This window comes from Gossypium raimondii, chromosome 2, assembly GCF_025698545.1.
Source record: "Gossypium raimondii isolate GPD5lz chromosome 2, ASM2569854v1, whole genome shotgun sequence".
Taxonomy (NCBI): Eukaryota; Viridiplantae; Streptophyta; class Magnoliopsida; order Malvales; family Malvaceae; genus Gossypium; species Gossypium raimondii.
Genome location: NC_068566.1, coordinates 8,853,517 through 8,988,202, shown reverse-complemented (window position 1 = coordinate 8,988,202; position 134,686 = coordinate 8,853,517). Strand labels below are relative to the sequence as shown.

Here is a 134,686-nt window from a genome sequence, read left to right as displayed (position 1 = left end):
TTGTGAACATAAAGTCTATAGTATTCAAATGATTACATTACACCCAATTGGAATAACAGTTAAACTTTTTACCTATAATGACATGAATGACATGATATATACATGTTTATACTTGGTTTGATGTTTGTTTTAGAACTCACCTTATTGATTTTTGTGACATGTTATGTTTAGCCAAATTATGCCGCATTTTGGTAACTTATCGTATTTAATAGTTTATCAAGGTAAGTTTTTTATTTCTCACCTATAAACTTACTAAGCATTCGAAATGCCTACCCTATTGTTTTCCCTTTCCCTGTAGATTGCCAACTTGCGGAATGTGTCGAACGGATCTATAAGAAGCTCACACTATCTCATTATTAATTCAATAGTATTTCAATCGTTTAACCTTGGTTTTTTGGCATGTATATTGGTGTTAACTAGGATCTTGAATGATAGTTTAGTTTCAAACCTTTCCAATGCTTGATTTTATCAGTGTGAATGTTTAGTTGAAAATGGTATGATTTGGTAAATGGTTTGATATAGGTATGAAGCATTTGGAATGTCCCTTTTGAATCTAAATTGGCATGTTTTCAGAAGCTTTGAGTTAAGTAAATGTTTGATCTTTTCCAAATGGATTGGTTTGAATACCTTGGTACTGTAATGTTATGTTTAATGGTTGAATTGGTAGTATAGTTGATGTAAAGATGATTGTGGATGTTTACACATGTTTTGGTATGTGTTTGGAATGATTTTTGTGCAGGTAAAGTTGTACAAATATGCACCAAATGTTAAATTTGAAAGGTAGACATGAAATAAGTACTGAATAGCCTAAATTTTACTAAAAATAAAGTCCACTTCCCGACAAGCAATCTTTCTCGTCACAACATTGGCTAAGATTATGTGATGTCGCCACATCGAGTGGCCTGACGTCGTGACATGAAAAACTATTTGATGACATCACAATGTGGAAGTGATGAAATCACGACGTCACCCTGAAATTTCAAAACTTCATAATTTGGTTATATTTCATGCTTGGGTCAACAAAAAAGCTTTGTAAGCTCGATTAATATTAAAATTTGATTGTGTATCATAATGTAAATGTTTATAAGATATCATTGTATACTTGAATAATTATGTTGTTGTATAATCAACTGTAGTTGCTCCAGCAACAGACGGTACATCCTATAACTTGGACCTTGTGGTCAAGTCGTGCGAAGGGTGTTACATGATTGGTTGGAAAATTGATGCTTTGGGGACAAGCTTTCCATGTGTCGGGTACCTATTGGTGATGAGTTCTCGTATGGTACAAGGCCTGTTGAGGAAGCACCATTTGGTGGTCTTTATATATATCTTCCCCAAATTCAAATTTCTTTATCTTTAACTTTTCAGAATTGATAGAAACTATTTTAAATTATTGATTGCTCTATCGATGAAGAATTTAGAAGGATTAAAAGGGTTGTCTACTAGGATAACTCTCATTTTCTATTTTTTAGTGTTTTTTCTTGTGTTTCTTTGTTTTAGAGTGGTTTTTACACTGTCTGAGTTGGAAAATTCCCTACATTTGTTATTTTGTAAACAAGTGTTTATTTTGGTTTACTGGTAAAATGGTTGGTAAGGGAAAAGGAATTAAAAAGGAAAGGGATGAGCCTAAGGAACCCAATGTTAGAAGAATTAGATTTAAAAAATAATTTTATTGCACAGCCGAAAAATACAATTTTCTAAAACCTGAGCGATTGTGTTATTATACCAATAAGATCTTTATTGAATTGGTACTTGTGTTTTAGAATAAGCAATAAAGGATGTTCTCGACTTTTGACCAACATGATCTTCTTTTCTAATCTCAAACCTCGTCTTCCTGGGCTCCAATTCACGAAGTGATCAAAACTATGAAAATTTTATTGATACTCAACAAGAAAAACAATATCTATCAAAGGCTAGAAACTGAAAAGCAAATTCGCTCAAAAGTTAGAATTTATTTGAAAATTAAATCTTACTATAAAATTGATAGTGTCGACACTTAATGTGGTGTATTTTGGCCTAGCCAATGATCTCTATTTAATAGTGATACATGTGATCAATTTCCCTAATTTTTCATTTTCATTTATTCATCTTAATCGATTTGAATGCTAACCATAAAGGTTATATTGGGTTAGCAGAAGAACTTATTTGACATGTATAATTAAGGTACAAATAATTTTTAATTTAGTTTTGACGTTTTGTCTATTAATTACAACATTATTTAGTTAAAGAGCTTTTCCACTAAAGTACCATGCCCAAACTCTCCCTATTATATACTGTTACGAAAGCTACTTAACCAAATGTTCGTCTAATGACCTTGTCATATATGTGTTACCCTTATAGGATATCCTTTGAGTTATATTTGGTCACCTAATATGATCTTATTTTATCTCATGAGAATCATTACATCTTCCTTCATGAAAAAGTCAATTACTAACAAATATTAATTAAATTATTCATCTTAGACAAATGATCCCTGACCACATTACTTTTCCATCTACCATGTAATATCAATGAAACGGTATCATTTACCCTTTATTGGGCTATGAATTCCATATCATAAGTGAAACTATGTCATGAAAAAGTCATATACCAAACGTACCAGCTTTAAGCTTTATTACTAGTTCAACTCAGGGTTTCAATACATCAAAGTATACAAGTCACACACATAGTCTATCACTTACTCTGGATTGAGGTAAGTCACATTATGAACACCACAAGTGAATAATCCCATAAAAATATGATTTATTCCATTTGAAATTTCAATTTGTAATTGTACTGCCTTATTGATTCTTTAAAATTTGAAGTTTTAGTAATTATCGAATAAAGTAATTGAAAGTTAATGAGTCTTAACATATTGAATTGTAATAAGAATTAAGACCGGCTTGAGAAGGTGAATATGAAACACAAAATTTAAAGACTATACTTGAAATGTCTCTAAAATCGTAAAGTGCTTAATAAAGTGAAATGTCTAATAAGGTAGGGTTGCCTAATAAGGTAAGATGGGTTATAATACATATTTGGGATAATACATTATTCATCCAAGAATTTATAAAACATATCTTCCTTAGTAATTAAAGATGTTTTTCCAGATCTTTTTGGATCATCTTGATCTAGTTATATCCTGAAAAGGAATTTATAAAACTAATTACTTGTGAATGATAGATGAATTGACTAACTTGCCAACCAATGGAAAGGGAAAATTCTCTTTGCGGTAAGTTTTGTTTAAACAAGTGAATTCTACATTCGTTCTCCATTTCCAATTTTCTTTTTCAGTATCACAACATTGGAAATCCAATCGATGTATGGCACTTTCCTTATGAAGTTCGTTTCCAACAACTTGTTGTCTTCATCCCTTAAGACTTAGACATTTTCTATAGAGAGCTTTCTTTTCTTTTGTTTAACTAGTTTCATTGAAACATCAACATTTAATGAATAAAAAAATATTGAGGCATTAATACTTAGCATATATATGATTGTCCAAGTAAAAACATCAACATCATTTTTTAACAAATGAAGTAGGACATGCATTTCCATTTCCAAGAAAATGGTGGAAATTTGTGTTATCTTTTTTGAATAATTATTATATAATTGGATTTTCGTTACTAGTTTTGTCTTGTATATACTCATTTGCCTTCGTGCATTTTTACTCTTGAAGGTTAAAATTGTTTTTTAAGAAGATTAGCTTGTGAATCTATTATCATGGGATTCGAAGTTTACCCTCTCATATGCGAGGGCTCATGTTGTTGTGTTAGTTTGAGGGATATGAGGTGGCATTGCCTTGCTAACTACTAGTTGGACCTCTTATCCTCCACTCCACCCAAGGTAGAAATTTTGATTGTCAAACGAATGTTGTAAAGAGTAGTTTACCTTTTCTCATCAACGATCACCCAAAAGTAACATTGTGTGTTGAGGATTGATCTAAAGCTAAGAAATTTTTTCTAATTGTTGTAGTATGCTCTTTATCTCCAATAGCTACTGAGAGCACTATTGATCTTTTGACTTGAATAGGTTGGTTGGCGAAACCAAATATAGGGCTTGCCTTTTTCAACTATGCTTCAAAAATTTCTATGTGTTTGAAGGCATGCTAATGCAAAACCTCGACAACACATCTGATGTATAACAAAATTATTTTAACATTGTATTCTCCAATTATTGCATTACTATTTTCATCAAGTACCACAATTGAATCTAAGTCATCAAAATTAACATTCAGCTCTCTACTTGTCTTGATTTTTATTACTTAAGATAATAATAGATACTGTACTCCTCACATGGGACCCTCTGATTATAAAGATTACCCATTCCTCAGTATGACCCATAATGAAATGTAACACCTATACCAGACCCGATCATCAGGTTCGAGTCATGAGGTGCTACATTGATTATCGAAACAACGACGGTTATTTTTATTCCATTTATACCACTAAACCATTTAATATGACCAATACATGCTTGTGATACAATTTACATTCATTAATGAGTCTTATATGAGCTTATGAAAGCTCTTTTGCTATCTCGAGGTCGAATTAGAACCAAATTGTAAAGATTTTAAAGTATCAGGCCAACGTCGAAACTTCATCACTTCTTTGTCACAACGTGGCCATCACAATGTGATAAACGCCAAAAGTAACATATTTTAGCATCATTCTTAATGCATTTTTGGATGATTATTTGATTTAAAATTGTGAATTTTATGCTCTTAATCCTTTAAATTCATGTTTCTATACTTAGAAGAGCATTTGGGAGTAAAAGGAACACAAAATGAGTGAAAATTGGAAAATCAGAACAGGTTTTAGAAGCCACACGAGCTAGACACGGCCATGTGAGCCACATGGGCTACCACATAGCCATGTGCCAAACCGTGTGGATTTCATGAATCGCACTCCAAACATGCGGGAAAACACAATTTTTAGGTTTTTCGGGCATTCTAATACTTATATATGACACAAATAAGAAGATAGGAGGAAGTCGTCAGAGAATATTCAGGCAAACAACTCGAAAAACACAAATGAAGCCGACTCTTAAGTAGATTTCCATCATGATTGAAGATCTCCTTTTGATTTATTTGAAGCTTACTATGAGTTTCTTTATTTCTTGTGGTTATATTGTCTTTTGGATGTTTCTATTTGCAATTATGAACTAATTTTCTAAATACTTAGGGGAGATGAACCCTATGATGAATTCTCTCTTTTGATTTATGTTTTACGCAATAAATACTTGAATCTTTTTCTCAATTATGTGTTCTTATGGTTTAATATTTTCGGACTTTTAATCCATGTTTGATGTGTTTAAATCAAAGGAGGAAAAGTCTCTATTTAAGAGTAGATCTAGCATAATAGAGTAGACTTGCAAGCAATCCTAGAAATAGGACGACATAAATCTACCGGATTAGAATCAAATCTAATAAGGGTTCCATAGATCGAGTTAATGTGATAATAGGGGTTTAAATTAGAAATAAATTTCAATTAATCGACCTAGAGTCAGTTGCTCTTAATCTTAAATAGAGATATTAGCATAATTGAGGGATTTCTACGGATCAAGATACTAAGTGAAGAAATTGCGTAATTTAGATTGATAATGACAGATGAAGTCTAGGTGAATTCTTTCTTGGGTATTGTCTCTCTTCTTGGTTGTTAATCGTTTATTTTCATGATTTGTTCTTTGTCATGTTCGTAGTTAATTTAATTAGTTAATTTTAGTTTTTAATCAACCACTCCAATTTATCGGTTAAATAATAGAATGATGGTAATTACTAGTACTTTTAGTCTTCATGGGAACAATATCTTTACTCACCGTAGCTATACTATTAATTGGTAGATGCACTCTCTTTTTTCGTGTTTTTAGTTGGTTTATGACTGCATCACAATTTCACAATGTCACTCACAGTGATGGTAAGGTTACGATGTCAAAAGTTGGTGGTTAGGACGTTGTCCCTATTCCATAAATTCTAACGAATTCCTATTTGTTTCAACCAAATACCAATTCAACCTTTTCCAAAACATTTCAAGACATGCTACACAAGTTTATTACATTTTCATACAAGCATTTATCATGTCATTCCATACATGTTTATCAATTAGACACAATTAATCATTTTTATTTGCCAAATAATACAACAAGGCCACACATGGTTATCAAAAGCTTATCTATACCAATTCTTTTGTGCATTATAAGCCTAAATGACCTTAATTGAGCCAAACCCAAAACATATGTTAGACATGCTTCCAAGCATCATTTTCAAATAAGCCAATTCCAAAAATTTGTTAACTTAACTATCTTATTCACCTTATTTTGTAGCATTCCACGTATCAAGACATATGAGCATATATAATCACTTATTTTATCTTATACATGACTAATTCTATACATTTTCCAAGTCACAAGGAAAACATATTACAAAAAGGATTCATGACACATAGCGATTATTAAACTAGCCAAAATGACCATTTGCACATTATAGCACTCCTATATACATGCCACAAATTCAAGATTAAAAATGGAAAAATAACTACCATCTTACTAATAATGTGAGCTTTACGCTGATCTGGCTTGGCAACTTCGCAAGGTTAAAATCTATAGTAAAGGAAAGCAACCAAAGTAAGAATAAAAAATGCTTATAAAGTTCAAAAATAGAAACTAAACATACCTTGATCACTTAAAGCATAGTTAACTAATCAATTTGACATTCAATTTAGCCATCCTTTGGCACATTAAGACACAACTAAGCATATAACAAGGTTGCCAAATAAATGTGTTAGTCACATTTCCAAATCAATAATAATGTTGAGACTTAATGGAATCATGAAACCATCCACATATCAAGCATGAATAATCACCATTTCATTTCCAATCCTCAATTAAATTTCCATTTTTAGTTATTGAATATCGTCTGATGAAACTATAGTAAAATGAATTCGAACACACTGGAATATAATGCTCACACAAGTTGACAATATATCAGGGTTGCTCACACAAGCTTACATTTAACAAAGTTGCTCACACAAGTTGGCATTATATCGAAGTTACCCATCTAGACTAAACCTATGATACGTTTAACTCAAGAATTTTCAAAAAAAAAAGCTAGGTCTCGTAATAACATGTAAATCTTTGATCAAATACGTGTATAACCCTAATGTCATACGACACGTATCCTAACCTTTTACTAAGTTCACTCAAGTATCACTTTTGTGTGAATATCATTACCAATCCTTGTACATGATTTCATTTATCAATACATGTCCTATATTTAATCAATATTCGTATTTGCACCCTGCACTACTTTGATATAACCAATAATTACATGAATTTACAATTCCATTTTAAGACATATGTGCCAAATTCATTAATTTTACTCAATTCTAATATAAAGTTAAATTTAAACATAATCATACATAAAATAAAATAAAGTGGTAAGTTCCATATGAACTTACCTATTAAAAATACATGAAGTGGATATTGTAAGGATTAATCTACAATTTTTTCTTTTTCTTGATCAATCCACTTCTCTTCGATTCTTGATCTAAACAATTATCTATATCACCAATCAATATCAAATATTTATGTTCTGTACTATTGCTTTGACACAAATTGATGGGTCAAATTGGGCCCCGTTTGTCACTTAACGAGCTTAAATTTCAAGTGTTTTCAGTGTCTTTTTAGTAGTTTGAAATAATTTTAGTTTTTACAAGTAGATTTGTAAAATCGCCTCTTTTTCCTCATTTTTTGATCCAAAATGGACGATAGTGCCATTGAGGACCCTAATGTGTGTTTGAGTGTTGTAGGGACATGTAGGTAGCCTAAATAGTGTGGAATTTGAGCCACAAGTAGTGGTATCACAATATCAAAGCTAGGGTATTGCAATACCATCGACATACTCAAAATGGAGAAGATTTGGGACAAGGCTACAAGGGTATCGCGATACCCACCTCGTGACAACTCCCCCTGTGTATTCTGACTAGGGTATCGTGATACCCATGTTGTGTGGGGACAAAAAAAATAACATCAGGGAAAAAAAATTTCCACTCGAAGCACTAATCAAAAGCCAGTGTTTAAGGGCACTTTTGGCCAACATTTTTGGGTTAGAAATTAGCTTGAAAAAGCCAAAATTTAATTGAATAAGAGGTTGTAATTTAGGTTTAGAAAGCTCTTTAGTTTAGGTTTTCTTTCATCTTTTAGTTTCAGTTTAGAGTACTTTTCTTTTCTATAGCTTAGGGTTTACTTTTCCTGCACATTTTCTTGTTCTTCTTAGTGTTAATGGTAGTTAGTTAGGTTAGTTATTACTATAGCTAGGTTTATTTACATCATTAATCCTTTTTCATTTCTTGTGATGACATTTTCAGCTTTAAGTTTGATATATTTCAATTTCTTTTGTGTTTAATTAGTTAAAGGTTATTTCTTTTATGTTCTTAGCTCTAGATTTCACTGTTAGATGCTTCCATTTATCTTTCTTGCAAGTTTTAAAGAGTAGAAATCCCAACTTTTATGTTTTCCTTAAGGTTTATGTTTATGGCTGTTAAATTTTTTATTTTTATGTTTGTTTACTCAGTTTTTAACATGGATAGCTAAACTCCAAAAGGGGTTAATTAATAGAGATGTGGGTAAGTTGATTTTTAGCTAAGGGACTAAATTGTAATAAATTGGATTAACTGAATGATCCTAAAAACTTAGGATTGACGACCCTAAGGGAACATCTAGGAAAGTGAGACCGATAGGAGATCTTGTGGTGCATCAATTAATTAGTCTCAGGTTAACCGGTGAGATCGAGAGATAATCTAGATTAATTTATCTAACTTAGTAAAATTAAGACCTAGAGGTAAAATGGAGCCATTTTGGGAGTTCAAGTAGTTTAGGACCTTAGTTCAAAGATTAATGAACCACATCAAAGTTAACCAACACTCGATTGTTAGTTATCTGTGAATTTTTAGTACTTTTACAATCGTTACAATTTAGTCCTTAAGATAGTTAATTTAGAAATTACTATTAAAAATCTTTATTTATGCTTTACCGTACTATAGCAATTAGTGAGTGGCTAGCTAGACTCCTTTCTTGCATGTGTTTTTGAATACATATCATTAAATCACCGACTTATTTGGGTTCAATCCTTGGAATACTCTTTTGTTTCATTGTAACACTATAAATATTACAACTGACCTATATGCTTGCAGTAAAATCGCACTTTAAATTTTCTTTATAAATTCGTTTGTTTTATACGCATGCGCGCACGTGGTCGACTATGCTATGTATGAACCTATATAATTTGATTTTTCAATAACCCTAAAATTTTATATTTTATTCAATTTAGTCTCTGAACTCGAGATAGTTATAACTTTAAATTCCTAGCCTCGAATTACAATTTGATTTCAAATATTCTCACTAGCGACCTTAAAATTTCTATTTCTGACATAATTTCATGACAAGTTTTACATTTATTGAATTAGGTCCCTAATGTAACAAAGTTAACAAAGTTAACAACAAGTTAAATTAACTATACAATCTATTCTTTTTTATATTCCAAGCTTAAAATCTATCAATTTCAAGCCTAATTCTTCAAGAAATCAATAATGATAACTTTCTAAAACTTTAACAGTTTTACAAATTGGTACATGGGCTAGCTAAATCAAGCTCCCGCGACCACAAATTCATAAAATTTACAAGAAAATTACTTAAATCACATGATAATTTTGTGGTCGAATGAAAAAGAATAGCTTGGGGTTTTTCTTCTTCAACTTCTACTAAGGGAGATGAAAGTTTGATGAGAATAATGACAACAAACCACTTACTCTATATTTATACATTGATTAATTTATAATTAAGTTTGTTTAATTGATTTAACTATGGCTTAATTAATCTAATCATGTCTTAAAAATTTATAATGGCTAATGTCATCACCCACTACTAACTTCCTATGAAAATGGTTAAATTTCCATTTTTAGCCTTTGTTTAATTTCTAAATAAGCCCCCAAGCCTTTGGCCAATTAAAAACCTATAGCGATTGGATTTTTACAATTTAGTCCTTAAGCCTTAATTAACTATTAATTCAGAAAAATTACTAGACCAATCTTTAATATATTTTTATAATATCCTCCTAGATGATAATATTTAATATTTATAGACTTGGTTCATAGAAATAGAGTCCGAAACTACATTTTCTGGTACCACTAAAAATCAAGTTGTTACATAACATGTATTATTCCCCTAACCATTCTATTCCCTTATATTTTATTCCATCTACCATGCAAAGTAATTGTTTCCTCTTGGACTTTTTGGTGAATGGGTTGATCAACAAACTAGGTAAATTGATCTTGCTTAATTACATCTTGAATAACACCATTAAAATATACACAGTCTCTTTGTTTTGTGTCCTCTCTGATCATTAAATTGACACCTCACAGAAGATTGCCTTTTGTAATAGCTAGACTTCATGAGGAGTGGGGTTGAAAGATGACATCTTCTCAACTTGAATTAGGATATATGCTAAAAAGCTTTTAGTGGAATGTAAGTTTTCAACCTATTGTAAAAGGCTTTGTCTATAATGACTCAATTTTAGCCAATGTCGAAAAATACAGTTCCAAAGTCAAAATCTAAAACGAGTCAAAATTTAGAATAGGAAGTTTTACGTATTTATTATGAGATTTTATTATTGGACGATCAAGTAATTGAATCGAGAAAACAATTAATTATATTACAAGGACTAAATTGTAAATGTGAAATAACTATTAAATTTTAATTTGGAAAATGATTGAGGCCTTATTTAGCAATTAAGTAAGGTACTTAATGGTTATTTAACCATTATTGCTTTATGATTAGTGGAAAGTTATGATTAAATCTTTTTTATTATAATTTATTATGTATAATGTTTTTATGATAATTAAATAATCATGATTGATTTAGTTTAATATTAATTAATCAAAAATATAAATATGTTGAGACATGGGAGAGAGAAGAATTATCCTCTTCATTCTCAAAGTGTTGTCTCTCATTAGAAAAGGGAAAGAAAGAAAATTTGGTTAGGTTGCCATATTCATTCGATCCAAATTCTTCTTAATGTAAGTTGTCTTTAGTTTGAGATTTTCTTATGAATTCTTGTTTATGGAAGCTTGATTAAGCTAGCCCCAAGTGTTAGATTTTAAGATTATCAAATGTATGTTGAGTTATTGTTATAAACGTTTGGTGAATTTAAACATGTAAGTGATGAGATTGTGAATAATATGTTTATATTTTGGTAGGATTAAATTAGAAGGTAGTGAAAAGTGATGGATTTGATTAGAAATTCAACTAAGCCCTATAATTAATTTTATGACATTAGGGATTAAATTGAACAAATTGAAAGCTTTTAAGAAATTATACTATAGAATAAAAAGTTTGAGGTCCCTAGTAAATAATTATAAAATCATATTTTGATTTGATGTTAAATATTGAAAGATATGAACATTTGAACATAGGGACTAAAATGAATAAAATACAAATTATGTTAAATTATTGTGTTTCATGTGTTTATGTAAAACTTCTATTATCGAATTTATTGTACGTAGCTAAAGGCAACGTCAGGCTATCTCGACATCAAGGAAAAGTGAAGGACATAGATGAGTAGCATATTCCAATTTGTGCTTTCATGATTTGTTTTCAATATATATAGCTTGATAAGTGTTAAATTTTCATTCAAGAGCTTGAGGTCTCGAGACGTATTTGTATAGTCTCGAGAAAATTGTTCCTAGCTCTCAAGCCAAGTTGCCTTTGTCTTAAGATAAAAGAACATCAAAGCTAAAGAGATTTTGCCCTACTCCAAGTCTCGAGATAAGAACCCCTTGTCTTGAGACATTCAAACATCGAAGCAAAAATAGGAAAAGAGGAGAGGTTGGTCTCAAAACCTAGTCTCGAGACATAAAGGACCTTGCCTCAAGATACAATGTGTAGTGTCTTGAGGCATGCTAACTTCAAAGCTAAAAATTCAAAAATAATTTATGATCTGTCTCAAGACATAAAGATTCTTATCTCGAGACATAGATTTGAAATCTAAAATTTAATTTTAGATTCGAGTCCCAACTCTAAAATTAACCCATATAACCTCGTAAATTGATTAAATGAAATCATTGAGTGTAAAAATTTATACATATGAATTATTTTGATGATTAATTGATTGTATTTATGTTATAGTAGCTTGATTTGTTTCAGTAATGTAATGCGATATCTCACATTCGGATCCGACGATCGGGGTGGTTGTGGGGTGTTACATTATCTCCCTGCCTTTAATTTTCATCCAAGCAAGGTTGTATGCAAGGTTCATCATGGTAAGTTCTATCCAAATATTATTTTTAAGGGGCATGAAAACTACTTCCCCTTAAATTAACTCCTAGGGATGGATTTCTTTTGCTTTGCTCCTTATTTGATGAATGCTCCCTTCTATGAAAGATAGATCCTTGCTTCACTAAACTTTGGCTGGGTCTTAAGTTGGCTACATAGATATCTTTTTTTAAAATTTATGCTTATTTATTATCCTTTTTTTTCAATTGATGAAAATTTTAAGGTTTATCATTATTTATCTCATATTTTAGGTAATCATGGTTGAGCCTTAATACATATGTCTAATGACCTACTCATTGGTCAAGTCTTTAACCTATATAGTAGTTGCGCTAGAATGATGAGTGAATGCCTTGAGTGATTCATTTTCCTCCTAGTGGATGGTGAAGATTGCATTGTTTTTATAAAAAGTGCTTTAAGCTAAGAAATGTGCCATAAATTGGTGAGTTAGTTGGTCGAAATTATGAATAAACCCCTTTAGCAAGGGTAAATAAGAACTTCTTGTATGCTTTCACGGAGTCATAGGGAAGACATTACACTTAAATGCATAAAAAATAAAGCACTTCCATATAATTGTTGTGTTGGGCTAGATGTTTTGTTGGGTCTCTAGTGCCATTGTACATCTCCTTTAGTAACTTGATGTTTCTAGGGAAAAAAAAACATTGGCCACCTCAATAGCTAAAGAACATTAGCAATTATGGTCCAATCTGTATCATCTGGGTAGAATTGCATTCTTTTGGGCATTCACCATTGGAAGGACATATTCATCTTCCCTAATTTTGGTTATCCTATATGTTTATTGCTAGTTGTGCATAATCACTTCCCCCATACCGATTAGCTTAGTCATATACGCTTCTTTCTTCATCAAAAATAGCAAAGGAAGCCTTTTTTCCAATGTTGTACCTTCGACGATGGGGATGGTTTGGGTTGCTCTTAGTTCTTCAATGGTATGGGCATTATGTTGGAGGAACTTTTGCTATTGCTAGTAGAGCTTATGTTGTCATTAGAGTCGTTCTTACAAATTTCTCACATGTTCTTGTAAATCAATGAATTGTTGGGAGTTGGGGTTGGGATTTTGAGTAGGTTAGTTTTCTGGGGTGGGTAAAGGTCAATTTTAAGTTGGTGGAGTGAATCTGGTCCCTAGCTTGGGTAAGAGTTGCATCTAGCTTGGTAATTGTAATGGGTTGGATATTGTTGGTTAAAAGTTGTAGCATCCAGCTTGGTAATTGTAATGGGTTGTGTATTGTTGGTAGTAGAGGTTTTAAGGATTGTAATAATAATTATTGTAACCTATATCCTCTATGGGCATTGATTGCTCTCACTAGTTTGGTAATGAAAATTTCACTAAAATGCATTACTAGTTTTTAATGAAGTTTTTAGTTGGATGAGTCACGTTGTCCAGGCTCATCACACTAATTGTTGATACAAAGGAAGGGGCTGGAGATTGGAAACAATTCACTTGTGCCTTGGGTGCTATATAAGAATATATGAATGGTGGTGAAGAGCCGTAGGAGAAAGATATTTGGCAGTAAAGTTCTTCCAATTTGTCTTCTTGATGTTAGTTAACCAAAGGTACTTAAAAAGTTCTTCATGCAACTCTATGAGGCTACATGTCCCTTGAAGACTCGAAAAAGTGTCACATGTGTGCTTAAAAGCTATAAAGATTTTTTTTTTTCATAGGCTCTTCTAGTTAGGTTAACAATTTGATCATGTCCAAGTCATCTAAAAGAGAGGGGATTATAGCCATGCAAAGTGTTGCCCCTTGATGGGGTGTATCTAATGGGCGAGATTCTAGCAGTAACGTATAGTTATATAACATAAATTAAATAATAAACAAATTATATTTTTATTTTGAAAAACAAACTATATTCTAATATAAGTATATATTAAATATAATATGTTTTCAAATTAATATATGTAAATTTATTTTTAATAAAATCTCATTAATAGAAATTGCATTGTTAATGAAAATAAATAGGAAAAATGAAAATTAACAACAAATTATACTAACACGTTTTTGGGGGTGAAAAGAAAATCCAAACTATTAAAAAAAAAAGATCAGTTGCGAAAAGTGTGACTTGTACAAATGGTTTCATCTGTCTTGTTCATAACTAGTCCAAATTGGAATTGAATTTCTTTTTAAAAGACACTTTACTATTGGAATAGTGTACGTTCCACTTGGAAAGTGATAAAACTTTGGATTGTTTTGAAATTCCATAATCATATAAATATGCTCCTCTGAATGTAAAGAAAGGTATATTCATCTAACTTATATATATAAATTAGGGTTATTATTTTATACATTGCAGTAAAGCTGTACAACTGAACTTACGAAACTATCCAATATTTTTAATTGATATTTAAAAATAAATCTAAATAAATAGGGCACACAATAATTTATTAAACCCACATTTCACCGCCAATATTAAAATGATAGAGTGAGAATAGAGATAAATAAAATATAGGAGAAAAAGAAATAGTGGGGAAATTTTTGGAAAAATGAAGAAATAAGATAGATTTAGCATTCTTAAATTGAATAAGTTAGAATTGAGATTTCCACAAAAAGAAAACTAAAATTTATCAAGCTTAACATTTCTCTTTTACAATGTTTATTTTATTTTTGGAATGATGTTAGTTTCAATATATCAAATAATAACAATAATTAAAGAAGAAAGTAATCATTTTTTTATGAAAACAAAACTTATCAAATAATACTACAACTTTCTTTCTTTGTTTTGGTCTCTAAATGCTATTTGACTGAAATTGCATTATTAATTTATTTATTTATAATGTTAAATCTTAGTTTTAATCAATATATAACTATAACATTAACTAAATGATACTCAATCTAAAAAAATAAGTATAATTAAGTGATAATTATTAATAAAACAAAGATAATTAAAATATATAAAATACATTGATAAAGAGAAAACAAAAACATAAAGATGAGAAAAGGAAAGGGAAGAATTCTTATCCTTAACAACAGGAGTCTCAATGTTTTTGGACCCATCTTTTTCTCTCACAGACTATATGCTCTCTCTTTTCTAGCCTTTAAACCTATCTATCTCTTCTATATTATATTTCCTTTTTTTTTAATTAAAATAATTTGGTCCACTTGCTGCTTGCTAGCTCCACCATCAAAACTAAGATAGGGTGGGGAGTGGGACCCACCCTTGATGTCCCTTTCTTAGTGAGAAAAATAATAATAAACTTTGTATTTAATAACTCTGTGTTAGGTTACCGACTTCACCAACTAATTAATTGTATGGTTATATATGTTAATCATTTTATGCACCAATTTATTTTCTTTCTTATTATCCATCGGCAGTTTTCTAACAACCCACTGTCTAACTTGGAGGCCTTCAATTGGAATCCTGTTAATGCACGTGTATAATTTGTGTATGAAGCATTGATTTTTAGAAGGGTTCTCTTTTAGAAATTTCTATTTTAATTATTAACATTATTAAATTTTAATATTTTAGCCACTCTTTCATTAAATCACTAATACTGCTCTTTTTAAAATTGGCATAATAATAAATTTAACATTCTAATATTTACAGATTCTACCAATTTAATCTTGATTCTTAATTTTAAAAATTCATTTTTTATAAAAATACATATAAAATTATAAAATATAAATAAATATCTATTTTCCTCATTTTTTAACATGAAATATATTTATTAAAATAATAATTTTGTAAATAAAATTATAATCTTATAAATAATATTTAATGGGAAAAAGGCCATGAAGAAGACTTATGCAAATTCAACTTTTTTCTCTTTTTTCAATATTAACAATCATCATGTTCTGTTTGGGTCAAAAACTATAGCCTAAGGTCGAAAAAGATGAGAATCGATGTCTTTAGGCTGTTGCCAAGAACGAGTTTGTTGAGTTTGAGGTTGTGCTTCAGGGCGTTCATGATTGGGGATATATAGGTGAGGATGAGGTCTTGGAGACCTAGTAGGTGGAAGGCCATGCCGACAGCTCCACAACTAATTCCTAGTTTGATGGTAATAAAGGAGGATGTGGAAATCAAGGAGTTTGGAGTAACGGATATTGGTGTCGATGGTTGTGGACGAAGGCGGTGCCCAGCGCTTGGTATTTGATGACTACTAAGGAGCAAGGCTAGATGTATAATAAAATTAATTATTTATAAAAAACTAAAAAGAGGAAAAGTTTGAATTTGATTTAAGTCTTGTTCATGGTTTTTTCTTGAAAAATATTTTATTTATAAAAGTATTATGTTAATAAATAAAATTCAAGTTAGAAAAAGAGAAAAGTGTGTATCCATTTATTTATAATTTTGTATGTATTTTTTTTATAAAAATAAAATTTTAGATAATTTTTTACTTTTAAAAGTTGTTTAATTTTTTAAAATATTTAAGAAGTAGAACTAAATTAATAAAATGTGTAAAGCTGAGGGCTAAAGTTGTTGGATTTATTAGAATTAGGACTAAATTGATAGAATCTATAAACATTGGAGGGATAAATTTGTTATTATGCCAATTAAAAAAAGGTCACCATTAGTGATTTTGTAACACCCCTAACCCATATCCGTCACCAGAACAGGGTTACGAACCATTATCGAAATATATAGATCAAATACAGATATTTCATATCATTTAACATTCATATCAAAAATCGATCATATTCAATCATTTTGTCCCTTATATGAGCCCTCGAGGCCCAAAATACACATTAGAAACAAATCAGGACTAAACCGGGTACTCAGAGAATTTTTCTCGAAATTTCAAAAATTTTACCAAGGTGCAGGGAACACACGCCCGTGTGGCCAGGCCGTGTGTCTCACACGGTCAAGAGACACACCCGTGTCTCAAGCCATGTGGGCATTCGAAGTAAGGATACACGGCTTTGTCCCAGCCCATGTCCAAATTAGGGTGCTCACTGACTTGGGTCACATGGCCAAGCCACACACCCGTGTGCTAGGCCGTGTGAGCATATTGACTTGTAAATAATAGATGCAGGGGTCACACGGCCAAGCCACACACCCATGTGCTAGGTCGTGTGAACAAATTTGAGCATTCTGTTTTGAAATTTTAAAGATGCAGGGGACACACAGCCAAACCACACTTACGTGCGTGAGGCCATGTGTCACACAGAGTTGAGACACATGCCCATAACTCTACCCATGCGGATGAAATAAACCATTTTCAAGCCTTATTTCTCACCCAATTTGTCTTCCACCTACTTTCACACTTTAACACATTCACAAGCCAATACAATACATTCAAATCAAGCCAAAACCAAGTATGCATGACATATCAATACATATGACCAAGTATTCATTTTTATCAAATTAACCTAATACATATAAAAACATCTTTGTACTAAATATGCCATTCCAACCATTCATCAATATATCTATATTATTTCCATCACACATCCATTTCAAACACACGTCAACCATATATAGACTTTTATATCCTAATCAAACATATCTATCACAAACCATTTCAAATGGCTAGTTTCAACCAAAAACAAACATGCCATCAATGTCCCAATTCAACCTATACATGTCATTATAACCAAAAATTAGTTTGTTACATATACCAAAATGAGCCGAAGGATAGTGTGATGTTGGTCTGACTAGCTTCCAACCAAATCGATCTTTCGAATTACTATAAAACAGGGAAAATAAAACCGAGTAAGCTTTTAAAGCTTAGTAAGTTCGCATAACACAGGATTAAACTTACCATTTAATCACATTAAAGGAAACATACAAGGCATACTCAAGCAATTTGGCCAAAAGCCCTAACACATATCCTCATCAACAATGTTAGACATGTATCTCATATAAACATCAAGAAACATGTGTGAACTCAACAATAATCAAATTTCTATATACATATACTTTCCACATCATGTGTCCATATATCATGAATAAATCATATCCATGTATTTCAAGTATTTGCTCATAATAATTCATCTTGAATTCATATTATCTCATATCAGAATTTTGCCCGTTGAACCATTTAAAATATCGATGGATACACAGGTAGTACACTCGAAGTGTACAAAACTATAATCCATCAATTCATATACAAGAATGCTCATGCAAACATGTAAATGGGAAGCTCTTTCGAGCCATATAACAGGAAACTCATGTGAGCCATGTAATAAGAAGCTCATAAAAGTCATAATCGGGAAGTTCAAGTGAGCCAATATCGAGAAGCTCCGGAGAGCCATTAATCAGGAAGCTCATGAAAGAGCCTTTAATCGGGAAGCTCCAAAAAGCCATATATCGGGACGCTCATAAGAGCTACAGTGTATCCACAACATATGCAGGATCACAACTAATCGGGATGCTCCGAAGAGCTATTAACGGGAAGCTCACAAGAACCATATAACGGGAAACTCATGAGAAATAATAATAGGACATTCTTTCGAGCTATGGTGTGTCCGCAACACATGCAAGACCACAACCAATTCGGGAACCTTGTATCCATTGAACTTTATTTATCCAATCGAGGCTTAATACTTGTCAGACATTATTGGATATGTGATTTATTTTCATACATGTCAATTACATGATTTACATACATAACATTCAATTTAAACATATAAATTCTCGACTTAGTTACACGAACTTACCTCGACAATGTTCGTGTACACAAAAGCTACTAATCCGCTACTTTCTCTTTTCCTTGATTTAACTTCGTATTTGGTCTATCCGGATCTATACGAATGAATTTAACATCAATCTCTCTTCAATTCAATCTATTTCACATCTTAGGTAAAATTACCATTTTTCCCTTATACTTTTGATTAATTACAATTTCGTCCCTAGGCTCAGAAAATGAAATTTATGCAATTTAATCATTGTTTCAAGCCTAACCGATTTTTACATATAACATTAGCAGCCCATGTATTTCATCAAATTCATAATTTTTTAATGAATTTTACATCTTTTCAATTTAGTCCCTAAATCATAATTTCATCAAAATTCCCTTTACAAAAGTTATTTATCTATCAACAACCTTTCATTTTCTACCATAAAACTTCATAATTCATGCATACTCATCCATGGAAAACCCTATTACTTTGATAACTTTACAAATTAATCCCCGAGATAGCTAGATTAAGCTATTACGATATCGAAAATATGAAAATTACTAAAAACGGGACAAGAAAGCATACCCAATTAAGCCAAATAAGCTTGCTCAAAACCCAATTTCCATGGCTAGGGTTTCCATCTTTTTAATTTAGGAAAGATGATGAAAATGATGATATTTTCTTATTTAATTAATTTATCATCTTTTATTATTTCATCTTTCCAATTTAATCTTTTTCTTTATTTAATTTTCCAATGATGAATCACCATACTTATCTACTAACTCCTCTAAATGGTCTATTTTCCATATAAGGACCTCAAATTTTGAATTCCATAGCTATTTGATCCCTTTAGCTACTAGAATTCAACTTTTGCACTTTATTCAATTTGGTCCTTTACATCAAGTTAGATATGTAATCCGTAAAATTTTCTTAACTAAATTTTCATACGATATTTCTATCATAATGCAGACCATGAAATAATAAAAAATAATTTTTCATCCGGACTCAAATTTGTGGTCCCGAAACTATTGTTCCGATTTCACTGAAAATGGGTTGTTACAGATTTAACAAAGGAGTGACCAAAATATTAAATTTCGATAATGTAGTAACTAAAATAGAAATTTTTAAACTTGGATGACCAAAATAGAAATGTGCTAATAGTTGGGTGGCTATTTTCAAAGTTTACCTTTTTTAGAAAATAACGATATTTTACCTTTATCATCAAAATATCATGTTAAAAATTACTTGAATTTGCATAGGCTTTGTTATACCAACTTATAAATTAAGCTATAGCTCAATATTACTAGGTTAAAATCTAATAAATGTCTAAATCAATGGGGCCCCAGCTATTTTAGTTTTAGCTAAGGAACTATATTGCTTTATATAAAAAGTAACTATCAACATTCATCAACTTTACTAGGAAGGACTTTGAGAAGCTAAGATTTTAGGGTCCGTAAACTGGTTAATAAGTATATCAAGCAAACCAACATGGGTAGACTGGCAACCAATGGCCATGCACTAAGAGTCCTTCATGTAGCCAATGTTAAGCATAATTTAATCTTAATGGAATTAATCATGATACACTAATTCATTTTGAATAATGGTTAAATAACCATTTTGGCCCTTTGGATAATTGTGATTTAGGTCGTCAAGTCTTTCTAATTCAAAACTCAATAGCGATTGAACTTTTACAATTTAGTCTCTAAGCTTTAATTGAATATTTTCTCGGTTAAATTACTTAACCGAACTTCAATATGTTTTCATACTAACTTCATTAATCTTTATATTTCATCCTTACGAACTCGGTTTATGGAAATGGGGTTTCTAAATCGCAATTAAACTCTAGCCAAAGGTAAAATCTCCATTTAATTCATAGATTAGATCATCAATGCAAGGATAACTTCAATGCCTTTAATAAATTAGTTCTACTTTTTGAGTCAATGGCAATCAATCAATCTCTCCTTAATTTAATAACCAAGAGCAACTGTTTGAAATTACCTTGTAACTCAACACCCAAGATTTAACTTATAAACAATATTAAGAATGAGAGAGACCTAATTCTAACCAATAAACTCACCTTAGTGGGGTTTACTTAAGCTAGATTGCACACCCACACCACATAACCATAAACTACAACATAAACAATTATGCAGCTCATCACTAGTATTAGAATGAATTAAACAATTACGGATTGAATTATTCTAATTGACAAGTCAATCGTTCTAAGCTATTAAATATCGACTGAATATTTAAAAAACCTAAACTATTGTAATTAAAACAAAAGACGTGTGAATACTAACGAACGAAGAAGAATTAAGCACAAATTAAGTCTCACGAGCTTATTGAAGTTTATTGAATCAAACTTCAATAATCCTTTGACTAGTAAAGAAGAGCTTAAAAACTCATAAAAATAAATAAAACACAAAATAGAAATAGAACTAAGGTGGCTACGTCTATGTGCCCTCATCTTAACCTAATAATATCTATTTATAGGGCAAAAGTAATATATTGAAGAAAATAAGAAAGTACCCTTAATTAAATAATGTAAAACTTTTTATTAGGTTTCTTGGAAATTTTTGGGTTAAACTTTCGGACCATTTTTAGGTGCCTTCCTGATGCTTTTTGGGCTTTCATTGTGAAACATCTTCAATTAGATATTTTACTTCCTTTCGAATTGGCATGTTATGGGCCTGAAATGGAGTTCTTTATCTCAAGTTATGACCAAAATATTGAAGTTGCATTGTGTTGAAAGTTCAATATGTAAAACCTGCCAAAAATAAACTTTAACCTCATTTTTACCCAATTATTTTCTAAATCAATAAATAATAAAATATCATTTTAATAATATATTTAAGAACATAAATAGCATAATTTAAAAGGAGAAATATCATTATTAAATTGAGAAATTATACACACTTATCACATTACCAAACTATATCCAAGAGTTCACATTTTAAGCAAAATGGGTTCAAAACTCATACTATGTGAGAGAGATTTCTATACACTTTGTAAATTATTCGATATGATTTTAAATTGTATCTAAGCCTTCCTAAATATTGCAAATGATTTCAAAGAAGTTTACTATGATATGAAATGGATGTTTTAATAAAAGAATGTTTTTTTTTTTTTGGTATAAGCTATGAATGTGTCGTTATAGCATCTCCTAACTTTATCAATCGTCAAGATGAGTAAGAGGTGTTAAAGAAAGAGATAACATCTTTCACACAAGATGTGTAATTAATGGTCAACTAAGCTCTTTAATTATTGACAGTGGTAGTTTTACGAATGTGGTAAGTCGATATTTTCTTGAAAAACTTGTGTGAAGCATCGTAGGCTATATAGCTTGCAATGGTTAAAGGATAGTGGTGAGGTAAAAGTATCTAAACAATATTTGGACACTCCCAAAGCTTATGTTCATCTTTCAAGAATGAACAGTGTTTAAACTCATTCCATCTCCCTTAAAAGTCATTTCCAAGCCAATACACCATGGAGAAGACATCAACATGGTCATTTTACTTGCACACCCTTGGTCATTTACTTTAACATAAGCAGAAAGCAATAAATAATAAATAAGCAAACAACATTTGTCTATTTTAATATTTAGATTAAGTGTTTAATTTTAGTTATTAAACTTTACGGGCTTTTTAATTTCCAAAAGTAAGAATGACTAAGGACATAAATGTGTATATCCTGGGTACAAACTTATGATATTAAAAGGATTAAACTTTATTTCCAAATCATGGAACTCCTTTAATTCCAATAAATAGGCTTGAAAATTTAAATTAAAAGGTTTAACGCGGATGACGGAATTATTTTTTTATTCTTTGATAAAATATAATAGGAGAATAAAGTTTTAAATAGCAACATATTTAAGATGAAAAACACCTTAATTATCAGGTCCCGATGAAACTTTTACATATACAAAGTCACTTTCCTTTTCTTTTAAGAGTAGATTACATTGTCCTACAATAGTACAGAAGGGTTGCATTTATTTTTCTTTGAGAACCTTTTCATTTGCCCACATATAATTTTATTTTTATGAGTGGCTCAAAGTTTTATTTGTAGGCAAAAACTAGAAAGATAAAACCAGACAAAACTAAACTAAATAGGATACACTTTCTATTTTGCATAATTTAATTTGATTATTTTTAATACATGTGCCATTCAAATGATAATTATTAAATTCATTAAATTATATTATGTTATTTTTAAAATTTAATGTGTCAAATATATTATCACATGTATAATACTATGTTTGTTTGCTATTTTACATATTACTCACAAAAAGTAATTAATGCCGTTTTCATTAACACTAGAAATTAAAAATATAATCACTAAAATCATTCAATTGGTGAACATGAACAAAATCTATAACTTAAACTACCCATCACCCGCTAACTGGTTCAAACTTGATGATGAACTAATATTTTGTTATTTTCATTTTAATCTTAAAATATCAATATTGACACTTATTTAAGATTAAGATTACTTGATTGCTAATAGTAGGAATGATTTAAGAGGATTGCATACTTAAAACATGGTTTGGGATTTATAAAGCTCTCAATTTCATAAAATATCGCGAACTAAAGGAATACGTGTTCAAAAAGTGTGCTTTGACCTATGTTAAACAAATAGATATTTAAGAAGAAAACAAAATTTTAAAACCCAAATTAAAGAAATCCATTATGTTAAATTAAGAAATTAAAATAAAATTATGATGCGTTTGTTTCACTGAAAACAACTTTTGGAAAATGTTTTGAAAATTTGATAGTTTTTTTTGAAAAACCTAATTTTTTTGTGTTTGGATAATTCTCATAAAATATTATCTATTGTTTAGCAATTTTCCTGAAATCACTTTCTAAAAGTTGTTCTTAATTAAACAAAACAACATAAATATATTCATTGCAAAACATTACAGTAGCATCTCCTTTTGACAAATCAAAATTTATTTTATAACAAGTTAATATTTTATAATAATACATATCATATGTAAACTTGATAACAAATAATGTCTAATTAAAACTTAATTTAAATTACATATATGAGAGTGATTGGTGGCACATTAGAGTTTGAAGGAATAAATGAAGTTAAGAATGATTTAAACAAATACTCATATTGATATAATTAAATGGGTGAGTATTTGGTACACTGATAGTGTACTTTTTTATTCTAATACTCCTATAGGACAATTGTCGACCCTCATTTTCAATCTCTAACATTGCTTGTGGAGTCTAAAAATTTTATTGATGGTGTACAAAATATTTTCCCTAATTAAATTAAGGAAAATTATTTAATACACCGCCAGTGGAGTTTTTTAGACTCCAAAAGAGGTTGAGGGTTTAACAAGTGTATTATAGGATGCAGAAAAAATAAAAAATATTAATTATATAAATAAATATGACACTTGTCACACTCTCAACTTATTTGTGAAATCTAAAAGCTCCACTTTCAATGTATTAAATAATTTTCCTTAAATTAATCATATTTTTTTACTATAAAACATTTATTATCAAATATTTATAAATTTTAATCATATATTTATAATTAAAATATTAATATCAACATTTTCAATAATATATTAAGAATGTTATTTAAAATTTAAAATTATTATTATCAAATTTTAATATTAAGATAAAATTGTAATATTGAATAATTTATTAAAATTATTATTAAATATAAATAATTAAATATTTACGTTTAATAATATTTAACACTATAATATTTGATACTAATATTTTAATATTTTAAAAAATTAAAATTATTAATATAATTATATTAGGTTTGATTAAATTTAATTTTTATATAAAATAAAATTACTAACAAATGACCCATTTTCCTGAAAAAATGACTTATGCTTTTCAAAAGGGCAAGTCAATTTATAAGAAAATGGGCTTATTTTTTGTTGACCTATAAGTCATTTTTTGTTAACCAAGTTGTTTTTCATAAAGTGAACACAAGAAAATGCAGCAAAAATGTTCCATAAGTTAATCTCCGTGAAACAAACACACCCTTAATTAATTAAACTAAAAGTAATTGAAAATTTAAAATACCAGAAAAAAAATTCATGTTGTAAATACTCGATTTTGCCCGGGACTGAAAAGCCCAATTACATATGGCCCAGAATGAAATTAAATGCCCAAATTACAGTGGCCCCAAAATTATCAGAAACCCTAGGGTTTCCCATCTTCAAGCGCCGCAGCCAAACACAGTAACACGATCTCCACACCTGCAAGGAATAAACAGAATATGGCAAGAGAATCAAGGATTTGAAAATCAATAGATATCAATAGATTTGTTTCTTTATATCATATTATGGCTATAAAATGTCATTGAATACACTGTAATAGCAATCGAAAAAAAATCAATAAAGAATACAATTATTTTCACAAGCAAATACAACACAGAGCAAAAATAAATCCAAAGGTTTACATCTATAGTTATTTTTTTATTTTTTTATTTTGCTTTATTTAAATCTACTATTATTTTTTTATTCGTATTTAAATAAAACAAATAAAAAGGAAAGAAGCTACCTCTATTCAAATCAGAACCGCCGTGGACGGTTGAGGAAGCCACCTCCGAGGATCGGTGGCCGGAAACTGAAAGGTTTCGAATTTACTTCACATTTTCTTTTGGTTTTTTGAGGGTTTTGAACCCGGATTTGCGTTTAGGGGCTTCAAAGGGACTGAATAGGAGATTTTCTCCTTTTTCGGCCACCGCAGACGGCGGGGTTGGCACCGGAGATCGACGACCGGCGCGGTGGTCGATGACCGACCCCTGGCCGGAGAACAGAGGGGTTGAGAGCTTTTTTTGAAAGGATTTTGTTTTTTTTTAAATGGTTTAAAATGACTTTTTTTGGAAGAATAAATGGCTTATATATGGCACCAAAACGGTACCGTTTTGGAGAGCCCCCAGACGCCCAAAGCGGCGTCGTTTTGGGACTCCGACCCGACCCGGCCTAGGATCCGCGTGTTTTTGAGCGGAGGGGTAAATTGCGCTTTTAGCCCCTCCATCTTCTTAATATTTTACAATTAAGTTTTTTTATATTTTTTTAATTTGTCCTTTTATTTATTTCCAATTTCAATTTGGTCCTTATGGAACGACGCCGTTTTGAGGGAAAAGGAAAATTGCCCTTCCAGTCCCTCCAGGATTATTCGCGTGTTCAATAGGATCCTCCAGTCTTTATTTATTTACGGATTTACCTCAGATTTTTTTATTTGCAGTTCAATTTAGTTTTTTTTATATTTTTCTTAAAATTAGTTAATTTTAAATAATGTAATTATTTTTAATTTATATATATATATATGTATATTCATTGTTTTCTTATATATATATATATATTTCCCAACTAATATTTTTCTCATATATATATATATATATATTTATTTAATTAATTTTAATAATGTAGATATTATTTAATTATTTTAATATATTTTACATATATACATATTTAATTTTTAATATTCTATTATATTTATATATATACGTACATATTTTTTTTATTTTGAAATTGTTAAATACATACTTATATTTTTAATACATATATTTTAAAATTTATAAATGTATATTTATATATTTTCTTTATTTTCATAAATGCATTATATTTTATTTATATAAATTTTATAATTTAAAATTTTATATGTAGATCATGTGTTTTTTTTATTCCTCATAAATCCAATGAATGTATTATGTACCTTTTAGTTTTTATGTGTTTTGTTCATTTCCTTCTTTTGTTTATCAATTTATGTTTTCATTTATATTTTAAAACATGTTTTTTTTCTCGTTTATTTGATGCTTTGCATGTTATTGATTTATTTTATTTATTTATTTATTTGTTTATATAATTTCTATGTCATTGTTGTATTTATTACTATTGTATTTGTTATCACGATATTTATACATACATTATAACATTACATCATCTTTTACTCGAATTTAAAAATAGAAAATTTTCAAAATAAAGATAATACTCGTATTTAGGATTTTCAAGAAAATTGAGCCCTAACGTATTGGGTTCCGATTTTCTTCGTAAAATCTAACAATCGAGGATTGTTCTTTAATCAAACAAAATAAAACTTGTCATCGGGAATTCAATGTGTTGTGTCCTAACGTATTGGATGTGACACGTTCATTTTTTGAGATAAAGATTTTTTTAAAAATAATAATAAAGGAAATATCGATTGTTTGGGATTTTAGGAAATTGTGCCATAACGTATTGGGCTGCGATTTCTTCATAAATTTTAAACAATTAGATATTTTCTTAAATTTTATTACACGATTTTTTTGGACTAACTCATCTTGAAGAGAATAAAATGTTGTGCCCTAACGCATTGGGTGTGATATTTTTCTTTTTTCAAAATGCGAAAGTCTTAATAAATAATTTAATTTAATTAAGGATCGCATTTTTTTAACTCTCGACTTTAAGACATTAATTAATCAATTTGGTACCAACTTTTGGGCGTTACGAGGGTGTTAATCCTTCCTCGTACGTAACTGACTCCCGAATCCATTTTTCTGATATTTGTAGACCAAAGTCATTTTTTTGGTGATCCAGTCACACCTTAATAAAAGATTGGTGGTGACTCCCAATTTTTGTTTTTTTTAAGTCAACAACTAAATTTTTGTTTTTTCCAAAAATTAACAAATGGTTTCGACAGCTTGACGACTCCACTGGGGAGTTTTTTTCAAAAATAAAAAGAGAGTCGAGCCACAAAGTTGATTAATTTTTGTCTTATGGTTAAGAAAATATTTTTAAAAAATTCATGAGATCCTTTTGCATTCATTATTTTCTTGCTTGATTGATTTAAATATTGTTTGCATTACACATTACATGAGTCGAATGATTTTACCCTTCTAAGTGGGAGTAAGAAACTATTCCTTCGTGAGGTTTTCACCTCCGTATAGGATAGTGGATCGCTTTCGGAGTACACCGGTACCTATGCCTTCGTGAGATTTTCATCTCCGTATAGTCATAGGGAAAATGTATTCCCCTGAACCGAACTTGATCTATATGAGCCTATAATGGGTGAAGATCGAGGAATCCGCTAGTTCGGGTACCTTTGCCCTAGAAGTCGAACTTCATATAGTGAACCTTAGGAATCCACCTTAGATAGAACTATACTGAACCCTAGTAGATATCCGATTAGGTGTTTTACTATTTCTTGATTATATTTTATGTTGTTATATGACACTGACTTTTTTTGTTTTATTTTGATTGCATGACATGGCATTTCATTTCATCATAAAAGGCGTCGGTTCATATTCAATTGCTAGATAGAAAGCTTATCACGGAAAAAGGGTTTCTTGATAAAGTGGAGGATAATGCGGTTGTCCAAACTTGGTCTAAAAAACGCAGCAAGAAAAGGGTGATAGTTTGGCTGACGGATATGTATCGGAATTGTGGGACTTTACTCGCATCAGTGTAACTCAAAATCGTTTGCAAGAGTTGAAGGAAATCTGGGATCAGTGGAATGACAAGGTTAGGCAGCTATTTTATGATAATTATGGGGATTTGCCTTATTTGCTTGACGTGAAGGTAGACAAGCATTTGTTCCGAGCCCGAGCCCAGTTTTGGAATCCTGCTTACAGTTGCTTCACATTTGGGAAGGTCGATTTGGTGCCTACGATAGAAGAATATGTGGCTTTACTCTGATGTTCAAAGTTTCAAGTGGACAGGGTCTATTCGAGAGTGATAAATGTGCCAACTTTTTCGAAGAAGCTGATGAGTATAACAGGGATGAGTGAGCAGTTGGTTGCTGAACGGATTAAGCAAAAGGGGATAGTAAGTGTGTTCCTTGGAGGAGCTTGAAAGATGCAATTTTAACGCACCCAGACGTGAGGAAGAGGTTAGATGTCTTTGCACTAAGTATATATGGCTTGGTTGTTTTCCCCAAAGCCTTGGGGCATGTTGATAAAGCAGTCACTGATTTATCCAACCGGCTTGATAAGAAGGTTACACCGATTCTAGCAATTTTGGCAGAAACTTTCAGGTCACTAAGTGCATGCCGAAAGACGGGTGAAGGTAGATTTATTGGATGTGCACAGCTTCTACTCGCATGGTTTCACAGTCACTTTTGGAAGGTGGATAAGGTTTCGTATCGGGTTTTCTATGAAAATCATTCACCACTAAAGGAGATAGTAGCTACGCCGAAGAGAGACGACATTTCGGAGGAGAAGTGGATGGCAATTTTTCAAAATCTTCAGGAGGAGGACGTTGAGTGGAGAGCTCCTTGGTTGCTTCCAGATGAGATCCTGTATAGGTGTGGGAATTTTGATTGGGTTCATTTGCTTGGTATTTGGGGAGCTGTTGTATATGCCCCATTGTTAGTGCTAAGGCAGTATAGGTTAAGGCAATTTATACCTGCGGCCCAAGGGATAGCTGATTGTGAATTTTCGTACAGGGATGATGGTTATAGAAAGAAGATTCAAGAGATGTCTAGTGCGTGGAAACAGACTCACGAATGAAGAGGATAGCTGTGGGTCCGATGAGAACTCCTGAGCATCATGAATGGTGGGTTCGGAGGATTAACGATAATGCACCTAAGTTAAATCAGGAAAATAGCCAGTCAATAGAGGAATCTTTGCGAGTCGTCCCTTCTGAGTTGGAAATTATAAGATAGGATTTTGAAAGAAGAAATGTGGATTTAGAAAAGAAGATAGAACAGATGGAGGAAGAAAAGACAAACTTGAGATTGGACATAGACGTTCAGAAGCTTGAAACTGAGAAATTAAAGAAGGAGAAAAACAAGGCTGAGGAGGAGCTGGGTAGTCTGAAGACGGATTATAAAAAGTTGCGTATGTCAATGAGAACTGTCAGGCTAGGAAAAACTTCAGAACAGTGGCGAGCAGAAATTCGAGAAGAAAAGGACAAAGCCGATAGATGGGAACAGAAATTCCAAGAGATGCAGAGGCGAAACGAGGCTTTAGAAAAGAGTTTGTCAGAAAGCTAAAAGGAAAAGGGCGAGTTGAAGGACAGGGTGATCGTGTTGGAAGGACGTCTTCGTCAGTATCAAAATCGAAATCTCGCGATAGAATCGAAGAGCTAGAAACGACGCTGCAAAATTGTGAGATCCAGATCAAGTACTTGAAAGAAAATGAAAGTCGTAATAATGAACAGCTCCACTACTTTCAGAGTCAAGTTAGGAGCAGAGATCATCTTATGGAGAAAGCTGTGGTCCAGATTCGAGAAGTAGCTGATCATATACAGACTTTGGCAGCACAGGCTGACATGCTGAGTGTGAAGTATGAATTAGACTCGGATCGGGGGTAAGAATTAGCTTTGTTACTTAGAAAGATTAGAGTTCTGGGTACTAGGGCAAAGTCTTATTTGTAATTCACTTTATGTAAAGGAATTTAATTCTAGTAAAGTTTTCTTAAATGGAATTGAATCAAAATTGATGCTTTTTTGCATTCATTTCATGCATTGCATTGCTTCATATGCATTAAAAAATACATCAAAAGATTCTAATTAATTTAAATCACTCTTCAGTTAATCTGGAAACCAATCAAGCTACCAAACACCGCTACGGTACTCGTTTGAAAACTAAAGACATGGATCAAAGGCTAGAACAGTTTTAGAAGAAAATGCAAGATCAGCTTCAACAACAAATGAATGAGCAGCTTGAGAAGATTCAACAAAAAATGATGGATAAAATGATGGAATCTCAGGAGAGTATGATGGCTAAGTTGACTCAGTTGTTGACTGGAGGAGTTGATAAAGGGAAGAGCTCTGTGCTCAATACTGAAGAATGAGACGGCGAGGGACTTGTTTATCCCCCAGGCCTTACCCCTCAGCAAGTGGAGGTATATCCGTGCAAATCCTCCGTCATCATCAAGCCTCGGTAGTCTCAGAACGGTGCTGTAACACCAATGAACTTTCAAGCTAGATCAGGTTCTAACCCTGGAGACAACTTTGCTAATCCCGCTATCCTTGATTTCGACGAAACAGTTGAGAAAATGAAGGATGAATTGCCAAAACAACTCGAAGAAAAGTATAAATGGTTGGAGGAAAAACTTAGAGCGATGGAAAGTACTGAGAGCTACCATGGAATTGACGCTAGAGAATTGAGCTTGGTTCCGGGTTTAATACTCCCTCACAAATTCAAAATCCCAGAGTTTGAGAAGTACAACGGAACTACTAGCCCCGAAGCCCATATTGCTATGTTTTGCAGAAGGATGACTGAGTATGTTAAAAACGACCAGTTGCTGATACGTTGCTTCCAGGATAGCCTCACAGGGGCTACATCCAAGTGGTACAATCAATTGAGCCGTACCCAGATTAATTCATGGAGAGATCTAGCATAGGCATTCATAAAGTAGTATAATCACGTGACTGACATAGTACCCGATAGAATCACTCTACAGAACATGGAAAAGAAGCCTGGTGAAAGTTTTAGGCAATACGCAGAGAGATGGAGGGAGGTTGCCGTCCAAGTTCAGTCATCTCTTCTAGAAAGAGAGATGACGGTGCTTTTCATTAACATATTGAAGGCCCCATTTATTACACATATGTTAGGAAGTGCTACTAAAAGCTTTTCTGACATAATTATGAATGGCGAAATGATAGAAAATGCTATCAGAAGCGGGAAGATAGATGCTGGAAAAAGTAGCAGAAGGTCAGCCTCAAAGAAAAAGAAAAACGAGGTCAATAACACCAGTTATTCAAAGCTGATTACGGTGAATCAGCCGAGAAAGGTGGTTGTTGACAAACAAGGAGCCGACACAAGGCAAAACAAGGAAAAGCCCCAATTTACGCCCATTTCAATGTCGTATAGGGAGTTATATCAAAAGTTATTCAATGCACATGTAGCTTCTCCTTTTTACTTAGAACCACTACAACCTCCCTATCCCAAATGGTATGATGCGAATGCACAATGTGACTATCATGCGGAAATTACGGGACATTCCATAGAACACTGTGCGTCATTTAAAAAGCTGGTTGAAAGACTCATAGGCATGGGTGTTGTTAAACTGGATGATTCTCCCAATACAGAGAATACGTTACCTAATCATAATGATAATGGAGTAAACATGATAGGTGGGAACATGGGTAGAAGAATCAAAGAAGATATCACAGAAATAAAAATTCCGTTGAGATGGGTCTGGAAAGATATGGTAGAAAGGGGATTGCTTGTTTTGGATTTAGAGAGAAGCTTTGAAAATGTGGAAAACTACTGTGAGTTCCATCATGAGGAGGGACATGAGATTCAAGAATGTACATAATTCAGAGCCTTGGTTCAAGGCCTGATGGATGACAAGGAAATAGAGTTTTACGAAGAAGTTAAGGAGAAAGGGAGTATCTGCACATCTGAATCCACGAAGGTTCCAAGAGTAGCGCAACCGGTGGTCATCATTTCGCGACCAAAGAATAATAAAGTGAGAATGCCAGTAACACGAAGGATTATAATAAAGAAACCTGCAACCTTTTCTTACCAAGATAGTAAGAGAGTTCTATGGAACTACGAGTGCAATACAACTATTCCTGGTAAGGAGACTGCAAAGAACCAAGGTGTGAGTACCGATCCAGAACCTGTGAAAGGAAAGGCCATAGCAGTGGAACAAAAAAGGAAAGTAGCTGAGCCTGTGCTATCTATCAATAAGCCAGTGAAGGAAGAAGAAGCTGTGGAATTCCTCAAATTTTTGAAGTATAGTGAGTATAATGTGGTCGAACAATTGCACAAACAATCAGCTCGCACATCCGTACTAGCCTTGCTCTTGAATTCCGAAGTACACCATAGTGCGTTGATGAAGGTGTTGAACGAAACCTATGTAGCCAATGATATTTCTTTCAATAAATTGGATCGATTGGTCAATAATATCAGTACTGATAGCTTCATATTCTTCAACGATGATGAAATACCACCTGGGGGCATGGAGTCTACCAAGGCTTTGCATATCACTACACGATGCAAGGGGTATACTTTGCCAGGAGTGTTGATTGACAATGGATCAGATTTGAATGTGTTGCCATTATCCACACTTAACAGGCTACCCATAGATAGCTCGTACATGGAAGCATGCCAAAATATAGTGAGGGCGTTTGATGGTACAGAAAGAAAAGTCATGGGAAGAATTGAGATACCTTTATTGATTGGCCCAACAGTTTATGAGGTGGATTTTCTTGTGATGGACATTAAACCCTCCTACAATTGCTTACTAGGGAGACTATGGATACATTCGGCGGGGGTTGTACCTTTTTCATTACATCAGAAGTTGAAGTTGTGATAGAAGGTCGGCTAGTGACAATAAACGCCGAAGAGGATATTATAGCGGCTATATCTAATGAGGCACTGTATGTGGAAACCAAGACGAATCGGTAGAATGCTCTTTTCGATCTCTGTAGTTTGTAAATGCAACATTTGTTCCTGAAGGGAGCAAATTTCTGGTACCTAAAATATCCAGAACTATAGAGATGGGTTTGCAATTGTTGGTAGGAAAAGGAGCTTTACCCAGAAGAGGATTAGGGAAATACCCGCAAGGGGGAATTGGGGTCCCAGCACTAAAAGAGAAACAATACAGCTTTGGTTTAGGGTACAAGCCAGATAGAGGACAGAGAAGGAAGGAGCTGGAAAGGAGGCAAGAAAGAAGAAGGGCGCGTCTGAATGGGGAGGAAATCAAATGGGAGCCAATGATCATTCCTCACATATCCAAAACCTTCGTATCCAAAGGGACCATTTATTCTGAGAGAAGGGAACTGATTGAAGAAAGCATTGAAGAGACGTTGGAAAATGTGCACATCAATGTCATATATGAGAAGGCCAATGATAAAGGGAGCATGTTAGATATCTGCCCTTTTGAACCTAGGAGTGTTCTAGATAATTGGACTGCGGAAGAAATACCTGAAGTCTTTAGAACTCTCTCAGAGTAATGTCCAGAACAAACTTGTTATCTTAGCCTAGAAATAATAAGAACTCCTTTGTGAAAAAGGCTTATGTTCAGATATCATTATTTTAATAAAAAAACATATTTGCAATTGTTTCAAGCAAATATTCTTTTATTCTTTCCATATAAGTAAATAGATTAATTATTCTTTCATAATCATATTGCACAAATGATGGTACATAAATTCATACATTTTTTTGTAACCATATTAGGTCCTTGCATATCAATGACGTGAATGACGCCGCAACAAACTCAGAGTTTCCTTTTGAATGAAACATGTGTTTAGAGGGATTGCATGACTTTGAAGGTGATGTAGATTATGGTTTATCCTTGGACTTGTTGAGGATGGTAGAACAGGAAGAGAAACAGATATTGCCTCACAAAGAAACAATAGAAACTGTGAGCTTAGAAGAAGGAAAAGAGGTGAAAATTGGAACAGAGATTTCCGCAAAGACAAGATGAGACCTTGTCGAATTACTCCAGGAATTCAAAGATGTCTCCGCATGGTCATACCAAGATATGCCTGGATTGAGCACAGACATTGTAGTGCATTGTTTACCTATAAGGGAAGATTGTAAGCTAATTCAGCAGAAGCTCAAAAGAATGAGACCTGATATTGTGCTTAAGATAAAAGAGGAGGTCAAAAAGCAGTTTGATGCTGGGTTTTTGCAGGAGGTCAAATATTCTGAATGGGTAGCCAACATCGTTCCAGTCCCTAAAAAAGATGGAAAAGTACAAATGTGCGTGGATTACAGAGATTTGAACAAAGCAAGCCCTAAGGATAATTTCTCATTGCCACATATTGATACTTTGGTGGATAATACAGCGGGATATTCACTCTTTTCTTTCATGGATGGTTTCTCAGGATATAATCAGATAAAGATGCATCCTGAAGATATGACAAAGTCTACATTCATTACTTTGTGGGGAACATTTTGCTATAAAGTGATGCCATTCGAATTAAAGAATGCAGGTGCAACATATCAGAGAGCCATGGTAGCCTTGTTCCATGACATGATGCACAAGGAGATTGAGGTTTATGTCAATGATATGATAACCAAATCCAGAACAGAGGAGGAACATGTACAGGTCCTAAGGAAATTGTTCTTAAGACTAAGGAAGTTTCAGCTCAAACTCAATCTGACGAAATGCACTTTTGGGGCTAGGTCAGGAAAGTTGTTGGGCTTCGTGGTTAGTGAAAAAGGAATTGAGATTGACCCAGATAAAGTCAAGGCAATACGAGATTTACCGCCACCACGTACTCAGAAAGAAGTTCGAGGTTTCTTAGGAAGACTAAATTATATTGCTCGGTTCATTTTACAGTTGACCGAGAAATGTGACCCTATATTTCGTCTTCTGAAGAAACATAGTCCAGGGGTTTGGAATAAAGAATGCCAGGAAGCTTTTGAAAAGATAAAGCAGTACCTATCCAATACTCCAATTCTGTCACCACCTAGCCCAGATAGACCCTTGATTTTGTATTTAACGATGTTTGACAATTCTATGGGATGTGTGTTGGGTCAACATGATGCGACTGGAAAGAAGGAAAAGGCGATATACTATCTCAGTAAGAAATTCACTGACTGCGAGATGAGATATTCGTCTATCGAAAAATTATGTTGTGCCTTGATTTGGGCGACAAAGAGGTTGAGGCAATACTTACTCTATCATACGACTTGGTTAATTTCAAAATTAGACCCTTTAAAGTATATGATGCAGTCCACAGTGCTGAATGGGAGAATGGCTAGATGACAAATCTTACTCTCCGAATTTGATATGGTATATGTAAGTTAGAAAGCCATCAAAGGGAGTGCAATATCATATTTATTGGCTAGCAGAGCTTTAGAAGACTATGAGCCTTTGGACTTTGACTTCCCGAATGAAGACTTGATGTATATAGCAAATTCTGAGGAGGATTCTCAAGAAAATCACTCTTGGATGATGAACTTTGACGGAGCTTCAAATGCGTTGGGTAATGAGATTGGGGCAATCCTGGTATCTCCAAATGGGGATCATCATCCTTTCACCAGTAAGTTAGACTTTGATTGCACCAATAAAATGGCTGAATATAAAGCTTGCATCATAGGTATCCGGGCAGCCATAGAGCAAAAAATCAAGACACTAGAAGTATATGGGGACTCGGCATTGATAATATACCAGCTAAAAGGAGAATGGGAAACGAGAGACCCAAAGTTAATCCGTTATCAGAGATTGGTTCTGGATTTGATTGAAGAGTTTGACAATATCACTTTTTGGTATCTCCCACGTGAAAAAAATTAGATGGCTGATGCTCTGGCTACACTAGCCTCCATGATTAAAGTGAATAAATTAGAAGACATAAAATCAGTATTTATAAGATCCCGGCCCATTGCTACAGCATTTAAGAGGTGGAGAATAATAATTGCCCTTGGTACCAAGACATATTGCAATACGTGAAGGATCGCAAATATCCTAATCAGGCAACGGAGAATGATAAGAGGACATTGAGGAGACTAGCTATTGACTATGTCTTAGATGGAGAGATGCGTGGATGCTGTAGAGGCAACGGAGAATGATAAGAGGACATTGAGGAGACTAGCTATTGCCCTTGGTACTGTTGAGATGCGTGGATGCTGTAGAGGCTAAGGAAATCTTAGACGAAGTCCATGAGAGTGTTTGTGGAACATACGCTAATGAATTCACCATGGCTAGACAGATCATGAGATTCAGATATTATTGGTCCACTATGGAAAGAGATTGCATCAATTATGCCAAGAAGTGTCATAAATGTCAAATTTATGGGGATAAGATGCATGCACCTCCTGCACCTCTTCACGTTATGACCTCTCCATGGCCTTCCTCCATGTGGGGTATGATGTCATTGGACCAATATCACCAAAGGCTTCTAATGGGCATCGTTTCATTTTTGTAGTTATTGATTATTTCACTAAGTGGGTAGAAGCAGCCTCGTACGCGAATGTCACGAAGTCAGCAGTCAATAAGTTTTTGAAGAAAGAGATTATATGTCGATATGGAATGCCAGAAATGATCATATCTAATAATGCACTGAATTTGAACAACAGCACAATAGCGGAAGTCTGCAATCAGTTCAATATTAGACACCATAATTCATTACCATATCGCCCAAAAATGAACGGTGCAGTGGAGGCGGCCAACAAAAACATCAAGAAGATTGTGGGGAAAATGGCTGAAACTTATAAGGACTTGCATGAGAAGTTGCCATTTGCTCTTCTTACTTATCGAACATCTATCAGAACTTCTACTGGAGCAACGTTTTTTTCTTTGGTTTATGGGATGGAGGCAGTTTTACCTATTGAGGTTGAAATTCCTTCTCTCCGAGTATTGGCTGAACTAAAACTAAATGAGGCCGAATGGATCCAATCTCAGTACGATCAGTTGAATCTGATAGAAGACAAAAGACTAAAAGCTATTCCTCACGGTCAAATGTACCAGAAGCGAATGATGCGAGCTTATAATAAGAAGGTTCGTCCCAGAGAATTTCATGAGGGAGACTTGGTGCTGAAAAAGATTCTCCCTTTGCAGAAAGATTTCAGAGGGAAATGGATGCCAAATTGGGAAGGACCTTATGTTGTAAAAAAGGCTTTTTCCGAAGGAGCTTTGATTTTGAGTGAGATGGATGGTAAAAATTTACCGAATCCTGTAAACTCAAATTCCGTCAAGAAATATTTCACCTAAAGAGTGAGGTGGGATCAAAGTGAAAACTTGTAAAAGGTGTTTTAAAAAAAATGGAGAGGCCAAGGTGAAAACCCGCAAAGGGCGCCTTGAGACCAAAGGGGATTTGAGTTGAAAACCCGAAAAGGGCAGCCCAAACATTGATCAGATTGGGGCATGTGGTGATCTTGCTATACCCAAATTGATAGGAAAGGATATGCGACATCTTGGGGCATCGACAAAGTACTGTGGATCTCCTAAACACATATTAAATTCAAAACGATTCTTAATTTGCATAGAGAAGTTCACGCTGTGATATCCAAGGCACCTAGCCTTCATATATTTGTTCTTGTAATACTTTATTCTTCATTGTTCTTGAATATCTTTTTCTTTTCAAGACACTTGCTATCAATAAATTCCTTTTCTATTTTTCGAGTTATGCCCTAGTCATTATTTTTGAAAACATGTCGCATTAGAATAATGATTGACGGACTAATAAAATTTCACAAAAGAAGTTTTGCATATTACTCCAGGAATTTCTAAATAATTTAGTAACCTAAAACAAGACTACTGTCCAGAACGCACCAAGTTTAAAAGTTTAAAAGCCTAAGAAGGGAAAAGTCTATTAAGACTGCTTTTTCAGATTTGGTTGTCTAAATATCAAATGAGATGGCAAGAAGTCTTGATTTGTGACAAAGCTTCAATCACCAAGGAGTAAGAAGAAGTCCCCTATGGAAAGAGAACTCTTCATTTGTGCATGAGCATTTGGTATGACACCCTGGGAAGGGTGTAAAAGAGTTTCATGATCTGCATCCTTAAATTGTGATAGGATAAGATTGAGGAAAAGCCATATATTTCTACCCTTGGATTACAGTGGGAGAAAAGGATAACGAATTTTATGTCCCAGTGGATTGAACTTTGAGGTTTACAGTGGGGGAAATATGATTAAGTAGAGACTCCAGCCGAGCAAGAAGGCGTTGTAGCACGTCAGTGATAAAGCCTTAATAAACTTTGAGTAATGATAACCTGAATGATAATGAAGGACCATTCTCAGAAAAATGACATTTTGCATTCATTCAAATGTCATTCATACACGTCTAGTTAGGAGCATTTGGTTCATTCCGATCATGACATCCTAATCATTAGGCATAATTAGGTTCATACAGGTCATGTTCCCCAGAGAACAAACCGGTGAGACACCGGTCTTGTCTCCCTGAGCAGCAGTGGAGTAGATTGAAAATAGTAGATCCTGTCTTCCTATATTGGTAGGAAGTGGATCGAAGATCTTGTCTTCCCATATTGGTGGCGAAGTAGATCAAAGAAAGCAGATATTGTCTTCATGTATTGGCATGAAGTAGATCGAATATAGCAGGTCCTGTCTTCCTATATTGGTAGGAAGTGGATCGAAGATGTAGATCTTGTCTTCCCATACTGGTAGTGAAGTAGATCGAAGAAATTAAATCTTGTCTTCATGTATTGGCGTGAAGTAGATCGAAGATAGCAGATCCTGTCTTCCTATATTGGTAGCGAAGTGGATCGAAGATGTAGATCTTGTCTTCATGTATTGGCGTGAAATAGATCGAAGAAAGCAAATCCTGTCTTCCTATATTGGTAGCGAAGTGGATTGAAGATAGCAGATCTTATCTTCCCATACTAGTGGCGAAGTAGATCGAAGAAAATAGATCTTGTATTCATGTATTGGCAGTGAAGTAGATCAAAAATAGCAGATCATATCCAGTCTTATCCTCCTGAAGTTGCAGTGAGGCAGACTAAAGACGACAAATCTCATCTCCCTGAAGTTGCAGTGGAGCAGATTAGAGCCAATAATCCTATCTCTCTGAAGTTGCAGTGGAGTGGATTAAAAATCATAGATCTTATCTCTCTGAAGTTGCAGAGAGTAGATCGCATCTAGTCTTATCTCCCTGAAGTTGCAGTGGAGAGGATTAAAGAAAGCAAATTTTGCTCTCTTAAGAAACTACAAACGTACGAATCCTATCTCCCTGGCATTGCAGTGGAGCAGATTGAAGCACTAGTTCCTATACCTCTGAAGATGCAGTAGGAAGGAATGAGGCTATTGGAATAAGAGGAGTACCAAGGTCCCGTACGACCGGGCAAAATTGAGAACTTTTAAAGTCTTTGCTCTGTCCTTGTTACACCATAACGAGCAAAGAGGGGCAGCTGTAAATACTCGATTTTGCCCGGGACTAAAAAGCCCAATTACATACGACCCAGAATGAAATTAAAGGCCCAAATTACAGTGGCCCCAAAATTATCAGAAACCCTAGGGTTTCCAATCTTCAAGCAACATCGAAACACGATCTCCACACCTGCAAGGAATAAACAGAATATGGCAAGAGAATCAAGGATTTGCAAATCAAAAGATATCAATAGATTTGTTTCTTTATATCCTATTACGGCTATAAAATGCCATTGAATACACTGTAATAGGGATCGAAAAAAATCAATAAAGAATACGATTATTTTCACAAGCAAATACAACACAGAGCAAAAATCAATCCAAAGGTTTACATCTATAGTTTTTTTATTTTGCTATATTTAAATCTACTGTTATTTTTTTTATTCGTATTTCAATAAAACAAATAAAAAAGGAAAGAAGCTACCTCTATTCGAATCAGAACCGCCGTGGACGGTTGAGGGAGCCACCCCCGAGGATCGGTGGCCAAAAATCGAAAGGTTTCGGATTTACTTCACATTTTCTTTTGGTTTTTTGAGGGTTTTGCACCCGAATTTGCGTTTAGGGGCTTCTAAGGGACCGAATAGGGGATTTTCTCCTTTTTCAGCCACCGCAGACGGCGGTGCCGGCATCGGAGATCGACGGCCGATGACCGGCCCCTGGCCGGAGAACAGAGGGGTTGAGAGCTTTTTTTTGAAAGGATTTTGTTTTTTTTTAAATGGTTTTAAATGACTTTTTTGGAAGAATAAGGGGCTAATATAGGGCACTAAAACGGTACCGTTTTGGAGAGCCCCCATACGTCCAAAATGGCGTCGTTTTGGGGAGGCTGACCCGACTCCGACCCGACCCTGCCTAGGATCCGCGTGTTTTTGAGCGGAGGGGTAAATTGCGCTTTTAGCCCCTCCGCCTTCTTAATATTTTACAATTAAGTTTTTTTATATTTTTTTAATTTGTCCTTTAATTTATTTCCAATTTCAATTTGGTCCTTATGGAACGACGCCATTTAGAGGGAAAAGGAAAATTGCCCTTCCAGTCCCTCCAAGATTATTCGCGTTTTCAATAGGGTCCTCCAGTCTTTATTTATTTAGGGATTTACCCTTTTTTTTTATTTGCGTTCAATTTAGTTTTTTATATTTTCTTAAAATTAGTTAATTTTAAATAATGTAATTATTTTAATTTATATATATGTATATTCATTGTTTTCTTTATATATATATATATATATATATATATTCCCAACTAATATTTTTCTCATATTTATATATATTTATTTATTTTTATTTAATTAATTTTAATAATGTAGATATTATTTAATTATTTTTAATATATTTTACATATATACGTATTTATTTTTTAATATTCTATTATATTTATATATATACGTATATTTTTTTTATATTTTTGAAAATGTTTAAATACATACTTATATTTTAATACATATATTTTAAAATTTATAAATGTATATTTATATATTTTCTTTATTTTCATAAATGCATTATATTTTATTTATATAAATTTTATAATTCAAAATTTTATATGTAGATCATGTGTTTGTTTTTTTATTCCTCATAATTCCAATGAATGTATTATGTACCTTTTAGTTTTTATGTGTTTTGTTCATTTCCTTCTTTTGTTTATCAATTTATGTTTTCATTTATATTTTAAAGCATGTTTTTTTTATTTTGCTCGTTTATTTGATGCTTTGCATGTTATTGATTTATTTTTATTTATTTATTTATTTATTTATTTATATAATTTCTATGCCATTGTTGTATTTATTACTATTGTATTTGTTATCACGATATTTATACATACATTATAACATTACATCATCTTTTACTATAATTTAAAAATAGAAAATTTTCAAAATAAAGATAATACTCGTATTTAGGATTTTCAAGAAAATTGAGCCCTAACGTATTGGGTTCCGATTTTCTTCGTAAAATCTAACAATCGAGGATTGTTCTTTAATCAAACAAAATAAAACTTGTCATCGGGAATTCAATGTGTTGTGTCCTAACGTATTGGATGTGACACGTTGATTTCTCGAGAAAAAGATTTTTTTTAAAAATAATAAAGGAAATATTGAATGTTTGGGGTTTTAGGAAATTGTGTCCTAACGTATTGGGCTGCGATTTCTTCATAAATTTCAAACAATTAGATATTTTCTTAATTTTTATTACACGATTTTTTTGGACTAACTTATCTTGAAGAGAATAAAATGTTGTGCCCTAACGTATTGGGTGTGATATTTTTCTTTTTTCAAAATGCGAAAGTCTTAATAAATAATTTAATTTAATTAAGGATCGCATTTTTTTAACTCTCGACTTTAAGACATTAATTAATCAATTTGGTACCAACTTTTGGGTGTTACAAGGGTGCTAATCCTTCCTCGTACGTAACTGACTCCCGAATCCGTTTTTCTGATATTCGTAGACCAAAGTCATTTTTTTGGTGATCCAATCACACCTTAATAAAAGATTGGTGGCGACTCCCAATTTTTGTTTTTTTTAAGTCGACAACTAATTTTTTTTTCCAAAAATTAACAAATGGTTTCGACACATGTCATTTGCTACATGTTGTTCATACATTAATTATTTTTTTATATAATACTATTAGTATATTTGGCTACTTTGTATAATGTTTGAAAAGTTTATGTACCAATTTGGATCCAAAAAAAGCTTACGTAACAAATTAAGAAAAAAATATCAAGTTTAGGTATCAAATTGGACATAAAATCAATGTACCAATTAAGAAAAATGAAGTTTAGTTACCAAATGTAAATACTAACCACTTTTTTTTTAATAATTGGGGTAGGAAGTTGGTTAAGATTAAACGCAAGCTTTCATGCCTACAATTTAATACTTTCGTTATTAGGCTAAAAGGTTATTGGAGCTAATAGCAACTTAAATATTTCTTTTATAATAGCAAAATTAAAATACTAAACAATCTTGTAAATGAATAAATTTTTTGAACAAATTACAACGCGCCATGTTTCAAGCACAAGTTGCCATATGTGAAAAATGATGAAGTAGCATAGTATGTCATTATTTTTTTCTCCAATTAATTAAGAGATAAATAATTAAATAAAAAGTTACAATATTAAATGATTATTATATTTATAATAAATTAAATTAATTATGAGATAAATAATAAATAAAAGAGTTTAGTCCTTGTAGGGCACTCATATGAAGAGGCTATATTGTATAAAAACTCTTTTACTTGACCAATTGACAATCAAAGGGTTACCTCCAAAACGTTCAAGATAACGTCCAAAAGTTCATAAATAAAAGCTTGGATAGAATATTTTTAAAGACTAAAAGTTTTCATCAAAATCTCAAAAAAATATTGTAGAAATCAAAGAAATTCTAAAGAATGTCAACATTAGTTATGAAAAATGTTACTCTCCTATCTTGTTTAACAGAAAGGAGGCTAAATAAATTCTTCAAGATGAAGTCTAAAAGGATATTGAAGTATAATAATTTATCCTAGATCAAGTCTCGAAGACCCTTGGATCAAAGTTCTTTCCCAATCTAGCTACATCAATATGAAGGAAATAAAACTCATTCTTCAATGTCAAGTCTCAAGAACTCTTGAAGCAAATACCTTAACTCAATATCAAGTATTGCAAGTACTGCAACATGGTTCCTGTAGACTAACTACCCTAATAAACAAGCTCGTAAGAAATACTAGGAATGCAAAACATCCAAAAAAACACTACATAAAGCTTTTCCAGAGCAACAAAATTATCATCCGTATAAATAAAAAGAAAAAGCCCTCAAAGGGCCATGAATCCTTGAAATCCATACACCAATCCTCCAAGGGTGAATTGTCCCTCCACAGTAGAAAAACTTAACAATTGTTCACAAAAAACATCAAATATAATTTAAAATCGAAACGAATCATCAATAAATTCATTTTCAATGGTAGAATTTGTCACACGGCCAACTACAACATTCGACTCAAAACTCGGAGCAACAATCGGGGAAGTAACTTCAGCAACCTTATGAGCTACAATTATTTTACGTGCGTGCGTTTTGAACATCCTCTACAGTGGGATTTATAACCCTCCTAAATAGGACAAAACAACTGGAATGGGCCATCCTTCAATTGGACATGGAGTAATATCCAATCACGACATCCAGCGCCAATGTTCACAATCAACTCCAACAAGCCATCCTTTTTAACTTTATCTACAGATAATTATTTATTCAAATTTTGTAACTACAAGACCATAGACTTCTTTTCCTTCGACAATAACGAAACCTCCAATTGATCCATGTTTGCATGACTGTTCGTCTATAGATGCTACTTCAGGGCCTCTAACACTTCCTCTAATAATTGAATTTTCTACTCTTGATCATGTTTCTCCTTTTCTGCAATCTCATAGTAACTAGCAAAAACCCCTAATTGTATAGAAACAGCTTGCCAATACACAAACAATATCATTAGTGTTAAAATGATCAAGAATTCCTTCATCTCTATCAAATACTAACAGTACATTCTACATTTATAGACTCTGCTAAATAACAAACTAACTTGCATAAAACTAACTCTAACTACCCAGCTAATTGTTTTCCTTCTCAACACTCCCCCTCAAGTTCAGGGTTGATATATATCTTTAACCCCCAACTTGGACACTAAATACTCATGCTACTTAATTCTTAAAGCTTTTGTCATTAAATTCGCAAGCTGTTCAGTTGTTCCAACATGCTGCATCTGAATCAATCCTACTTTAATTTTATCTCGGACAAAATGACAGTCAATTTCTATATGCTTAATTCGTTCATGAAAGACAGGGTTGGCTACAATTAGTAGAGCTGCCTTACTATCTGAAAAAATCATAGACTTATCAGGCTGGCTAAGACTGATTTCTTTTAATAAACCATTCAACCAAATAACTTATGCTACTACTACTGCTATACTTATATACTCAGCTTCTGCTGACGATCGAGAAACAGTGGTTTGTTTTTTTTTTACTTCTATGAAATGAGAGACTCTCCAAGTTTAACACAGAAACCAGTCACTGACCGCCTAGACATGGGACATGAAGCCCAATCAGAATCACAAAAGGCAATGAGCTGCGGTTTACTAGCGGCAGATAATAGAATACCTTGGCCAGGATTTTTCCTTATGTATCGTACCACCTGAAAAACAGCCTCCAAATGTGATTTTTTTTGGTTTGTGTATGAACTGGGTCAAGTGTTGAACTGCAAACATTATGTCCGGTCGCGTATTGGTCAGATATAGCAAGCTTCCCAAAAGTCATTGATATACTGCAACATCCGCGATTAAGTCATCCCTATCAACCTTTGTTTGTACGGATTCATCATATTCAACCGAGGTAAGTTTTTGATTCTGTTCAAGAGGTGTACACATTGATTTCGCTTCTCCTAATCCCAGATCTGCTAACAACTCCAAAGCATACTTTTGTTGGTTCAACACAATTCCTTCGCTCGATCTCATCACCTCTATTCTAAGAAAGTACTTCAACGTACCTAAATCTTTCATCTTAAAATTTTGGTGCAGAATCTATTTTAGTTCATTTATCATACTAATGCTACTCTCTGTAATTAACAGATCTTCAACATAAATGACTAAGATGATTATGTTACCCCCGTTCCTTTTTGTGAACAAGGAATAACATACTTGCTTTGCACATAGTCTCCTTGCGTTAAGGCATCAGTGAGCTTTAAATTCCATTATCGAGAGGCTTGCTTCAGACCATACAGTGACTTACACAGATGACACACTTGAGACTCCCTCTGGCTGCGAAAACTATCTGAAAGTTCCATATAGACCTCTTCACACAAGTCGCATTGTAAAAATGCGTTGTAAACATCCATTTAAAAAATAGGCCAATCATGAATGGCTGCCATGCTAACAACAATCCTAACAGTGACATGTTTAATTACAAGGGAAAAATTCTCCTGAAAATCAACACCAGCCTGTTGATTATATCATTTCCCAACTAGTCGGGCTTTAAAACGTTCCACCAAACCATCAGAGTTATGCTTGATTTTATAAACCCACTTGCAACCAATGGGAACTGCACCAGCAGGTAAAGGAATAACCTCCCACGTACCATTGGCCTCCAAAGCTTAAATCTCCTATTGCATCGCATCGACCCATCTTGGATTCGAGATGGCCTCAGCATAGGTTTAGGGCTCAATCAAAGAAGAATATGGGCTGTAAAAAACTGAGTATGAACAAGCAAATGTAATGAGGAGTAAACATGAGAAATGGGAAACAAACCTATGGCACAAGAAGTGAAAGATTGGTTGGAGCAGACGTAATCCTTCATCCAAGTAGGTGGCTTGACAGACCGTGTACTGCGACGTAAAGGGGTAACAGTAGGTGTCGAGGGTACTGGATGAGAAGAAGAAGATACGGGTAAACTAGGTGAAGAGGAAGGAATAGGAATAGAAGGCAAAGGTTCAAGTTGAAGAAAAATAGAGCTATCAGTGACAGGGAAAGGCAAAAAGTGTTTGGTAGGAAAAGTAAAAGTAAACACTGTCTCATGAAAAACAACATCACGATTAACAAAGAAAGTTTTTGTTTCAAGATTGAATAATAAGTAACCTTTCTGCACAAGAGAGTAACCCATAAACACAGACGGAATGGCCTTAGGAGAAAATTTATCACAATAGTTAGGTGAGGTAGCATAGGCAAGACAACCAAAGACTTTCAAACGAGAAAAATTTGGAGTTGTATTATACAATAGCTCAAAAGGACATTTCTAATTTAAGAGATGAGTAGGGAGATGATTAATCAAAAACAAGCAATTAAAATGTATTCACCCCAAAATTTACTAGGCATATGAGACTAGAATTTTAGTGACCAAGCCACTTCAAGCAAATGTCTATGTTTTTGTTCAGAACTCCATTCTGCTGAGAAGTGTGAACACATGAACTTTGATGTAAAATGCCAAACATACTAAAAAAATCATTGCATTCATTCTTGAATAATTCATGCCCATTATCACTACAATCAATTTTAATGCTAGTGGAGAATTGGTTCTTAACCAAGACAAAAAATTGTTTGAAACATACAAGCACATCACTTTTATACCGTAACAAATACACCCATGTCATCCTTGTGTAATCATCAACAATTGTTAAGAAAAACTTATGATCAGTATGAGTAAAAACTCGATAGGGTCCCTACAGGTCTATGTGAATAAGGGAAAAAGCTACAGCAACACGAGACATGCGAATGGGAAATGGGAGCCTAGTTTGTTTAGCAAATGGACATACAAGACATTTATGTATACTATCAACATCTGAGACTGTACAGGAAAATTTAGGGACCTTATTGAGTCTTGAAACCGAAGCATGGCCAAGTTTAGTATGCCAAAGAAATGATGAGTCAATGAAGCAACATCTGTAACGGAAGGAGGTAAAACTACACTAGTCTATCGAGACAGATCTAGGATGTAAAGATCACCTCGTGCCTTACCAATCCCCCTCATCTTTCCACTTGAGAGATCCTATATGAGACAAAAATTGGGGTAAAATGAAACAACACAATTGAGATCAACAGTAAGTTTCGAAATGGAAAGAAGATTATAATAAAAATTTAGAACATAAAGGACTCAGTTAGATTACGGTCGGGTGAAATAGTACAAGTGCCGACATGAGTAACTGAAACGGAAGAACCATTTAGAAGTCAAACACAAGGTGAACCCGATGCACACGCAATAGGGGATTCTAAAAATTGAAGATTATACAATATATGGTCAGTAGCTCCAGTATTTATAATCCACTTGTGACCAACATCTATCATACCTACTAAACTGGCAACAGCTTCAACTGTAGGTTCCTTGTTCAACAAGTTCAAAATTTGATGTTACTGTTCCTGAGTAAACACTGGTGCTTGTGGACTAGAACTAACAGAATCAATCGCTTCACTATCATGTGCAGGAGCAGTAGCAAAAGCATTATTTACTGCAAAATCGAAGCCATTGTTTGCCTTTTTTTGGTGAATTTAAAATCTACAGGATAACCAATTATCCTATAGCAATTCTCTCTTTTATGCCCTTTAACCTTGCAATGATCACAAGTGCCAGTAAAACATTTCTTCTGTACCATCTGAACTGAAGAAAAAGAAAACGGATCAACCCCAATAGTACTGGAACTATGTTGTCTCTACGACTCTTCTTGCATAAGCATCGAGTATGCATGATTGATAGAGGGTAATGGATTCATCAATAGAATTTGACTACGCACAACATTATACGTTTCATTCAACTCCATAAGAAATTGAAACAGATGCTGTTGTGAAACATGCGAAATACTCTGTTTGGATTGGATACATCTAGAAGAAGATGAAGGCACAAGCGCATCATATTCATCCCAAAGTAATCACAACTTAGTAAAATACGTAGAGGCGAAAGCAGTACCTTGAAGCTGCGATGCAATTTCACGATGCAGAAAAAAAATTCTTGAACCATCAACTTTATGGAACCGTTCACTAAGATCATTCCATACCACTCCTGCACTATATGCAAAAACAACGCCTGCCAAAAGTTCTTTGCTAACCGTGTTTAATATCCAAGATAACACAATAGCATTACACCGCTCCCACTGATATCCTAATTCTTCTAGAAATGACTCCTTAGAACAAGAACCATCGACCAATCCCAACTTGTTTTTAGCCAGCAACACAATTTTCATGGTTCGACTCCAGATATTATAATTTTCAACACCAGTCAACTGTTGAGATACTAACAGAGTACCTGGAGTATCGAAATGGTGTAAGTAAATAAAATGATTGGAATCGAAGGTTGCTTCAGTGCCCATGATGCAAAATCCCCAAAGTTAGAAGTTGTGAGAAACGTTAAACAAAACAAGAAGCAGTGAGCGAAAAGTGCCCTAGTATGATAATCAGCACTCACCCAATAGCCAGTATTTGGGCCAAAAATAAACCAACTACAAACGAGCTTAACTTCTAAAGACCAAAAACAAGCAGCACAATGAAGCAAACTGGAAAAACCTGGAACCAGATGAGTGAATCAAAGAACATTGATGACCATGAACAGCGACTATGAACCTCCAGGAAACAGTAATCTTCGGACTTCTGATACCATGTTAAAATGATCAAGAATTCATTCATCTCTATCAAATACTGACAGTACCTTCTACATTTATAGACTCTGCTAACTAACAAACTAACTTCCATAAAACTAACTCTAACTACCCAGCTAACTGTTTTCTACTCTTGATCATGTTTCTTCTTTTCTGCAATCTCATAGTAACTAGCAAAAACCCCTAATTGCATAGAAACTGCTTGCCAATACACAAACAATATCATTAGAATCAACATATCAGTAAATAATATAGAGAACTTGACAAGAACATACTTACATTGGGAGTGGAACGCATGACTCTGCAACCTGCGGAAGAGAACTATTATTATAGCCTTCAAGCACAGTGGTAGGTCATTAACTTAATGCCCATGCGAAAGATGTCGTTGGAATGACGTGAAGAGGAACATACCTCAACAGGAGATGCAATCACATGTCTAGCAGACTAACCAACCAACAGTACATGTTCAGTTCCAAAAAGCTTGGGAAATTTCTTTGCTAGAGTTTAACAGTGAAATCCCCCAAGGGCATCTTACCCTTCTTAGTAGATACACCACGAATCAATAGTGTGGTACAACTTTTCATACCTACATACTAAAGACAAAATGATTACAAGCAATGCCAAAAATACGTTGGAAGAGTGTCAACAAATCAATGTCTTGGATACTAGGGATCAAAATGTGTCTTAGAAGAATCGAACATAACCCTCCTCTCATTTATCATAACACCATTCATGTTAGGCTTGGAATCAAACCATTAGGCTAAATCCTCCATAGCCCCTCCCTGTGGCATAAGCAACTATCTCTTGCTCCATCATTAAGAGCGTCATCTTATCAAAACGTATAAAGTAAGACTCCGATTAGTAAAAGCTATTGGTGTTCCATAGGCCACTTTGACTCTAACTCCAAACCAAATAAGGGGGTTGGCTATTATTAGACCACAACCCAAATGGGTCGAAACTTAAACAAAATATAACTGACTCCGACCCTAAAAAGATAGGTGCTCAAACAAAGTTATATCATTTTTAAATTATAATTTTTTTTTTCATTCAAACTTTTTACAAATTAAATCTCTTACATGGTAAGGCTACACTAGCGAAAGTAAATAAATAAAAGTTGTTCATTTGTTGAAAAAAGAAGTGCAAAAATCACATAATATTGCTAAAAGATGTGAAAGTTTTTCCTCAACCACCATTTGTTTTTTTTATGGATGGTGATAGTTTAGTTGGAAAGGTCAATCTTCTCATCAATCTATAGGTCACATTTAATGGCTAAATGTAGACTAGGGATATGGGTCTGTCTTTAATAATTCTTGGATGTCCCATTAGACCAAATTCACATTCTCTCACACACTCGAATTTGGTACGTTTGTAGGCAAGTACGAATTGAAGAGGGGTTTTTATATATTTTAAGGCTTTTAAAAATTTATAATTTATTTAAATGATAAAAATTTAATGGAATATAATGAATTTATCACACTAAAAAGAAAAAATTATTTTTTTTTTTAAAACAAGTAATTGAGTGTCGTGTCCAAAACAAAACTGTAATAGAGTGAATTTTACCTCCTTTTAAATATAACAAGTTAATGGAATAGGTAGTTTAATTAAGAATTTTAAGCGGATATAATTTTTAGTAATGGATAGATATTTTTGTTTTACATTTTTCTGTTAATATTTTAATAACTCAATTATTAAATTTATCAATATATTTTACTTATTATACATGTAAATTTTAAATCAATGTGATGTCTCTAATATCAATCTAAAATATTGTCTATATTAGTATACATATATAACGGTTGGAAGTTACTTACATAAAGCAAATAGTTCAAAAATTTTTACATTCATGATTTATATGAATGAAGTATTAAATATGACAGTTGAATTGTCAAAATAGTAATCGATAAAAGATCTTGAATCAATCAAAAAATTAATGAAAGATGTACAACCATTTGTGTTATATACTGATATAAATGATTTCTTGAATTTTTTAAAGAAAAACATAATATGAAAAGTTACATCTTATTATTGTTTTTTTCTTTTTAATTTTCATCAATCAGCCGTTAAAAAATAATATTTTATCATCTAAATTCACTTGTGACATAAAATATATACACATACATGGATAAAAAGGAAAATATATGTCATTATAAATTTTAGAAAAGTTAGAATAAAATTTTATTTTAAAAATAGAGAAATAGATGTGTTTGAATAAGCCTAAGGCTATTATGAATTTGCTTGTTGAAATTGAGTTTTGGGTTCAAAATCAAATCCTTCCTAGATAAAAAAATCAATTAAAATTTTAGTATAATAATGTACAAATTTGTTATTTGATCCGATTTATATAGTAAGAATCAGATTGTCTTACACGTGTTTGAATCTTTTGGGGCATAAAATGGTGGTGAGTTTGATGAATAATTTTATACCATTGATACCGCATGACATTGGAATGAGTGAATCAATGGCAAGGCATATATGACGCCAGACGTGTTTTTTAGGGTAATATACAAGGTTACTAGCTATAATAAACAATGAGATCTGAATGAATGGAGGAATCAATATATAGTGCATGGCACCACGTCACAAGCTGGATATATGATCCGAGCCTACATCCGAACTCACACTAGAACTAGAACCCTTGAGGTTGAATGCGAATGACTCCGCCAGAACAACAGCATCCTGAACCCTAAGTCGTGTGCCCTGTTGCCCCACAACTGTCGCTGCAATCCTAGCTGCTAATGTACCCATACCTTTCAAATCCGACACACCTCGTAGTATGCCGTACAAAACACCAGATGCATATGCATCACCAGCACCACATGTGTCCACTGGTACACATGGAGAAGGAGGAATATATACAGCTTCTCCTTTTACACCTATGTAAGATCCTTTAGGTCCATCCGTAACTGACACTAAGGGAACAAAGTGGCTAAGATACCTTGTTGCCGAAATTGGGCTTTCCTTTGAAGAAAAATGGCATAGAGCTCTCGCTTCGTCACTGTTTGCAAACAAGATATCCGCATAATTCCCTAAAATTTCCCTGAATCATAAAACCCAAAATAATTTACATTAGAAAGCTAAATGGAACTTGGCATGCCATTGTTCAAGGCTATCAAGATCGCTTTGCCTAATGAGTGCTCTAAAAACATGCATTCTTTAAGCTAAGTTAATACGAGCAAGAATAGTATTCATACAAGTATGACTTCTGTCATTGAAAGAAAAAGAACCAAATAAGGACTGCAAATTGTTTGAAAACAATAAACTCTATCAATCACCCCCTCCTACTGCCAATTCCCAACTTTTCAGTAAGTTTCTCCTCACACAAGCAGTTTTCCGATTTCCAAAAGCTGTAACATTGCAAGATTATCATCAAACAGATGAAAACATATACAGGCGCATCCATACTATGAATACTCATGTATGAAGATACCAATAATTGACCTCATTTGTTGGTATAGAGTATAGCTTCTTCCAAAATATGGTTGTGAAGAACCGATGAACTTTTTCATCCAGGGAAAAAGAACCCTTTTCAGTAAAGATGAGTTCAAACTATATCAACCATCCAGAAGCAGACAAATATTCAAAACTTAGGTGATCATTATTTTTAGTTGTACAGAACTATTTTCTCACCAAAAAAAGTAATCATGAAGTCCAAGATCCTTAGATCACTATCATATTATCTTCAATCAAACTTGCTACTAAAATCAATTCCATGACCCTTTTTTATGTAATGTATAAAAACCGACAGAAGAGAAACAAAAAAAAAAAAAAACTGACAGACAATTCTCATAAGGTTGAGTAAAATAGATAACACACTTACCAGTAATCATCATAGTGTCTCTCAATGCAGGAGACATCTGATGCGGTGACAGCTATCAGGGCACCACTCCTGCGCGCTTCTTCACATGCTCGTATAATAGTTTTGATCGTATCAGGAAGTTCAAATAAATAACCCTCAACAACAAATATATTAGTCTTGGATACTATGCCAGCCAGGCAAGAATCATAATTAATAGTCGATGATGTACCCTGAAATAACAGAAACAAGTTACTTATTAGGATTCAACGCTCAAGTCTACAATAAACATGTTTAAGGCAGAAATAACTTTTGCAGAAGGGGAAAATTGCGCAAAAGAATTTAATATGAAGTGTTGCAGCATGAAAATGAGTTGCTCCGACATAGAATTTTATTTCGAATATTATTATAATTGATCAGCTAAGGCTTGACTGAACTTTTTATATAGAATATTTAGGCACTTCTATATTTACTGGTATTTTATTTATCTTCCAATACTAGGGTATTAAGGATCACTATAAGTAGGCGTGAGCAAAACTCGATTCGACTCGAAAAAATCGAAAAAAAATTCGAATTTCGAGTTATTCGAATCAACTCGAATTTTTTTTTTCGAATTTCGAGTTTGAATCGAGTTGAGTTTTCGAATTCGAATAACTCGAATAATTCGAATAATTCGAATATCAAACTATAATATTTTACATTTTTACCCCAAACTCCCAAACTTTTTTACTTTTCCCTCAAAACTTTTACTCCTTCCCACTTTCCTCCCAAAACTTTTACTCCCCTCCCCTCTCAACCCCCCAATCTACCCAAAATCTATTTCCCACCAAAATTTTACTCTCCCATTTATTTTTTCTCAAAATTTTACTCCCAAAACCCCTCAAAACCTTTTATTTTCCCCCAAAATTTTCTCCCTCCCATTTTTCCCCTAAAACTTTTATTCCCTTTCCATCCCACCTACCATCTATCCCAAACCCTCCCCCCTCCAATTTTTTTTTTAATATTTTCCCTCCAAAATTTTACTCCCCCTATTTACTTTCCCTCAAACTTTTATTCTCCAAAACTTTTTATTTTTCCCCTAAACTTTTACTTCTCACCCTTTACTCTCAAATAAAAAATCAAAATTATCCAAAAAAAAATCACTAAACATAAATAGTAATAATTTTATTTATATCTACTATTTATATTATTAAATTAAATTTCACATTTTATATTATTTATATTATTAAATTGTTTAGTCATATTGAATATTTATATTAAAATTGAATTATTAATTATGTCATAAAATATTCATGTTAAAATTTTATATTGGTATCAATTTCACATTTTATTTTTAAAATAACTTTTATTAAAAAATCATATTTTTACATTTAATATATTTTTAATTCTAAAATATATAGTGACAAGAATCAAGATAATTGAATCAAGAAGCTAACCAGTATATAAAAAATTAATAAATAAATTATGAAGTGATGAAAGTTAATAAAAAATTTGATTAAGGTAGACAAATTTTATTACGATGGGTGACAATGGTTATAAGGACCCAAAATTATTTTTTAAAATTTAACTCGAACAAATATATTCGATTCGATTCGATTCGAATTCCATCTCACTCGACTCGATTCGATAAAACTTCAAATAAAGTTAGGATGATAAAATGAGATTCGAAAACTCAATTAACTCGAAAATTTTCGATTCAATTCGATTCGATTCGATTCGATCGAATGCTCACCCCAAACTATAAGTGCCCCCACTTTATTGAGTTAAACACAAAAAGATACATTAATCTCACTTATAACTAACGTCTGGAATGAAAAGCATCATATTCTTTAACATAGAAAAGAAGCCAGGAGCATATACACCCAAAAAGCAAGAAAATTTAACAAATGCTTGCTTTTCCGATTTGCAACTCAATGCTTAAATGGTTAATGCATATTCAAGTATATGCAATATAATTAGCATGACCATAACCTGTTTAGCTTCTAACAATCCAACCTAATGCCCAAAAAAGGAAAAAAAAACTGCAATCACCGAGTATGCAAGTCCAAAACTTTAACAGAATAAATATATAAATCATAACTCGACTGAACCTAAAGAGGAAACAAGATCATTATAGCCTTTAAATTTATGTAAAACTTTCAAGGACTGATAAGTTAATAGTCAAAGAAGTCCAACCTGATAAGCAAGCATTGTGCGCTGAGCATCCGGAGTTGTGAGAACTATCACTGTTCCAGTTGTTCCATCCTTGATAGGTTCAGAAAGAAAATTCACATTTGCCCGATGTAGTTTAGCCCTATATCAAGAATGTGAATATCTAATTTTAACAAAGACCATTACAAATATCAAATGAGTTAAATAACCTAGTTTTATCATGCAGATAATGACTGGTAAATCTAATAGCCATTTCAGAACTACATGCAGCAGCTACAAGAGGCATTGAAGATGCAAGAAATCATAGAAATTAATTTGTAAGAGGTACAAAATAAGGAGAAAATAGACTTCATGATAATGCTAATATTTGATAGTTGGAGAAGTTCTCTGACATTATTGCTCTTCTTCTCCGTTCAATCCCCATATAAACATTGAAATAGATGAAAATGCAAGACAGGAAACAAGACTTATGTAAGAGTCAAAATCCTCAAATCAGAAGTTAGTCTGCTACACTGACAAGGACTCCCGGAATCTTGGACATGAGAAACAACAGATGGTGGATAAAACGAGTAGGACTAGAAAGAAAAAAAGGTTATAGAATGGAATTACTTTGGATTAAAAGGAAAAGGAATAAAGTTTGGCACAAGAAATGAAGTAAAATATAAGCTTATCAAGCAAAGTCTCATTTATCAATGATTCCTACTTCCTACCTTAATTGCATGTGAGACTAGAATACTGAAAATATATGATAATTAACTAACTAGAATTTAGAGTGGCATGAATACCCTACCAACCAGAATTTAGCTAACAATTCTGGATGCCCCCAGATATGAAGCACCCTAGGAATCACAAATTCTTCTGTTTTTCTTTTATTTTCCAAGTTAGTGGATCCCAGAATTGTACGGGAGTTATACCAGAGAGCATAGGAAAATGGATATACAAAAAAAAAAAAAGGGAAAGAAGCATAGAAACTAAACCCCAAATTTTATGCTGTCAAGAAACTCAACCAAAACAATGATTTAGCAATGTACTGGAAATGAAACGCTAGATGTAAATATCCTTTAAATCTTATCTTTAATTTGCTACAGTGATGGTCAGTTGCCTTAAACCTCCACCAAAGCTTTTACTAAACAAATTTCACCATTAACGGATAAATAAATCTCCTAATAATATGACTATTCATACTCTGCAGTTCTTTAGACCATGTCAATACTTCCATTACAGTTCTAGGGATGACTTTAATGAACATGAAGTAGAGAACAAAACCAAGCATAAACCTCATCAGAAAAAAAATACCAAATAGGCAAACTTCTTATTGAATTCATTCCCAGCAGCAGTCCAGAAATATATGGAAGAGTGCACACTATATTAAAGGGACAAACAGACAGAAAAAGCAAATACTAAGAATTAATTTTGCAAATATTGTGTTCTTAATGGAGCTTCAAAAGGCTTCATCCATTTATGAATCAACTATCTGCAAACCAGGTACTCACCTAAATGTGCATCCACCAATACCAAGTTCAATCTTGTGTAGTTCCAACCTTCCCTTCACTAATTTTAACCATCCAAAATAAAGAAGTATATGTATATTTTCCTAAATCTTCCTCTATTTTCCTTTCCTTTATAATTGTTTATCTAAACATGGCCTTGATCATTACCAAGATCCATCTATACATCATATTTTATTTGAATTAAAATAATTAATATTTTAAAATTCTAAAAAGGTTTTTAGTACTTATCTAATTAAAACTTTTTTTTTGAACTGATAAGTGCCACTTGATCAATAAGTTCAGATAACATGCTATGTCATTGACAAGAGCCAATGGAATTTGATTGATGAAGTTAATCCCCTTTATTGATTGTCCTTAAAGAAATTTTTTATATAAACATAGGGTTTTAATTCATTAAATTAGGCCAAAACCAGATAATTGATAATGTAGAGTGACCAATTCAGACCTTTTTCCCAAAACTTTCAGTAACATTTTCAAAAAAATTAAACACGTTGAGGGAAAAAAAAAAAGAACCAAGGTATTTCTCAAAACAAAACCTGACCTGTAGAAGCCACCCAATGGATCACTACCTACGCTGCCTGCCATAGCTACATTTAAAGCAGGACCTCCAATGGGCTTATAACCAAGCCTTGCCAATGCCACCAAACTGTTGGAAAGAGATCCTCCAGCTGCTGCCTTATAGCTGCAACCATCCATAGCCTGCAAAACTCGACCCCTCTCTTCATGATTTACAACCTTCCTGGTTCCCTTCTCTAATCCCAATCTCTCCAAGAATTCGTCATCAACCATACCAGAAAAGTCTACCTGAAATTGGCAGGTAAATTGCAGAGAAAAGTTTAATATACTTTCAATACCATATGCAAATATCAGCAACCATGTCTTACAATCAATTATCAGCATTTCCAAAGAATCCAAAAATCCAACATTGACAGATAAACAAAGCAGACCAACAAAAGAGTTAGATTTTGAAAATTCTATTGAATAATTATACCATCAGATAAAGTTTCTATATACCAGTTATTTCATTAAATAATCCATTTCATAACTCAACTTCTTGTAATTGCCTTCTAAGTAAAGCAACAAACGCACAAACCAGTAAGAACACCTTGATAGACACAGCAGATTATTATTCAAGATGAAGAATGGAAACAGTTCTTTAACCCCTAGCCGAAATTTTTACAGGTTCCCAAAAATAGAGCCCAAATTGACCAATCTTTTCATTAATAAGTAAGGTTCTACTTTATTTTTATGCTTACTAGATGCTAGTTGTTTCTAAGGTAAAGGTAAGAAAATGCAACCAAAATCCTAAATGAGGCATAACATCTGTTCATTAAATTTTTGCGTGACAAAATGCATAATTACAGAACAATTATGTTTCAATGTGTATCATATTTTAGCTATTAATATAATTTTAAAAAATATGATAATGCTTTTAACCAGCTTTAAGAAAATCAAAAGGAAAATTGTAAAAAGCAGGTGCCCGAACAAAGGACCAAAGCCTTAATGATTTAAAAGCAACAAAAAAAATGTAGGATTGAAAGGAACAAAAGAAAATATATCAGCCAAACTACATTTTCCTCTCTAAGAAACGAAATAGAAATGTACTACATTACAAGGCTTGTATCCTTAACATCAATTCTCTTTTCCCTATACTTTACTAAAAAAGACATTGAAAAAACACAAATCTAACATTAAGTATAAATTCAAAACACAAGAGACAACATATAAACAAGAATGGTTAAGAAATATACCATGGCTTGACCAAGGCCAAGAACATCCCATCTGTCAGGCAAAACACAAAACGAACGAGCACCTTCTTCTTCATCATCGACTTCCTCCTCATCTTCTTCACTCTCAAATTCATCTCCTTTGCTACTGCTACAGCTACAACTCCCTCCAGAACTACAAGGAGAAGAAACCCAAAAGAACCCACCTTTCTCTTTCCCCATTGAACCAGAAGTCACCCTCCCTTTACCTCTGAAATCACCCAGAAACCCCAACTCTCTTATAATCCTCCCACTCCCATAACTTTGTTTGCGGTGATATAGAGAAGAAAATAAAGGAGAATGGAAGCGGTAAAGAGAGAAAATTGGAGAGCAAAAAAGGGAGTTAATTTGTGGAGGAGATGAAATAGAAGTAAGGAAGGACATAGTTGAAAGTAGTTTAAACACTTGGTTTTATTATTAACTAAAATGGGAACCTATTAGGGATGGAAGAGCTGTCTGGGAATCGAGTTTTCTTTGTTTAGGATGGAGAATTGGAGGCAGAAGACATCCCCATCCACAAAGATTTTGGTGAATGTTTGAGAGAGAAAGGCTCTAAGTCGCTGCTTCTGTTGGTGTGTTGAGGATAAAATGGAAGGATGTTTTCCTTTTTCTTTTTTCTTTTCTCCATTTATTATTTTATTTTATGAGTTCCCAGGGGTGGTTACGTGGACGTTTACTTTTACATAATATTCGGTAAAATTGCATGTATAACAATTATTTCTCAAATTTAAGTAATTGAAAAAATAAAATTATACAAAATCAACAATTAATTTAAGTAATTGCATTTCTTATAAATTGAATTTATTATAAATTTACAAAAAGAATTTCAAAATTAATAATCTGAAATGTATTAGCAATTTAATGCTTAACATTTTAGAATAAATTTAAAAATTCAATTTATTTTGGAATACCTAAAATTAATGATTATCATAATAAGTAATAATTGTAATGTTAATTACATTACATTATATTTTTGTGCAATTCAAAATCAACTTATTGTATAAAACTGTAATTTCAAGTCATCTTTATTATGACAAATTAAATTTTTTAACATCAACTAACTTTTTCGCTACACCAAAAAGAATTGAGATCAAATATTAATATAAAATAAATTAATCTAATTAAAACATATCATAAACACATGCAGTATCATATATTTATTTATTTATTGAATAAAAATTTTAAATAAAAATTAATGCTATCTTCATTTTCTTTATATTCTATAGTCCCATTTAAGTTTCCAGCCAATTATAAATAGTGAACACACCTAGAGGTCAGTGTCTAAATTTACTCAAAGAATATATTTTATGCAACACACTTTGGCAAATTTTAACAAAAATTCTATTTTTCTGCAATTTTAATTCTACTATATGACAATAAATATCTTCTCTAACGTTCAAGATTTTCTTTTTTCCGAATTTCTTTGCCGTATTCGCATGCATGCCATTAGTATTCCAATAAGCCCGATTTTAAAAAAGAACTTTTGTAAAATAAGGAGATTGTTGAAAGTTGAAATCTTAAATATCAAAGATAAACATTTGATGATATGGTATTTTCTCGAATTTTAAATTGCTCTTCATCTTTAGTAAAAATAAGGGTAAAATAAGTCTATAATCACTCAACTTTAATTAAAATAATAAAATAATTATTAAACTTTAGAAAATTACAACTCAATCACTAAACTTTAAAAAAAATAACAAATCGGGTCACTAATGAACATTTTCCTCTATAGAGTATCAGAAAACTGAGGTGACCCATTAACTAGCCACGTTGTACATTAACTATCTACGGTGGAACCCCAATTTAAGAAGCAGAAGAGAAGAAATGGAGAAACCCACGGTTGATTTGAGTTTTCTGTTTCATTTCCTATTGGAGAGTTTAACCCTCTACACAACGACTTCCTCTAGCTTCTTTTCAACCTCTTCTTTTTTCCTAATCTCTTATGTCATCTCCTTCTCAATTTTGGTGGCCAGCTTTTTCTGTTCCTTGCAATCCATTCCAACCCTAAACCCTCGACCAAACAAATGTTGTGCCTCGTGAGGGAGTTTGGTGCGACGCGGATAATGACGGTTCTTGGGTTGCTTGTTATAGCAAATTCTTGTGTTGGGATGCACCAAGGTAGTAACGCAAATGCTCTATTGTAGTTTTCCTCTCAAAGCTGTGAAAGGATATGTGCTGATGGATGAGAATATGCAATCTATTTTCCTAGTATTAGTGTTCGTAAGATGAACCTTGTGCATAAAAAAGAAAATGTTCCAATGCCTAACGGGAATTTCTTCAAACGGCTTATCTGCGTCAAAAGTTATTCACTCGCGACTCGTATTTTAAAGTTTGCATGCTTGAGAGTTGAAATGAAGGAAACTATGTAGAGCAAACTGATACAAGGCTTGCAAAAGGATATTTTGATTTTTGGAAAAGGATTTTGGAGGAGGGTTTAGCAGAATGGGAATCAAAGGTATTGTTGGCGGTGTCGTTAGAATGACGAGGTTTTCGAGGCGGCGCTTTTGCAAGGTGCGCTATTCTTCAAGGCGCTGGAGTGTAAGCTGTTCTTCTCTATTTCCTTTTTTTTTTTTTTTCTTAACTAGCTATATTAAATTTTCAATAATGGTAGGGACTGATTTATTATTTTTAAAATTTAATGATTGAACTGAACATTTTTAAAATTTAGTGAATATTTTATTAGTTTAATCAAAACTGAGTGGCTACCAATTTACTTTACCCTAAAAGTTAAAGGGAAAAAATAATTGCACCAGAAGAAAGAAGCATTTTGAATTTAACGTGGGGGAGTGAAGCAAATATATATATATTTGGGTTTAGCTATTTGTAGACATTTAAGAAAGATAAAAATTGTGGCTAAAAGGAAGCCATAGATATTTACCTTTGCTATGGACCCGTAGATAAGACTACAGCCACGCGTCAACTTTGTAATAGAGAACCAGCCAGAAGCTACTCTACATACAGCATCACCAGATCTCACCTCTTCAATCGAAATCCAAAGATTTTGATGTCCATCACGATCACTCTCTCAGGTTAGAAGAACAGAGCCACACCAGTGGAAGAAAAAGAAACCGTAGTATTCAGGCTAGTGATCCAACAACGTTTTAATCCCTCTCTCTCTCTTTCTATTAGTTTTATAATATTTCTTCCAATTTTTCATCAATTTCCTCTGAATTTTCATCCAAGGTAAACAGAATTACATTTTCAGTCTCCCTTGCATCGCTGCATTTGCATTGTAGTTTCTTTTAATTTTTTTTGTTAAAGATTTGTTTTGAATTAATTTATTTTCACAGTTAATTATTCCTATGAATTTTTTCATAGTCAACTTGTGTTTTCTCCCTGATTAAAAATTTTGAATCTCCAGAAAACCTCTTTTCTTTTTAAAAAATTGTGATTTTTTTAACTGAGAAATGAATTAGAATTTAAATTTGATCAGATTTGATCTGGTAATGTTGATTTTTTCAGATTTGATTAAACATAAGAAGCAATTATGGAATTCTGTTGTGTATTTGTAGGTAAAATGTAAGGGAGTTCGATTTTAAAATTAATTTTGTTTTTTGGTATATTTTACAGGGGCATTAATTTTCGTGGAATTTGAAGTATATTCTTTTGGCACCAATGGAGCGTGCGGAACTAACAACTGAGCAGGTTGGTGATCTGATCACTTAATTTGCTTTATTTGTTATAATTTTACATAAAACTAAGTATTATAGAGTTTCAAGTTTCGGTATCGGAATTTGAAAGCTTCAGGGATCTTTTGGTCGTTGCTTCTGTTATTTTCTTGCAAGCAAAAAGTAGAAAGTGCGGTAGAATATAGAAGCAAACTATAACTTTGAAGAATTAGACATTTAAGTTGTGAAACTTTTCTTTCAAGAATTAGACATTAAAGTTTCATTTCTCTGGTAGATTTAATTTACTTCCATGGGTGCATCCTTTTATTTTTTATGTTATTGAATGCCTTAATTTTGAAACCTTTAAAAGCATGAAGCTTCTCAAAAGTAGGTTAGGAATTCTCCTATGAACTGCTTTGATGGATGACACAGGTTTTAGAATTCTTTTAAACGCTTCAAATTGTTTGTTTGTTCTCTTCATCATGGCTACTAGAGCACATTCTTGTTTGCTTTCTTAAACAAGCACACTACCACTTGGCTTTTGTTTAAATTTTCCCTGATCTTAATTTGTTAAACATTTATTCTATGTTATGTTCTTCTTGTGATTTCCATGTTCAAAGAATTTAAATCATATTATCTCTTTTTTAAACTTTTTCAAGGATATAGTTAATTACGAATGGTTACTTGTTACTGGTGATTCCAGTTTGTTATCGTCGTTTACTCTTTTAAAGGTTCTGAAGAGAGACATCCCATGGGAAACATACATGACAACTAAGCTGATTTCAGGAACAGGCCTTCAGCTGTTAAGGCGTTTTGATAATAGAGCTGAAAGTGTCAGGGCACAGTTGTTGGATGATGTAACGTTTTCCAACTCTTCTTAAATTATGAGCTGGGTATTATCTTGTGTATATGTTCTTTTTTTCAATCTTCAATTAATTCAGTAATTTTGTTAACTTCTCTTCCATCATAACAGGATAGGTTTTTAAAAGCCTAAATAAAATTCTATGGGAAAATCTAATCAAACTAAGGATAAAAGAAAGATATTGATTGGTGAGATTGAATGTGACAGGATGGTCCAGCCTATGTTCAAGTGTTTGTTAGCATATTACGTGATATATTTAAAGAAGAAACAGTGGAACATGTTCTGGCTCTAATTGATGAAATGCTTACAGGTATGTAAAGAATATTGGTCTTGTGAGGATGCATTCATCATTAGTAAACTTAGTTACTACAATTTTCTATTGCAGCCAATCCGAAAAGAGCCAGATTATTTCATGACAAGTCTCTTGCAAATGAAGATACTTATGAACCTTTCCTAAGTTAAGTTTTTACTCAAAATTGTTTCCATTGTTAATTTGTGGCTGATTTATTATTTATTTATTTTCCTTGTGTTTCTTGTGTATATGTGTGTGTGGGTGGGTGGGTGGGTGGAGAATTAAGGTGGCTGATACTCTTGATATTCTTTAATCTTTCAATGATCAATTGGCTAGTAGTATCTAATAGTGATGTTTGCTGTATAGTTAGAATCCCTTTCCTAAATGTTATATTTATAAATATTGGCTTCACTTCTTTCTTTCATTTTTATTTTTGACTCTAAATTGAGTTGGTTCCTTGGTGCTCAATCTGCTTATGGCTCAAGCTGGCTTATATTGTTAGTGATGACTCTGATTCTCTGGGATGCTTGTTTTGTCGAAAAGTAGGTCCTCGATCCTTGAAGATGTAACAATTTTGTCCTCTCTTGCTGGTTTATTTTGATAGTATTTGATTCCATCTGCATGATGAGCTTGTACAAATATCTGGATTATTCTTGCCTTGCACATTACTGACCTTCATTTGATTTTTTGCTTTAAGTTGTCTATCTATTGTAAATAAATAGTAAATATGTATTATGAGTGTATTTCAAATCATGGATGAAAATATATACCTATACAACTGGCTTTCCATATATATCTTTGGGAAATTAGGTGGGGATCTCAGCTCAAAGGTTCAGGTTACCATAGACATGGTATTTATGAGTAGCTTGTGCTACTTTTGTCTGCCTGCCACTTGCAAGAGATTTTAGATGCAAATAACTTGTATCTTGAAGGTTACCAACCATCTATAATCGGATTATATATGGCTCTCAATTCTTATTTGCTGCTTTTATCTTTATTCTAGTCTTGGGCTGTATTTCCTTATTGATTTTTAAGAAAAGAAGTGTGTCTCTTAGTTAATTTTGAATATATTTATTCATGTACACTCAATTTCTTATCTTATACTGAATCATCTGAAGTAAAACTAACAATCCACAATTTGTCCACTTTCAGATTGCTCTGGAAAGGTAACTGGTTCATACAAGAAAAGAGCTGCAAGATACTTGCCTTGATAGTAAGGTACAAAATGTGTGATCCATCCAAGTAACTAAGTACATGTTTAAAGAAACTTAACCAAATTGCATAGTGTCTTATATGATTTAGTTAATGACTCTACATTCTTCTTTCTATTTATTTATAGTGCCAGGCCAAAAACCCAGAATGGTGTTGTTGCAAATGGAGAAGCCTCAAACTCGAAGACAAAGCTCACTACCATTGATGATGTACTAAGAGGATTGGTTGAATGGCTTTGCACACAGGTTAGTATACTGCTTTGGATTCTGTTTTTTATTGTCTGCAATGCACTGCTTATTTGTTACAGCTGACTAAAGTTGGTTTTGACTAGATTCTCCCTATAATTTTACATGTTCATTTATTTCTGTCTACATAGATGGTAGTTGTCCTTACTTCCTGACTCTCTATGTCTTTTGCAGCTGAAGAAGCCTTACCATCCTAGTCGTGGTATTCCAACTGCTATTAACTGTCTTGCAGCATTGCTGAAGGAACCTGTTGTCAGATCCTCCTTTGTTCAAGCAGATGGAGTGAAGTTGTTGATTCCTTTAATTTGTCCAGCATCCACACAGCAATCTATCCAGGTATTTTTTTTTTCACGTTTTAAGGTGGTCAGGTTTTAAAATTGAGAAGCTTTTCTTTGCAAGTCATTTGAGTGGCATAATTCTGAAATTGACAACTAATATTTGTATCAGCTTCTTTACGAAACATGTCTCTGTGTGTGGCTTTTATCTTACTATGAACCGGTAATCGAGTACTTGGCAACATCTAGGGCTCTACCCCGACTGGTTGATGTTGTTAGGAGTTCCACGAAGGAGAAGGTGAGGAATTATTTCTTACGGTATTAATTCCGTTTGCAGTTTTTCCAAGTTCTATCTGGTATGTCTATGTTGCTGGAATAAAGTGCATGTACAAGCAGGTGTACTATGAGATGGCATATGAGCAGACTTCCATTCCCTAGATTATCTGTTTTTACCCTATTACCTTTTTTACAATTCTGAATCAGCTTTGAATTTCTATTATTATTAGGTATAAGTTGCATGTTTTTACGTCCATGCTGATTAATCTATCTCAATGTTGTTGATTGGTCATGTTGGTTTAATCATTTGAAACATACATGTTTGGTTTCTACAAAATTATACATCTGGACTTCAACAATGGCTGCCAGGTTGTCAGGGTTGTTGTATTGACCTTTAGGAACTTGTTGTCCAAAGGCACATGTGGTGCTCAGATGGTTGACCTTGGATTGCCACAAATTATTCAGAGTTTGAAAGCACAAGCATGGAGTGATGAGGTAATAAAATGAAAGGTTTAACAGTTACTTGGCTATGTAATTCTTGTGTTAAACTTATTTGAATTTAACATTCAGTTTCAGTTCAGCTATGCTGAATTATATGTTCTGTTTACATATTGATGCTTTCTTATTGAATTGATTTGGGTATATCATAGGATCTGTTGGAGGCTCTCAATCAACTTGAAGATGGGCTGAAAGATAACATTAAGAAATTGAGTTCCTTCGACAAATACAAGCAGGAAGTTCTTCTTGGTCATCTTGATTGGTCACCCATGCATAAAGATCCATTGTTTTGGCGTGATAATATTACGTGCTTTGAGGAGAATGATTTCCAGGTATATGTTTTTCTTCCTCTCATTTTCCTTTCTCATGGCTTCCAAGTCCTCGTGCTATTTACTTGTTTATGGGTTAACTTCCTTTAAGTCAAATTTGCAAAAAGCTAAAATCTCCAGCAAGATATGATGGTTCATTGATTCTTGCTAAGTTTTTCCTTGCAACAAATTATTATGATCGCAATTTGAACATGTCTGCACAGAATCATTTAAAATAAGCATACTAACAACGGTGTTTTGAATAATCTAAGTATAAAATCTGTGTGGTAATTAGTTATCACTTCTTTTCCAGATTCTAAGGGTCCTCATTACAATTATGGACTCGTCCAACGATCCAAGACCTCTGGCTGTTGCTTGCTTTGATATTTCACAGTTTATTCAGCACCATCCTGCTGGTAGGGTGATAGTGAATGACCTCAAGGCCAAGGAACGGGTGATGAAGTTGATGAACCACGAGAGTGCGGAGGTTACCAAGAATGCCTTACTCTGCATCCAGAGGCTTTTCCTCGGCGCCAAATACGCCAGCTTTTTGCAGGTATAGTTTCGTGTTGTTGTGTGCATGGTCATGTCTCATTCTACAATGCAGCTAGTGAATATATCGTAAGTAAATTCGGCTTCGGCTTTGTTGGGTGTTATATTTTCATTTGAGTAAATTATCTTTCTACCGGATATATACTACTTCTTTGATTCTGAGATGTGCAATAGAAAATACTACTTTTTAATATTTTATTTTATTTTATTTTGCCTTTTGCTTTAAGGAAATATCAATAAATAAATTTTACTATGATGTCCATAACGATCCCGGTGTTTGACTCGGTAATCCAAAAAACTGCACCAATTGTCCTTAAATTTGGATTAAAATTACATTTCAATTATTTAACTTTTAAAAGTTACATAATTATTATTAAAATTATCGAATTGTTACATTTTGGCCGATGTGACACCTTAATATAAAGGGTTAATAACCAATTTAACCCTTGAATTATAATTAAAATATTAATTTTAAAATTTTTCTTAATAATAATTCAAAAAATTTGAAGGGTAATTGATCAAGTAGTCACCCAAGTTTTAATGTGTTCTTATTTTGATCACCGAACTTTTTTGTTAATTTAGTCACTTTTGTTACATTGATTGTCATTTTAAGTCACTCTATCAATTAAAAGCCTTTGGTCACTGAGCAAAATGTCGGTCTTTTTATTGGTATAATAACAAATTTAGCTTTTAATATTTTACATATTCTGTCAAGTTAGTCTTAATTTTAGAAAAATTCAACAAACTTAACCTTCAATGTTTGCACATTTTTTCAATTTAGTCCAACTTCAAAATTTCTATAATTTTAAAAACTTAAAAAAATATATAATTTAATTTAAAAAGACATAAAAATATGATATATGTCAAAACCATTTTTTTGAAAACAAAAATTTAGTTGTCGACTTTAAAACAAAAATTGGAGTCGCCACCGATCCTTGATTGAGGTGTGATCGGCTCACCTTAAAAATGATTTTGGTCTGCGAAATTTGAGAAAATAGGTTCGGGAGTCAGTTACGCGCGAGGAAGGGTTAGCACCCTCGTGACGCCCAAAATCGGTACCAAATTGATTGTTTTATATCTTGGTGTCGAAAATTTGGAAAGATTTTAAAAGAAAACGTTTTAACATGTGAATGAATTAAAATAATACAAACATTCTTATTTCAAAGAAATAAAATATCACACCCAGTAAGTTAGGGCACAATATTTTTAAATCTTCAAAATTAAGTTCGTCTTTTGATTCTGAAACTCACATAGTTAAATCTAAGAAGGATATTCGGTTATTTAGATCAAATGAAGAAAATCGAAACCCAGTAAGTTAGGGTACAATTTCTCAAAATTTCAAATACCAAATAGTGCCTTTTGTTAAAAAATCTTATTTCAAGAAGTCAAAATGTCATGACCAGTAAGTTAGGACACGACATTTTTAGATTCCGAGAACAAGCTTTTATTTGAAATTTGCGTGAATTTATTGCAAAATAAATACTTGGTTTTCTAAATTCATCGAAAAAATAATCGCAATCCAGTAAATTAGGATACAATCTTTCTCGAGAATCATGAATGCCAAATATTTTAAAAATTTATAAAATATGATAATTTTTAATGCTTTGACAAAGCCAAAATATATTTTTCTTTAAAAGTATGATAAAATGTAAATGCATAACATGAAATCATTACTTTAATTTAAATTATACCTATATATGTATTGCAAAGTGTTAATGCATATATATGTATACAAGAATTATAAAAAGAACATAATCATAAAATAAATAAAGTTTACATAAAAATAAAAATGTAAGCATAATATATTAATAATTATGAAAATATGGGCATATACGTATATGTAAAAATAAATGAAAAATATATTTATAAAAGTTTTGAATAGTATATGAATATTTATATGTATATTATAAAAATGTGTATTTATATGGATTATAAAATATTGAAAACGTATAAATATTATAAAACGTAAATATATGTACACATATATACGTACATAAAACTAAAGAAAAAATAAAAAATAAAATATAAGATATGTATATACATTTAAAAGACATCTAAATATATATATATGCGCAAATATATATGTATTAAAATGGTAATAATAACCATAATAATAATAATAAATACTAATAATAATACAGTAATAATAACAATTTAACAGTATTAATAAAAAAACTTAAAATAACAAATTAAGGATTGAATTGAAAATAAATAGAATTTAAAGGCTGAATTCGAAACTTGAAAACGTGAAAAGGAGCACATTAGAACGCGCGTAACAGGAGGACCTAGAAAGAAATTTACCCAAACTTCTTAAACACTGCATTTAAACGGGATTAAAATAAAACAATTTGAAGATTTCATGGGAAAAATTTGAAAACAAACCATAATGATTTTGAAATGATGGGATAAAATGGAAGGATTAAAAACGTAAATAACCCATCAGTGCTTAAAACCCTTTTCAATCTCAAATTAAAGCAATAGGCGCAAGAATTGTTTCATCTTCTTTTCTTCCTTTTTAAAACAACAGAGGGAAGAAAAGGGGAATCTGCTAGGTTTTCTTTAAAGCCCTAGCTACCACCAAGCCACCGCCGTCAAAGCTCCGCCGCGGACTCCGATTCAGGTAAGTTCCGTCCTTTTCTTTTTGCTTTTTTTTGCACAAAAACAGAGAATCAAAGAAAATAAATAAATAAATAAATAAAATGCAACGAAAATCACCTTCAAAATCAACTGCTGTATTCTTATTATTTTTGTTTTTGTATTTCGTTGTACACTGATTTCTTTCTCTATTTCTTGTTTCAATCTAAAAAAAATCCTATTCGCTTTTTTTTTTTGAAGTTTTTTTCTCCTCTCCCCTCTTTTTCTTATTTTCTGTCTGTATTCCCATTTGTATTTGTGTTTTCGCAGGTATGGAGATCGTGGAAGGAGTGTGTCGTGGGTGATGACGGTTGCTGCAACGTGGGTCGTGTGGCACCGGGGCTGGATGCTGAAGCTTCTAGGGTTTTCTAATTTTCAGTTTTAGGCTAATTTGGGTTTTAGGGTAATTGGACTGGGGAAATTGGGCCAAGGGTATTTGGGTAGTGTAATTTTAGATTTTAGACTATTTATTATTTTATCTATTTATTTGGGCCCGGGCCTAAAATTGGGTATTACAATATATATAATTACATAAAGGCTTAATTGTCATTTGGTCCTAATTTTAAAAATTCAACAATTTAACCCTTAATGTTTGCATATATTGTCAATTTAGTCTAAATTTTAAAAATTCAAAAACTTTATAAATAAAATATTAAAAATATAGAACATTCAAAAATAACCAATCAAAACCAAAATCAAAGTAAGTAAAGTTTTTTTATTTATAATTTAAAATCATGAAAAACTCACAAAATGGTCTTATATTTGATATGCAACCGCATAATATTCTGATTAAAAAATTATAAGAAAAAAGTTAAAATCTTTCTCTCTTGTTACTAGATTTTCCAGTCAACCAAACAAAAGAGAGAAACTTTGTAAAACAACATTCATCCTTTCATCTCCTTCCTCGTTCATCTTCAAGCTTCCCATTGTTCTCCGACTCTCACTCAAACCTCACAATCTCAAATACTATACTCAACTTTGACAGACTCAAACTCCATCATCACCTAGTCATCGAGCACTCACCATTAAACCCACACCCAAAGTCGATTTCTTTTTTTTTTTTTTTGTTTTACAGACACACCCAAACTCAATTTCTTTTAATGAGAAAAAAACGATCAGTGAAGCATCATTTAGCTTTAAACATTTGAATCCCTTGAAGCCTTGCACTTTGCCAGTGAAATGGAGCTAGAAATGTTTCAATAAATAAAAGCTTTCTGATTTGAATTCCTCATTTTGATCATAGTTTTGGTTGGATGTGGTAGTGATTGAGTCAAAAAATAAATTCAAAAGGTTCATTTAGCTCGATGGAGTTTCGTAATCAATGTTGACCTCAACCATTATCTCCAGTTAAAGAAAACACTTCAACCAATCAACACTTATTAAAAAAATCCGTAAAGTCTGTCAAGGGTTAAACGTACGAGTCAAAAAGAAATTTGGTACTAGAATTTCTCCAAGATTGTGAGGATTTTCGTTCTTGTGTTTTCTGTTTGCGTGCCTATCTTTATTCTTTCGAAAAGAATAATTGGATGGTTGGGAGTTGATGATTTCCCCGAAGATGGTGAGGCTGGTTGTGTAGCAGTGGCGGGCCTTCCAAGGTGTCAGGAAGGAGATTACGTGGGTGGCCGTGAATCTCTAAGTCTGTCTTAGACCCTGCGTGATGTGATAGACCACCGAATAAGGTTGTAGGTGTTGCAATTTCTTATGATTCTTTATTATTTTGCTTCTTGTTTTTATGCGTTGTTACATGATTTCGTACGTTATTCATGCAAATACCCAAGTTGTGTCGCATGCTACAACATTTGTGGTAATTCTTTCTTTGACTTTTCTACGTTAATCTATAATATCGGCTGATTGTTTTGGCTTTTTGTCGTATTCTGGGGTATCTTCTTGTGTTTTTGCATTCTTGTTGTTAGGTTTATTAAGGTTTGTTTTTCTTTTTTCTAGTTTAGTGGGGTTTCTTGTAGTGGTTTTTTCCTGTGTTTTCAGTTTGTGCTCTTTCTTTTGGTTTTGTGTCCTCGGTGGTGGTTTGGCCATCCGGCGGTGGCGGGGAGGAGATAGTCTGGTCGTTATCCGCTGGAGTGTGTGATTTCCTGGTTATTTTGTTGTCCTATTTCTTCAATGTTTCTTGCAGGGGCTGCTGGTTCTTGGTTTTTTGTTCGGGGGGGGGGGGGGAGGGGGGGTTTAGTTTGTTTCTTGATGTGGTATTCAGAGGCAAACATGGAAGATGATATAAGTTCTCTGCTTGCGAATCTAAAATTCTCAGAGGAGGAAGCGATGAGGGTAGTTAGTACGAAGGAGGACTCGTGCAAATCCAAAGGTTTCGTGAACTGGGCCATTGGAAAATTGATAGCGGAGGAAAAAGTTAACAGAGAGGCTATGTATCGTGTTTTTAAGTCTCTATGTGTTGGAACATTGCCATTAAAACAAAAATTAAATCAACAACCAGAAACAATGAAATCGAAGTAAAAACAGAAAGAATAACAGCAGCCAAGGCACACAAATGTAACTAAAGAACATTGTATTTTTCATTCAAAATTTGAAATAATATATGAGTTACAAAATGTTAACTTGACAGTTACCTAATAACTTAACTGCCCCCACTAATACATGACTAATGGTTAACTTAACTTACACACAAAATGAGCTGACATATCAGCCATTACATCAAGGACTAATCAAAGACTAATCCTACTAACTCACTTATACAATTCACAACTAAACCAGATTGCATTGAAACAAAATAAACAAAGTTACTGTTGCATTCGGTTCAGCTCCAATGCTGCACTTCAAGTTGTTTTGATGTTGTTGAACTTGTTGGCAGCTAGTTGCTGGTTCCATGTTACATTGCAGGCCAAAGTTTAACACTCCTACTTGGACTGTATGCAACAAACACCGATTCCCCTTCTCAAATATTCAAATCTAGTGGCTCCCAATGGCTTGGTCAGTATATCAGCCAATTGAGTTTCTGAGCTACAATGGACAAGGCTGACTTCTTTCGATTGTTCAGCCTCTCGAACAAAATGAAATTTGATTTTGAAGTGTTTGGTCTTACCATGAAAGACCGGATTCTTGGCTATGGCAACTGTATATTGATTGTCTACCATGATTTCTGTTGGTTTAGCTTGATCTTCATTGAGATCATGTAGGAGCTTTCTAAGCCAAATAGCTTGATTAACAGTTGCAGCAGTTGTAATATACTCTGCTTCAGCTGTGGATTGTGCAACTGTTTGTTGCTTCTTTGAACACCAACAGAAAACACTCGATCCAAGTGTAAAAAAGTAACCAGAAGTGCTCTTCATGTCATCGACAAAGCCAGCCCAATCACTGTCTGAATATCCTACCAGCTTCAGCTCCTTTCCATTTTCAAACATCACACCATAACTTGCAGTTCCTTTAATGTATCTAAGGACCCTCTTTGCTGCTTTCAAGTGAACCACATCAAAGCAGTGCATGAACCTTGACAACAAACTGACACCAAACATAATATCAGGTCTAGTTGCTGTTAAATAAAGCAAGCAACCTACCAGACTTTGATATTGCTTCTCATCAACCCTTTCTTGATTCCCATTGCCAGTCAACTTCTCTCCTTGAGCCACAGGTGTGCTGACTGTTTTGCAGTTTTGCATACAAAATTTGTCAAGAATTTTTAAAGTAAAAGCATGTTGGCTGATGAAAATGCCTCGATCAGACTGATACACTTCCATACCAAGAAAGTAAGTCATGATTCCCAAGTCAGTCATTTCAAATACCTTTTGCATTTGAGCTTTAAACTCAACAATTAAACCATCATCACTTCCAGTCACAAGTAAATCATCCACATAAAGAGAAACAATCAGCAAAGTTTTACCTTCTGACCTCTTTACATAAAGTGTAGCTTCACTAACACTTTTCTCAAACCCGAGCCTAGACAGGTAAGTGTCAACTCTGTCATACCAGGCCCTTGGTGTTTGCTTCAGGCCATAAAGTGCCTTTCTCAGCCTATACACTTTGTCTTCCTCTCCAGCAGCTTTGAACCCTTCAGGGTGCTAGATAAAAAACTCTTCCTTGAGGAAACCATTCAAAAATGCTGATTTGACATCTACTTGGTGAACCTTCCAATGTTTCTGAGCAGCCAAAGTGAACAAGAGTTTGATTGTGTCCAGTCTTGCCACTGGAGCAAATGTCTCCATGAAATCAACCCCATACTGCTAACTGTAGCCTTTCACCACGAGCCTAGCCTTGTGTTTGTTCAATGAGCCATCAGCATTATACTTAGCTCTAAAAACCCATTTAACACCAATAACCTTCTTATGATCAGGTTTATTTACCAATTCCCATGTGTCATTCTTGTGGATCATTTCCAATTCTGTCTCTATGACTTTCTTCCAATGCTTATCATTAACAACATCTTCATAGTCAGAGGGCTCAACCATTGCAACATTGCTCCTATGGTAAATATCAGCAATGGTTCTGGTGCCTCTCACAGGAGCATCATCAACAGCTTCATTGTCTAGTTTTTCTTCTGCAGGATCAAAGACAAATTTCAGGTGACCCTCTTCAATCGAGTCTGCTTCAGTGCCATTCTAGCTCCAAAATTTTCCTTCATCAAGTCTCACATCTCTACTGATCAGAATTTTCTTTGTTGAGGGATCAAACACTCTATAGCCCTTCTTGGTACTGCTATAACCAACAAAGATCCCTGGAACAGCTCTATTTTCAAGCTTGGTCATTCTTTCTACTGGAATATGAGCATAACAGACACAATCAAACACTTTTAAGTGTGATACCACTGGCTTGAATCCATGCCAGGCTTCAAAGGGAGTTTTGTCTTTAACAGCTTGAGTTGGTAACTTGTTGAGCAAATACACTGAGGTGTTGACTGCCTCAGCCTAAAATTTGCTTGGAAGTTTCCTTTGACATAGCAAGCATCTGGCCATATCAAGCACAGTTCTGTTCTTCCTCTCACACACTCCATTCTGTTGAGGAGTATAAACAGTGGTCAACTGATGATGAATCCTAGCTTGTTCACATAACTTCTGAAATCTGTCAAACACATACTTAGAGCCATTGTCAGTTCTTAAGGCTTTAATTTTACAACCAGTTTAGTTTTCAACCAAGGCCTTAAATTTGATGAATGTTTCAAACACTTCTGACTTCTGCCTCAAAAAATAAACCCAGCAGAACCTGGTCAAGTCATCTATAAACAGGACAAAGTACTTATTGTCATTAAGGGAGAGAGTTTTCATTGGACCACAGACATCAGAGTGCACCAATTCAAGTCTTTCTTGAGCTCTCCATGCACTATTGACAGGAAAAGGCAGTCTAGCCTGCTTACCAAGCTGACAAACCTCACAAACAGTACTAGTGGCTTCAACTTTGAACATGTCATCAACCAAATTTAGCCTATGCAACAGATCAAGTGATCTAAAATTGGCATGTCCTAATCTCCTATGCCAAAGACCAGTGCTATCAGCAAGACTAGTATAAGCCTTTCTCTCAACTTGACTCACATCAAACATGAAACACCTATTAGTCATAACTACTGTAACCAGCTCCTGACCAAATGAGTCTTTAACAATACAACAGCCATTTTCAAAAACCAAAGTATATCCTTTCTCCACTAACTGGCCAACACTAAGCAGGTTTTGGTCTATGTCAGACACAAAAAGTACATCAAAGATTACTTTGTTACCTGAACAAGTGCTAATCATCACACTGCCTTTTCCTTTAGCTTCAATTAGATTACCATCTCCAATTCTGATCTTTGAAGTAAAGGTCTTGTCCAGATCCTTAAACAGCTTCTCATCAGCTGCCATGTGGTGTGAGCAGCCACTATCCACTAACCAATCACTTCTGACTTTTGTTGTGCCAACAAAACAGGAGGCTGTGAAAACATGCTCCTCCTGAGCTTGAAGGTCTTCTGCAGCTCGAGCCTATTGCTGAACAGGTTCTTTCCTTTTATTTTTGCACACTTTCTCAACATGGCCAAACTGTTTACAGCTTCTACACTGAATGTCTGGCATAAACCAACAGTATCTTTCTGAGTGTGTGGTCTTCTTACAGTGAATGCATGGTGGGAACTCTCTCTTGCCTGCTTCTCTCCTTGGTTTCTCCTTTCTGTTGGACCAAGGCTTTTTCATTCTTTGGCTTGAACTTGAGCCTTCATTGGTTTTTGCCTGGAAAGTACTTTAAGGATGTTCTTCCTGCCTATTTTCTCTCCTTTGCTCAAGTGCATACAAGGAATTTATCAGCTCAGACAATGAGATTATTGACAAATCTCTCGAGTCCTCAAGTGAAGAAAACTTTGACTCGAATTTCTCAAGGAGAGTAGTGATGACTTTTTCAACAACTCTGCTTTCACTGTAATCCACTCCAAGGAGCCTTATGTGTTGACAGTGGCCATGATTCTGTCTGAGTACTGCTTGATGGTCTTAGACTCTTTCATTCTCAAATTTTCAAAATCTCTCCCGAGATTAATCACTTGTTGCTGCCTTGTTTTATCTGACCCCATGAATTCCTCCTTCGGCTTCTCCCATGCCTGTTTAGGTGAATCATAGGCCATTATCCTAGTGAAGATTACATCTAATACCCCATTCTGCAAACAGGTCATGGCTTTATGCTTCTTGGAGCACTCTTCACTGTGTTGCCTTATCTGAGAAATGGTGGGATTGGCTCTCAATAGAGGTGGTTCAGTATTATTTTCAATCACATTCCACAAATCGTGTGCCTGAAGATATGTTTTTATCTTAACTACCCAAATGTGGTAGTTTTCTCCAGTGAACATAGGTGGTGGAGGTGGTGTGAAGCTCATCCTGCTGAAACAAGCCTAACAGCTTCGATTTCTTTCTTCTCCAGGCTTTGTTTTAACCAAAAACACAACCAAAAACAGAGGCCCTCAAAGATGACAGGCTCTAATTACCATTTGTTGGAACATTGGCATTAAAACAAAAATTAAATCAACAACCAGAAACAATGAAATCGAAGCAAAAACAGAAAGAATAACAACAGCCAAGGCACACAAATGTAACCGAAGAACATTGTATTTTTCATTTAAAATTTGAAATAATATATGAGTTACAAAATGTTAACTAACAAAATCTTTACATATAAATGTATAAGACGATACGATTCAATCAGCAAAATATATTAATTTTTAATTCTTACAATTAATAATTAAAATTAAAAAGAAAACTTGTAAAAAAAAAACAGACTCGAGTAGCGAAAAATAAATAAATAAATAAAAAGAGACGCGGCTAATTTTGAGTTGGGGCAGAGAACTCGGGACAGGTCATTTTTACTTGTTTTGTTTGGGCTAATTCTGGCCTGCACTATGGTATTGTTAAAAAAATGAATAAATTCCCTGGGTGGTCACCCAGCTTTCAGGTAGGTTCCATTTTGGTCACTCAATTTAAACAAATTTCAATTTCATCACCAATATTTTTATAATTTTAAATTTTATTCAAACACAGTTAAATACTTAATGGGATGCTGGAGTGAATCTTTTTTATTGGCCTAATAACAAATTTAGCCCTTTAATATTTACAAATTTTATTAATTTGATCTTAAATCTAAAAATTTAACAAATTTAGCCTTCAATGTTTACAAAATTTATCATTTAGTTCTAATTTTAAAAAAATCAATAAATTTAACCTGAAACATTTTTAAAATATTTATAATTTAGTTCTAATTTTAAAAATTGATCAATTTAATTCTAAATCTAAAAATTGAAAAGAGAAAAATATTTAAAAAAATATCATTTTGGATAAAATGAGTTAAAAAATATAAAAAGCATTTTTAAACTTTTACAATTAGAATTAAATTCACTTTTAAATGATTTTTATCCAAAAATGAATTTTTAAAAAAAATGAATTTTATATTAATAAACTTTATACAATTTGGAAAAAAAAATAAGAAAGGAAAGAAAAGGGAGTCGGAATTGGGTTGTGATATAACAAAACGCCAAAATTAAACAAATTTCAAAGCAGGGGAAATGGGTGTAGGATATATGATGAGAATATAAACCCTAGAAGAAGAGCACAAATCAAAATCATAGATTTTCAAAAGAAAAGGGACAAAATTAAACGAATTTCAAAGCAGAGGAATGAAGATGATTACATAAACCTTAGAAGAAGAGAAATTTCAAAGCATTTTTAAAAATATTTTTAGATTTTTTAAAATCATATTTATCATTTTCTATCCAAAAATATTTTTCCATTTTTTTAACTTTTAGAATTATAATTAAATTGATAAATTTTGTAAACGTTCCAGACTAAGGTTATTGAATATTTTAGAATTAAAACTAAATAATAAATTTTGTAATATTGAAGGCTAAATTTATTCAATTTTTAGAATTAAGACCAAATTAATAAAATGTGTAAATATTGAAAAGTTAAAGTTGTTATTAACCTAATAAAATATCCACGTCCACTTTCCGTTAAATATTTAACTATGGGTGACTATAGATTCAAACGTTGATAATAAAATTAAAAGTTTTAAAAATTGTATGATTAAAATAGAAAATATCCAAAAGTTATATGATCATCCAAACAGCTTACCTACAAATTTTAAGTAAGAGAATTAAAATTTAGATTTGGATTTGGGTTGCAAAATTTTAAATTTGAAAATCATTTACAAGTTTATGATTTTAAATTTGAAAATTCAAGATGTTGAATTAATTCAAATTTAGTGTTTGAATTATTCAAATTTAAAATTTAAGTTTATGATTTTAAATTTAAAACATATTTTTAGAAATATCATAATACATATAAAACTATTTGAGTTAAATCACTTCAAAACATTTCTATTTACATGTACTTTCATGTTGCATCCTAAAAACCCTCAAAATCATATTTGGAGGCTAAGTCGAAAATATTTTAGAGGATCGAAATTAAATTGTAATTTTTACGATGGTAAAATATAATTTCACCATTTTAATAGCTTATATCTTTATAAATTTTAAAAGATTAAATCAAATTTTATTATTTTTAAGAGAGGGCCAAAATGTAATAATACTTTGATTGATTTAAAATTTTAAAAATATTAATAAAAATTTTTCAATTTTAAGGGTGTAACATACCAACACTAGTTACGCCCTGCAGATATTACTGTTAAAACATATAGAATTTGGGACTGTTTTAACATAAACCGAAGTGACGAATATTCACAAAATAAACCAACCAATTTTATTTTATTTTTACAAAATCCCTTTAAAGCCATACCCGTCATCGATATTGATAATAATAAATATTTCAACAACAATTGATTTATTTATATTGAATCAGTAATGTATAAGAACCGAAAATATACCAAAATTAAAATCCTAAAACTTTTGACATAAATTAAAATTTTTTTAATATGTGTTTAATTAAAACATCCAACTCATATATTAAATTCATTAAATCTCAAAAATAAATTAATTTAAAAATAATAAAAAATCAATTCATTCTCAATAATTCGACATGACCAGACTTTGATACCACTTGTTAAAACCGTAAAACAATATTTGATATAAAACTTAACAAATCAAGATATGTCATGTCACATCTTTAAGAATAAATTAAGATCAAAACTAAATGATAAAGTGCACTTGAATCAATTGATATATTGGATCTTGTGGTTTTGATCACACAAGTATTTTAGAGATAATGACTCTCTTTTCGAAGATAAGATATTAAAAAGTTAAAATATATAATTTAAGAATCAGTACCTTAATATATAACTTTTGCACATTCAATTTTGAATTTATTTATATTTTGAATGTAGATAAAATCACTTGCGAATTAATCCATATTATTTAAATTATTTATTTCTTAGTATTGGACTGCATTATTCGAGGTGATCTATTAATCATATATATTCATTTTTATGTTATTTGTTGTGTCGTATAGTGTTTTAATTTTCTCATATATTATTTTTATTGTATATCAATTCATCTGTATAATTCAACATTATTGTTTAAATGTAATTATAATGTTTAAATAATAGTGATTTAATAGGATTAAAATTAACTTTTATTATAATTATTTTTAAACCCAGGCGTAGTCAAGCAATAAAGTCTAGTTTATAAACAATTTTCACTCAAAAAAAAGTGGAAAGGAAAAAAAATTATGTAATGTTTTTCAAACTAGGTCGGTAGTTAAACCAGTTAAGTTACTAGTTCACTTATTCGGTTAAAAATTATTAAAATTAAAAAAGTTAAAATCTTGATTCAATTGATTTTAAGCGATTCAATCGATTCAATTATTAGTTTAACTGATTCGTACCGATTCCCAATATAAGCAGTTAAAATTTACTTTCCAAATAAATTTCCTATTAATCAAACGGATTCATGCATCTTCTATTAATCAAATAAAGATGAAAGATTCTAATAATATTAACGAATTGTTGATAGACTGTTATTTTTCTTTCATAAAAAAATACAAAACACTCAATCATACTAAGAGCTTGTTAGTAGTGCTTAAAAAAAGCACTCCTGGCTTCAAAAACACCTTTGGAAGAAAAGCTGTGCTAAACAAGTTGCTTTTGGCTGAAATTTTTAGCTTTTCAGAAGTGTTTTTCAAAAGCAATTATAAAAAGGAGAAGCTAAAATTGTTAGTTTTTCCTCTTCCCAAAGTTCCAAAAGCACTTTTGGTGCTTAATTACTTTTTCACCCCTCCAATAACATAATACTTTCCCCTTTTTTCCTTAGTGCTTAATTACAAATGTGTTAAAATCATTAATTAAAATAATTTTTAAATACTAATTACAAATATTTAATGGTTATATTTAAATATTTAAAACATAGTTTATATATATTATAATTAAATTTTATAAATAATTAATATTTATTGTTTAAAAAATTTAAAATTTATATTTCATATATTAAAATATTACTTGATAATAACATGTCTAAAATGAACATTTTATTTCTCAAAAGCATTTTTTAACAGTGATGCTAAACACTCAAATTTTAAACTAAACTTTCCAAGAGTATTTCTTAAAAACAGTGTTCCACATTACTTTTCAAAAATACATTTAAAAAGTTGCCAAACTAGCCCTAAAAAAAGAAAAAGAAAACAAGATTTGAGTCATTGACTTGGTTTTTCTTTGGGTTAAGTCTTTCACACAGTTTCCTTATCGTTTTATTTGTGATCCATCTCTCTTCATTATTACTTCAAGAGTGTTGGTAGCAATAGTTCACATTTCCATAATTTGTCTTCATTTCATTCAATTTCTTCCTTCCCCAATTCCATTGATAATCAGTCATGGACTCCTTTGCATCTAGGATTGCTGAAAATTTCATTTTTGCACTAAGCAATATTACCTATCAAGAAATAAGCCTAGCTTGGGGAGTTGATAGTAACATTGAAAAGCTTAAAAAGACTTTAACTGCAATGAAAGCTGTGGTTTTAGCTGCTGAACAGAAACAGGCTCCTGACAATCGGCTGGGGGTTTGGCTACAAGACTTGAAGGATGCTTATTATGATGCAGAAGATGTAGTGGATGAATTTGTAATTGAAGCATTGAGGAAACAACTTCTGAAATAGAAGAGTAGTAGAAAGAAGGTAAACTATTTCTTTTCAAGCTCAAACTTGTAACAATTCAAAGGAAATAAAACATAAAACCAAACAAATGGATAAAGGTTATTCAATTTCATTCAGCAGACATTCAACATTTATAACAAAATAAAATCAACATCAACATCCCATTTTCTCCTAAACTTAAGCAACATGCAAAATAGCTAACTACTAAAAAAAACTGAAATAAACGTGGATATATTTCAATCCTGAAGTAGTTTCATAACACTCATCCTTGCTTTAGGAGTTGCAAATGCCAAGTCTTGACCTCAGAAGCTCAAACTTGCTAGTAGGTAATGGTTTGGTTAAAATATCTGCAATTTGATTTTCTATTTTGCAGTGGACAAGAATCACAACTCCATGCTTCTGCATTTCCCTGAGAAAGAATAGCTTGATATTAAAGTGTTTAGTCTTCCCATAAAACACAGGATTATGAGAGATAGCAATAGCAGCTTGATTGTCAACAAGAATTTCTGTGCTTTCCTTTTGCAGATGATCAAGATCAAGTAAAATTTTCCTCAGCCACAAAGCTTGATTAACAGTAGCTGTAGCAGTAATAAACTCTACTTCAGTAGAAGATTGAGCTACAGTTTCTTGCTTCTTTGAGGTCCATGAAAAAACACCAGAACCAAAAGTAAAATAGTAGCCTGAAGTGCTTCTCATATCATCAATAGGACCTCCCCAGTCACTGTCAGAAAAACCAACCAGCTTGAACTCAATGCTCCTTGTGAACTTGACACCAAAATCACTTGTACCTTTGACATATCACATCACTCTTTTGGCAGCCTTGAGATGTAATTCACTAGCACAATGCATGAACTGAGATAAAATACTTACAACATTCAAAATATCAGGTCTTGTTGCTCTGAGGTACATTAAGCAACCAATCAATCTCCTGAAATATCCCTCATCAACTTTGTTAGTACCATCTTCTTTGCACAACCTCTCTTTCTGATTCATTGGAGTGCTGACTGCCTTACATTTCTCCATCTGAAACTTCTTTAATATCTCCTTTGCATACTTTTTCTGGTAAATAAAAACTTCACCTTGCCCTTGTTTGATCTCCATGCCAAGGAAATAGGTCATGAACCCAAGATCAGTCATTTCAAACACCTTCATCATCTTCTGTTTGAAATTTTGAATATGACTTATATTGTTTCCTGTAACCAGTAGGTCATCAACATACAGTGAGACAATAAGAATGTCTGAATCATTGTGCTTAACATACAAAGTTGTTTCAGACAGATTTTTTACAAATCCCAATTCTAACAAGTTTTCATCAATTTTGCTATACCAAGCTCTTGGAGCTTATTTTAGACCATAAATGGCCTTCTTGAGAAGATAAACTTTGTCTTCTTCACCTTTCTTCCCAAATCCTTGGAGCTGCTCAACATAAATTTCTTCCTGTAAGACACCATTTAAAAAAGTTGATTTGACATCCAATTGGAATATTTTCTAACCTTTTTGTGTAGCTATTGCGAGCAGCAACCTGATTGTATCTATTCTAGCAACATGAGCAGAAGTGTCAGAATAATCGACACAAAAAATTTGAGCACATCCTTTAACCACTAGCCTGGCTTTGTGCTTGTTGAGTGAGCCATCAGCATTAAGCTTGATTCTAAATACCCACTTAACTCCAATCACATATCTACCTTGAGGTCTATCTACAAGAATCCAAGTGTTGTTCTTCTCTATCATCGACAACTCCTCCTCCATTGCAGCTATCCACTTTTAATCCTTCTTTGCTTCTACAAAGTTAGCAGGTTCACACACAGAAACATTGCATCTTTCATTAATATCTGAAAACAACTTTGTTCCTCTCACAGAAGCATCATCTATTGTTTCATTTTGCTAGTCATTCTCTTCTTCAATGCTAGAATAAAAAAATTAAGTTTTAGAGCTGTCAAAGTCTGAGCCTTCTTCTCTACATTATCCCAGCTCCATTCTTCATCCTCCATGAAGTGAACATCCCTATTAATAACAATTTTTTTAGTTTATGGATGAAAAATTTTATAGGCCTTGCTAACAGTACTATAACCAATAAAAATACCTGGTGAGGCTCTTCTATCAAGTTTATCATGTTTTTTTTTATGGAACATGAGTAAAACACAAGCAACCAAATACTTTAAGAAATTTCAAAGATGGTTTGTAACCATACCATGTCTGAAATGGTGTCTAATCCTTCACTGCCTTTGTTGGAATTCTATTCTATAGAAACATATTAGTATTTGCTGCCTTTGCCCAAAACTTCTTTGGCAAATTCGTCTCATACAGCATGCAATCTCGACATTTCCATGATATACCTATTTCTTCTTTCACTAACTCCATTTTGTTGAGGAGAATAAGGAGCTGTAAGCTAATGCTCTATGCTATAATATTCACAAAACTTGTTGAACTTTGCTAAAGTATACTTATTCCTATTGTCAGACCTTATCCTCTGAATTTTGCAGCCATTTTCATTTTCTACTATTGCCTTGAACTTCCAAAAAACTTAAGCAACTTCTGATTTAAACATCAAGAAAAAATCTAGCACATTCTGGTGAAGTCATCAATAAAAATAATATAATAACGACTACCTTTTAAAGAAGGTGTACTTTGAGGGCCTGCTACATCAGTATGAATGAACTGCAATTTGTAAGTAGCTCTCCAGGTTGACTTAGGAAATAACTTCTTACTTTTCTTTCCAAATCGACATGCTTTGCAGCTTGAGATTGTATCTCTCAACTTGGGAACATCAAGTGCTAACCCCTTTTCTCTTAGTTGTAGTAACCCTTAGTGATGATAGTGCCCAACTCTCTTGTGCCAAATCTGTGTGACATCTTCTTTGAGAATAAAGGCAAATTGCTCTTCCTTTAAAGGATTGAGTGCAAAACTCTTTCCTTTCATTTTTACTTTAAAGATATCTTGATTAGCTGCATCCTTAATCAGACAATATTCATCTTCAAAAATGACTTTGAAGCCTTTTTCAATAAGCTGCCCCACAGTCAACAGATTTTGATCAATGTTAGGAACAAAAAGAACATCCTGTATATGTTTTGTACCTGTACAACTTGCAATTACAACTGTTCCTTTTCCTTTGACAGAGATGTAATCCCCATTGCCAATTCTAACTTTGGTGATGCTAGTTGGCTCCAAATATTTAAACAACTCATTGTCATGAGTCATATGGTTGGTGCAGCTGTTGTCAATCAACCAGCTTTCATTTGACTTACTGCCCACAAAGTATGTAGCCACAAACAGTTGATCCTTATCTTCCTGGTCAACTTTCATTTGATTCTTGCTTTGTTGTTAGTTGAAGATTCACAAGTAGAATTTTGATTCTTCTTAACAAATTTCTTCTTATTGTTTCTTACATTTTCATGACGCTTGAATGGCAAGGCTCCTTCAACAGCACCTTCTTGTCTCATAGTTCTTCTCTGCTCTTGTGTTGGAAAAGCATTGAAAATCTCTACAAGAGTGATTTGAGTAAGATCTTTGGTATTTTCCAAGGCCGAAATGGATGCCTCAAATTTTTCAGGCACTGTTACAAGAATTTTTCAACAATTATTGAGTCATTGAACTCATAACCAAGTAATCTGATTCGATTTGTAACACCCAATAACCTATCAGATTACTCTTTAATTGATTATATTTCTTTCATCTTCTGCAGCTCAAATTCTCAAATCAAGTTTAGCACACGCATCTCTTTAATTCTTTCATCTCTTTCATATTTTGACTTGAGATAATTCCATATCTCTTACAATAACTTCAGAGTCATTATCCGAGTGAAGACTGTAGACGAGATTGTAACAAACAAACAAGCCATTGCCTTAGATTTCTTTATTTTCTTTTTTTACTACAATTTGATTTATGCCATAGTAGGATTAGCTGGGAGAACATGAATGTCATAATCTTTTTCCACTGCTTCCCAAATACCAAAGCTTCCATATATGCCTCCATACGAACTGCCTAAACCTGGTAGTTGTCTCCATCAAACATTGGTGGAGAAATTGAAGAAAAACTAGAACCTGATTCAACATCCATAACTCAGCACCCTCACACACATACAGATCCCTTAAGAATAAAACTCTGATACCAATTGTAACAATTCAAAGGAAATAAAACATAAAACCAGAAAAATGGATGAAGGTTATTCAATTTCATTCAGCAAACATTCAGTATTTATAATAAAATAAAATCAACATCTACATCCCACTTTCTCCTAAACTTAAGCAACATGCAAAATAACTAACTACTAAAAAAACTAAAATAAACGTTGATATATTTCAATCCTGAAGTAGTTTTATAACAAAACCCACTTATTTTTTTAATTTAAAATGGCCCATAAGATTAAGCAACTCAATCAGAGTTTTCATGAGATTATTGTATTGAGAAATAGTCTTCATGTCGTTGACAAACATGATGGCCGAAGTCACGACCTACGCCGGGACAGGGAAACAATATTCTTTGTGCTAACATCAGAGGTCATTGGCAGAGATGAAGAGAAAAAAATAATTGTAAAGATGTTAACGCAGGATGATCCAGCGTAGGAAGACATACCCGTCCTTCTCATAGTTGGAATCAGAGGTCTGGGGAAGACCGCCCTTACCAAACTAGTTTTCAATGATGGAACTGTAGATGCTCACTTTGAGTTGAAACAATGGGTGTGTGTTTTCGTTTACTTTGATCTAAAAGGATTAATGGTAAAAATCATTAAATCCAGAAATAGTGGCGATGGAGACATTGGAAGCAGGGATTTGGAGCAATTATAGGAGGCATTACAGGAGTGCTTGAATGGCAAAAAGTATTTGCTGATTTTAGATAATGTCTGGAATGAAGATAACATAAAGTGGGTGGAATTCAAAAATTTAGTAGTGGGAGGAGCTAGCGGAAGAAAAATTGTAGTCACCACTCGGAGTAACCGAGTTGCAGAGATCACAGGCACAATCTCCTGCCACTATTTGAAAGCTTTTCCTTATGAAAAATCTTTATCCTTGTTTCTCAAATTTGCTTTCAAGAAAGGGAAAGAGAAACAACATCCAAACCTTGTGAAAATTGGGCAAGCAATTGTGAAGAAATGCCAAGGGATTCCTCTAGTAGTGAAGGTATTGGGGAGTTTGCTTTTCTTCAAAACTTCAGAGCAAGAGTGGACACTTGTCAGAGATAACGAAAGGTGGAAATTAATGGAGAAAGATAATAAAATAGTTTCTATTATGAAATTAAGTTGTGATCAACTGTCTCCTCAGCTGAAGTAATGTTTTGCTTATTGCTCACTCTATCCAAAGGATTATTGCTTTAATGAGTTTAACTTAATCGCATTTTGGATGGCTCACGGTCTTCTTTAATCCCCCAGTAAAAATGAAAATCCGTATGATATTGGTATGTAGTATTTGAATGAGTTGTTGTCGGGATCTTTCTTTCAAGATTATGATGAGGGATATATTTTTGATACTTTTAAGATGCATCATCTTTTCCATGATCTTGCATTATCAGCGTCAAAGAATGAGTGTTGTATAGTCAACTCCTTTGAGGAAAATATTGCCCTTGGGATTCGACATATGTGGCTTATTAACTTCAACCAAAATCCCTCCGAATTCCTTAATAGATTTGGCCATTTGCGTTCACTCAGGCTTCCCGATTTCGACAAATCCTTCATTGAAACATGTCTAAAAAGGTTCTAATGTTTACGAATGCTTGATCTTTCTGAGTTTACTCTCCAAGTATTGCCTAAATGGATTGGTTATTTGAAGCATTTAAGGTTTCTCGACCTTTCTAACTGTCCCAACATCAAGAAACTTCCCAACTCCCTTTGTGAGTTGCACAAATTACAAACTCTAAATTTTCATGGTTGTGGCCAAATTGAAGAGCTGCCTAAGTATATGAGGTACATGGTCAGTATCAATTTTTTATCATTAACCACATAACAACAGGATCTTGGTGGTAATGGTTTACAACACTTGAAATCACTTCAACTTTTAGTTATTTATGGCTGTCCCAATCTGAAATATTTGTTTCAAGAGATTCAGGAACTCACATCCCTGAATACACTGGTTATTGCTGCTTGCAAAAACTTGGTATCATTGCCACTTGGTTTGGAAAATCTAACTGCATTACAATCTCTAATTATTGCGGATTGCGAACAACTTAATTTGAGTAGGGCACAAGGATTCCAAGAGAAAATAGAAAAAGTAGAAGAAGATGGTTTCAGCCTTCTATCATTGGGCATTGTAAACTTACCTAAGCTGGGGGCTTTACCCCAATGGCTTCTACGAGGGTCCGCCAACACCTTAAAGAATCTAACCATTGCAGAGTGTGTAAACCTCACAACTTCAGTAGAGTGGCACAATCTCACATCACTTGAAAAACCTGCCATCATCCACTGCCCACAATTGTTAAGTCTGCCAAATAACATGCAACGCCTCAAGCAATTGAAGATTGAATATTGTCCTCTTTTAAGTCAAAGATGCCAACAAGGAACCGGTGTGGATTGGCTCAACATTGTTCATGCCTCTTTTATTGTTTTGGATGGCAATGCAATTTCAGCTAATGATAACTGATCAACCCCATCATTCTTTATAAGACTTGATTTCTTTTTATTGAAAGATGTTGGTGAACTTAGTATTGTTTAGAAGATTTCATAATTCCTTGTTATTGAATGGCAGGGGAATTGGTGGTTATACCAAAGTATTGTTGATGCAAATCCCAAAAGTTGAGCAGGAGAGGTGTTGTTGGCTTCCAATGTCTCCTTATTGTTAGGTTGTAATATAGATTAAGCTGTTTGTGCTTTGATGTTTTATTTAAAGACTGTCTGTATTTCCTTTTTGCTGATTGTTACTCGGTTTGTATATTTGGAATTGGATTTAAGATTTAGCTGCTGCTTTTATATTGAATTTAAGGTTTGTATCACCCTCATATCCTTGAAAGGGTTGAACTTATTTCACATTGGGGTTTGAAGTTTCTTTTTGTCTAAGTTAATCTCTTAACTTAACAATTGTTTTCCCATTCCGCTTTAACTTTCTTTTATTCAAGTTAGCCACTGATATTTACATTTAAAAAAAGTTGGACCAAAAACAATCCAGGTTTTAATGTGGAAAAATTTGTCAAATTTAGAAACTAATTAGAAAAAAAGGGGTTAAAATCCCAATATAAAAATTAACTAGTTCAAGCTTAAAAAAATAAGTTGAGGAATGTTTGTTTATTCATTTGAACGACATTGTATATGTCTAGTCATGCAATGTGCTATATATATATATATATTTACTGGATGTTTATTACTGATTTTTTTTATAATGTACAATTAAGAGGTTAGTACACACGCACCCACTTTAAAGGTGTCTAAAGGGAACTATTCAAATAAAGACTTATCATTACTCCTTCAAAAGTTCGAACCCAAGTAAGTTCTAAAATTAATAGCCCTTGATTATCAAGTCAATCACGGAAGTTTATTACTTCCTTTTATTAATTGTATTTTCATTATTTTCTTTTATTGTTTGGTTTGAATATTTATTTTGCGACGTTTTTTTTTCTTTTAGGCTATAATGTGTCAATTAATTTGCTTTAGAGAATTTTCCAGCTTATATCTATAATTGTATAATATATATAAAAGCAGAAGGAATTTTTGAATGGATAGGAATATCCTTAATTCTTTATCATATTAATAAATTGATATCTAAAAATAATTATAATATTTAATTTAAAAATTATCTTAAAATAGGAGTAATAGTTATAAATTTAAAAATAATTATAATTTAATAAAATTGTGATAATTACATATTTAAAAATAATTATAATTTAATTTACCGTTATCATTTAAAAGAAGTTTGATGTAAACAAAATGTTGTTAATTTTAAAATAAAATATTACTTAAATAGAATTTTAAGTATAAAATATAAAAAAGTTGTGATAATTATAATTTAATTTACAATTAACTTAAATTTGATATTTAAAAGTAATTTTTTATTTAAAATAGTTGTGCTAATATTATTTATATAAAATAAAGTTATTAAATGAATAGAACTCTAAGCATCTTAATTACCACTTATTTAGTATTAGGCTTATATACCAATTAAAATTTAATTTTAGCTTTATAATTAACATTTAGTAGTTAGGTATATACAATCAATTAATAACTAAGAAAAAGTAATGGTAAAAAATGAAGATTGTTAGCAATAATAAGTTAGAATTATATAATAAAAATGAAACATTAAAACAATGATTCTTGAAAATGAAATATTGAATCATATTTTGAACAATAATGGCATCAAGAGAGATAATGTTAGGTTAATTGATGATTCGCAATATAATATTTTGATATTATTTTTAATTTTTTTGTAAGTTTCTTATATTATGCTGAAGCAAACAATCTTAAATAAAATTTTTATTTATCTAGATTTGTTTTGAAAAGAAATTTAATTTCAACAATTATTTTATAATCCTTATGATTAAATGTAATTATTGATTTAGTGTGAATTACATTTTGTATTTACTTTCTTGTATATTATTTTAATAAATTTATGTATTAATTCAATTTTTATTTTCATTATTTTTAAAAATTTATTTTATTCTCTCAAAATTTTCAAAACTAATTGACTTTTAGTATAAATTAAACTAAGTTTCATTAAATTAGCATAAATATATATTTGAAATTATAAAATATATTATTTAATAAAGTAAAATTATAAAGTTATGTGCAATGCATGTGACATTATAAGCTAGTAATTTACAAAATTATTATTTTGGAGATACTTTTGAGCTAATGAGAAAGCCTTTTATTTTTTATCGTATTATTAAATTGACATTTACAAATATTTGTAATTTAATTTAAAAATATTAGTTAAAAACCTTTTATTTTTTATTGTATTATTAAATTGACGTTTACAAATATTTGTAATTTAATTTAAAAATATTAGTTAAAAAGTTTGATAATTATAACTTAGTAGAATTGTGATAATTATACATTTAAAAATAATTATAATTTAATTTAAAATGATTAGTTAAAAGCACAAGCTTGGAGAAAATTTTGAACTGACCAAAATACCTTTTAATTTTCATTATATTACTAAATTGACATTTTAAAAATTATAATTTAATTTAAAACTATTAGTTAAAAAGTTGACGTAAAATAGAAGTTGTAGTTTACTATACATTGAAAAAGTGAATTTTTATAGATTTAAAATACTAAAGGGACCAAAATGGTGATTAGACCATGGTCAAAAAGTCCAACCGGTGGTGGATATAATTAATCCACTAGCTTTTGGGCTATTTGCTCATTTAGTTCTAATTAGTTTAGGGTTAAATTGAAATAAACTTGTTTAGTTCAAATTTTGAAACAATTGAAGGACCAATTGTGAAATTAAACCTTCCTTAGATGGTAATTATACCATATACTTATATTATGGACGTTTATGGATATAATTTAAAAATTTTACAATTTATATTAAAAGGGTAATTTAGTAAAAAGTTAAAATGTAAGTTAAATTAAAGAAATTAAAAGATAATATCAACATTTGCTTTTCTTCTTCATGTGGAGAAAATTGAAACACCATGGCTAAGGCATTGAAAACTTCGACCAAACATTAAGCCTTCGATTTGGTGAGTAAACCTTGCTAGTTTTTGGTTTTTTTTATGTTTTTGAGCTCGTATTAACTCGATCTAGCTAACCCGGGGACTAATTTGTAAAATGGTCAAATGTTGTGGATTGTGCCATTAATGAGTTTGAGTTGTTCTTCAATTTTTATGTTATAATATTAAGCTTGGTTACTAAATAAAACTATTTTGAAAAGTAGTTTTTTGTTAATTTTAATGTTCAAGGACAAAAATGTGAAAATAGTAAAAGTACAAAGGCTTGATGCAAAATAACAAGAAGTATGGCCTGTAATGAAGTGGTAAATAGATTGGCTAAGCTTGGATTTAATTGAAAATGGTTAAATTGCATGTTTTGGACTTAGGGACTAAATTACATAAAAGTGAAATGTTAGTGGTAATTTTTGTAAAAATGTCAAAAATGACATTATTGCATAAAATAAGTTAATTTTTCTATTGGAATTAGTTAATTGAATGAAATTATTATTTTAGATCAAGAACGAGTGATAAAACTGAGGGAAAGAGAAAAATTCAATATAGTCAGGTAAGTTCATTCAGTTTAATTTTAATACATTTTTAAACGTATTATATAGACTTAATTGTATAATGTTGGATTATATTGATGCATGTAATTGAAAATGGAAATAATGAATTGATATGACATCGATCACGGATTGAGATATTCTAAGCCGATGGATGTTTGGTTGCTGAACTAATGCTTACATATGGAATATGAGATAGTGAGATATCACGTATTGTTCTGTGATGGAATGCTCTTAATCGATGAACGTAGGATAGAGTACGATTGGCATGCCAATAGGTTATTATGCGTGTGGTACGAGGTTGATCTGAATAGTGAAGATGATTTATGTATATTCTCTGTTCACTGGATATGCCGAGATCCTGCATTTGTTGCGGACTATCGTGTTATATTATAGTGTTATCAGGTGTGCTGGATGGTATTGACTCTTATAAGCATCTAGTGTGTTGGATGGTTAACTGTGTACTCGCATCTACTTACCAATCACTGGGCTATGTTTATTAATCTCTGAAAATTATTGAAATGTGGAACTGATTTGTACTATTGTACTAAGCATTACTCACCTATTGTGAGTTGTGATTGATAGGATTTGCTAAGAATAGCTTTATTAACAGGAACTCTATTTAGTAAACTCGTTATTTGATTTTTTATATTTATTTGGTAAGCTTTATCGTTGTAATCGATAAACTTACTAAGCTATATGAAAGCTTACTCGTGTTATTGTTTCGTTTCCTTGTAGATACTGTTTAGGAAAGTTTAATATCGGATCAACTTGAATAAATCACACTATCGAGGATCTTGGTAGATTATGAATTCGAACTTGGCTTATATGACATGTAATAAGGGGATTTGAGTTTGTTTTGTAGTAGTCCATAAGTACTCATGTTATATATCTTGGTGTGCTTATTTTGTGTTTAGTTAAATGACTATTGATATGTGCATGCATGATGCAAGTTTTGGTTGATTGGAAATAGGAAAATGTAAGTCTTAACATTCAATATGGTATGATATTTGTGTGATTGCTAATCACTAGGTTATATACTTGTGAATTAAGATTCTAGTTTACATGATTTGAATAACTAATGGTCAATATGAGTGTGTTGTAGCTTGTGCATTTTAACTAAGATAATGAAATGTATGCATTTTAATTGTGGTGTCAATGTTGACACATTGGCTAAGCACATAAGTTGATTGTTTTGGAATGCTTTGAGTGTTTTTGAATGTGTTTTGAGGGCTTGTATGCATGTACTTTTGATGTGTTTAGGTACCTAAGCGTTTGGATGTGAAATGAGCATGTTTTAGGTTATTTTTGGGTACAAACAGTCTGGGACATGGGCTGTCACACGGCCTTGTGTCACACATGGGCAACCCATACGGGCATGTGTCCCAAGCGTGTTATGTGCAGGGTTTACATGGGCTGGTACACGGCCTGCGACACGACCTTGTGACCCAAGTTAGTGAGTTACACCGATGGACACACGGGTGCACACATGGGTGTATGGAGTAGCCACACGTGTAACACCCCTAACCCGTATCTGTCACCAGAATAGGGTTACGAAGCATTACCAGAGTTTACAGGTTAAATTAACAGATATTTCATATCATATTACATTCACGTCAGAAACCAATCAAAATCAAACATATTGTCCCTTATGCATTAGAAACAAGTTGGGGCTAAATCGGATACTCAAAGAATTTTTCAAAAAACATTGAAATTTTTCAAAGTTACAAGGGACACACAGCCGTGTGGCTAGGCCGTGTGACTAACACGGTCAGGAGACACACCCGTGTCTCAGGTCGTGTAGGCATTCGAGATAGGGGCAAACGGCCGTGTCCAGCCCGTGTCCGTACCCGTGTAACTCTCTAACTTGAGTCACACGGCCCAGTCACACGCCCGTGTGCTAGGACGTGTGAGCATACACTTGGATTCTTAAAAGATACAGGGGACACACGGCCGTGGCACCCAGCCGTGAGTCACACACGTCTGAGACACACACCCGTGTCTCTACCAGTGTGGACGAAAATATGCCATTTTCCAAGCCACATTTCTCACCCAAATTGTTACCAACTTAGCCTCAACAAATCACACATCAATAAGCCATATTAAGACATTCAACAGAATCTAAAATCATGTCTTAAACATTCATCATCATCACAATCAATCAATATGCTCTTAGACACCTCAAATGACAACTTATAAACATGTCAACCAAATATCAAAACTTACCTATATAATCCATCTAACAATTCTACTAAGGTTCACCATAAAATAATTACATACAAACATATATCATTCACACCAACATCACTAATATGCCTCATTCTCAAACCAATATATATAAGTTGGTTATATAAACAAAATATAATTCATAAAATTTACACAAGCCTAACTTGGATCCAATCCACACAAAAGCCTATACATGCCATATAAACTGTATTGAAAGTTTCAAAAACTACCGGAATAAGCTGGATAGTGTGACTTGGGTGTTGTTATGATTGTCCAACCTTTCGAAAATCTTCAAGGACATTAAACAACTCAAATAAGCTTAATGAAGCTTAGTAAGTTCGATGGGGTAAATAAAAATCTTACCGAACTAACTATAATAAATCAAATAATAAAATCATTCTCGATAATTCCCTATCAATCACATCTTCAATTGATAATATATCCGTTTACAAATTGATACAAAAATAAACAACATAACTTTAAAAATTCGATAAATAAATCACCTTACAAAGACATTCTCAAATCGAAGAATGACTTATGGATAAGAGTACATCGTTAACAGAAGCTCATAAGAGCTGAGCCTCCCAGATACGCCAATAGAAGTTTGAAAGCTGAACAAAAACTGATAAGAGTTAAACAGAAGCTCGTAAGAGCTAAACAGAAGCTCGAAAGAGCTAAACATAAAGTAAAGCATGAGTTTGCAACAAATGCTGGACCTCGGTTTACTTGGGTAATTTGTCGATATCTTCCTTCAATAGCGTCGTACGCCAAATAACGAATGTACTCAAATCCCACGTTCCATTCAACCCGAATATTAAATTCAATATTATAATTCTAACAATAATTAATTTTCAACAATAGAATAAATACATAATACCATTCATCAAATTTATATAAATATTAAATTTTAACCGTACAAACTCACCTGGATTGAATTGTAATAATTGTAAAAGTTCAAGGATTATTCAGCTATTTTTCCTTTTTCACGAATATTTATGGGATCTTGATTTACAATATAAAATTACTCATTCATTAGCATATATTTCAGTTCCAATTCATTTCACAATTAATACCCTTCAATTTTTGAATTTACACAATTACCCCAAACTTTTACAACTTTTGCAATTTAATCCCTTAACTAGTTAATCTATCAAATTAACTAATTTTTCTCAATTAATAATTTATCTAAATATTCTAGGCCATCATACAGCCCTTAATGAACTAGAAATTTACTACCAAACCCTAATATTTTAACCTTTTCAAAATTTGATCCTAAAATCAATATTTAACAAAATCACTTTATAAAATCATCATACAACAAAATTAAAGCTCTAAATCCATGTTATTCATAAAAACATCTAATATTCATCAATGGTAAATTCCAAAATTTTTAATAAAATAAAAAACTAAGGTAAGATTTAGTTGGACCTAATTGTAACAATCTCAAAAATATAAAAATTACAAGAAACGGGTAAGAATTGGACTCACATGAAGCAAAAATATGCAAAAATAGCTCAAGGAGCTCTCCTATGAAATTTTTGTACAGAAAATTGAAGAACAAAATGTCTAGAAGCCTTTCAATTTCTAATTTGTATGTTTAATTTGATTTAAATTACAATTTTGCCTTCACATTATTTTAATATTTTTGCTTGTTATGCCGCCTCATCCCTTCCATTTAGGTGTATTTATTCCTTAAGTCCTCCCTTTTTTACTAATTAGACCATTTAATCACTTATTTCTTATAATTAACAAGTTTTACACCTTTTTCACTTTAGTCCTTTTGAATTAATTAACTATCGAAACGTTAAAAATTTTCAACGAAAAGTTAATACCACCTTAATGACACTTCTTAAATATTTATAAAAATATTTACGGCTTTTTTTATGGAAACGAGGTCTCGATACCTCATTTTCTAAAACCACTTGACGTATTATTTTACCATTCAAACTTAACAAATCCTTATAAAACATAAATTACTAATTCAAAATTTTTTTAAAACCATATTTGACTTGGAAATATTAAGTAGTAAAATTTACGAGCTTACTCGCCGGATTTGGCAGCGTCGAACCACTGTTTCTGACACCACTAAAAATCAGTTGTTACAACACGAGTGTGTGGGATAGCAACACAGCCATGTCTGGAGCCACACGGTTTAGGCTCTGTCACACGGGTTGGACACACAGTCGTGTGAACCCTGTTTTGAAAATTTTTATTTTTGTCCCAAATCTCCTATTTTATTTCGAATTGGTCTCTGATTGTTTCTAAACTTTTTTTGAGGCATTGTAAGCTTGATTTAAGGTCCGTAAGTGTACGGTTTATTCCAATGTGAATTATATATGTATTTTTAAAATTAATTTGATAATCGGATTCTACTTGTTATGAAATGTTTCGAATTGTACTGTAATACTCCATAACCCTATTTCGGTGACAGAAATTGGTTATGGGTGTTACAAAAACAGAGGATATCAGACCAATGATTATAAATATTTGAAGAACTAGATTTGATATTAAGGAGACAATTTTGTTTTATGTTGCCTTACATCCACAACTTTCTTCAACACACTTATATAACTTACAATAAACTTAAAGAGTGACCCAATTCATTTAACCCAACTATTTAAACTCTCTAGAAATATCATAAATGGACTGACTCAATTTACTTAACACAACTATTTAAATTAATTAGATTCATGAATGAAAATTGCAAATTGATCTTTTAGCACACCCCTTTAATTTGTAATTTTCATTGAGTCTTTAAACTTCTTGAGCTTTTCGAATGACACAGGCTTCATAAAAACATCCACAAGTTGCTCGTTGGTCTTGATGAACTTCAAGCAAATTTCTCCTTTGTTCACCAAATCTTGAATGACATAATGGCGGAGCTCAATGTGCTTACTCCGGGCATGAAAAATTGAATTCTTTTTCATCGCGATCACCGACATATTATCATAGAATATGGTAGTCGGAACCTCTTGTTTTTGCTGCAGATCAACCAAAATTTGCCTAAGTCAAACCACTTCACAAACTACGCTAGTTGCTGTAGCATATTTAGCTTCTGCAGATGATAAAGCCACTATGTTTTACTTCCTCGAGCTCCAAGAAATCAGCTTCAATCCCAAGTAGAAAAGATATCCCAAAGTACTATTCCTATCTTCGACGAAACTTGCCCAATCGTTATCTGTAAAATAGACTAGCTTGTTGCTTGATTTTTTCACATATCTCAGCCCCTGCTTTTTCGTTCATTGCAAGTACCCGAGTACTCTCTTTGTAGTAACACAATGAAACTTGCTGGACTTGCTCTTGAACCTTGAAAGAACGCTAATGGGTTGAACAATATTAGGCCTTGTATTAGTGAGATAAATCAAATATCCCATTAAGCTTCGGTAAAGCTTCTCATTAGCCATCTTTTCATCATCTTCTTGATACAACTTCTCATTAAGTGTCATTGGCATAGGCACCAGTTTACAAGTCGACATATGAAACTTCTTCAATAGGTCCTCCACATACTTTTTCTTGCGAAATAAAAATCTCACCACTTGATTGCTTGACTTGAAAACTGAGAAAATACTTCATAAGACCGAGATCAGACATCTCAAACTCTTTCATCATGACACTTTTAAAATCTTCAACCATCTTCATATTGGTTCCTACATAGATCACATCATCAACGTAAAGACAAACTATTAGAAAGTTCCCATTTATTCCAACCTTCACATAGAGGGATGGCTCACTCGGGCTTCGTAGAAGACTAAAGTGCTGAAAGTATGAGTCAATCTTGTTGTTATATGCTCGAGGGGATTGTTTTAATTCGTAAAGAGCCTTTTGAAGTCGATACACTTTTCTTCCTTCCCCTTTACGACATATCCTTCGGGCTGGGGTACATATATTTCTTCTTCCAACTCTCCATTCAAGAAGGCTAACTTGATGTCGAGTTGGTAAACCTTCACCTCTAATTAATATGCCAAAGCAAGAGTAGTTCTTATTGTTTCCATCCAAGCAACCAGAGCGAAGGTCTCATTAAAGTCGACCTCTGGCTATTGCGAATAGCCTTTTCGACCACTCTAGCCTTATACTTCTGAATTCTTCCATCCTCATTATACTTTGTCTTGAATATCCATATCAATCCAACCGTATCATTTTTTTCGAAAAATCGACCAAATCTCACGTCTTATTTTTCTTGATGCTTCTAATTTCTTCATTTATTGCTTTTCTCCATACTTCTTGCTCTACAGCTTCCTCGAAAATTTGTGGTTGTCCAATAAAAAAAATTGCTAGCAGCATATATGTCAGATAAAGAGTAATACCTCTGAGGAGAATCTGAGTCTAATTCGTCATTTGATGTAGTTGCTTTGAAACTTTCACCTTTCGTCCTATTTTGTCCCTGGAATTTTTAGAGGGGCATCAGCTGATGGAATTATCCCTACTCCGTAGGGTACTGCTACAACTTGTGATTCATTATTGTCCTAGTTCCAAGAATTCAATTAATCGAAAATTATATCCCTTGACAGAATTAGCTGACTAGGTTTTGGGTTATAAAGACAATACCCCTTGGACTCATCAATATAGCCGATAAAAATAAGCTTTTCTCCTTTTTCATCAAAATTTTCCTATTGTGTGGCAGAAAATGTGCATAGGTGATGCACCCGAAAACTTTGAGCTGAATTACAACTGGTTTTTAATCATACTAGGCTTCAAACGGAGTCCTATCCGAAGCCGCCTTTGTTGGAGAGTGATTCAAAATATACACCGACATATTCACAACTTTGCCCCAAAATTTGTTCGAGAGTCATTTCCCTTTAAGCATGTTATGATCCATTTCTTCAATTGTTCGATTCTTTCTCTTAGTAACTCTGTTTTACCAAGGAGTGTGCCACATGGTGAGCTGTTGTTGAATCCTGTTCTCCTTATAGTACTCGTGAAAAAGACTTGTATATAAACTCTCCTCCTCGATTTATTTGTAGAGTCTTGATCGAACATCCACTTTTCTTCTCAAAAAGCGTTTTGAAGTGTAGGAAGGTGCTGAAAGCATTGGACTTTTTGTCGAGAAAATAAACCCAAATCATTCTTGTAAAATCATCAACAAAGAGAATAAAGTACTTCTTGTTATTGAGTGAAGAACTTTGAGTTGGACCGCATATATCAGCAAGGACAAGCTCTAAGGGGTGTCGAGCTCTTCAAGCTTTCTTCAAAAATGGAAACCGATGTATCTTCCTATACACATAACCCTCACAAATTCTCTCTTTTGGATGAATCACAAGAAGTCCAGCCACCATTTCCTTTTTCTTCAAAAGCTGCAAACTTTTAAAGTTCAAGTGTCCATATCTCAAATGTCATAGGTAGGATTCATCAATGTCTCAACATTTGAGATCATAATTCTACAACTCCACTATATCGAATGGGAACAAGCAATTTGCAATCATCTTCATAGTAGTCACTCTCATATTATTTTTCTTATCGATGATATCACAACTATCATTATAAAAAATTAGCTTATAACCATTCTTTATCATTTGTGCAACACTCAACAACTTATGCTTAATATTTGGAGAATAATAGACATGATGAATATGCTTTTTGTTAGCTCCATCTGTGAAGATAGCAACAACTCCTTGCCCTTCGATCTTCATGTGCTTGTTGTCATCGAGTTCCACTTAAGGGGAGAATTTATCATCTAGCACAATGAAAGATTCTCGATTATTTGGTGGCTGTATCCACTGTCTAGATACCACATCTCCTTAGCACTACGCTTGGGATTCATAAATGAATGAAATAACCTCTCGACATCATTTTCTCTCACAAAATTCTCCTTATATTCTACAACTTCACTTTTCTCTTTAAACCAGTAGTCCCGCTTAGAATGATTGGGAACTTCGCATCAAGTGCAATGATGCCAAGAATTTCTTGAATCATGATCAGGCTTTTTACATATATGACACTATGTGTCTGACCTTTGCTCACCTGAAGATGACTTTCTTCTATGTCCCCGGCCACGACCTTGACCCGAGCCTCCTCATCCACTACTGGATGATATTTTATTGGATGATGGACCCCCTCTTTGTTCTTATTTCTCACTAGATTTCTTTTTTCTGAGGTTGGCCTTTACTTGAAAAGCTTGCTCTAGTGACTGATTTGTATAGCCATTGAATCTAACTTCATGTGCCTCTAGAGAGTTAAACAACTCGTACTGAGTTAACTGCGATATACTTTCATCTCCTTTATCATAGCAACAATATGCTCAAATTTTTACAACAGAAACTTGAGAATTCTTTCCATTACTTTCTTTTCAGGAATAGTATCACCGCAACCCTTGATTTGGTTGACAATCTTGGCCACTCTCGAAGAAAAGTCTTTAATAGATTCATTTTCCTTCATCGATAAATTGTCAAAAGATCTCCAATAGTTTTGCAACTTAATGGAGATTACTTTACTAGCCCCTTTAAACTCCTTATTTAGAGCTCCCCAAACTTTTTGGGCACTATTGATGTTGAAAATCCTTAGGTAAATGGGTTTACTCACCCCTTGTTGAATAATTTGTAAAGTTGTCGCATTCTTTTTTGTATTCTCCTTCAATTGCATCTCCAATTCTTCTTCTGTATTTGATTCGGACTTGACTTCATATCCTTACTCCACCATGTCCAAGAAATCTTGAGAAACGAATATGGTCTCCATTTGGGAACTTTAATACTTATAGTGTTCTCCTTCGAATATAGGTATTTGACTGTGGGAATAAGCAAAGAATGTTAAAGGGATTGAAGAGGTCATATTGGCTTTGATACCAAATTTGTTGGAGAAAATAAAGGATACTAGACTAATGATTATACATATCTAAAGAACTAGATTTGATATTAATAAGTCAATTTCTTTTTATGTTGCCTTACATGAACAACTTTCTTCAAGACACTTATATAGCTTACAATAAACTTAAAGACTAGCTTAATTCACTTAACACAACTATTTAAACTCTCTAGAAATATCATAAATGGACTGACTCAATTCACTTAACACAACTATTTAAATTCTTTAGATTCATGAATGGAAATTGCAAAGTAATCTTTGAACAAAACTAACACCACCCATTTGACTCTTACAATTATCTATCATGTAGAAAATGTTTAATACAAACCACCCATGCTTAGACTCATACTGTCGAAACCATTTTTGTGAAAACAAAAATTTAGTTGTCGATATTAAAAAAAACAAAAATTGGAGTCGTCACCGATCCTTGATTGAGGTGTGATCGGCTCACCATAAAAATGATTTTGGTCTGCGAAATTTGAGAAAACAAGTTCGGGAGTCAGTTACGCACGAGGAAGGGTTAGCACACTCGTAACGCCCAAAAATCGGTACCAAATTGATTATTTAATGTCTTAGTGTCGAAGGTTAAAAAGATATTTTAAAAAAAAAACTCAAATGATGAAATCTGAAAAGGATAATCAATTGTTCAAGTCATGCGAAGAAATTGAGACCCAATACGTTAAGGTACAACTTCTTAAAATCCCCGAATTTTGAATATCACTTTTGCTTTATAAGTAAATCTTCATTTCGAGAAAGCAATTATGTCATGCCCAATACGTTAGGACATAACAAATTAAGTTCCCAAAAATGATTTTTACTTATATATTTTAAATAACGAATATTCTCGGTTATTTGGAATTAACAAAGAAAATCGGAACTCAATACGTTAGGGCTCAATTTTTCTCGAAAATCCCTAACTTGGAATATCGTTTTTATTTTGGAAACCTTTGAATCATAAAAATAATTTTAATGTTTTGACAAAATCAAAATGTATTTTCTTTAAAAAGTATAATAAAATGCTAATGTACACATAAAACCAATACTTTAATTTTAAATTATATGCATACAAAAGTTATGAAAATAAAATATAAAATATGCATAGGTATCTAAAAAATGGAAATAAATAAATGTAAATAAAAAAGTAAATACATATTAATAAATTATGAAAATATGTATATATTGGTAATTTAAAAATATAGGCGTAATATATTGGTAATTTAAAAAGATTTGAAAAAGATATATTTTAAAAAGTGTCGAATAATGTTGGTATAAGTGTATACATATTATAAAAAAAAAAGATATGTTTGGATTATAAGATATAGAAAATATATAAATATTATAAAATACGAATATATACTCATACATATGTATATAAAGCTAAGAAAAATAAAGGAATAATAAAACATAGGATACGTATATAATATATAAACTATAAAAATAAAATAATATGATAGTAAAATATATACGTACTACATATATATTTAAAACATTTATAATATATATATATTAACTTATATATATACGCACATATACAAATACAATAATAATAACATAGTAATAATTAAAATAGATAAAAATAATAATAATAACATATTAAAATAATCTAAAAAAACAAATTAAGGACTAAATTAAAATATCAAATGAAATGGAGAGCTAAATTTGAAAATAAAAACAATAAAGGGGTAGATTAAAACAGTGCAATAGATAAAGGACCAAAGAGAAATTTTCCAACTCGGCCTAAAGCATCTGCGCACTTTTGGATCAATTTGAAACAAAATTAAAAATGCATGGTGAAATTTAAAAGAAATAAATAAGTTAATTTTAAAACACCATAAATCATGAGGACTAATCGCAAGAATAGTCCACTTTTTAAGAAACGCGGATCTTTCTCGGGTCGGATCGGGTTGCATGCGGGCACAATCAATACGACGCCGTTTTGGGGCCATTTGAAACAAGCCCTAAACGACGTGCGTTTTACGACCTATATATGCATAATTTTGAAACCCTAAAATCATTTTCCTCCCCTCTTCGGTGTGCCATAAATTCTCTCAAAGTCCCCTCTCTGCCGCTCCAACTCCACCGGACAACGGCGAAAAGAAGCCTTCAATCGCCTCCAAAAACGGTAAGCCCTCCTATTTTCCCTTATCCCTTTTTGTTATTCAAAGAAATCAAAGAAAAACAAGATAAAAGAATAAAACAGTAAAAAGAAGCAAGGAAAAGAAACCCAATTCGTCACCTTCAAAATGTTTTTTTCTCGGTATTTCTTTTCAGCTTTTAGTAAACAATTTGCTAACCCATTTACTGATTCAAAATTGCTTTAAACGTACCCAAAATTTACAAAAACTCTTTTCCTCTTTTGTTTTTTTTTCTCTACCCCTTGATCAATCCTCTGCTTTTGATTTATTGCGGTGGAATCAGCATTATGCGAGTTGTCGATCGTGGGTGAAGCGACGTGGGTGATGGGTGGTTCTTTAGCGTGGGAACGTCTTGCCGAGGCTACCCGCCGCTTCTGACTTCATTACCTTAGGCCAATTGGGCCTTGTAATTGTGTTAGGTTGTAATTTGGGCTTTGGGTCAGTTTTAGTGAGTATAGTTGGGCCCCGGGCACCAATTGTGTATTACACATACAATTCAAAACCAAGCCCATTTCATCAACCCCAAAAGACCTAAACCCTATAAAGCCTCATTGAATCCAAACTGAGACCCAACCCCTCAATCAAACCATAACCAACGAGACCATAAAGGAGAGAAATATTAACTTGTACCACAAAAGGATGCTGCTAGTACATAGAACTAAAACATCAGTCAAAAATAAAATAAGAAAGAATCGAGAGAAGAAGAAAAGAAAGTAAGAAAAGCCTCTTGAAATCTTTCTCAGGTAGAGTTGGTTCGAAGGGTTGAAAATTTGACTTGACAATCCCAATAGTGAAGTGGGAGTGCAGAGAAAGTGACGAATGAGAGAAAGTCTTATTTAATGGTGGTTATCGCCGATGAAAGTGATGAAGAAGATGGTGCGAGAGATGGTTTTTGATAAGTAGAGGTGTTTGTAGATATTTGACTGAAAAAAGTAAGAGATAAGAAAAAAAGATCATGATGGTGCCATCACCAATGGTGATGACAGTGGGTGGCTAAGGTTTAAAAACATGGGTTTGAAAGAAGAATAGGAGAAAGTTTTTCCTCGAAATCTTTTATTAACAAAAAAAAACTTATAAATAAGAAAATAGATGATTTGGTGGAAATTTGGTAGCATTAAGAAAATATTTTAAACCTCCATGTCATCCATCTGTTTCAGTTTGGATGGCACATTGACTAAAATAAAATTTTGATACTTTAGTGCTTAAATTGAAATTTTTCATAATTGAATGACTAAAATAGAAACAATTTAAAAAGTTCAGTCGCTAACCATGTACTTTACCCATGGTAAGGCAATGAAGTAGGATTGAGATTCAAGTTGTGGGGAACAAGAGGAACCGAATCAAAGAGGGAAAACTCCTTGGCACACAAACAACCTATTCATCAAATATTAATATTAAAACAATATAGTTTTATAGATTTTTAAAATTTAATTTCCAAACACAAATTAAATTATTTTATTTAGGATGAAGTATAAGAATAGTGATTTGATTATTTAGTTAGTTTTATTTTGGTGACTCAATTATTAATATTTCTTATTAAAAATTTATTAATCTTTTAGTCACTTTTTTTAAGGGAAACTGGCTTATTTTATTTATATTAAAACAGTAAAATACCGCTAAAGTAAAACAACCGACCAACAAAAGCAACAATAAGAAACAAAACAAATAAAACAAAAATAACCCATTTATAAGCTGACATCCATTAAATGAAGTAAGCTAAGACATTTTCAATTCCTAAAACCCACCTTTTCTTTCTGAATTTGAAGTCCATTTCAGCAGAGTATGGAAACTCAAATGGCTTTTATCTCTTGTGAAAAAACCTCACGCCGTGAACCTCTCATTATCCCTAATCAAGCCTCCCTGAAAAACATCTGAATCTCAAACCCAGCAGCACATATTTCCCCAAGAAAACCACCTATCACTGACCATCCCACTTAGCCTCAGCCCCTACTCCCATGCCCCCACCTCGATTACCCCTACCTCTAAAACACCCATCCTTCAATCGACGCCTAAATCCGTTCCCTACCCCTTCCCACCTTCTAGATCCTCCAAGAACCCACCCGAGAAACTCGACTCAACCACTAATCGAAGCTTTTAGAGGCAACACCCACAATTTCTTCCCCCATCTCTTTATTTTTTATCGTACAAGTCCTTCTCCACCACGGCCCTCGTAAAATCCAGTACAGTCCCCTCTAGGTAAGTACTCCCACCCCTCCTCAATCCCTCTTTAGTTATAATATGAGTAACTATATTTGCATCTCTGGTAATATGTCTAAATAAACACCTACTGAACATCTTTGCTTTAATCTTAGAATTGTATATATAGGCTCTTATGACTGAACCATCATTGCTGCAGGATCTCGTTTTTTTAATCACCAATAAAGCATCACCTTTTAGAATCACCACTCGAAACCCTAAATCAATCCCCAAACTCACTGCCTGAAGACAAGCAAGGGCCTCCGTTGCAAACCCAGTAAGTATGTGACAATTAATAATTGCTTTTGAACTCACCACCTGACACCACCCATCTCTAATAACAATCTCTGTACAGGAACTCTTTTTTTTCCATTGAAAGTGACGTCAAAGTTGATTTTGAGAAAAATGGACCTCTAGGGGCCTCCTCCTCTCGTACTCAATCCTTCAAACAGGTAACTTACTCTAAACTACGTCAATTTCGTTCGTATAGGTCTCAACCCTTTGTAATACATCTTGTGCTAGAAGGACCACTTTGTCATGAATCAACCAATTCCTCGCAGACCAAATAAACTAGAGGGTACAAACCACAGTTCTGCGTTTAGTAATCGGAACCATGGAAAAAATATGAGTAAGCCATTCTTGTAAAGATGCATTAGCTATATTCCCAGGCCATATCAAATCTAACCTTCTCCATATTTCCTCTACAGAAGAACAATCCTTAAAGTAATGCTCAGCAGTCTCTATTCCACCTAAAAATTTTGGACACATAGTTGAACTCTGCAACCTCTTATTGTACAAGTTATAATACCTAGGGATGTAATTTTTAAAAATGTGCCATATTGTAATTCTTATATTCTCTTGTAAATTGATTTGCCAGAGTTTCTTGTAGAAAGTTCTATAATTGTCATGAATACCTGAAACCTCATGTCAGATATCATCTTGAAGAAGGATCTTATAACCGCTCCACACTGAAAATTTTTTTGACGGCTCATCATCCCAAACCACCATATCCTCTTACAGATTACTAGTAATAAGAATACATCTTACCCTCTTCACAACCTCTTTAGTCAAATGTGTGGTAAGTTCCTGCTCATTTCACTGCCTTGTTTGGTGAGTAATCAAATCAAATCAAATACTAGCCTCACTGACGAATTCCCTTTTGGAATTTGTATTCTTCTTTCTAGCAAGCTAGAGACCCACACATCCTCTTAAATCCTAATATTTGCTCCTGACCCCACATGCCAGCCTGAGCTTGAAATAAGCAAATCTCGCGTAGCCCATATGCTCTTCTAGGTATATGATGGGTAAGCACCAAGATTAGCATTCAAAAAATCAGTTGACGGAGAATATTTTGCTTTGAGTGACCTCGTTAAAAGGGAATATGAAAACTTAGTTAATCGCCATCCCTGCTTCACAAGTAAGGCAATATGAAAATTTTCCATATTACGAAAGCCTGGCCCCCATCCTCTTTAAGCTGACACATCTTGACCCACTCAGCAACAACGGATACCTTTCTTTCCCCATGTTTCTACCACAAAAATCGACTAATAATCCATTCTAACTCCAAGCAAAATGATGTTGATAATAAGAAACATGACATAAAAAATGTAGGAATAGCTTGCAACACACTTTTAATAAAAACTTGCTTGCCCCCTAGGATAAAGGTCTAACACACCAACTCTTAATACGACTTCTCAACTAGTCCTTCAAAACCTGAAGAGCCCATTTTTTATTTCAACCCACCATGTTGGGTAAACCCAAATATCGCTCTAGACCAGAAGAAGAATGGACCCCTAAGCATGCAACTATATCCTCCATGTTCTGTGCTTCCACATTAGCGCTAAAGTAGACAATTAATTTTCCAAAATTAACATATTGACCCGATGAATTCTTATATTTGGCCAAAATTTGCTTCAAAATCATTGCACCATTCACCGTTGCCTTCCCAAATAGGATATAGTCATTAGCAAACAATAAATGGGATATTTCTGGACCTCTCCGACAAATCTTAGCCCCTTTTACCACCTTCTCTCGATGAGCTATATGCATAAGGGAAAACCCTCACTACAAATCAGAAACAAATAAGGACTAAACGGGTCTCCCTACCTAAGACCCCTACTAGGAGAAAACACTCTTCCTATTTCACCATTCAGGGTCATAGAATAAGAAACAGTACTAATACAATGTACTATAAAATCGACCCAAATTCTCAAGAAACCCATCTGCAACATCATTTTCACTAAAAATCCCCCACTCCATTCTATAATACGCCTTATTTATATCCAGTTTAAGAGCAAAATGATCTCTTTTACCCTAAATTTTACGTTATTATGCATTGAGAATTTCGTAAGCAAGGAGAATATTATCCGTTATTAACCTACCTGGGATAAAAGTGCTTTGTGCTTCATCTACACACAAATGCAACATCGTTTGGAACCTATTCACCACAGTTTTCAAAATAATCTTATACAAAATAAAGCATAAATTGATGGGTCAAAATTATTGCATACACATAGGGTCACTTGTTTTTGGAATAAGAACAATATTTGTTTTATTTATGTCAGCTAGGGACTTACCATCATTTAGCACCTCAAGGTAATAATCACCAACCTCCCGTCCCACTATATGCTAGTAATTCTGATAAAATAGACCAGGAAGACCATTTGGTCCCTCCGCTTTTTTTGGCGCCATAGCTTTCAATGTAGTAAGAACTTCCTTCCTCTCATACATAGCATTTAATCTCAAATTCATTTCCTTAGTAATGCAATGCTCCACCCCCTTTAAAATATGATCAGAATTTCCTCTACCTCACGAAGTAAATAATTGCATGAAATAATCATTCGCAATGTCGAACAAACTATCTCCGACTGTAACAAATTGTCCACCTCTACCCATTAAATCCTTGACTCTGTTTTGTTCCCTTCTTTGTAACACAAATCGATAAAAAGACCCCGTATTATGGTCTCTCAACTTTAGCCAATTTGCATGAGCTCGCTATTCCCAGTATAGCTCCTCCTTATCAATTTCAAGATTCATTTCCAACTTCGTTCCTAATAGATCAAAGATATTCTCTTCATCTCTATCCCCCTCATTGAGAGTAATCAATCGATCTCGCAGCATTCTAAAGTGCCCCCTTTTGTAATTTCAACCTAGCTGCCCAAATTTTTAGTCCCGAACACAACAACGATAACCGTTGGGGAATACTTCCCTATTAGAACACCGGTACACCACACTGCGCAGCAGAAAAATAAAATCCGGCGATCACATTCAAGGATCCATGTGCGAGGAACGAATTGGGGTGAGAAAGGTATGAACGATTACCTTTAATCATCTGGAAAAACAAGGATAACTGTTGTGAAACTGATTACACAATTGTATGTTGATTCCACGCCGCTACGAAAAGTTTCGGCCTCTACATAATCCATCCGATATGACAACAACCGGCAAGAACTCTTTTAAACTTTTCAGAGAGAATTCACTATATAACAACTGCTAGACCTGAGCTCTATTTTACTTCAGGTATATTAGTTTTTCTTAAAAACCCTATATTTCCTAATTCGAAAATAATTGATATTTTAATATGAATCAAAATTCATTATAATAATTAAACGAATATAATAATTATAATTATCATAATTATAATAATGTTTGACCGAAAAATTACAATTACAATCATTATAATATTGTAACAAAATATCCCAACCCATTCTTGAATCATCCACCTCCCTTCTATGTCTAATTGGGCAGAAACTATCATCATGGCCCAAACAACCACACAGAAAATAGAAAAACGTGAGTTTCTCATATTTAAACCTCACATATATGTGATTTTGAGAGGAAACTTGGATCTTCTTCTTGTGTTTCAATAAAAATCTAATATCCAACCACATCCTAACCTACAAGAATTGAGTAAAGCCTTCACTGGCATTTTTTGAGTCACTATTCAAAAAAGTGAATAAAATTCTCCAATTGTCTAGCAACACGCTTAGAAAAGAAACCTGGCAAAAAACCAAGGATCTGAACCAAGAAGTATGTATAAATCAATGCCATATTCAGTGGGTCTTCATTCTCTTTCGAACAATGAAACACCAACAAGTGATTGTTAAAAGTTGCTCCCTTCATAACTCTCTTAATGTGAACCCGGTGGAAAAAGTGAAACAGAAAACTTTCTCCCCTAGATTTGAGATCTGAATACCCTACAACGGATGCCAAAAATTCGGTAAAGTGTTACACATGGCCGAAAAATGCACAACACTTGTTGTAACAAAATAACCTACCAAACAAAGATTAGACAAACTTCTTTGGTCCTCCAAAACCCCCTCAACCCGTAAAACCTCATTTTCCTCCTCCCCAATGTGCAAACCCGCCATTTCATTTTCCATTTAAACCACTTAATATAGCCAACCAATAAACACAACAGAGAAAAGACGAACAAAACACAAGAAAATAATGTGAAACCCTAGAAAAAAAACAATCCTAGAGAGACCTAACCAAATCGTGCTATTTAGCAGACAAAAGCATGCCATATGACAAACATGTTTGTGATTGGAGGGGTTATTTTAGTCACTCTTTCATTAGTTGTCTAACGAAAGTCTAATGTAGGCTTTGTTTTATTGACCTAATAACAAATTTAACCTTCCAGTGTTTACATATTCTATCAATTTAATCTTAAATCTTAAAAAGTAAACAAAATTAACCCTCAGTGTTAATAAGATTTGTCATTTTAGTCCTAATTATAAAAAAAATTTAAAAGTCCTAAAAATTTAAAAAAGTAAATATAAATTATACAAAAATAAAAAATAAAAAATGTAAATATAAAAATATATTTAAGATTTTTGTACCCAAAATACTTTCAACAGTATCTTTCACTTTGTTCTTTCATTCATTCAATTGAAGAGTTTGAAAATATCAAGTACCACGATCTTGACATGCAATTTCTCTCCAATGTTTGAGTTAGAAATGATAAAGACATGAGAACATGAAATTGGTAATATCTCTATAGCAAAGAGTAAGACCGTTAGAGTTGATGTCGTTAACCCAACCATTTTAATGTTTAATTTGTTAGTCCAACAAAAAACTCATTTTAAACTTTTATTATTAAATTAATGATAAGAGTGACTAACATATTTAATTTCAAAAAATTAAGTAACTATATAAAAATAATAATTAAATAACTAAAATAAAAACCAACTGAATAATTAAGCACTTTCCTTTATTATTTAACTTTGGCCTAATCTAGAAATAGACTACTCATGAATTAGCACAAGGTGTTGTTACTCCAAAGTGTTGGGGGTTGACCTGTATAAATAATGAACAAATAAAAATAGAGAAGAATGAACACAAATTTTATGTGGAAAACCCTTAAGGAAGGAAAAACCACAGGCGAAAGAGGTTTCGACTTTTCACTAAATGAGCAAACAAAAAAGAGTATAAGATGAAAATAAACCTAAATGTACTAAACGTACATTACCCAAAACCCCGAATACAAAGCTCAAAATCCCAAAGAGAAAATCGGTAAACAAAATCCTAAATCTCATAAGGCATTCACAAAAAAAGGGTATAAAATACTCTTCATAATTACCACGAAACTCTCACCAAAACTCATAAATGACTACATCTTGTTGCCCCCAAAGAAAAGCATTTTTTGTGATTGACATATCAAAACAGGGATATAAGGCCCCTTTAAATAGGCTAACATTAGAGTTCTAATCATATTAAAATATCCTTAGAGTAATCAAAGTTTAACTGGGAGAAGAATACAAGGCACACCCACAAATCTCCACCTTGACTCGTATTTATCATGCCTCGTTTTTCATACCCCGTCACAGGCCTAACTCAAATTTTGGAGAATGTCAACCAAGTCTAAACTCTGCTCGAACTTGGAAACTAAAAGACTTATAGTCTTCAAATCAAAGTTGTATAATGTAACACAAGCCAGTAAGTCCCGGACAGGAGGAAAAACATTAACTCTCTCCACCTGACTGTAACCCTTTGTGACCAACCTTACCTCAAAACATTATGCGAACTATTGGAGTCCTAAAGACGAAAAGGAGATGAGATTCTTCTCTAAATCAGACACATGCCTGACATCTGACACGACTCCACCTTCAACCAAATTATATGTGGAGAACAACGAATCATCACCCTTGTCCTTGGTCACATCAGTTACCTCCGTAATTATTCGGAACTGCCAGAAACTTTAATTTGTGATCTGTTGAACTTTTCGATATCCAAAATTATTGTTGTGTCACCGAATGAGTCGATCTGCAAAAGCTGAACCTAGCTTTGATACCAATTTATTGGGAATTGACCCATATAAACAACAAACAAGTAAAAGTAGAGAAGAATGAACACACATATTTTACGTGAAAAACCCTCAAAGAGAGAAAAACCACAGGCGAAAGAGGTTTCGACTTTTCACTAAATGAGAAAACAAACAAGAGTATAATATGGAGAAAATAAACCTAAATGTACTAAACGTATATTACCCAAAACTCCAAATGCAAAGCTCAAAATCCGAAAGAGTAAACTGAAAAACAAAACCCTAAATCTCATAAGACACTAAAAAAAGGTATAAAATAGTCTCCATAATTATCACGAAACTTTTACGAAAACTCATATGTGGCTACATCTTGTTGCCTCCAAAGAAAAACTTTTTTTTTGATTGGCATATCAAAACAAGGATACAAAACCCCTTTAAATAGGCTAAGATTAGAGTTCTAATCATATTAAAATATCCCTGAAGTAATCAAAATTTAACTGAGAAAAGAATATGACACACACCCCCACACACAAAAAATAATGAAATTAAAGGGAAGGTTCATTAAGGAAAATGAAAGATACATTTTTTATACTGAATGGATCCATTCAAAATTGGTGAGTTACCACATTTGTCTCCAAACTCATTTTCTTAGATTAATTTGGTAGACCTTTTACATATTGTCTTGTGGAAAAGAATATTTATCCTCGGTTTCTGTGAGACTATCAAGGTATACAATACTTTTGTTGATTTTAGTTTAAAATATGATAATAACTAATATATATTAATACAAGGTTTCATGTTTTTCTGCAAAATAAATAATATATATAAGACACTCAGATTAGACACATCCATGGGTCAAGGGCGCGGCCCGACTCGACGGCCCGCCCGAAATATGAGAGGATTCGGGTAAAAATATAGGCCCGAAATATGGGCTTGGGCAAAAAACGAGGCCCGTTTAAAAAATGGGTCGGGCTCAACTTTTTATTCTGGGCGGCCCTACCGAATATAATAAATATATTTTTTATTTTTATTTTTTAATTTTAAAATACTTTAAAAATATTTTTATTTTTTATTTTTAAAATATTTTTTTTGTGTTTATTAAAAATCGGGCGGGCCGGGCTCGGGCTTATTCTTTTTTTCTCGGGCCCGGGCCTAAGAGTCGGGTTGAAAATTTTTTCCGGGCCCGGCCCAAACCCGGCCCGGCCCATGGACAGGTCTACTCAGGATCATATTAAAAAGAAATCAAAATACGAAATAGACATTTGTTGATCCAACTCCACTATTTGCATCAAGATTGTCAACATTTCTCACAATTGCTCTTCACTTTCTTACTTTGCTTTCCTCCTTGATTCCATTCATAACCCATCATCACAGAAATTAGACATATTCCCTCCTTCCTATCGGTCATGGCTGAATACTTAGCCTTTAACATAGCTGAAAAAGTCTCTAAACTAACCAAAATTGCCTATCAAGAAATCAGCCTAGCTTGGGATGTTCACAGGGACCTTGAAAAGCTTCACAAGACTTTAACTACTATTAAAGCTGTGCTTTTAGATGCTGAACTAAAACAGGTTCATGATAATCAGCTCCGGGTTTGGCTACAAGAGTTGAAGGATGCCTGTTACGATGCAGAAGATGTATTGGATGAGTTTGAAATTCAAGCATTGAAGAAGCAGCTTCTGAAACAGAGGACCATTGGAAAGAAGGTAAGCTATTTCTTTTCAATCTCAAAGCCACTTGCTTTTCGATGTAAGATGGCCCATAAGATTAAACAACTCAATCAGAGATTTCATGAGATTCCTGCATTGAAAAACAATTTTCATCTCGTTGAGAGACAATGATGGCCCAAGGCACGACCGGCGCTCGGAGAGGGAGACCCACTCCTTTGTGCAGAAATCAGAAGCAATTGGCAGAGATGAAGAGAAATGAAGAATTGTAAAGATGTTGTCGCAGGATGATCCAGCTGATGAGGAAGAGATACCTGTCCTTCCCATAGTTGGAGTAGGAGGTATGCGGAAAACGGCCCTTGCCGAACTGGTTTTCAATGATGAAGCTGTGGATGCTCACTTTGAGTTGAAACTGTGGGTGTGTGTTTCCGATGATTTTGATCTGAAACGATTAGTAGTAAAAGCCATTAAAGCTGGAAATGGTGGTGATGGAGACCTTGGAAGCATGAATTTGGAGAAATTACAAAAGGCCTTGCTAGTCTGCTTGAATGCTAAAAAGTATTTGCTTGTTTTAGATGATGTGTGGAATGAGGATAGTAGAAAATGGGTGGAACTGAAACAGTTGTTTGCAGGAGGAGCTGTCGGAAGCAAAATTGTAGTCACCACTAGGAGTAGCCAAGTTGCAAAGATCACCGGTACAAGCACCCCACTCCATTTGGAAGCTCTTCCTTACGAAAAATCTTTATCCTTGTTTCTGAAATTTGCTTTCAAGAAAGGGGAAGAGAAACAACGTCCAAACCTTGTTGATATCGGGGAAGGAATTGTAAAGAAGTGCAAAGGGGTTCCTCTGGTAGTGAAGACATTGGGGAGTATGCTTTTCTCCAAAACTTCAGAGCAAGAGTGGAAACTTGTCAGAGATAGCGAGACCTGGGAGTTAATGGAGAAAGATATAATGAAACAGTTTCTGTTCTTAAACTAAGTTATGATCAACTATCTCCTCCCTTGAAGCAATGCTTTGCTTATTGCTCACTGTTTCCAAAGGATGTTGTTTTTTACGAGGTTCGGTTGATCGCATTTTGGATGGCTCATGGTCTTCTTGAATACTCCAATAAAAACGAAAGCCCGGAAAATATTGGTAGGCGGTATTTGAATGACCTGTTTTCACGATCTTTTTTTCAAGATTATGATGACATATCTATTTTTGGTACATTTAAAATGCATGACCTTTTACACGATCTTGCATCATTCGTGGCAAAGAATGAGTGTTGTATAGTATACTCGTTCGAGCAAAATATTGTCCCAGGGATTCGGCATGTGTGCCTTGTTTACTCTGATGATTCTCCCGACGAAAATGCTTCCAAGTTCTTTAATAAAATAGGATATTTGTGTACACTTGAGTTTCCAGTATGCAGCAAATCCTTTACTGAGACATGTTTGAAGAGGTTCCAACATTTGCGGATGCTTGATCTTTCCGAGTCTAATTTCGAGGTATTGCACAAATGGATTGGTAATTTGAAGCATTTAAGAAAACTCAACATTTCCAACTGTCCCAACATCAAGAAACTTCCCAACTCCATTTGTGAGTTGCAAAAACTGCAGACTTTGGATTTTGATGGTTGTGACCAAATTGAAGAGTTGCCTAAGGATATGAGGCACGTGGTCAATCTGAGATTTTTATCACTAACTACAAAGCAACGAGATCTGCGTGGTCATGGATTATGACACTTGAAATCTCTTCCGAGTTTTAGTTATTAGAAGGTGTGAAAATCTCGAATCTTTGTTTGAAGGGAGTCAAAAACTCACATCCCTTCTTACATTGATTTTTAGTGGATGCAACAACTTGGTATCACTGCCACATGGTTTGAAATATGTAGCTACATTACAGTGGCTAGTTATTGGGTCTTGTGAAAAGCTTGATTTGAGTACGACACAGGGCTTCAAAGAGAAAGAAGCAGATGATGATATTCAAGATTACCTCATTCATAATGGTTTCAGCCTTCAATCATTGGCCATTTTAGATTTACCAAAGCTGGAGGCTCTACCCCAATGGCTGCTACTGGTATCTGCCAACACTTTAGAGAATCTAACCGTTAGAAACTGCGAGAACCTCAAAACATTAGCGGAGTGGCACAATCTCACATCACTTGAAATAGTTGAGATCAAGCATTGCCCAGAATTATCAAGTCTGCCAAAATCCATGCAACGCCTCAAACAATTGAGGATTGAAGATTGTCCTCTTTTAAGTCTAAGATGCCAACAAGAAATGGGTGTGGAATGGCCCAAGACTGCTCATGCCTCTCCTATAGTATTGGATGGCAATACAATTTCAGCTGCACATAATTAATTGATCAGCCCCTTGAATCTATGTAAGACTTGATTGATTTTTTTTTTTCAATTTCCTTTCCTCCATTTCATTTATATTAATAAGAATTTCAAATTAATTTAAACTTGTGTTGCTTTATTTGAATTTGAAATATAAAAATAAACAAATCCACGTGTTGAACAAAGAAACTCAAATTAAGCCTATAAATTAATTATGAACTTATATATATAAATATATCTATATCAAGCATCTTTGTCTCAAGTTCACTACTTAGTGCTTTATTATAGAATTTCGTATTCGGTTTAAGTCTCATATACCATTATCTCTATATGCTTTCAAGGCTTTACACCATATCTAGTATCATATTTAAATGCAATATTTCATACTATTTCAATATCAATTTTATTTCTATAATGCATATGACATATTCATAACAACTTTCATGTCTCATTTCATCAATCCAATATATCTATTCGTTTTTATAACATCATTGGCCCTCCAAGCTCGCAATGCATAATTCACATGAGCTTTCACAGGCTATCATTCATTATATTTGCATTTGCATTCAATTATTCAATTCAAATATAAGCTACTCATTTCACATATCAAATTATCATAGATTGAACATCCAATGACAATTTTTCCTACATGTAGTCGTTACGTGGATCATTGTATTGATATACATTCACAGACCCCTAGGGATTTGGAGCTAGTGTTAGTTCCCATGGACACCCAGTGCTTAGAAGATACTAACTAATTCGTCGATGTATGCTCACGGACATCCAATACTCTGGAGAACTATCGAATACATCGATATATGCTCACGGACACTCATGCATTCTCATGGATACCTAGTGCTTTGGAAAGCCAATGCTTTAGAGTTAGTGATAATGCGCACTTAATTAGCATGTTTTTATTATTTATTTTAATTAATTTTGGACATGAATTTTACCTAATTTATCACTTAATAAATCATTTTCTATGTAGGTATAATTATTATCCAACTTATTAGGAAACGGACGAATATGTGGATTGCACAAAAAATTTGACACAAACTCGAGTTGATGCATAAAATGAGAATTTTAGAATTAATTTATTATTTTTTATTAAGACTTTTGACATTTTTAAGTTTGTTTCTTTTATTTTAGGATTTTATCAATTTAAATTATTATATTTATTATATATGTGTGTTAACGTGCGTGACTAAAGCTTAGTTTGGATGAGCGGTGTGTTTAGCTCTGGTGAGGTTAAAAACAACGGTGGCGGTGAGATTAGTTACTGTAGCGGTGAGATTGGATACTGTAATAGTGAGATTAGAAACAATGGTGGAGTGTGTGTTTGGATTCAAACGCAATTGTATGTGAGTGAGGTGAAAATAGAAAATGACTTTTAAGGACATTAGATTAAAATGATATATAATAGAAGTTTTAAAATTATTTAAAATTACAAAATTAATAAATGATTAAAAATTATTACAATTATATTTATTTTCAATAATAAATAATTAAAATGAATTAAAACTAGATAAAAATTCAAAATTTATTTTATTTAATATTTCAAAATTAATCATATATTTAATTATAGGGCTCAATTCATTATTGAAAGATTATTGAAATTATTGAGCCTTTAGAAAAATAAAACATTATTGAAAGATAAAATAATAAAGCAACTCTAGAATAAGGGTCTATTTGTTTGCCAAGAAAATATTTTTTGGAAAATGATTTACTTTTTCGGAAAATGATTTCTTGAAAATATTTTCAGTGTTTGGATGAATCAGTATAAAATATTTTTCATTGTTTGATAGATTTCTTGAAAATATTTTCCGAAAAAGTTGTTTTACATATATTAATAAATTTATATACATATTAATAAATTTTTATATTTAAATTTTTTTTCATATATTGCAATGATTTATTTATAAATAAATATATGGCATCAGACTATTATACTGCTGAACTTTGGTATGAATGCATCTAATAGAAGACTCTGAGGAAGTGCAGCTACTAGCTAATAGTAACATCTGCACATTTCTAAGGGCATTGCTTCACATATTTCTGAGAAAGCACCAATTTATGAATTCTGACAAATAGATCTATAATGCCAAATACATGAAGAGAAAAAAAGTATGTATAAATAAGTTTGACATAAGTACAAAACTATTCATTCTTCTTTCAAATCTCTTTAATGAAATATTTACAATACCCTTTTTCTCAATGTCTGTGCGTCTTAATGCATGTTATTTCAAATGTTTGTCATCAGTAACTCAATGCAAGACATTGCTAGCACCAAATAACTTTAAAACTAAAACCAACCGTTGGCTAGTAACTGACATAGCCTATGGCCACCATGTAGAACGTGCAATGTCGAGCCTTGAGCTGGTCATCAATGCTAAAGGGAAGAGTTGAAAATCACATCTGTTGGGGTTTTGACAGTAGAGGAAGAAAACAGAAGCAAGTAACCCGGATGATGTAAAGATTAACTTCATTACTTGAATAAGTAATATGCCATATACATAAGTAGTCCGGATTACATGTGTTGGTTTTTTTAGCAGAAAACTAAGGAGAAAAAGAAAAATGAATGCAAAGAAGTTTGAACAAGAAGAAAACTGAATTTGATTTCCAAAAATCAGATCTTTTTCATTGACTTAAGAAGCATTTATGTTACAATGAAATATGGCAGTTAACTAATGTATAACTACTCCCACTAATACATGACTAAAGCCTAGATAGAATTACAAACAAAATGTAGCTGACATACTAGCTATAACATCAAACATAAATAAACAACTACTCCTATTAACTTTAAGTATAAATTACATTGCAATCTGAATCAAGTTACAAATGAACAAAATAAACAAAATGTCTTGCTTATCCGGTTCGACTTGGATTTGATGCGCATCTTTGGTTTGATCTTGGTTTCTGTTGCATTGCAGGCCAAAGTTCAACAACATTCTGTACTTTGGTTACTAACAAAGTAGTGCATATTCCTTTTAGTGCATTAAGGGGAATTATGATTATGGTATGTTAGACATCAGAAGAACCTATATATTTTTAAAAGTAAAGATATGAAAAAGTAGAGTGTTGAAATGACTATTCAATGACATTGAAAACAATATATGGTTGTCCAAAATTCAGATTCAAGGGCATAAACAAAGCAAATAACAAAGACAATGTCACCACAGAAACTGTAAACTAAATGAAATATCGTGCAAGGCTGATCCAGAGATAAGAAATAAAATCTTTATTTGAAGTTCAAGGTTTTTGAAATGAACATACCCAAGCAAGCAACAAGGTATCTTCCAAAGTAATACATTGCAAATGATTCATAGCAACCATGTAGTATCGAACAATCAACACTAACTGATGGATGCACCAATGATACAAACTGTTAAAATAATCTAGGTTAGTAAGACTGAAAATAAGATATAATTACACCAAATGCATGGTGAAAAATTAACATGTTGCATGCTGTGCCAAAACTATACTCAAAACTTAAATAGTAACCTAAGTTGAATATAGGTCAATTTTTTTGTAACATAAATACGCTACTGCTGGTTTTTACTAATTCCTAGCACATAAGTTGCTGAACAGCTCAGTTTAAAAGAAGGTTTAACAGTGTTACTCAATTGGACTAATTTCTTAGTGTTCATAAAATATGATGACCATTCTGACAAATTAGAGGGACTAACTTCTCAGATGCTATAAAATAAAGGGACAAATTTCATAATTAGACCTAAAAAATACATATTTGAAAGATGAAATTTCAGCCTGTGAGTTCTCCAATTGCCTCTCCAATTTTAGCTCATTTGACCTTAATCGAAGTGCGTACAGAAAGGAAATTAATTTCATTTTAATCTAGCGAGAAGACAAAAGTAATTTCACTCAGTGTCAATCGCTTTATCTGAAATATATTCAATGGAATAAAGTAAGAAACTCCAAATGCTAATAATATCATATAAAACAAGCAAATAACGAGATTAAATCAAATATAAAAAGGACTAGAGAGCCACTTAAGTTAAAGCGGCACTTAAAAGCGTTTGACTCTACTATACGTCCAAGAAACACCCTTCACGTGGTATATATTACAACCATGCATATCTGAACATGGCGACTTACCGATCTTTCAAAGCATTATTATCAAGAGTGATATATGTTCGTAATGAATAGAATGAAATTGGAGAAGGAAGAAAACCTTTACCCATTAAAACTTTGTTACCTTCTCTTCCAAACCGATGACTTCAAAAGCCAATATTTTAGCACGTTTATCATTTGCATTACATTCCGATCGTGCATTTGCATATTCCATTTTAAAGACTCGAGCTCTGCTGCAATACCAAACACCGGACATAGCAAGAATAAAAAAAAAGGTATACGCTGAAATAGAATGTTGTTGACATTTTAAAAAGTATTTGTAACAAGCTCCCTAACAATTTGAACATCACCAGACAAAGAACACAAGAGAATAAAATGCAGATCAACATACATACAGCATATCATTTTAAAATACAACATAAAACTTTGTCCTGAAACTAAGATTTTCAAACAAACTCAAGAAAGCCTGTGTTTTTTTTTAAGAAACTCAAGAAAGCTAATTCGATGTACTTATTCATGCAACAGGAATAACCATTAGAAACCTTACCCTGTTTTCAGCACATTGTCTATATAATGCCAGCTCATCTTGACAGAAAGACTCGATATCATTAATCTGTAGACCTACAGCATACAACAATCATAAAGAATGTATGGCTGTACACAGAATGCATGAGAAAGTATTTGGTCTATGATTTGGCAAAATTAAGCAAATAATCAATCATGTCACCAAAAAGAATGAAGATAAATATCATTCAATCAATGCTATACATACTCCGCCTTTTACATAAAGATTGTTAAGTTAAAAACATAGAACTTACACAAAAATAAATTCCGTAAGATCCCATCACATAACTCGACACCTTCAAGCACATGAGATGTGATTTCTTGTGGGATGACAGGAGATGGTGGCCCCATCATTAGGTCATCACCAACCAATATGGTTTCCTCCATAGTTGGTTGTGAATCAACTGAAACCATACAGCAGGTAACAAAGAAAATCAGTCAATGAGTATTGGTCATTCATAATTTTAAACAATAACTAGAATTGATAAAAGCAAAATTCATATATCTTTGCAGAGACATGAACACAAAATTTATGTTAAACATTTAAAAATTGCTAGGTACTAATTTCAATTTCAAAACAATAACTATGTTCAGCCATAGTCCAGAATATAACAAAAATGAAAAATCTTTCACATTTAAAGTAAAATCACAAGCAAAAGTTATCTCCTTAAAACTTTAGAAACCATAAACAAGAAATCCTTTACTTAAAACTGCAATAACAAACATCTAAACCAAAAAAAGAAAAACCTTCACATACCATCCATGGCTGCTTTCTAGTTAGCTTTCCATCTAGTAAGATCAACTTGGTATTCAATTATTGCCTGAGACCCAGTGAAGAATTCATGGTAGATTTGCCTGAGAAAGAGAGAACGAGAGGAAACAAAACAGAATATGCTGAGAAGAGAAGATGATGAACGGAAGAAGAAAAAGGAATGAAGAATGGAAGAAGGAGAAGGAGCCTTACCTGGATGAAGGAGGAACCGGAAGAGGTCCTTGACCAAACTGTATTTCAACCCAAGGGGAAGGGGAAAGGGAAGGGGAAGGGGAAGGGGAAAGGGGAGAAGAAGGGTAACCAAACATCAGAAAAGCCGTAAGCTTTTACAAGTTATCAAACAGAAGAAACAAAAGAAATAATATATGGGTAAAAGAGGAAAAGAAAAAATAACTGAAGTTGCTAAATTTTTACTGGACCAAAAATTTCTAGTTGATTTGGGGCTGACCAGCGTGGTGGAGATGGCTTCTCACCGGACTGGCATCTTGAACCAAACAGTGACCGTGAAATTGCTACCATTTTTTCCCCCCAACTGCACCTCACTGGTATGCAATGACAAACCAAAGGAAGCCTAAGAAGGAAGAGGGAGATGGCGCATAGCCATTACTCTTCTTTTTAGGTTTTATTTTATTATTATATATAAGGGAAATGATGGAAAGAAATAGGGACATTATTTAGTTTAATGATATATCAACGATTTCATCTTAAATTTCAATAATTTTATATATTAAGATGAAAATATTGAAATTTAGAACAAAAATATTGATTTGATAATAAATTATTGAAAAAGGGATAATGTAAATATAATTATAATTATAGTTTAGGTTTAGTGAGGGAGGGCATCGCCTCTCTTTTAGACTGGGAAGTAGATTTTAATTAGGTTTTATTTTTATAATAATAATAACTATTATTATAGGAGATTATAAGGAAGGGGAGGCGCACCTGCGCATAAACCAGAAACCATATTTGTTATTTTATTTTATTTTATTTTAATAAAATCTTCCTTTTTCATATTTTCTTTTATTGTTATTCCTAGGCTAATTTTTTATCTGGTTTTCAGAATCGTGCGACACGAAACCGTACCTAAAAATCTTTTTTTTAGTATTTATTGTTTGACCGGTTTAGGAGATAGATTCTGTTGTCTTATAAAGTTGTATTGGTATTAAGTCAAAAAGAGCTTGTTAACTTGGTGTTGATAGGCATATAATTGGAAGTACCGAGTCAATCATCTGTTATATTCAGTCTACTAAAGAACACAATGACGTGTCGAATTAAGTAGTTGGTTGGATCTGTCAAGAGAAATATCAATCGGATCTAAACGACCTGTGCAGTTGAGGTCGTTAGTTTGAGTTGGGCCTTTCTAGTTAGCAAGGCTATTGAAGAACAAAATATTGGACACATGTTTCATGGTTGTTTGTTCGATAAGAGTTACTTGTTGGGCGTTCCCACAATTAATTTACACATGGAAGGGTTTGGTGGCCTGATGCGTCATCGATCACTATAACTAACTTATCAGTTGAAAGAGAAGATTTGTTATCAAGGATCGGTTCGAAACCGGAGCAAAAATCAAGCTTGAAGCAATAATTTCATCATATCTATTTATTTAATTAAATTTCATTTCTACTTATTTTTACTGTTATTTCAATTTCAATTATCTTTATTTTTTTTACTTTTATCATATTTAAATTCCTTTTTTTTTGCACATACCGTCACTCGTCGTGGGTATGCCAGCTGCCTAGACGCGCAACCTGGTTGAACTAAACATCAATTTTAGATATCACAACCTCTGTAGGATCGGCCCTACTCCATATACTGCTATTTATTTACTGTTTAGGCATAGGAATATTTTTTCGTGGATTCAACACTTGTCAAAAAGGGGATTCAAATATAGTAAAAGTAAAAATAATAAAGATAATTGAAATAAAAATAACAGTAAAAATAATAAGAAATCAAATTTAATTAAATAAATCGAGATGATGAGATTCTAGCTTCAGGCTCAATTTTTTGCTTCGGTTTGAAACCAATCCTTGATAACAAGTCTTCTCCTTCAACCGATAAGTCAGTTATAGTGATCGAGGATGCCTTAGATCACCAAATTAATTGTGGGAACACCCAACAACTAACCTTTACCAAACGAACAACCATGAAACACGCGTCCACGATTTAGCATTTCAGTAGCACTGTAAACTAGAAGGGCCCAACTCAAAACAAAAACCTTAACGTTTAGATCCGACTGTTATTTCCCTTGACGGATCCAACCAACTAGTTAATTAGACACGCCAATGTGTTCTTCGGTAGACCGAATATGGCAGACGATCGACTTGGTACTTCCAATTGTATGCCTTTCAATACCGAAGCTATTTTTAACTTGGTGCCAATGCAACTTTGTGAGACGACGAAATCTATCTCCTAAACCGAAGAAATAACAAATACCAGAATAAAAGTTTTTAGGTATGATTATGAGTCTCACCATTTTGAAAACTAGATAAAAAATTAGCCTAAAACAAGATCAAACTAATTCATAAAATCAAATAACAATAAAAGAAAATATGAAAAGTGATATTTTATTAAAAAAAATCGTTTCTGGTTTATGTGCAGGTGCGCCTCCCCTTGTTGGAATTTCGATACTAAGGAAGAAAGAATTATAGAGAAGAAACGAGAAATTTAGCAATAAAATTGTATGCTAAAGTTTTATATATTTCGCTCTATTTTTGGACAATGTAACAGGGGTATTTATAACAAAAAAAATTCCTAAATATGGAAAGAAATAAATTTTTTTATACTAATAGTTATCAAATATATTATGCTAATAAATACTAAATCCTGTAAGACATAACTTGCACGTAACCTCTTCAAGTCCAGATGCTACTAGTTCTCCAAAGTAACGAGTTCGCCCAATAGACTATCTGCCTAGTGATTTACAATTGTGTACGCTATTTGGTCTATTCACCACATTCTATTCAACAATCTTGATTAGTTCACCATTCCTGGAGAGTTTGCCAAGTGTGCACATTGTATGAATAGTTATATCGTAACACCCCTCATTGGCCTTCATGTTGCAAACACCAATTTTATTTCTCAACTTTTCAAACCTTGTCTTTCCAAGTGGTTTGGTTAAAATGTCTAGAAGTTGAGTTTTAGTATTGCCATAAATCAGAGTCACTTCTTTGCTTTATTTGAATTCTCTCACAAAATAATACTTGATCTTGAAATGCTTTGTCTTTCCATAGAAAACTGAGTTCTTTGCAATTGCTATGGCGGACTAGTTGTCGCACAAAGTTTGGGTTGCTTCAATCTGTATAAGATTTAAGTCAAAAAAAAGTTTTCTCAACCAAATTGTTTGGTTGACTGCTGAAGTTGCAGCTACATACTTTGTCTTAGCTGTAGATTGAGCAACTTTTGATTGCTTCTTCGAGCTCCAAGAGAATACACCAGATCCAAGTGAAAAGAAATAATCAGAGGTACTTTGCATATCATCTACTGATCTAGCCCAATCACTGTCACTATACCCAACAAGTTTTAATGAGTTCACCATTGCAAACGAAACACCAAAATCAGTTGTTCCTTTGATGTATCTCAGCACCCTTGATGCGTTGCGAAACTGAGTAAAAATTTGACTGAGGCAAGTGCACCTATCAATTAATAGTAGAGCTACGATGAGCAAAGATATCGTTCCCAAAAAGACTAAAAGTACTAGTAATTACCATCTTTTTATTATTTAATGAAATAATTCAAGTGATTGATTGAAAACTAAAATTAACTAATTTAATTAACTAACGAACATGACAAAGAAAAAATCAGAAAAATAATCGATTAACAACCAACAAGTGAAACAATACCGAGGAAAAAATTCACCTAGATTTCATGTCGCTATCAATCTAAATCCTGTAATTTCTTTACTTAGCACATTAATTCATAGAAATCCCTAAATTATGCTAATATCTCTTTCAAGTATAAGAACAACTGAGCCTAGGTTGATGAATCAAAAATTCTTTTAATTTAAACCCCTATTATCGCATTAACTCGTGCTATGAATTCTCCTATTAGGTTTCACTCTAATCCAGTAGATTTATGTCATCCTATTTCTAGGATTACATGTAACTCCGCTCAATTACGCAAGATCTATTCTTAAAGAGGGTCTATAGAACCACCAATTTAAGCATATCAAACATGGATCAATATTCTAGAAATATTAAACCAAGAATTAAGCACACATAAAGAAGACGTTGCGTGAAGTAAGGAGCCGACGATGGCAGCGATGGACGGAGAAGGGAGGACGGCGAGTGGTGGTAAGTTGGAGATAAAGGAGAAGGGAAAGAGGGAGACTGGTGGCATGAGTTACGAATGGCGACAAAGGGAAAATGGAAGGGAGAAAGGAGGTGAACGACGACGTTGAGGAAATCAGGGTCGCTGGAAAAATGGTGGTAGGGTTTTGTGTACGAGAGAACGATGGATTGGGTGAGGAAGAAAAGAAAAAAATGTTTTAGGTTAAAAAGAATGGCATGGGCGTGTATGAGGATCGTGTTGGGCCACACAGCTGTATGAGTTGACCGTGTAACTCACTATGCGTGTATCCTATTAGAAAATCAAAACCTTGCTGTAATGTTCACATGTGCGTGTCGCTAGGCCATGTGAATCCACTCATACCATGTGTGTGATACAAAATTGAAAAATTAGCTCCAGTATTCACACGGGACTCGACACGCACGTATGTGTAGGTTGTGTGTACCATATGGCCTTGTGGATCACCCCAGACTGTGTGGTCCCTTTTTTTTTAATTTTTAAGTAATAAAAATAAATGTACTAATTTTTAATTTTTATTAAATTTTTTTAAAGTAATAAAAATAATTATACTAAATATGAAACCTAATTAAATGAAAGTCAAAGAAATAAATAAAAACACTCTGGTTACCTCCCGAGAAGTGCTTATTTAGAGTCTAAGCTTGACTTCCCTTTTCAAGCTCACGATTAAGTCAGATTTTTGAGTTGAAGCTCCTTTCTCTCATTATTAGTATTACTACAAAAATAAATTTTGAGTTGATGATCGTTTCCTTGAATGTGTCATAATCAGGGTGTGTTACCTTAATGGTTTCGCAAGGAAAAACGTTATGTACCACAAATGGATTGGACGATTTTGATTTAAGTTTTTCAGGGAACATTCGTGGATCGAAATTGTCCAGTAGCACTTTGTCTCCAACTTTGAATTGGTTTCTCCTCTTTAAATGCACACTATGACGTTATTTCGTTACTTCTTAGTGCATTCTTGGGTTCTCATCTGTCGTTGTCTGCCGTTCATCTAATTTATCGAGCTACACATTCGTTCTTCACTTGTCCCTTGATTTCTATCACTGCGAATAGGATATAGTTTAACACGTTGTTATGAATGATTTCATAAAAAGAATTTTAAGTCACATGATTACTAACATCAATAGAATAACGAGTATCATTTTGCTTACTAGAAACTCTCACAACATCACATGCTTGAAGAGTAACCTCTTCATCACCTACCTTCAGCACAAGTTCACTATTACGCACATCAATAACGGTTCTAGCAGTGGCTAAAAAGAGTCGACTTAAAATGATGGGTACCTCAATATCCTCATCCATGTCCAATATAACAAAATCAACATGGAATATAAATTTATCTACTTTAACAAATACATCTTCAGTAATACCCCTAGGATACTTAATTGATCTGCCAGCTAATTGAATACTCATCCTAGTGGGTTTTGGTTTCTCGAGACCAAGTTGTTTGAACAATTTATAAGGCATTAGATTTATACTAGCACCCAAATCAACCAAAGCTTTTTCTACATTTAATCTACCAATAAAATAAGGAATAGTAAAACTTTTTGGATCTTTAAACTTAGCGGGTAGTTTGTTTTGGAGAATGGCCGAGTGCTCCTCATTGAGCACCACAGTGGACAATTCATCTAACTTCCTTTTATTTGTTAGCAGCTTCTTTAAAATTTTGGTATACTTTGGCATTTGCGAAAGAGTTTCAACAAAAGGTAAGTTAATATGCAATTTTTTCAAAAGTTCAAGAAATTTACCATATTGTTTATTCAGCGGTCTTTATTCAACATTGTTAGATATAAAATTGGTGGTTTGTATTTTCTGACCACCGGTTTACACTCTTGCTTGCATTCTTCAACCCCATCATTTTTCTCAACAACTTCTAGATTCACCTTATTTTCAGGCTCGGCTAATGCCTTTCTACTTTGTGAAGTGATTGCGTGGACTTGCTCTTTTGGGTTGGTTTCAATGTTACTAGGCAAGCTGCCTTATTATCTCTTTAAAATCAATTTTTCAAGATGACTAATCTAATTCTCAAGGTTCTGAATAGATGTCTGCTAATTTCTCAAAGCCTTTTAGTGTTTTGGAATCTAGTTTCTGATATTAAAATAAATGTTGAACATCTATTCCAGATTCGACTTCATTCTCATAACTTGCCACTGATAGTTATTTTGTGTAATCTCCTCAATAAATTCTTAGGTTGCTTCAAGTGCCTTATTATTCAGTGTTCCACTAGCCACTGTATCAATTATTTACCTAGTCGAGGGATTCAAACCGTTGAAAAAGTTTGAACTTGTAACCAAAAAGGTAACTCATGATGAGGAAACCTTCTTAGAAGATCCTTAAATCTCTTCCATGCATCATATAGTGTCTCTAGCTTAGATTAAGAAGAAGAAGAGATGTCATTCCTCAACTTAGTTGTTTTGGCCGATTAAAAATATTTCAACAGAAACTTCTCAGTCATTTGAGCCCAAGTCGTGATGGAACCCCGTGGTAGTGAATTCAACTACTGTTTTGCCTTGTTCCTCAAAGAGAAAGGGAGCAACCATAAGTGTATGACATCATGATTACTGCCATTGGTCTTAAATGTATCGTAGATCTCTAAAAAGTTAGTCAAATGAGCATTCAAATCTTTATCTTGCAATCTATCAAAATGAACATATTGCTGTACCATCTGATTGTGTTCAGCTTAATTTCAAAATTGTTTGCAGTAATAGTCTGTCTAGCGATACTCGATTCAGCCCCAACCAGAGTGGCCTAGCATAGTTATACATATTCCGAGGAGTAGGACTTGCAGGAAGTTGTTGATTACCAAGATTATTATCCATCTCCACAGTTATGCCCTTTTTCTCTTGATGGTCTATTAAGATATGTTGACATTGTCATGCTTTTCTAACTTCTCTCTGATTTCTGCGAACAATTTTCTCGATCTCACTGTAAAAAATTAACGGTTCCAACAGGTTGCCTCTAGTTATAAACCAAAGGAAACTGTAGGAATAAAAAAATTAGAATGTAGAAAATAAATTAAAAATATTAAAACTAAAATAAAAATGCCTAAATTAATATAAATAAATGTCTTGCTATTTAATTTTTACATGGATCTCTATCCGTGAACTATCGACTTAAGTTTAATTTTGTGTAAATTTATGTCAAGAATGAACTTGCTGGTTTAATGTTTAAGCTTCTGTTTACTTACTGGTCCTGTGTTCGAATCTCTGCGTAGACGACAGAGAAATGTTCATTTTGTGTGTTATCTGTTAAATGTTTTAAACGTTTTTGGTCAGTCATTATTATTATTTTTATTTGACGTCCTTCCTTCCTTCATTCCCCTTTCTTTTTTTCTTTTTGTTTTCTACTTCCTTCCTCTTTTCCCTCTTTTGTTCAATTACTTTGGTAACTATGCTAATGGGTTAAATTGAGGATACGATGTTGTTCATTTCTTCGATTGAAGAGTTCTGCATAAGTTTCTTGTTGTTATAATTTCATTTTAGTTATTTTCAATGTTGCTCTATGAGTTTGGAAGTTTCTGCTAGTGTGCCTCGAATTCTTGTTAATTACTCATTTTGTTTTCGTTTAGGCGGAGATCCTGAGAGGAGTATTCCTCCAATAATTTAAGTTTAATTTAGGGCCTGAGCGATCTGTGGTAAGTGAATGTTTTGTATTCGTGGTTTTGTGTCAAAGTTTCGACATAATTTAATTTTGACTGTGAATTAGCATTTTGGTTCAACTAAGTTGTTAATGGAGCTATTGAATGGTCATTTTAGGCTTCAGAAGTCTGCTGCGTTGTTCCTACTTCGAATCACTAATAGGTGCGTACCGAAAACCTAACTTTCTGTGAATTTTGGACGCTGGAAACATGATTGTCGATGCCACACTTACATGTGGCAGGCCGTGTGAACCACACAGCCATGTGGAAAACTGTGTAATACACTGTTCATGAATTAGAGGCACACAGGCTAGGGACACAGGAGTGTGTCCAGACCGTGTGTGGGAATATTTAGTTTAGGGTTCACACGGGCTAGGGACATAGGCGTGTGTCTAGGCCGTGTGACCCACTATTTGCATGCTAGGACCACACGGGCCACTGAAACAGGTGTGTGAGGCCACACAGGCCAGCTGTGCAGGCCGTGTGAAACCATACGACTGTGTGGACAAAGAACTTGATTTTCCCCGGGCTGCGTGTATCATTTGAAACGGATGCCGGTCCTCTGTGGGGTTTGTATAAACTGCATTGAATTGTATAAATTGCTATTTTGTGATCTTTAACTGGGTGCTGGATATATGTGTGAGTATTACATGTGAAAATCCTTAGTGATGTTGATATATATATTTTGTACGAGCTGGATCTGTATCTAAATGGTTATACAAACTTTTGCATTAATCGTCACTTAAATTCTATATTTATATTAGGTTGGAAACTGTATATGGGAGGTAGTGATCTACTTTGAATCAATGGATAAGCTACGAAAATTGTAATTGAATTCAGTGTTTAACGCAATCTGTAAAGGAGCGAGGCTGCAAATATTCTGAAATGTGTCATACCAACACTATATGGTGTATAGGGCGAGATGGGTATTGAATACCTATTGTGGTGTGTTGGGTTAGATGGAGACGGTGTGTAGTGGATAGGGGTAGGAAACTGCATTTAATTCTGATCTGTTTCGTACCTGAAATTGATGACTTTGCTAAACATCTGTTTTGTTAAGCAGAACTGTACATTCACTGTTTCTGTTTATGTATATGGTTGAGAAGTTACTTTTGCAAACATATTTCTGTTGATTGTGTTTTGAATCCGTTTGTTGAGTTAGTTACTCAGTTTGACTGTTAATTGAACTGTAGGTAAACCTCAAGGTTGGTCGAGTCGGTGAATCGTGAGCTCGATCGTTCCACTTATTATCTTTTACGTTATTAGTAGTTGTAACATGTTTTTCATAAATTTGAATTCCTAGGATGCTAAATCATGGATTGAACTTTATGTTTGTTAAGTTCCTTTCATTTTTAATGGCTTTTTTAAAAAAAAAAACTAAATTTTGGAAATTCGTGTTTGGGAAAAATCATTGGTGTAATTCTTCAGACATGGCCTTTCGTCTAGGCCGGGTATGGGGTGTTACATTTATTGGTATCAAAGTCAACTTTATCAATACTCGGGCTATGTTTTGGGCTCTTAATTTAAGTAATAAAGTGTTTAAAAGAAAATAAGTTATTCGAGTAACTTTGAAAACGATTCTGTAAAAGGCCGAGTCTTCGATACCGAACCTGTGAGTATTTCTGTTTGTTTTTGTGATTGACTGAGAAACCGTAGTGACTGAACTGTTGTCTTGTTACATTTTCTGAAATGAAATGGCATGAGAACTATGATAAAGACTATAAACTAATCTGTTTAATTCTAACATTGTAGATAATTTGATAGTATGAGTTCGCGCGGTAGTCGTGAACGTGGTTCTCGTGGACGCCACGGGCGTCGACAGAAACTAAAAAGACAGAAAGTAAAGAACAAAGAGAATGAGAGAGCAAAGAGAGAGCGTATTTTATTGATTAATCGAAATATTTACAAAGCTTCTTCAAAGTCTCTATTTATAGGTATAAGAAGTATAAATAAAGTAGAGATCTACTTCTAATGACTATAAGAATTTAAAGTACATCAAAACTTATCTTGATCTTGATGAACATCCATTTAATAAGATATTCATAACAAAATGGAGTTAATCAAATGGTTGATGAGTTTAACAAAATAGGAAAGCAACAAATTAACATGGGTTGTTTCCCAAACCGGACTTTTTTCTTTCCAACATTGATGACAGAACTTCAACCTCTCTTTACATTGAAGGAAATGTGACCTCCTAGTAAACTATCAAAATAGTCATTTTTGTTTACCTCATGTTATATTTTAGTCACTTATGTTTGGAATGTTACATTTTAGTCACTTACATTAATGTGTTGTAACATTTTAGTCACTGAGCTGTTAATTTCCATTAACGGTGTAATAGTAAGCTGACGTGGCATGTTAAATCGTCATTTCAAATAAAAATTTTAGGTTAAATTATAAAATTGATCTCCATATTTTTTTTGTTTTGAGCAATTTAATTTTTTTTCTTTTATGTTCTTTTAAATTTACTTTTTTTTCTTTATTTTTCATTCTCTTATATTTCTCCCTCTGTTTTCCTCACTTTTAACGTAGCTTTTCTATATTTCTATTTGTTAGAACTTTTTTATGTTTATGAAAAGAGAAAAGGCGAAAGTTGAAACCAAAATAAAACTTGCTTCGCATATTCTCACCCTACAATTACAAACCCTCACCATCCATCATCGCTTTAACAAACCCATTTGGATCTCTCAATGACCTAGTCCAGAAGCTTGCCTTACTGGAAGACCTCGCCAGTAATGACTTATGGTAGTTCACCCTCAACAAAGTTTTTCGATCCTGTTCCCTTAACCTCTTAACCAACCCCCATGGCCACCTTATCTATCCTACCTACAACATTCTCGCCCTCTCGAAACTACATTATTTCAAGGATTCTTAAAACGAGCTCTACACTCTCAATGACTAAAACGACCACCATACAAAACTTACCCTTAACTTTACCCAAACTAGTTTGGTTCCATGCTCTCTTTCTCTCTTTGGTTCATCCATGCTCAGCTTCCAATCAAGCTTGCTTGGGAATATTGAAGAAGGCTTAGATCAATTTTATTGTTTGCTTAATTTTATTCGTTAGAAAAGAAAAGAAAATGAAATGAATAATCTACACGATTCTGTAAAAGTTTGGAAATGAAAAAAAAATTGTTTTGAATATAAAGAATTCAATTTATGTTTAGATTTGGTAATGATATTGTTTCTTATATTGGTTAATTAGATCCAATTTTAGTTTCAAAATTAGGTTATATTCAAATCGAGATTTGTTTAAGAATAATTGATATTCGGTTTTGAGTGAAATTCAATTTAGGAATCATGTGAAAGAAACAAGGACTTGGTTTATTTTGTGAGCAAAGATTTTATTTCTACAGTGAAGAATATGGAAGAGAGAAAAATAAAGAAGAAGAAGAAAATGAAAATAAAGAAATAAAAAGAAAAAATTAAAATTTTCAAAAATTAAAAGTATAGGGACTAGTTTTAACAAATGAAAAACATAGGAAAACTATGTTCAAAGAAATGGAGAAGGGAGAAAAGAGGAGAAGAAGAAGAGAATGGGGAAAAAGAAAAGAAAAACAAAAGTTCAAAGAACATAAAGGAAAAAGATTAAATTGCTCAAAACAAAAACAAAAAATATAGAGACCAATTGTATAATTTAACCTAAAATTTTTGTTTGAAATGATGATTTAACGTACCATGTTAGTTTACCGTTATATCGTTAACGGTAATTAACGCTTAGTGACTATAACATAAGTGACTAAAATGTAACATTTCAAACATGAATGAGTAAAATGTAACTTGAGATAAACAAAAGTGACTATTTTAATAGTTTACCCTTAAAAAAAAAAAACCCAACCAACACTAATTAACTAAGAGTATAAAACCATTGCAACCGCAAAAGCAGAACTTTTTTGGGTCCATACTCTTTTATCTGAGTTCCCCAAACCAAACTACCTTCGATTCTACATTGGAGCAACTTATATTTATGAAAATCCAGTTGCATGCATGAAACATATTGCACTAGATTATCATTTTTGTTAGATAACCCTCTCATCACGGTTCAAAACATCAATTTGCTGATGCTTTTTCTTCAATTCTAGACTGGGGGGGACGTATACAGACTCTCAAAACTTCCATATCTGATAAAACCAATTCACCTTAATTGTGTAAATATTATCCCTAGTTGTTTGAACATAATTATCCTTTCCTTTCATATTGGGTACAAGTAATCTTAATATTGATGATATAAAGTCGTCCTTATTAGCATATTTTAATAAAATTACAATTTCAAAATATTATAAATTTAAATAGGGTAAACCACACAATTGGTTACCCAACTTTCATAAGTTTTCATTTTAGGCACCAGACAATTTAGACACTGTCGTTACATACTTTTATTATTTTAGTCACTCATCATTAATTAGTTATTACACACTCTCATTTTAGTCATCCAACAATAGTTTTCATTTTGACCATTCATTTTATATTTTAATTTCTTTATTTTTAAGAATTAATTTTAATTTTTCTCCTAGAGGAAAATTTTGGGAATTATAGGAAAAATTTGGGTTAGAAAAACCAATCTATCTTTTAAATTTTTTGCTTTTAAAATTAATATCAGTTTTTTAGTACAAGAGAAGGAAGGAAAAACTTAGGGTTTTATAGAAAATTACTTAAGTTTTTATAGAGCAAGCTTAGATTTTTACAATAAAAATAATTTTATCTTTTAATTTCTTCTTTTTAAGAATTAATTTTAAATTTTTAGTAAAAGAAAAAAACTTTGGATTTTTGCAAGATGAGTTTTAAATGAAATTAAGTTACATGTGAAAGAAGTGGGTTTCATCTAAATAGTTGAATAACTTAATTCTCTTTAAAAGTCATTTTTAAATAAAATAAAAATAAATCTAAAAAGAAAAGTGAGTGATTAAAATAAAATTACTAAAGTTGAGTGATTAAAATGAGTGTATGTAATGATAAATTGACAATGATTAATTAATATGATAAAATTATGTAATGACAATGACTAAAATAATAAAAATATGTAACGATGATGCTTAAATTACAAAACTTATTTTAATTTTAAAGCCTAAAATGAAAAAAATATTTATATAAAAGATACTGGAAAGTAAATCAATAAAACCATGAATTCATGCACAATGAAACATTTTAAGTTGAGATCTGGAAACAATGTTGCAGTTGAACCTAAGCTATCGTATTCCCACATTTTCATGGAATACTTGAAACATGAAGATAATTTAACTAACAATGCTCACATCCAATGTACCGTGTGATTTGGGCTAATCAAGTAATGATTAAATTTTGTCACTTACTTCATCATCAAAATATTCTCTCTCTCCTAGAGGAAGAGAAAATAAATATAAAAAAATGTTAAATTCCTTAATATCATCCTCACTTAATTATTATTTTTATATCGATTGTGTCTTAATTGATTGTTATGAATATTGTTACCAATATAGGAGAATATAAATTTAAGTCCACTAAAACTCATCATTTTCTTATTTATAAGTTGAGGAGGGACTATAAATATTTATAAATAATATATAAATAAAATTAAATATTATCCAAATTTATAATGAAATTGTTGTTTATCCTTATAATAACCCACCTCTTAGCATAGATTTGGAAAGGTTACTAACTATTTTGATTTTGTCTTACATCAGCAACACAAAGGTATAAGATTATCATTATTCTGGAACTACGACTCAAAATTAAGAAAATAGTTTAAATAATAAAAATATCCTTAATTATAAATATCTATAATTAGTATCACTTTGGATTAATTATTAATTATTTTTAGTTAAATTAGAGTAAATAATTGAATATTAAAATATATTTTAAGTTTTTTGTATATTTGAAATTTAATCTTTATACTTTTATTTTTAGAATCCAATTTTTTATTTTTCAAATTTAAAAATTTAGATTTAATTTTAACACAGTTAATTTTTTTGTTAAATTAGTTGGTGTAACATTTTGAAATAAAAAAAACCCTCACTTAGTAATCATGTACAAAAAATGATAGTACAATAGACTTGAATTTAACAAATGATTTTAATAGTGTTAACAATTGTTAAGAGCTACATCACTATTTTAATCAGAAGAAAATATTTTAGCTAATAAATGACATTAAAAAGTGATTAATAAATTTAAAAAGTTTTATTGACAACAATTTTAAACTTCATTATTAGACAATTAAAATATTTATTCACAATAATTTAATTTACATAGCATTACATTAAATGGTAAAAATAAGTAATTATATAATCTATATATAATATTAAAGGAGTATTTAGGAGTAAATAGTATCATAATGATCATTCTCTATTATATGTTTTTATTATTAATCTATATCTACCTATATTTATATAGCTTTAGGAAGTTAGAAGATGAAGCTTCAAAAATAATATTTAATTTATATACTATTAGTATTTGAATATTAAACTTAATGGCTTGATGGGTTAAGAACCCTATGAAAATGTATGGCCAGGATTGCTCAAAACAATTATTTTCCTCCCATATTTCACACATCTCCAAATCAATCAATTACGAGGCAGATAAGTTAGCTAAAAGGTAGGTGCTCTTAGATCCTCTAATTTCTTCTCTCTTCTTCCTAAGTAGGTAATACGTGCAACTTGTGTTTATATGCGAATTGATTCATTAAAATTTTATGTGTGAATTGATTTTGTGTAGTGAGTATATGCGAGCTATATGTAAAGTATTTAAATGTGAGTGAGTCTGTAAAGTAATAATATGCGTGCTATGTCAATATGTGAGCTGTGTCAACATGTATATTATAGTAAAAGTACAAGATGTATTGTTGTAATATCTTATAATTCAGATCTGATAATCGAACCAAATGAAAGATAGAAAAAAAGAGAGAGTCACAAACCACTATAACCACATCCATACCTATGTTTCTAGAAGTAGACAACAACTACTGTTAACTTCTCAATCTCAACCAAAGTCACCCTACAAAATGGCAGGAAGACAAACACCATAATCGTTGACTATCTACTGAATGTCCCGACCAAACCAAAGTTTGCCAGTAAATGTAAATACATGTAATGCACCAAACTTCAAAACTTTTATGGCAACAACTTCCCTTTGATTATTTATGACATGTTAGCTTTGGATATTGATTCATTTAATAGAAAGTTGAATGAATTGATTATATTTTTCTACCATGTGCATTTGTTGTTTGTCGAATGGAAGGCTCGTAAGCTATATCTTTGCTTCATCACATGGAAAATGGAAAATATGCATCTCTAACCTTCATATTTTAACTAAGACGAGAAACAACTTCAACCCAATTTCAAACTAGAGCATTTTAAATATAATATATAAACCAACCCTCTGTAATTAGTCTTTGATTCACTCATCCGGGTACCAAATTCCA

General features: G+C 32.8%; 6 protein-coding genes, 2 long non-coding RNA genes and 1 other non-coding gene across 22 annotated transcripts; 6 read left to right on the top strand and 3 right to left on the bottom strand.

Moving 5' to 3' along the window:
* Positions 1-51,103: 51,103 nt before the first annotated feature.
* LOC105787967 (uncharacterized) lies at positions 51,104-58,532 on the bottom strand. The gene is made up of 5 exons (XM_012614600.2): positions 57,907-58,532; positions 56,697-56,959; positions 54,669-54,786; positions 52,518-52,726; positions 51,104-51,737 (listed from the first exon to the last, which is right to left on the bottom strand). The coding sequence occupies exons 1-5, from the start codon at positions 58,303-58,305 to the stop codon at positions 51,278-51,280; spliced, it is 1,449 nt and encodes a 482-aa protein (XP_012470054.1). The 5' UTR covers positions 58,306-58,532; the 3' UTR covers positions 51,104-51,277.
* Positions 58,533-59,769: 1,237 nt separating this feature from the next.
* LOC105787966 (V-type proton ATPase subunit H) lies at positions 59,770-66,242 on the top strand. Of its 7 annotated transcripts, none has more exons than XM_052625671.1 (12): positions 59,770-60,459; positions 61,492-61,566; positions 62,261-62,386; positions 62,599-62,701; positions 62,777-62,849; positions 63,836-63,901; positions 64,023-64,140; positions 64,315-64,476; positions 64,588-64,713; positions 65,061-65,186; positions 65,342-65,521; positions 65,811-66,242. In XM_052625671.1, the coding sequence occupies exons 2-12, from the start codon at positions 61,537-61,539 to the stop codon at positions 66,057-66,059; spliced, it is 1,359 nt and encodes a 452-aa protein (XP_052481631.1). In that variant the 5' UTR covers positions 59,770-60,459; positions 61,492-61,536; the 3' UTR covers positions 66,060-66,242. The 7 variants fall into 7 exon arrangements, with proteins under 7 accessions (XP_052481631.1, XP_052481635.1, XP_012470053.1 ...); XM_052625675.1 differs by lacking the exon at positions 59,770-60,459 and adding an exon at positions 60,765-60,950; XM_012614599.2 differs by lacking the exon at positions 59,770-60,459 and adding an exon at positions 60,766-61,002.
* A 2,073-nt stretch (positions 66,243-68,315) lies between these two features.
* Positions 68,316-69,232, top strand: LOC128035563 (uncharacterized). Its single transcript, XR_008192029.1, has 2 exons — positions 68,316-68,669; positions 68,954-69,232. It is a non-coding gene; the product is annotated as an uncharacterized LOC128035563 (long non-coding RNA).
* A 15,624-nt stretch (positions 69,233-84,856) lies between these two features.
* On the top strand, positions 84,857-86,753 carry LOC128033791 (putative disease resistance protein RGA3). Its single transcript, XM_052621900.1, has 3 exons — positions 84,857-84,860; positions 85,018-85,301; positions 86,127-86,753. The coding sequence occupies exons 1-3, from the start codon at positions 84,857-84,859 to the stop codon at positions 86,751-86,753; spliced, it is 915 nt and encodes a 304-aa protein (XP_052477860.1).
* Positions 86,754-103,186: 16,433 nt separating this feature from the next.
* LOC105787964 (putative disease resistance protein RGA4) lies at positions 103,187-114,048 on the top strand. Of its 8 annotated transcripts, none has more exons than XR_008192027.1 (4): positions 103,187-103,672; positions 103,833-103,949; positions 104,028-104,124; positions 104,198-110,009. XR_008192027.1 is itself a non-coding variant. In XM_052625648.1 (4 exons), the coding sequence occupies exon 4, from the start codon at positions 111,876-111,878 to the stop codon at positions 112,578-112,580; it is 705 nt and encodes a 234-aa protein (XP_052481608.1). In that variant the 5' UTR covers positions 103,196-103,672; positions 103,833-103,949; positions 104,028-104,124; positions 111,521-111,875; the 3' UTR covers positions 112,581-114,048. The 8 variants fall into 8 exon arrangements, 6 of the variants coding, with proteins under 6 accessions (XP_052481608.1, XP_052481609.1, XP_052481617.1 ...); XR_008192026.1 differs by having other exon boundaries at positions 104,195-110,009; XM_052625648.1 differs by lacking the exon at positions 104,198-110,009 and adding an exon at positions 111,521-114,048 and having other exon boundaries at positions 103,196-103,672.
* LOC128033787 (putative disease resistance protein RGA1) lies at positions 112,817-113,945 on the top strand. Its single transcript, XM_052621895.1, has 2 exons — positions 112,817-113,253; positions 113,429-113,945. The coding sequence occupies exons 1-2, from the start codon at positions 112,817-112,819 to the stop codon at positions 113,943-113,945; spliced, it is 954 nt and encodes a 317-aa protein (XP_052477855.1).
* A 4,744-nt stretch (positions 114,049-118,792) lies between the features above and the next one.
* On the bottom strand, positions 118,793-119,721 carry LOC105787965 (uncharacterized). The gene is made up of 3 exons (XR_008190747.1): positions 119,544-119,721; positions 119,337-119,434; positions 118,793-118,983 (listed from the first exon to the last, which is right to left on the bottom strand). It is a non-coding gene; the product is annotated as an uncharacterized LOC105787965 (long non-coding RNA).
* A 5,033-nt stretch (positions 119,722-124,754) lies between these two features.
* Positions 124,755-125,339, bottom strand: LOC105789511 (uncharacterized). The gene has a single exon (XM_012616880.1). It carries the CDS (start codon positions 125,337-125,339, stop codon positions 124,755-124,757), a length of 585 nt encoding a protein of 194 aa, XP_012472334.1.
* Positions 125,340-125,956: 617 nt separating this feature from the next.
* Positions 125,957-126,063, top strand: LOC128039385 (small nucleolar RNA R71). The gene has a single exon (XR_008193890.1). It is a non-coding gene; the product is annotated as a small nucleolar RNA R71 (small nucleolar RNA).
* Positions 126,064-134,686: the final 8,623 nt, after the last annotated feature.

Excerpts from the sequence above, each read along its gene's own strand:
- LOC105787967 (XM_012614600.2), bottom strand. The coding sequence starts at position 58,305 with ATGTCCTTCCTTACTTCTATTTCATCTCCTCCACAAATTAACTCCCTT. Across the intron at positions 52,727-54,668 it reads GCACAATGCTTGCTTATCAG|GGTACATCATCGACTATTAA; the intron begins GTTGGACTTCTT and ends CTGTTATTTCAG. Across the intron at positions 51,738-52,517 it reads AGACACTATGATGATTACTG|GGAAATTTTAGGGAATTATG; the intron begins GTAAGTGTGTTA and ends TTTATGATTCAG.
- LOC105787966 (XM_052625671.1), top strand. The coding sequence starts at position 61,537 with ATGGAGCGTGCGGAACTAACAACTGAGCAG. Across the intron at positions 62,702-62,776 it reads AATTGATGAAATGCTTACAG|CCAATCCGAAAAGAGCCAGA; the intron begins GTATGTAAAGAA and ends TTTCTATTGCAG. Across the intron at positions 64,477-64,587 it reads CCACACAGCAATCTATCCAG|CTTCTTTACGAAACATGTCT; the intron begins GTATTTTTTTTT and ends TATTTGTATCAG.
- LOC128033791 (XM_052621900.1), top strand. Across the intron at positions 85,302-86,126 it reads GGATTCCTCTAGTAGTGAAG|GATCTTGGTGGTAATGGTTT; the intron begins GTATTGGGGAGT and ends ACATAACAACAG.
- LOC105787964 (XM_052625648.1), top strand. The coding sequence starts at position 111,876 with ATGTTGTCGCAGGATGATCCAGCTGATGAGGAAGAGATACCTGTCCTT.
- LOC128033787 (XM_052621895.1), top strand. The coding sequence starts at position 112,817 with ATGCATGACCTTTTACACGATCTTGCATCATTCGTGGCAAAGAATGAG. Across the intron at positions 113,254-113,428 it reads GAGTTGCCTAAGGATATGAG|TGGATGCAACAACTTGGTAT; the intron begins GCACGTGGTCAA and ends ATTGATTTTTAG.
- LOC105789511 (XM_012616880.1), bottom strand. The coding sequence starts at position 125,339 with ATGCCAAAGTATACCAAAATTTTAAAGAAGCTGCTAACAAATAAAAGG.